General features: G+C 44.4%; 7 protein-coding genes and 1 non-coding gene across 9 annotated transcripts in view; 1 reads left to right on the top strand and 7 right to left on the bottom strand.

Moving 5' to 3' along the window:
- LOC121587353 (neuroblast differentiation-associated protein AHNAK-like) overlaps positions 1-2899 on the bottom strand; it is a 43305-nt gene extending 40406 nt beyond the window's left edge. The window contains exon 1 of the mRNA XM_041904257.2: positions 2587-2899. The gene's annotated coding sequence lies outside the window, so the exon portion shown is untranslated. The remainder of the gene's footprint in view (positions 1-2586) is intronic.
- Positions 2900-25062: 22163 nt separating this feature from the next.
- On the bottom strand, positions 25063-27254 carry LOC121585716 (proline-rich protein 36-like). Its single transcript, XM_045208977.1, has 3 exons — positions 26025-27254; positions 25316-25912; positions 25063-25203 (listed from the first exon to the last, which is right to left on the bottom strand). The coding sequence occupies exons 1-3, from the start codon at positions 27252-27254 to the stop codon at positions 25063-25065; spliced, it is 1968 nt and encodes a 655-aa protein (XP_045064912.1).
- Positions 27255-39585: 12331 nt separating this feature from the next.
- LOC121587364 (elongation factor 1-gamma) lies at positions 39586-61873 on the bottom strand. Its single transcript, XM_041904264.2, has 11 exons — positions 61847-61873; positions 60528-60605; positions 60158-60238; positions 58813-58876; positions 54964-55106; positions 51212-51355; positions 49624-49753; positions 48600-48816; positions 41185-41357; positions 40406-40530; positions 39586-39946 (listed from the first exon to the last, which is right to left on the bottom strand). Exons 1-11 carry the CDS (start codon positions 61856-61858, stop codon positions 39788-39790), a joined length of 1326 nt encoding a protein of 441 aa, XP_041760198.1. The 5' UTR covers positions 61859-61873; the 3' UTR covers positions 39586-39787.
- Positions 59521-59591, bottom strand: LOC121537432. Its single transcript, XR_005995069.1, has one exon. It is a non-coding gene; the product is annotated as a small nucleolar RNA SNORD36 (small nucleolar RNA).
- Positions 61874-62209: 336 nt separating the features above from the next.
- On the bottom strand, positions 62210-67086 carry LOC121587375 (DNA-directed RNA polymerase II subunit RPB7). The gene is made up of 8 exons (XM_041904269.2): positions 66929-67086; positions 66466-66575; positions 66079-66238; positions 63453-63503; positions 63297-63362; positions 63100-63171; positions 62667-62700; positions 62210-62561 (listed from the first exon to the last, which is right to left on the bottom strand). The coding sequence occupies exons 1-8, from the start codon at positions 66938-66940 to the stop codon at positions 62548-62550; spliced, it is 519 nt and encodes a 172-aa protein (XP_041760203.1). The 5' UTR covers positions 66941-67086; the 3' UTR covers positions 62210-62547.
- A 203-nt stretch (positions 67087-67289) lies between these two features.
- LOC121587401 (5'-3' exonuclease PLD3-like) lies at positions 67290-81839 on the bottom strand. Its single transcript, XM_041904290.2, has 8 exons — positions 81765-81839; positions 80123-80218; positions 78693-79624; positions 76787-76974; positions 69546-69729; positions 68793-68907; positions 68388-68515; positions 67290-68152 (listed from the first exon to the last, which is right to left on the bottom strand). Exons 3-8 carry the CDS (start codon positions 78957-78959, stop codon positions 67931-67933), a joined length of 1104 nt encoding a protein of 367 aa, XP_041760224.1. The 5' UTR covers positions 78960-79624; positions 80123-80218; positions 81765-81839; the 3' UTR covers positions 67290-67930.
- Positions 81840-83492: 1653 nt separating this feature from the next.
- LOC121587385 (dynactin subunit 4) lies at positions 83493-110577 on the top strand. 2 transcript variants are annotated; one of them, XM_041904277.1, is made up of 14 exons: positions 83493-83663; positions 84584-84654; positions 85130-85308; positions 85760-85803; positions 86195-86302; positions 86907-86927; positions 87557-87630; positions 89756-89868; positions 95394-95503; positions 95632-95705; positions 95821-95875; positions 107302-107409; positions 108143-108240; positions 110330-110577. In XM_041904277.1, exons 1-14 carry the CDS (start codon positions 83529-83531, stop codon positions 110544-110546), a joined length of 1407 nt encoding a protein of 468 aa, XP_041760211.1. In that variant the 5' UTR covers positions 83493-83528; the 3' UTR covers positions 110547-110577. The 2 variants fall into 2 exon arrangements, with proteins under 2 accessions (XP_041760211.1, XP_041760216.1); XM_041904282.1 differs by lacking the exon at positions 86907-86927.
- Positions 91604-93685, bottom strand: LOC123482229 (E3 SUMO-protein ligase ZBED1-like). The gene is made up of 3 exons (XM_045209221.1): positions 93359-93685; positions 92219-92847; positions 91604-92134 (listed from the first exon to the last, which is right to left on the bottom strand). Exons 1-3 carry the CDS (start codon positions 93642-93644, stop codon positions 92003-92005), a joined length of 1047 nt encoding a protein of 348 aa, XP_045065156.1. The 5' UTR covers positions 93645-93685; the 3' UTR covers positions 91604-92002.
- Positions 110578-144179: the final 33602 nt, after the last annotated feature.

Raw genomic sequence — 144179 nt, 5'->3', positions numbered from 1 at the left:
TGCTATCAACAATTGGCAGGGAAAGCTGTGGTGGTCCAATGATGAATGTTCTATGAATTCCATGTCCACTGGATTGATAGATCACGTGAGTAAATAACGATGTCAAGGGGTTGTCAAGAAAGGCTCTGTTCTGAATCTGAAGTTTTCTGAAGTTATTGCTTACTTTGTTCCAGTCAATATTTGACACTTACTATATTCTCTGTTTTGAACAAGTACTACCCAGTCAAATGAACTGTTCAAAACACTGAACACAGACATAGGCTATACTTTTACATACCATCACAATAAATAAATAAAGTAAACATTTAAAAGGTCCAATGCAGTCAAAAACGTGATTTTCCTGTGTTTTATGTCTTTCCAAACTATGAGGTTGGAATTATACTGTGAAATTGTGAAAATTGTGATAATGCCCTTTTAGTGTAAGAGCTGTTTGAAAAGACCGCCTGAAATTACAGCCCATTTCAGTGGGATAGCGTTTTGGCCTGCCAAGTGACATCACCAGGCGGGAAATTAGTTAAGAGAGTTCCAAATGTCTCTGCCAATAACAGCTCATTTTCAGTTTTCCCTTCCCCACTCAGACCACTCCCAGACAGTTCTAGCAAAAGTATTGCTTGAGAAATTGCTTGTACCATCTAAAGGGCTGTGAAATATATATTTCCATAACACATTTTTTTGGGTTGTTTCAGCTGTTTGAAGCTGCTGTACAAAACCGAAAGTAAAAGACACAAAAACAAAACTTAAAGAACTGGAAGCATAGAAATAGCACACATAGAACAACAGATCTATGGTTCTTAGACTTGCTTTCAAGTTGAACGATAGATCTATAGCCCACATTTCTATATGAATTTGGTCGGGTTGCCCAACAAGTTACATATTGCCACTTTAAGCATGACTTGACCGACCATACAGCCCTTTGCTAATAGCCGCTCTCACTATCCATCACTTCGACCGGAACAATTGGAGAATGCTAGACGTTTACAGCTTTAAGGCATTTCCGTGAGCTCGTTGGCTCTGGTGGCAGCCTGTGGCTAGTGTTCTCTGGGAGAGCCGCTTTCTTTTCCTTGCTGTTCCACAGAACAACGTCGGCCAGGGTGTGGCAGAAGGAGGAAGGGAGAACTTTACAAATGTGAATTTCCACCGAACTTTACAAAGCATAATGTCTGGGGGATCTAAGTCGCTACAGCTATATCTCTATCTGTGTCTATTGCGATGAAGAAACACACACACACACAAGGTGGCTATTTCGTTTTATTTGTAACTCTTCATGGTTAATACACGCCTGAAGCTACAACAGCGTAGCTGTTCTGTTATTCAAACACATTCTGTATCTTTGTTTCTTAGCTCGATAAAACACATCTTTCTCTCTGCGCTGCAGAAGTCTTGATTATTTTCCCCCTCTTTTCCTCAAACCTGGTTTCAATTAGTACGTCTTGCCAAACCACTACATTCCATTACCATACCCCGCCCCCACTAACCCCCCTCTCCCCCCTCTCTCTCCCTCTCTCCCCCTCTCTCCACCCTGGCTTGAATCCCAGGATAAAACGAATCGAGGTAAAACTGCGAGCGAGGAGAAAGTCCCTAGAACTCCACACATGTCAACACGTTAAAACAGATTTAAAAAGTTGTAGCAAAATTGGAAAAGTACATTTTGATTCGTCACACACACTATACTTTTATACTATATTAAAACCGTTAATATATTATACTCTGAAAACCGTTGGTTTCGTGAAGATGTTCTAAGACTGCTGTCCATGATTGCAGAATGCGTGCAGTTATTTTTTCTCTCTCCCCTGGGTGAGCCTCCCTGAACCAGGGAGGGAGGGAGGGAGTGAAGGAGTTGTAGGAAAGTAGAATCTACACCCAAATCTGTAGGCTAACTGCCTTTACTGATAGCCATTTCTTAAACAATTACTCATACTCACACAAATACTCGATTTGGTAGATTAGAGGCAAATCGAACAAATATAATTTAGCTTGACAGGTTTTTCATCAATGATGATGTTTGGGCGTTTTCTTTGTACAACTTTTTCTTTCTTTTTTTTTTTACTGCGTGCAGGGCAGGGTTAGAATAGGAGAGGATCAGTATCCACGTTGCTAAGATGAAGTCACAACCGGACTAGGCTATACATCTGCATGTTTTTATTTATTTATTTAAAAACGTTATAAACGGGAAATGTAGTTAGTCTGTCATGTAGTCCTTTATATGAGTGGCGTCACTCCATACACCCCAGGCAGCTTTATTTTGTGCGCAGTAAGAGAGAATTAAAGAAGGGCGACCCAAGTCCCCGTTCATGTGGGTGGGGACACACACCCACTTCATCTCGTGTTGTAAATTATAGAACTTTGAACGAGAAAACAAAGTAACACCATGGACCACCACCCTTCCTCTCAGTTAGTGCGGTGAAAAGACTACAATTCTTATTTTCAAAAATGTTATGTAAACGACCTTAAAACAGCACGATTGTCGCGTCATTTAACATGCGTTACAACTTTGGGAGGTTACCAGATATGATACCATCACCATTACAAACTGTTAAAAATAATCTAAATCAGAATTGTGATGACAGAAGTAAATGGTTGTTTTACCTATGAGCAGTCTGAGCTGCAACAACTTCAACACAGCAGCTTGAGCATCTTTGGCAGTGTTCTCTTCTCCTCCTCCGTCCCAGCAGTCGATAAAAGCACTTCTTCTTCTTCTTCTTCTTCCCAATCAAAAGTTATTTCTCTCTTCTAAAATACTTTTCTTTCTCTATCAACCCGAGTCTCCCTCGGTGTCCAGGGCGTTTTTCCTCTATCCCCTCCCTTCTCACTCTCTCCCTTTCTGAAAGTGCGTTTTACCTTTTTTCTAGTGTGCGTGGCTGTTACTCCGGACGACGCAGAATGGTTGGACATGCGAAAGGGTAGCGCTACTGGTCTTGGATAAAATGAGGGAGGTGTAGAAGGGAGTGGCCGTAGTCTCCCTTTCTGTCTCTGCCCATCCAATGCAACCTGGACTCAGGGGTAGACATAACATAGTATACAAAACCCTGGACAATCTAATTATACTGAACAAAAATTTAAACACAATATGCAACAATTTCACGATTTTACTGAGTTACAGTTCATATAAGGAAATCAGTCAATTGAAATTAATTAATTAACTAATCTATGGATTTCACATAACTGGGCAGGGGCGCAGCCATGGGTGGGCCTGGGAGGGCATAGGCCCACCCACTTGTGAGCCAGGTCCAGCCAATCAAAATGAGATTTTCCCCACAAAAGGGCTTTATTAAAGATTTCATCAGCTGTCCGGGTGGCTGGTCTCAGACGATCCCGCAGGTGAAGAAGCCGGATGTGGAGGTCCTGGGCTGGCGTAGTTACACGTGGTCTGTGGTTGTGAGGACGGTTGGACATACTGCCAAATTCTCTAAAACGACGTTGAAGGCGGCTTATGGTAGAGAAATGATCATTCAATTCTCTGGCAACAGCTCTGGTGGACATTCCTACAGTCAGCATGCCAATTGCACATCTGTGGCATTGTGTTGTGTGACGAAACTGCACATTTTAGAGTGGCCTTTTATTGTCCCCAGAAATTTGTGCACAACATTTTAGAGAAATAAGCTGCCTATGGAAAATTTCTGGGATCTTTTATTTCAGCTCATGAAACATGGGACCAACATTTTACATGTTGCATTACATTTTTGTTCAGTATAGTATGATATGTTACTTTGGTATGGAATGTATTAATTTGTGGATGTCCATAATCCATTTAGTATGATATTTTACGAATTATAATTTGTATGATATGTTACGAATTAGAATTTGTACAATATGTTACGATTGCAATTCATACAATATGTTACAAATTTGCAATTCCTATGATATGTTACAAATTCACATTTGTAATTGCTAACGTTAGCTAGGTGACTAGATGGTTAACGCTAACTTTAGCTAGGTGGCTAACATTAGTTAGGCTAGGGGTTAGGGGTGAAGGTTAAGGTTAGGGTTAAGGTTAATGTTAAGGATAAGGTTGGAGTTAGGTTAAAGGGTTAAGGTAAGGGGAAGGGTTAGCTAATATGCTAAGTAGTTGCAAAGTAGCTAAAAAGTTGTAAGTTGTTGCTGAAGTTGTCCGTGATGAGATTCGAACACGCAACCTTTGGGTTACTAGACATTCACGTTATACGTCCACCCGTCCACCATGACCAAAAGTATCCTTCTGTCTTATGTAACCATACAAAACGTAACATATACTAATTTGAGGTCCCGGATTTTCGTTTAATATGTTACGTCTAGTGTATGAGACCAGCCTTCCAAACGCAACAGTCATACACTGCTTCAATGAGTTGTAACACAAAACTTTTCTACAACCAAAAAATTTGGTTAAAGGGGCAGTCCTTCATAGTCCAGTTATCCAACATAATACATTTGTAATAGAGTTTTAGAGAGCAGAGAAACTCAAATACATGTTTCAAATATAACTTTTTATCTTTCAATTATAACTTCTGTCCCTTTTTCTTTGAAGAAATGCTCTCTCTTGTTTCTCTATAAACTTTTGCAATAGTTTTTGTTTGAAGTGATAGGAATTAAACAATATAGTATTTTGTGAAGGAGCTTTGGTTGAAACTCAGCAGGTACAATTTACATCTACATTTACGTCATTTAGCAGACGCTCTTATCCAGAGCGACTTACAAATTGGTGCATTCACCTTATGATAGCCAGTGGGACAACCACTTTACAATTTATATTTTTATATATTTTTTACTTGTTTAACTTTTTTATTTTTATTTTTAAATTTATTTATTTATATTTGTATTTTATTTATTTTTTGTGGAAGTGGGGTAGAGGGGGGGGTAGAATGATTACTTTTATACTATCCCAGGTATTCCTTAAAGAGGTAGGGTTTCAAGTGTCTCTGGAAGGTGGTCAGTAACTCCGCTGTCCTGGCATCGTGAGGGAGCTTGTTCCACCATTGGGGTGCCAGAGCAGCGAACAGTTTTGACTGGGCTGAGCGGGAACTGTGCTTCCACAGAGGTAGGGGGACCAGCAGGCCAGAGGTGGAAGAACGCAATGCCCTCGTTTGGGTGTAGGGACTGATCAGAGCCTGAAGGTAAGGAGGTGCCGTTCCCCTCACAGCGCTGTAGGCAAGCACCATGGTCTTGTAGCAGATGCGAGCTTCAACTGGAAGCCAGTGGAGTGTGCGGAGGAGCGGGGTGACGTGAGAGAACTTGGGAAGGTTGAACACCGGACAGGCTGCAGCGTTCTGGATGAGTTGTAGGGGTTTAATGGCACAGGCAGGGAGCCCAGCCAACAGCGAGTTGCAGTAATCCAGACAGGAGATGACAAGTGCCTGGATTAGGACCTGTGCCGCTTCCTGTGTAAGGTAGGGTCGTACTCTGCGAATGTTGTAGAGCATGAACCTACAGGATCGGGTCACCACTTTGATGTTAGCGGAGAATGACAGGGTGTTGTCCAGGGTCACGCCAAGGTTCTTTGCACTCTGGGAGGAGGACACAACGGAGTTGTCAACCGTGATGGTGAGATCATGGAGCGGGAAGTCCTTCCCCAGGAGGAAGAGCAGCTCCGTCTTGCCGAGGTTCAGCTTGAGGTGGTGATCCGACATCCACACTGATATGTCTGCCAGACATGCAGAGATGCGATTCGCCACCTGGTTATCAGAAGGGGGAAAGGAGAAGATGAATTGTGTGTCGTCTGCGTAGCAATGATAGGAGAGACCATGTGAGGATATGACAGAGCCAAGTGACTTGGTGTATAGAGAGAATAGGAGAGGGCCTAGAACTGAGCCCTGAGGGACACCAGTGGTGAGAGCACGTGGTGCAGAGACAGATTCTCGCCATGCCACCTGGTAGGAGCGACCTGTCAGGTAGGACGCAATCCAAGAGTGAGCAGCACCGGAGATGCCCAACTCGGAGAGGGTGGAGAGGAGGATCTGATGGTTCACAGTATCAAAGGCAGCAGATAGGTCTAGAAGGATGAGAGCAGAGGAGAGAGAGTTAGCTTTAGCAGTGCGGAGAGCCTCCGTGACACAGAGAAGAGCAGTCTCAGTTGAATGACCAGTCTTGAAACCTGACTGGTTTGGATCAAGCAGGTCATTCTGAGAGAGATAGCAGGAGAGTTGGCTATAGATGGCACGCTCTAGAGTTTTGGAGAGAAAAGAAAGAAGGGATACTGGTCTGTAGTTGTTGACATCGGAGGGATCAAGTGTAGGTTTTTTGAGGAGGGGTGCAACTCTCGCTTTCTTGAAGATGGAAGGGACATAGCCAGCGGACAAGGATGAGTTGATGAGCGAGGTGAGGTAAGGGAGAAGGTCTCCGGAAATGGTCTGGAGAAGAGAGGAGGGGATAGGGTCAAACGGGCAGGTTGTTGGGCGGCTGGCCATCACAAGTCGCAAGATTTCATCTGGAGAGAGAGGGGAGAAAGAAGTCAAAGCATAGGGTAGGGCAGTGTGAGCAGGACCAGCGGTGTCATTTGACTTAATAAATGAGGATTGGATGTCGTCAACCTTCTTTTCAAAATGGTTGACTAAGTCATCCACAGAGAGGGAGGAGGGAGGGGGAGGAAGAGGAGGATTCAGCAGGGAGGAGAAGGTGGCAAAGAGCTTCCTAGGGTTAGAGGCAGAGGCTTGACATTTAGAGTGGTAGAAAGTGGCTTTAGCAGCAGAAACGGAGAAAGAGAATGTAGAGAGGAGGGAGTGGAAAGATGACAGGTCCGCAGGGAGTCTAGTTTTCCTCCATTTCCGCTCGGCTGCCCGGAGCCCTGTTCTGTGAGCTCGCAATGAATCGTCAAGCCACGGAGCAGGAGGGGAGGACCGAGCCGGCCGGGAGGATAGGGGACATAGAGAGTCAAAAGATTCAGAGAGGGAGGAGAGGAGGGTTGAGGAGGCAGAATCAGGAGATTGGAGGGAGAAGGATTTAGCAGAGGGAAGAGATGATAGGATGGAAGAGGAGAGAGTAGCGAGAGAGAGAGAGCGAAGGTTGCGACAGCACATTACCATCTGAGTAGGGGCAGAGTGAGTAGTGTTGGAGGAGAGCGAGAGAGAAAAGGATATGAAGTAGTGGTCGGAGACTTGGAGGGGAGTTGCAGTGAGATTAGTAGAAGAACAGCATCTAGTAAAGATGAGGTCAAGCGTATTGCCTGCCTTGTGAGTAGGGGGGGACGGTGTGAGGGTGAGGTCAAAAGAGGAAAGGAGTGGAAAGGAGTGGAAAGAAGGAGGCAGAGAGAAATTAGTCAAAGGCAGACGTAGGGAGGTTAAAGTCACCCAGAACTGTGAGGGGTGAGTCATCCTCAGGAAAGGAACTTATCAAGGCGTCAAGCTCATTGATGAACTCTCCAAGGGAACCTGGAGGGCGATAAATGACAAGGATGTTAAGCTTGAATGGGCTCGTGACTGTGACAGCATGGAATTCAAATGAGGAGATAGACAGATGGGTCAGGGGGAAAAGAGAGAATGTCCACTTGGGAGAGATGAGAATTCCTGTGCCACCGCTGCGCTGACCAGATGCTCTCGGGGTATGCGAGAACACATGATCAGACGAGGAAAGAGCAGTAGGAGTAGCAGTGTTTTCTGTGGTAATCCATGTTTCCGTCAGCGCCAAGAAGTCGAGGGACTGGAGGGTGGCATAGGCTGTGATGAACTCTGCCTTGTTGGCCGCAGAATGGCAGTTCCAGAGGCTACCGGAGACCTGGAACTCCACGTGGGTCGTGCACGCAGGGACCACCAGATTAGAGTGGCAGCAGCCACGCCGTATAAAGTGTTTGTATGGCCTGTGCGGAGAGGAGAGAACAGGGATAGGCAGACACATAGTTGACAGGCTACAGATATATATTGCTGTTTATATTCAGAACCACATTCCTGTGAAGATTAGAGAGGATCTCATGTTAAATACTGTTGAAGTAATATGGCTACAGGTTCATCTGCCTCACCTAAAGCCCATTCTGGTGGGAAGTTGCTATAGACCACCAAGTGCTAACAGTCAGTATCTGGATAACGTGTGAAATGCTTGATAATGTATGTGATATCAATAGAGAGGTATACTTTCTGGGTGATTTAAATATTGACTGGCTTTCATCAGGCTGCCCACTCAAAAGAAAGCTTCAAACTGTAACCAGTGCCTGCAACCTGGTTCAGGTTATCAGTCAACCTACCAGGGTAGTTACAAACAGTACAGGAATTAAATCATCAATATGTATTGATCATATCTTTACTAATGCTGCAGAGATTTGTTTGAAAGCAGTATCCAAATCCATCGGATGTAGTGATCACAATATAGTAGCCATATCTAGTGTGACGTCACAAGAGGCTACACAGCTTTCAGCGGGATTGCTCAAGTAGTGCAAGGAGACCAGATTCAATCAAAACAAGGATTTTATTAAAGGTCTTGGGAAACTAACGAAAGTATAACACAATTCTGTTCTCTTGTGGCTCTTTAAGGGTTAACAGTTCAGGGATGTCTCTTCCACATCCAAAATCATAACTCTCACTCGCTCAAATAACTTTTCCCCAGTCTTACTGTATTCCACGTTGCAGCTAGTGGCCAACCCAGCAAAACGTCCTTCCAAATGTCCCACACGTATTTCCACCGGTGCATATATCCAAAGGTGAGTATTTCCCCAAAGGTAAGTATCTCCAAATCCTTATATTCCTCATGGAAGTGGACGTGCAGCACTCTTGTCCTCCAGAGAGCCCAGCTTGGAGACTGTGTCTCTTCACTTCCCCAAACCTTCAGCTCATCAGCTCCTCATTTGTTTCAGCTGCGTGGGAAGATTGGCCATAGAGGGGTGGAGTTCCCGACCATACCAGCAGATGGAGCCATAGCTGTCTGGGTTTGCAGCCATCTCAGGGGGATGTAACGTCCCTCCAGGACACAGCCTCTCGTGACATCACACATCCCCCCTCCTCGGGACCGACGTCCTCGTCGGGGTAAAGGCAGCGAAGAAGGCATCACGCCGGGAGAGGGCGTCCGCATTGCCGTGGTGCTTGCCAGCCTGCTCTCTCTTCAACTCCTCCACCTCTAGGACCAGGGACTCAGCCTCCTGTTGTCTCTCCTTGAGTTTCTTACTGAACGCATCAGCCTTGGTTTTAGCAGAGTTTAGCTTCTGTTGAGCAGCTTTCAGTTCCTTCTCTCTCTCTGCCTCCGCATTCTTCATCTTGTTCTCCAACACCTTGTACTTCTCCTCTGCCTTCTTCTGGACCTCCTTACTACTGCGCAGGGTCTCCTCACACTCCTCGATGGTCCTGCGCAGCCTCTCCAGCTCCTCCTGTTGCTTATGGAAGGAGCTCTGTTGGAGTTTAGCCTGGAGGATATCTAACTCTTCTGTCTTCATGTCTAACTGTTGCTTTAACAAACGATACCTCTCAGCGGTCCCCTTCAGACCAGACAGTTCTTTGTCCAGATTCTGTAGCTCCGTCTCTGTGTCGGTCTGGGCACCTGCCATCCCTATCAGAGCCCGGGGCGGGAGTGAGTAACTCGGAGGATTGCACCGGAGCCTTCCCAGGATGAGTCTTGCCTCTCCGTTTCCGAGGTACTCGGGTTATCCTCTCCTGAGACTCTCTCCAGAGTGGGTAAAAGGCTGGGCAGTCTCGTCCAATTAGGACAGGGACGGGGAGGGAGTCAACCACCCCCGCCGTCGTGTGTATGGTTCCCCGTGTGCTGGTCATTGTAAGTTCAGTAATGGGGTATTCTCTGGTGTCCCCATGGACACAGGGAAACTGGGAGGACTTTCCCGGGGTCAGACACGTTGGGCCCACCAAATCCTTACGCACCAGGGTGGCCCGGCTACCAGAATCCAGTAAGGCCTCCACATCATGGTGATTCACAGTTACCGGGCAGGTGGGGGGGTCGATCTGGGCCGCCATCTACGACTCCCAAGAGCGAGGCAAAACGGTGTGTGGGTGCTGAGCTGGAGGACTCCGCAGTGGGCATAGGTTCATCGGCTGGTTTCCCACACTGCCAGGAGATATGTCCCATCTCCCCACACCGGTAACACTGTCGAGTTTCCCCCTCCTGGTGTACTCTTCTTGGACCCGCCTGGTGTCTGGCTCCCCCTGGAGCCGGGATAAGTCCTGACGTGGCTGGGTTCGAGACCTTGGGGTCCTTTGGACGGGTTCTTCCCATTTGTGGTGGGGCCGCACTCCTGGGGTCTTTTCGGGAAGCATTCAGCATCTCCGCTGTGGCCTGGTACTTTTCCACAGCTTCCACGGTCAGATCAGCCGTGGTCAAGGCCTGTTGACTGATGAACCGTTTTGCCTCATAAGGCAGGGCGCGTAGGTAACGATCCACCACAACGGCCTCCACCACCGCCGCTGCTGTATTCCTCTGCGGATCCAGCCATTTCCTTGCGATTCGGACAAGTTCATGCATCTGCGCCCGAGAAGGTTGGTCTGGTTGGAAGGTCCAGCTGTGAAAGCGCTGGGCCATACCAAACTTTGTGAGTCCATCTCTGCTGAGGATCTCAGACTTCAGGGCATCATAGTCAGTAACCTGGTCAGGGCCCAGGTCCCGGACAGCATTCAGCGATTCCCGGTTAGAAAGGGGGCTAACAGACCAACCCACTGTTGCTTGGGCCAGGCTTCCCTAGTGGCCGTGGCCTCAAATGCATGCAGGTATGCCTCAATGTCATCGGTAGCTCCCATCTTAGATATAAAGTCACTTGCCTTTATTGGGCGGGTATTTTGGACCACCCTCTGTCTCTGCAACTGCAATTCCTCTGCCTTCAGAAGGTTGGCTTTCTTTGCTCCTCCAAGAGAGCCACGTTTGCTTGCATCTGGGCTTGCTGGCCAGCAACAAGGGCTTTCAATATGTCCTCCATTTCAGTCGGCGGGGAGCCTACGGCCAACTTGGAAAACTGGGTGATCAAACCTTCGGTATCCTCCTCTGACATGCACTATTAACGCTTGAGCGTGCCCGTATTCTCCACCATCTGTGACGTCACAAGAGGCTACACAGCTTTCAGCGGGATTGCTCAAGTAGTGCAAGGAGACCAGGTTCAATCAAAACAAGGATTTTATTAAAGGTCTTGGGAAACTAACGAAAGTATAACACAATTCTGTTCTCTTGTGGCTCTTTAAGGGTTAACAGTTCAGGGATGTCTCTTCCACATCCAAAATCATAACTCTCACTCGCTCAAATAACTTTTCCCCAGTCTTACTGTATTCCACGTTGCAGCTAGTGGCCAACCCAGCAAAACGTCCTTCCAAATGTCCCACACGTATTTCCACCGGTGCATATATCCAAAGGTGAGTATTTCCCCAAAGGTAAGTATCTCCAAATCCTTATATTCCTCATGGAAGTGGACGTGCAGCACTCTTGTCCTCCAGAGAGCCCAGCTTGGAGACTGTGTCTCTTCACTTCCCCAAACCTTCAGCTCATCAGCTCCTCATTTGTTTCAGCTGCGTGGGAAGATTGGCCATAGAGGGGTGGAGTTCCCGACCATACCAGCAGATGGAGCCATAGCTGTCTGGGTTTGCAGCCATCTCAGGGGGATGTAACGTCCCTCCAGGACACAGCCTCTCGTGACATCACACTAGGAAAACCAAAGTTCCAAAGGCTGAGCCTAATATTGTGTTTAAGAGGTCATACAATACGTTTTGTAGTGATTCCTATGTTGTTGATGTAAAGAATATATGTTGGTCCGTGGTGTGTAATGATGAGCAAACAGACACTGCACTTGAAACATTTATGAAATTGCTTATTCCAGTTACTAATAAGCATGCACCCATTCAGAAAATGACTGTACAAACTGTTAAATCCCCGTGGATTGATGAGGAATTGAAAAATTGTATGGTTAAGAGGGATGAGGCAAAAGGAATGGCAAATAAGTCTGGCTGCACAACCGATTGGCAAACGTACGTATTGAATAAAAAGAAGATGAAACTACACTATGAAACAAAGACAAATGACATAAAGAATGATAGTAAAAAGCTTTGGAGCACCTTAAATGACATTTTGGGAAAAAAAGGCAAACTCAGCTCCATCATTCATTGAATCAGATGGCTCATTCATCACAAAACCAGCTGATATTGCCAACTACTTTAATTATTTTTTATTGGCAAGTTTAGCAAACTTAGGCATGACATGCCAGCAACAATTGCTGACACTACACATCCAAGTATATCTGACCAAATTATGAAAGACAAGCATTGTTATTTTAAATTCCGTAAAGTGAGTGTGGAAGAGGTGAACAAATGATTGTTGTCTATCAACAATGACAAGCCACTGGGGTCTGACAACTTGGATGGAAAATTACTGAGGATAATAGCGGACGATATTGCCACTCCTATTTGCCATATTTTCAATTTATTTTAAGCCTGCTAGAATGTGTGTGCCCCGAGTCTTGGAGGGAAGCAAAAGTAATTCCGCTACCTAAGAATAGTAAAGCCCCCTTTACTGGCTCAAATAGCCAACCAATTAGCCTGTTACCAGCCCAAAAATTGTGTTTGACCAGATACGATGTTATTTTACAGTAAACAAATTGACAACAATCTTTCAGCATGCTTATAGAGAAGGACATTCAACAAGCACAGCACTTATGCAAATGACTGATGATTGGCTGAGAGAAACTGATAAAAAGATTGTGTGGGCTGTCATGTTAGACTTCAGTGCGGCTTTTGACATTATCGTCTGCTGCTGGAAAAACTTATGTGTTATGGCTTTACTCCACCTGCTATATTGTGGATAAAGAGTTACCTGTCTAACAGAACACAGAGGGTGTTCTTAAATGGAAGCCTCTGCAACATAATCCAGGTAGAATCAGGAATTCCCCAGGGCAGCTGTCTAGGCCCCTTACTTTTTTCAATCTTTACTATTGACATGCCACTGGCTTTGAGTAATGTATGCGGATGACTCAACACTATACATGTCAGCTACTACAGCAACTGAAATGACTGCAACACTTAATAAAGAGTTGCAGTTAGTTTCAGAGTGGGTGGCAAGGAATAAGTTAGTCCTAAATATTTCTAGAACATTGTATTTGGAACAAATCAGTCTCTAAACGCCAATCCGCAGCTAAATCTTGTAATAAATAATGTGGAGATTGAGCAAGTTGAGGTGACTAAACTGCTTGGAGTAACCCTGGATTGTAAACTGTCATGGTCAAAACATATTGATACAACAGTAGCTAAGATGGGGAGAAGTCTGTCCATAATAAAGCGCTGCTCTGCTCTAGTTTTGTCGCACCTGGACTACTGTTCAGTCGTGTGGTCAGGTGCCACAAAGAGGGACTTAGGGAAATTACAATTGGCTCAAAACAGGGCAGCACGGCTGGCCCTTGGATGTACACAGAGAGCAAACATTAATAGTATGCATGTCAATCTCTCCTGGCTCAAAGTGGAGGAGAGATTGACTTCATCACTGCTTGTGTTTGTGAGAGGTGTTGACATCAAATCAAATCAAATCAAATTTTATTTGTCACATACACGTGTTTAGCAGATGTTATAGCGCGTGTAGCGAACTGCTTGTGCTTCTATCTCCGACAGTGCAGTAATATCTAACAAGTAATATCTAACAAATTCACAACCTATACCCAAAACTAGTAAGGAATGGGATTTAAGAATATATACATATATGGACAAGCAATGACAGAGCGGCATGGACTAAGATACAGTAGAATATTATAGAATAGAATGCAGTATATACATATGAGATGAGTAGTCCAAGATATGTAAACATTATTAAAGTGACTAGTGTTCCATTTCTTAAAGTGGCCAGTGATTTCAATAGGCAGCAGCAGCCTCTAATGTGCTAGTGATGGCTATTTAACAGTCTGATGGCCTTGAGATAGAAGCTGTTTTTCATTCTCTCAGTCCCAGCTTTGATGCACCTTTACTGACCTCGCCTTTTGGATGATAGCGGGGTGAACAGGCAGTGGCTCGGGTGGTTGATGCTTTATTCGCTTTTCCAATTAATATCGGAGGTTTATCCGGGGCTTTGGCAAGGTCGCAGCTACCATCACCTCCCTGTTGAAGGGTGGGCTGTCCCGGCTCCGCTGGTCTGCTGAGGCTGACAGGGCCTTCAGTAACCTGAGGGTTCTGTTCACCTCAGCCCCGGTACTGGCCCATCCCGATCCATCATTGCCGTTCGTAGTGGAGGTGGATGCGTCCGAGGTAGGGGTAGGATCTTCCCCTCTCTCAGGTTAACACCACCATCCTGGTGGTTGTGGACTGCTTTTCTAAAAACCTGCCGCCTCCTTCCTCTGCATGGTCTCCCCACGGCCCTGCAAACTGCAGAAGCGCTGTTTACTCACGTCTTCCGGCACTACGGGGTGCCAGAGGACATAATGTCTGACCGAGGTCCCCAGTTTACGTCTAGGGTCTGGAAGGCGTTCATGGAATGTCTGGGGGCCTCTGGGTTTCACCCCGAATCTAATGGACAGGTGGAACAGGTGAATCAGGATGTGGGTAGGTTCCTGCGGTCCTACTGCCAGGACCGGCCGGGGGAGTGGTCGGTGTTCTTGCCATGGGCCGAATATGCCCAGAACTCTCTCCGCCACTCCTCCACTAACCTATCTCCATTTCAATGTGTATTAGGGTATCAGCCGGTCCTGGCACCGTGGCATCAGAGCCAGACCGAAGCTCCTGCGGTGGACGACTGGTTTCGGCTGGCATAGAAGATGTGGAACGCTGCCCCGTCCACCTCCAGCGTGCTGTGCGTCGCCAGAAGGCCAACGCTGACCATCACCGCAGTGAGGCCCCGGTCTTTGTACCGGGTGATCGGGTCTGGTTCTCGACCCGGAACCTGCCCCTCCGCCTGCCCTGCCGGAAGCTGAGCCCGCGGTTTGTGGGGCCTTTCAAAGTCCTGAGGATAGTAAACGAGGTTACGTATAGGTTACTCCTCCCTCCTGATTACCCTCGTTGTTACGCGTCTCTCCTCAGGCTGGTGGTGTCTGGTCCGCTCCAGGAGTCTGGTCCGCTCCAGGAGTCTGGTCCGCTCCAGGAGTCTGGTCCGCTCCAGGAGTCTGAGGTGCGGGAGGTCCCTCCGCCCCTTCTGGACATCGAGGGGGCCCCGGCATACACGTCCGTTCCATCCTGGATTCGAGGCATCGGGTGCGGGCCTTCAGTACCTTGTGGTAGTGGAGTAGGGGCCTGAGGGCAAACAATTAGTGTGCTGGGAAATCTGTTATGAATGTATTGTAATGTTTTTTAAAAATGTATAACTGCCTTAATCTTGCTGGACCCCCCTGCCTTGGCATCAGCTAATGGGGATCCATAACAAATACAAATACAAATAGATCACTGATAAATGAGCCAATTGATCAATTGATTGATGAACTGCTCCCAGAAATGTTCTGCTATAATCCATAGATTCTTCAAAAAATGTGTGTCTCTGTGTGTGTGTGTCTCTGTGTGTGTGTGTGTGTGTCTCTGTGTGTGTGTGTGTGTGTGTGTGTGTCTCTGTGTGTGTGTGTGTGTGTGTGTCTCTCTCTGTGTGTGTGTGTGTGTGTCTCTCTCTGTGTGTGTGTGTGTGTGTGTGTGTGTGTGTGTGTGTGTGTGTGTGTGTGTGTGTGTGTGTGGACGTGTTGAACTATTCTTGTGAGGACCAGAAATCCCCACAAGAATAGTAAACAAACAATAATTTGACCAATTGGGAACATTTTGTTGGTCCCCACGAGGTCAAATGCTATTTCTAGGTGGTTAAGGTTAGAATTAGTATCAGGGCTAGAATTAGGGTTAGAAGATAGGGTTAGGTTTAGGGTTAGGGTTAGAAGATAGGGTTAGGTTTAGGGTTAGGGTTAAGGTTAGGTTGTTGGGTTAAGGCTAGGGTTAGGGTTAGGGTAAGAGTACGGGTTAGGGGTTAGGGGTTAGGGAAAATCGGATTTTGAATGGGACTGTGTGTGTGCAGAGCATGGATACTTGTAGGTGCGTGTGCTTGCCAATCCTCTCATATCCCAGGCCATGTCACAACCATATTGACTTAGGTGAAACAGCAAACAGTCAGCTGAAGCGAGAGAGAGAGAGAATGATTCCCAAATGGCATCCTATTCCCTATATAGTTCACTACTATTGACCAGGGCCCATAGGGCTAAGTTTAAAAGTAGTGAACTATGTAGGGAATAGGGTGCCATTTGGGAAGCAGTCAGAGAGCAAACAAAGAGGAAGTGGAGACTGCTCCTGTGTGTCTGTTTAAGGAAGAACAGGAAGTGGAGACTGGTCCTGTGTGTCTGTTTAAGGAAGAACAGGAAGTGAAGACTGGTCCTGTGTGTCTGTTTAAGGAAGAACAGGAAGTGGAGACTGGTCCTGTGTGTCTGTTTAAGGAAGAACAGGAAGTGAAGACTGGTCCTGTGTGTCTGTTTAAGGAAGAACAGGAAGTGGAGACTGGTCCTGTGTGTCTGTTTAAGGAAGAACAGGAAGTGGCAGCACACTACTATGATTTGGGTCTGCGTCCCAAATGGCAACCTATTCCCTATATATAGGGCACTACATTTGACCAGAGCCCTATGGACCCTATGGATCCTGGTCAAAAGTAGTGCACTATATAAAGAGTAGAGCACCACTTGGAACGCAGGTGTAGTCTCAGGTTAGGGAACACACAGGGAAGTGAAGTGCAGCTGTACCAAAGACGCTGGCTGTTTTCTTTAGACGTAGGCTGTCTATTCATGTGGAGATGATAGTGGAGGGAACAGATCATCAGAAACTTCTGCACAGGTTAAGAAGGTCCTAAAGTTCTCAGAAGGAATGTCTGTTCCTCTCTAGGAACAGAGGAATCCCCCAAAAATGCATATATTTTATCCTTTCTGTATGGGTTGTGAATGTCACACAGTTTGTTTAGCAAATTTAGAAACATGTTTTGTATGAAATTTCTATAAACTTTCTCCTTTCAACTTTTTTTGAACATTTTGTTTAATCACACACAATCATATAATCATGATCAAGTCAGAAAACTCCAGCAGCAGATACAGTATATAGTTGTACTTCAGAAACGGTCACCTGTCGAGTTATGCTGCACCTGTTTGACTCTTGGGCGTGGTCCACTTTGAAGACCATGTGTTGTTATTCTCACGGTCTGCTGAGTCTGATTTACACTACGTCATGCTCACTGACTCTGAATGCCACAAATTCATTAAATAATTGAGTAATGAAATGCAGCTAAACTCTGTACATTTCTAAATGCCTTCCCATCTGCGTCTACTCTTCAGTTTCTCAACCGCTCTTTGTCATTTTTTGCGAAACATAAGGAATGTGTCAGTGGTTGAATGGTAGGATGTGTAGGAAGCATGGGTGTGTTTCCTGGTGAGTGTGCTGTAGTGTAGGTGTGTCTGCCTGGGCGACCTGCCTGTGTGAACCAGCGCAAATAGCTGGGGCTGCAGTCACCGTGAGTCAGAGGGTGCATCCCAAATAGCACCCTATTCTCTATGGGCTCTGATCAAAAGTAGTGCACTATATAGGGGATAGGGAGTAATTTGGGATACTACCAGAGCCACGCATCACTTCACTAGAATACACACACAGCCACTGGTGCATAGAAGCAGAAAGAAGGAGGGAAGGTCTTTTAGGATTAGAAGAGAGGGATGAATGTGTTGTGTGTGTGTCTGTGTGTGTGTCTGTGTGTGTGTGTGTGTGTGTGTGTGTGTGTGTGTGTGTGTGTGTGTCTGTGTGTGTGTGTGTGTGTGTGTGTGTGTGTGTGTCTGTGTGTGTGTGTGTGTGTGTGTGTGTGTGTGTGTGTGTGTGTGTGTGTGTGTGTGTGTGTGTGTGTGTGTGTGTCCGTGTGCGTGTGTCTGTGTGTTTGTGTGTGTCTGTGTGTCTGTGTGTCTGTGTGTGTTCGTGTGGGTGTGTGTGTGTTTGTGTGTGTGTGTCTGTCTGTGTGTTTGTGTGTGTGTTCGTGTGGGTGTGTGTGTGGGTGTGTGTGTGTTTGTGTGTGTGTGTGTGTGTCTGTGTGTGTGTGTGTGTGTGTGTGTGTGTGTGTGTGTGTGTGTCTGTGTGTGTTCGTGTGTGTTCGTGTGGGTGTGTGTGTGTCTGTGTGTGTGTGTGTGTGTGTCCATTTGGTGTGTGAGTAGGTGTGTGTTTGTGGACAGATCTACAAACACATTTATAATCTGGAGCAGCCAAATACGATAAGACAGATAAACATCTTGAACATCTTCATCCAGATGCTTCCCAAAGGACGATAATCAACTGGAATTCCAATCCTACGATTGGACAATACAAGCAGTGTGTTTAGTAGAGAACAACCAGCCTCTTGTCTGTTTCATATTTTATGACATCAGTTGATAGATCATGGGGTAGTATTTGTGATACGCCAGGCATCTCAGTGTAACCTTAGGATGTTGTGTTGTTGTCTTCAGTGTAACCTTAGGATGTTGTGTTGTTGTTGTCTTCAGTGTAACCTTAGGATGTTGTGTTGTTGTCTTCAGTGTAACCTTAGGATGTTGTGTGGTTGTCTTCAGTGTAACCTTAGGATGTTGTGTTGTTGTCTTCAGTGTAACCTTAGGATGTTGTGTGGTTGTCTTCAGTGTAACCTTAGGATGTTGTGTTGTTGTCTTCAGTGTAACCTTAGGATGTTGTGTTGTTGTCTTCAGTGTAACCTTAGGATGTTGTGTTGTTGTTGTCTTCAGTGTAACCTTAGGATGTTGTGTTGTTGTCTTCAGTGTAACCTTAGGATGTTGTGTTGTTGTTGTCTTCAGTGTAACCTTAGGATGTTGTGTGGTTGTCTTCAGTGTAACCTTAGGATGTTGTGTTGTTGTCTTCAGTGTAACCTTAGGATGTTGTGTTGTTGTTGTCTTCAGTGTAACCTTAGGATGTTGTGTGGTTGTCTTCAGTGTAACCTTAGGATGTTGTGTTGTTGTTGTCTTCAGTGTAACCTTAGGATGTTGTGTTGTCTTCAGTGTAACCTTAGGATGTTGTGTGGTTGTCTTCAGTGTAACCTTAGGATGTTGTGTTGTTGTCTTCAGTGTAACCTTAGGATGTTGTGTTGTTGTCTTCAGTGTAACCTTAGGATGTTGTGTTGTTGTTGTCTTCAGTGTAACCTTAGGATGTTGTGTGGTTGTTGTGTGGGTGGCAGGTAGCTTAGTGGGTAAGAGCGTTGTGCTAGTAACCGAAAGGTCGCTGGTTCTAATCCCCGAGCCGACTAGGTGAAAAATCTGTCGATGTGCCCTTGAGCAAGGCACTTAACCCTAATTGCTCCTGTAAGTCGCTCTGGATAAGAGCGTCTGCTAAATGACTAAAATGTAAATGTTGTTATCTCCAGTGTAACCTTAGGATGTTGTGTGGTTGTTGTCTTCAGTGTAACCTTAGTATGTTGTGTTGTTATCTTCAGTGTAACCTTAGGATGGAGCAAAAACCTAGCTCTCCAGGAACAGGGTTGGGCAGTCCTGTGTAAGGATGTGGATATTTGTGGTTGTAAGGTATTTTAGATGTATCTCTGGATTGAATGGGATCCTATGGGCAAACAGCATAACACAATATGCCTATAAAGTATCTAAATATGTGAGATAGGGACTAAAAACTGTCTTGGGATATTAAACAACAGTTTAGGTAAGTGTGAAAACAGGTACACATGTCAAAATTGGGGATATCCTCCTTTAAGCGGTGGGGTTTCTCTTTGCTGAAACACAAACTGCTGATTGTGGCTTAAAGTCAATTGGTTTTACACCCCATATTTCTTGACAAACCCTACTTAATCAAACAACCGTTGTTTTACCAAGAATCTTTACAATGGGTTTAAAGGATGGTCGAAGTAAATAAATAAAGTCACTATACTTTAGAATTAGCTTATTATCATTACTGAAATTAAGGTTATCATGATCGAAAACAGACCTAAAAATGACGTGGTAATGAGAAATGTGTGTTTCAGTAATGAGAGGCCCTTAGCTCAATCTGCAAATAATAGGAGTCAGCAATTAAAGATTCAGCCCCATTCATGCCTCCATGTTGATAAGGTAATGGTTCTCTGACTTTTACCTGATTTGAGCTTTTTTGCCATTTCAGTAATGAGACCAAGTGGGGTAAAGGGGGTGTTGGAGAATAAGAACCTCATTCTGAAGGCGTATAAGCAAATACATGAACTTAACTTGTGCTCATCTAAGGACTACTCGTCTAGATGATGCATCATGGGTAAATACAACTTTATTCACAACCTGATTGGAGTTTCTACAGGAACTTGAAAAACGGTTACGGTAATGAGACACATCTCCACAAACACTCCGTTTTTTCGTAATAAATATTATAGTTGAATGTAAACTTCAACTAGTTTACAATTTTTATGATTTATGGACAAACTACAACAACATATTTTGTGTTTTATTCAAATAAGTTAGGTTTTTCTAAAGTAACATTTTATAAAATGACCTGAGAATTTGATCCGGACGCATTTCTGTAATGAGAATTTGGGGTGAAAATGTGAAATCTATTTAAAATAAGACACTTTGCCAAAAAAACTAAATATCTTAGTCTTCAGAAAGATAGTTTATTTTTGCAGATGCATCATGGTTTTGTAACTCAATTTGCTACAGACTAGTTTCATGAGAATCACCCAGGTGCTTCCACACAGGTGTGATTCCTGAGTTAATTAAGCAATTAACATCCCATCATGCATAGGGTCATGTATGAAAATGCTGGGCAGGACATTATTTTGGCGACCATGGCTACGCCCCCATAGGATGACAATGCCCCATCCACAGGGCACGAGTGGTCACTGAATGGTTTGATGAGCATGAAAACGATGTAAACCATATGCCATGGCCGTCTCAGTCACCAGATCTCAACCCAACTCAACACTTATGGGAGGTTCTGGAGCGGCGCCTGAGACAGCGTTTTCCACCACCATCAACAAAACACCAAATGATGGAATTTCTCGTGGAAGAATGATGTCGCATCCCTCCAATAGAGTTCAAGACACTTGTAGAATCTATGCCAAGGTGCATTGAAGCTGTTCTGGCTCGTGGTGGCCCAGCACTCTAACACACTTTATGTTGGTGTTTCCTTTATTTTGGCAGTCACCTGTACATTACATTTACGTCATTTAGCAGACGCTCTTATCCAGAGCGACTTACAGTTAGTGAGTGCATACATTATTTTTTTAAATGTTTCATACTGGCCCCCCGTGGAGAATCGAACCCACAACCCTGGCGTTGCAAACGCCATGCTCTACCAACTGAGCTACATCCCTGTACGTATGTCATTGCACTCGTTGTATTGAGTCTTGTGTGGATTTCAGAAAAACTGTTTACCGGTACTCTTTGTCGTACCCATTCAATCAGTTATTTGTATTGATTATTTTATTTTATTTATTTTTAGGGGTTTGTGATATTGTTTCGTCAAAAAGAAAAAGCAAGATCCACGTGTCATTGCCACAGGAATGTCACTGACCTATCAGGTCAACAAGTAAGTTTTTTTTGGAGGATTACAAGATCAATCTTTTGCGTTCACTCTCAACAAGTACCCTAACCACTATACCCTAACCACTAAACCCTAACCACTATACCCTAACCACTAACCACTACACCCTAACCACTAAACCCTAACCACTACACCCTAACCACTAAACCCTAACCACTAAACCCTAACCACTACACCCTAACCACTACACCCTAACCACTACACCCTAACCACTATACCCTAACCACTAAACCCTAACCACTAAACCCTAACCACTATACCCTAACCACTAACCACTACACCCTAACCACTAAACCCTAACCACTACACCCTAACCACTAAACCCTAACCACTAAACCCTAACCACTACACCCTAACCACTACACCCTAACCACTATACCCTAACCACTAAACCCTAACCACTACACCCTAACCACTAAACCCTAACCACTACACCCTAACCACTACACCCTAACCACTAAACCCTAACCACTACACCCTAACCACTACACCATAACCACTAAACCCTAACCACTAAACCCTAACCACTACACCCTAACCCCGAAACACTACACCCTAACCCCTAAACACTAAACCCTAACCACTACACCCTAACCCCTAACCACTAAACCCTAACCACTACACCCTAACCACTAAACCCTAACCACTACACCCTAACCACTACACCCTAACCACTAACCACTAAACCCTAACCACTACACCCTAACCACTAAACCCTAACCCCTAACCACTAACCACTAAACCCTAACCACTAAACCCTAACCACTACACACTAAACCCTAACCACTACACCCTAACCACTAACCACTAAACCCTAACCACTACACCCTAACCACTACACCCTAACCCCTAACCACTACACCCTAACCCCTAACCACTAAACCCTAACCCCTACACCCTAACCACTACACCCTAACCACTACACCCTAAACCCTAACCACTACACCCTAAACCCTAACCACTAAACCCTAACCACTAAACCCTAACCACTAACCACTAAACCCTAACCACTACACCCTAACCACTACACCCTAACCACTAAACCCTAACCACTACACCCTAACCACTACACCCTAACCACTACACCCCTAACCACTAAACCCTAACCCCTAACCACTACACCCTAACCACTACACCCTAACCCCTAAACACTACACCCTAAACCCTAAACCCTAACCACTACACCCTAACCCCTAACCACTACACCCTAACCACTACACCCTAACCACTAATACACTGCTTTCTGTTTGATTTAAGTTCCAGTCATTGTCAAACAAAAAATGTTGTCAGTTTAATCTGATGTCCTGCATCCCAAATGGCACCCTATTCCCTATATAGTACACTCATTTTTTTTTTTTTATAATAATGATAATGATAATCAGAATGGTAATCATGATAATCATGATATGGGACAAGCAACAGTTACTGTAGGTCAGTAGGGCAGAGTTATCAGACACCAAAATCCCTCCATGGTTACCACCGAACAAGTAGTGTAAACAACTAAAACAGACAAAAACCAGCGATGACAGCGAGAAATATCTAACCATCTTGCAACACGCATATCATAGGTAACATAACAGCCTGATTTCCATGGTTACCGTAGTCGGGATATCCCCACCACACTGACATGATTCAGACAGTCAGGGCAAGCCTTCCCCGGAGCCTCCCCGCCCTCCCTTTCTTCTTCTACAGAGAAGAGAAGGAAGCAACAAAAAAAAAAACAGGGAATGAGAGACAGATTGAATTGTGGGTTTCCACTGCGAGTTGTGAGTCACGAACACGAGGGAGGGACAGAGAGGAGGCTAAAAAAAAAAAAAAAAAGACTATTCTGGGATGGTTGGCTGCTATAGCAACATAATAAGCAAGGGGGCAGGTTATTGCAGGGATGTTTCCATAGCAATGTCCTGTGTGTGTATATAAATATCGGATGCCAAAAAGCAGTTATAAGTGCTCTAACAAACAATGCAGAAATGAATAGCTAAGCGCAGTCCAAAAAAAAAAAGTTGATTTATACTATTATTGCGTGGTGAATAGATAGTTTGTCTATAGGACTGAGAATATGTCCCGGTACTTTGAACTTTTCTGGGATTACCCTCTCATGACTAACAGCTTTGGCGTGTTACGTCTTGTCATAGCCGACCACAGCACTGAACAATAAACGACCCTCCACTTAGGGAATAGCGTTACCTCAGAGTTACCTCAGCGTTACCTCAGCGTTACCTCAGCGTTACCTCAGCGTTACCTCAGCGTTACCTCAGAGTTACCTCAGAGTTACCTCAGAGTTACCTCAGAGTTACCTCAGCGTTACCTCAGAGTTACCTCAGAGTTACCTCAGCACAGCTCAAGGTGCGTAACACTCCACCTAGAATTTCAACAACCAGCGCGGAAAATTGATCAACCTTTTAAGGATAAAAGACAAATGATAGTTTGAGCTTTATCGGAGGTGTCACAATCAGTAGCACACTACCTTCTATTCACCGATTTAAAACAATCTCTCAATGAGTATGCCCGAGTCATTGTTCTTCGAGTCAGAGAATTTTACCATTGACCCAGCGTGTGATAAAAAACACTTTGCGACAGTTTGCGTAGCCCTCGTCAATCCTCCGTTAGGTTTTTACTCAGACAGATACCTTCCCGTGAGCTCCACATTCCTCTAATAGTTGGAAATGTTCCAGAAGTCCAACACTGCAGTGTGGCAATGAATGGCAATGAATGCTGTGTTGCAATAATATCTGTTGAGAGAGTGTGCTGAACCAGACTAAAAGCCGCCTTTATCTAATTGACTCAAACGTATGCCGAAGGAGTTATTTGGACTAGACTCACCTTAAACAAACAAGTCCCAAATACACCAAGAAGGTACCCTGGTTTTATCTGTGTCTGTCTTGAGTGTATTTGGGTCAAATGGTGTGCTCACTACCACTCCCCTGTGCCCTCCTTCAGACCTCGCCAGAGAAACCTGTATTGAGAAGTATTTAAATGATTCTATACCTCTGCAGAATGTAAGCTATGGCATTTATCTATTTCAAAACAGACACTGAGACACACATGATATTTACACACGTCATGTTAACTGTTGCTCTTTGTTTGATCAATATGAAATCAGAGATACTGTATCTTGTAGATTTTGACAAAACAATGGTCAATAGTTATCTGCTGAGCCTGTGACTTTAGTGAGCATTGTAGTTGTGCTTTTGAAGACGACATGAATTGCAATGCCCCACCTCCCAACTTTGGAAATATGAGCCTCAGGAACTATGGGGTCTCATAGCCTAAAATGCAGGGTCTCTCTCTCTCTCTCTCTCTCTCTCTCTCTCTCGCTCTCCTCGTACACAGTCATACAGAGCAGCTAAAATGATCTGTGTAGGCTTCCAAGAAATTAAATTAGACATTGTTTACGTACTAACTATGTTGCCGTGGCTCCCTGCCTGGTGAGTGTTGCGTGTTCATGTCAGACAGTGTGCTTCCCAAATGGCACCCTATTCCCTATATAGTGCACTACTTTAGACCAGAGCCCTGTGGACATACTCTATCACCCTGGTCAAAAGTAGTGCACTATATAGGGAATAGGGTGTCATTGGGGACACAGTACACGGTCTTCTTCCCCAGCCCCGTTCAGCTATTTCACCCTTGCCACAGTCATAACCCATGACCTCTGACCCTCACCATTCCATTCTGATGCAAAATGACTCTGCTGCTGCGTTTTAGTGCCACAGCAAAACACATCCGTACGCCTGCCTTAAGTGTACCAACTGACGGGAGTCTGCATGGAGGGGGACAGTAGGAAGGGACTGACTGGAGGCTGCATGGAGGGGGACAGTAGGAAGGGACTGACTGGAGGCTGCATGGAGGGGGACAGTAGGAAGGGACTGACTGGAGGCTGCATGGAGGGGGACAGTAGGAAGGGACTGACTGGAGGCTGCATGGAGGGGGGACAGTAGGAAGGGACTGACTGGAGGCTGCATGGAGGGGGACAGTAGGAAGGGACTGACTGGAGGCTGCATGGAGGGGGACAGTAGGAAGGGACTGACTGGAGGCTGCATGGAGGGGGACAGTAGGAAGGGACTGACTGGAGGCTGCATGGAGGGGGACAGTAGGAAGGGACTGACTGGAGGCTGCATGGAGGGGGACAGTAGGAAGGGACTGACTGGAGGCTGCATGGAGGGGGACAGTAGGAAGGGACTGACTGGAGGCTGCATGGAGGGGGGACAGTAGGAAGGGACTGACTGGAGGCTGCATGGAGGGGGGACAGTAGGAAGGGACTGACTGGAGGCTGCATGGAGGGGGGACAGTAGGAAGGGACTGACTGGAGGCTGCATGGAGGGGGACAGTAGGAAGGGACTGACTGGAGGCTGCATGGAGGGGGGACAGTAGGAAGGGACTGACTGGAGGCTGCATGGAGGGGGGACAGTAGGAAGGGACTGACTGGAGGCTGCATGGAGGGGGGACAGTAGGAAGGGACTGACTGGAGGCTGCATGGAGGGGGACAGTAGGAAGGGACTGACTGGAGGCTGCATGGAGGGGGACAGTAGGAAGGGACTGACTGGAGGCTGCATGGAGGGGGACAGTAGGAAGGGACTGACTGGAGGCTGCATGGAGGGGGGACAGTAGGAAGGGACTGACTGGAGGCTGCATGGAGGGGGACAGTAGGAAGGGACTGACTGGAGGCTGCATGGAGGGGGACAGTAGGAAGGGACTGACTGGAGGCTGCATGGAGGGGGACAGTAGGAAGGGACTGACTGGAGGCTGCATGGAGGGGGACAGTAGGAAGGGACTGACTGGAGGCTGCATGGAGGGGGACAGTAGGAAGGGACTGACTGGAGGCTGCATGGAGGGGGACAGTAGGAAGGGACTGACTGGAGGCTGCATGGAGGGGGACAGTAGGAAGGGACTGACTGGAGGCTGCATGGAGGGGGACAGTAGGAAGGGACTGACTGGAGGCTGCATGGAGGGGGGACAGTAGGAAGGGACTGACTGGAGGCTGCATGGAGGGGGGACAGTAGGAAGGGACTGACTGGAGGCTGCATGGAGGGGGACAGTAGGAAGGGACTGACTGGAGGCTGCATGGAGGGGGACAGTAGGAAGGGACTGACTGGAGGCTGCATGGAGGGGACAGTAGGAAGGGACTGACTGGAGGCTGCATGGAGGGGGGACAGTAGGAAGGGACTGACTGGAGGCTGCATGGAGGGGGGACAGTAGGAAGGGACTGACTGGAGGCTGCATGGAGGGGGACAGTAGGAAGGGACTGACTGGAGGCTTCATGGAGGGGGACAGTAGGAAGGGACTGACTGGAGGCTGCATGGAGGGGGGACAGTAGGAAGGGACTGACTGGAGGCTGCATGGAGGGGGACAGTAGGAAGGGACTGACTGGAGGCTGCATGGAGGGGGACAGTAGGAAGGGACTGACTGGAGGCTGCATGGAGGGGGGACAGTAGGAAGGGACTGACTGGAGGCTGCATGGAGGGGGACAGTAGGAAGGGACTGACTGGAGGCTGCATGGAGGGGGGACAGTAGGAAGGGACTGACTGGAGGCTGCATGGAGGGGGACAGTAGGAAGGGACTGACTGGAGGCTGCATGGAGGGGGACAGTAGGAAGGGACTGACTGGAGGCTGCATGGAGGGGGGACAGTAGGAAGGGACTGACTGGAGGCTGCATGGAGGGGGGACAGTAGGAAGGGACTGACTGGAGGCTGCATGGAGGGGGACAGTAGGAAGGGACTGACTGGAGGCTGCATGGAGGGGGGACAGTAGGAAGGGACTGACTGGAGGCTGCATGGAGGGGGACAGTAGGAAGGGACTGACTGGAGTCTGCATGGAGGGGGACAGTAGGAAGGGACTGACTGGAGGCTGCATGGAGGGGGACAGTAGGAAGGGACTGACTGGAGGCTGCATGGAGGGGGACAGTAGGAAGGGACTGACTGGAGGCTGCATGGAGGGAGACAGTAGGAAGGGAGACACCCACCCAGGAATGTTTCATAAAAAAAAAGGAATTTGAAAGGTTAAATTCATGTCCCACGGTGGGCCGGGTTGGAAACTTAAAATAATAGTTTGTTAATTTTGCTATTTTTTGTTGAGGATTAATGTTGATCAATATAGTCTTACATTATTTAGAAAATATAAAACAATTATAGAAGAACGCCAATATGTTAGTATATCCCTTACCACTGCCTACCATGTGACATAGTATCTACTGCCTACCATGTGACATAGTATCTACTGCCTACCATGTGACATAGTATCTACTGCCTACCATGTGACATAGTATCTACTGCCTACCATGTGACATAGTATCTACTGCCTACCATGTGACATAGTATCTACTGCCTACCATGTGACATAGTATCTACTGTCTACCATGTGACATAGTATCTACTGCCTACCATGTGACATAGTATCTACTGTCTACCATGTGACATAGTATCTACTGCCTACCATGTGACATAGTATCTACTGCCTACCATGTGACATAGTATCTACTGTCTACCATGTGACATAGTATCTACTGCCTACCATGTGACATAGTATCTACTGCCTACCATGTGACATAGTATCTACTGTCTACCATGTGACATAGTATCTACTGCCTACCATGTGACATAGTATCTACTGTCTACCATGTGACATAGTATCTACTGTCTACCATGTGACATAGTATCTACTGTCTACCATGTGACATAGTATCTACTGTCTACCATATGACATAGTATCTACTGTCTACCATGTGACATAGTATCTACTGCCTACCATGTGACATAGTATCTACTGTCTACCATGTGACATAGTATCTACTGTCTACCATGTGACATAGTATCTACTGTCTACCATGTGACATAGTATCTACTGTTTACCATGTGACATAGTATCTACTGTCTACCATATGACATAGTATCTACTGTCTACCATGTGACATAGTATCTACTGTCTACCATGTGACATAGTATCTACTGTCTACCATGTGACATAGTATCTACTGTCTACCATGTGACATAGTATCTACTGTCTACCATGTGACATAGTATCTACTGTTTACCATATGACATAGTATCTACTGTCTACCATATGACATAGTATATTCTGTCTACCATGTGACATAGTATATTCTGTCTACCATACTAAATAGCATCTTCTGTCTCCCAAACTAAACAGTACAGTGGCTTGCGAAAGTATTCACCCTATTTTGTTGCCTTACAACCTGGAATAAAAATAGATTTTTGGGGGGTTTGTATTATTTGATTTTCACAACATGCCTACCACTTTGAAGATGCAAAATGTTTTTTATTGTGATAGTATCTACTGTCTACCATGTGACAGAGTATCTACTGTCTACCATGTGACATAGTATCTACTGTCTACCATGTGACATAGTATCTACTGTCTACCATGTGACATAGTATCTACTGTCTACCATGTGACATAGTATCTACTGTCTACCATGTGACATAGTATCTACTGTCTACCATGTGACATAGTATATACTGTCTACCATGTGACATAGTATATACTGTCTACCATGTGACATAGTATCTACTGTCTACCATGTGACATAGTATCTACTGTCTACCATGTGACATAGTATCTACTGTCTACCATGTGACATAGTATCTACTGTCTACCATATGACATAGTATCTACTGTCTACCATATGACATAGTATCTACTGCCTACCATGTGACATAGTATCTACTGTCTACCATGTGACATATTATCTACTGCCTACCATGTGACATAGTATCTACTGTCTACCATGTGACATAGTATTACATTTTACATTTTACATTTTAGTCATTTAGCAGACGCTCTTATCCAGAGCGACTTACATGAGCAATTAGGGTTAAGTGCCTTGCTTAAGGGCACATCGACAGATTTTTCACCTAGTCGGCTCGGGGATTAGAACCAGCGACCTTTCGGTTACTGGCACAACGCTCTTACCCACTAAGCTACCTGCCGCCCCGAAAGGTCGAAAGGTCGCTGGTTCTAATCCCCGAGCAGACTAGGTGAAAAATCTGTCGATGTGCCCTTGAGCAAGGCACTTAACCCTAATTGCTCCTGTAAGTCGCTCTGGATAAGAGCGTCTGCTAAATAATGTAAATGTAAATGTAAATGTCTTGGGGTATGTCTCTATAAGCTTGGCACATCTAGCCACTGGGATTTTTGCCCATTCTTCAAGGCAAAACTGCTCCAGCTCCTTCAAGTTGGATGGGTCCCGCTGGTGTACAGCAATCTTTAAGTCATACCACAGATTCTCAATTGGATTGAGGTCTGGGCTTTGACTAGGCCATTCCAAGACATTTAAATGTTTCCCCTTAAACAACTCGAGTGTTGCTTTAGCAGTATGCTTATGGTCATTGTCCTGCTGGAAGGTGAACCTCCGGCCCAGTCTCAAATCTCTGGAAGACTGAAACAGGTTTCCCTCAATAATTTCCCTGTATTTAGCGCCATCCATCATTCCTTCAATTCTGACCAGTTTCCCAGTCCCAGCCAATGAAAAACATGGTGTTCTCGGGGTGATGAGAGGTGTTGGGTTTGCGCCAGACATAGCGTTTTCCTTGATGGCCAAAAAGCTCAATTTTAGTCTCATCTGACCAGAGTACCTTCTTCCATATGTTTGGGGAGTCTCCCACATGCCTTTTGGCGAACACCAAACATGTTTGCTTATTTTTTTCTTTAAGCAATGGCTTTTCTTCTGGCCACTCTCCCGTAAAGCCCAGCTCTGTGGAGTGTACGGCTTAAAGTGGTCCTACGGACAGATACCCCAATCTCCGCTGTGGAGCTTTGCAGCTCCTTCAGGGTTATCTTTGGTCTCTTTGTTGCCTCTCTGATTAATGCCCTCCATGCCTGGTCCGTGAGTTTTGGTGTGCGGCCCTCTCTTGGCAGGTTTGTTGTGGTGCCATATTCTTTCAATTTTTTTTATAATGGATTTAATGGTGCTCCATGGGATGTTCAAAGTTTCAGATATTTTTTTATAACCCAACCCTGATCTGTACTTCTCCACAACTTTGTCCCTGACCTGTTTGGAGAGCTCCTTGTTCTTCATGGTGCCGCTTGCTTGATGGTGCCCCTTGCTTAGTGGAATTGCAGACTCTGGGGCCTTTCAGAACAGGTGTATATATACTGAGATCATGTGGCACTTAGATTGCACACAGGTGGACTTTATTTAACTAATTATGTGACTTCTGAAGGTAATTGGTTGCACCAGATCTTATTTAAGGGCTTCATAGCAAAGGGGCTGAATACATATGCACGCACCACTGTTCCGTTATTAATTTTTTAGAATTTTTTTCATTTCACTTTACCAATTTGGACTATTTTGTGTATGTCCATTACATGAAATCCAAATAAAAATCCATTTAAATTACAGGTTGTAATGCAACAAAATAAGAAAAACGCCAAAGGGGGATGAATACTTTTGCAAGGCACTATCTTCTGTCTCCCATACTAAATAGTATCTTCTGTCTCCCATACTAAATAATAACATTTGTACTTTTGCAAGATGTTACCAAAGACACATATGCAATATATTAGTGGGTTGTTGTTCGCTGTCAGCATAGACGCCGCGCTGTCTAATTGTGTCTAATACTGGTATTGACAATTAAACCAGTATTTCTGGCACGAATATGTCAAGACGGAGAAAATCCCAATTTAGACACAATGTGTCTAAACCCACTTCCTCTAAAGATTCGGATACATCGGTTGGTCATTCAACCAATGACACACAACGTTGTGGAGATCCACTAAACTAGAGTAACGGAACTGTCACTCTACCATGGTAACGACACAAACCATAGGACAAGTATGACAGTGAAATAAGGTGCGTGAGTTAAAAGGCGACAGATTTAGAGAACAGGGAAGTAGGGACTGGGGTGAGGTTGGTTTCCACACTTCCACTGTGTTTGTTCTCTCCAGCCCAAACCAAACCCTGCCTACAACCATCCCACTCTCTCCAGATGTGTGGACAGAAACAGATGCCGAGCACATGCATAACATGACTGAGCTTTCACATGGGATTGACAGAGAGAAATAAATAAGTAAATGAACAATACAGAATAAGTTATAAATGAGGGGGTATTGTCTTGTGGCTGCTTGGGTTTCACTTTTTAACTCCAAAGTTACTGTCCAAACTCTAGAGACTGTACAGCCTGGGGAGACTAGGATTGTATTGACTGTACAGCCTGGGGAGACTAGGATTGTATTGACTGTACAGCCTGGGGAGACTAGGATTGACTGTACAGCCTGGGGAGACTAGGATTATATTGACTGTACAGCCTGGGGAGACTTGTATTGACTGTACAGCCTGGGGAGACTAGGATTGTATTGACTGTACAGCCTGGGGAGACTAGGATTGTATTGACTGTTCAGCCTGGGGAGACTAGGATTGACTGTACAGCCTGGGGAGACTAGGATTATATTGACTATACAGCCTGGGGAGACTAGGATTGTATTGACTGTACAGCCCGGGGAGACTAGGATTGACTATACAGCCTGGGGAGACTAGGATTATATTGACTGTACAGCCTGGGGAGACAAGGATTATATTGACTATACAGCCTGGGGAGACTAGGATTATATTGACTATACAGCCTGGGGAGACTAGGATTATATTGACTATACAGCCTGGGGAGACTAGGATTATATTGACTATACAGCCTGGGGAGACTAGGATTGACTGTATAGCCTGGGGAGACTAGGATTATATTGACTATACAGCCTGGGAAGACTAGGATTATATTGACTATACAGCCTGGGGAGACTAGGATTGTATTGACTATACAGCCTGGGGAGACTAGGATTATATTGACTATACAGCCTGGGGAGACTAGGAATGACTGTATAGCCTGGGGAGACTAGGATTATATTGACTATACAGCCTGGGAAGACTAGGATTATATTGACTATACAGCCTGGGGAGACTAGGATTGTATTGACTATACAGCCTGGGGAGACTAGGATTATATTGACTATACAGCCTGGGGAGACTAGGATTATATTGACTATACAGCCTGGGGAGACTAGGATTGTATTGACTATACAGCCTGGGGAGACTACGATTATATTGACTATACAGCCTGGGGAGACTAGGATGTTCTGGCCACTGTGTGGTGTATATTGTGGTGTAGCTTGTTGTGTGGCCCAAATAACACCCTATTCCCTATATAGTGCACTACTATGGGTCCTGGTCAAAAGTAGTGCACTATATAGGGAATAGGGCGCCGTTTGGGATGCGTCCAGTGTTGGATACTTTGCCATGTCTCAAACCTTAATAGGAATACTGTCTGTTTATACTCTACAGTAAACCGTTTGAAACGTCTTCTTGCACTTGTTCAGTCCAAAGTTCCCTGTAGGTGAGCAGTGTATAGAGACGTTGTTCTCACTCACCAATGTGTCTCATAAATTGAGCAAGGGAGCGGTTCAAACAACGCCAGTCCTTAGTCAAGGAATTGAAGCGGGTAGGATACTGTCTGCTTGGGCTCTTCTGTTCATAGGTCTATGCTCTAAATACATATATGCTTCATGCACAGATAGAGCAAGGGAGGAGTTCAGTTCAACAATGCCAGTCCTTATCGTAGGAATAAGGGAACCATAGATAATTGTCTGTTGTCTGTGTTGGGAACACTAAAAAGTATTGTTGCTATGGCGACTATCATGACGAATTTGGTGTGCGTAAAACGGCTTCTTGCCGTTACTGTAGGCTTTAGCCGTGATCCACAGGACGAGTGAGTCATCCATCCGCTCTGGGACTCAGGTCTGGCACCACAGTTCTGTGTTGTGAGAACATTTCCATACGGTGTGTGTCAGCAGCCAACAAGACAAGATGAAAAGGCTCTAGCAAGTTAGACTTACCTTTGGGATATTTTACTTTTGGGATATTTTCCTTGAGTGTGTATTTCTACACTCCCCCCTACGTATTTATTTGGACAGTGAAGCTAAAACTATTAATATGGCTCTATACTCCAACATTTTGGATTTTAGATCAAACGTTTCATATGAGGCGACAGTACAGAATGTCATCTTTTTATTTGAGGATATTTTCATACATATCTGTTTCACCGTTTAGAAATGAAAGCACTTTATGTATCTAGTCCCCCCATTTGAAGGTGTCGAAGTATTTGGACAAATTTCACTCATGTGAAAGAAATACCTTTTAATGTTCCATGAACACAACCAGTCATGATGTTTTCATCTGGTTGTCAAACAAATCACTTCAGACAGTAGGCTACCTGCTGCTGGGTGTGTTTGTCCACTCCAAAATAATCCCAGCATCCAAACAGGTCACTGTGCATCCGCCAATTGATGATGGGAAAGAGACATCCGTTAGAAAACGCCAAACAGCGTGGACTCTAGTATCCTGAATTCATTGATGCGTCTTACTGACAAATTGAACTTTTTTGTCAAAATAAAAGTCATGAATTCTGAAATAAAGGTTGCACAACCAGCTTTGTCTGTCCCGAGCTCATCAGCACGGGAAACTGTGAGGGCCCAGTTGAAACAATGTTGCAAATTTGCTAGCGAAACCTCAAGACAGACAGAAAGAGAGAGAGAGGCAGACAGAAAGAGAGAGAGGCAGACACAGAGAGAGAGAGAGGCAGACAGAGAGAGAGAGGCAGACAGAGAGAGAGAGAGGCAGACAGAGAGAGAGAGGCAGACAGAGAGAGAGAGGCAGACAGAGAGAGAGAGAGAGAGAGAGAGGCTGACAGAGAGGCAGACAGAGAGAGAGAGGCAGACAGAGAGAGAGAGAGACAGACACAGACAGACAGAGAGAGAGAGAGGCAGACAGAGAGAGAGGCAGACAGAGAGAGAGAGGCAGACAGAGAGAGAGAGGCAGACAGAGAGAGAGAGGGGCAGACAGAGAGAGAGAGGGGGAGACAGAGAGAGAGAGGGGCAGACAGAGAGAGAGGGGCAGACAGAGAGAGAGAGAGGCAGACAGAGAGAGAGGCAGACAGAGAGAGACAGAGAGAGAGGCAGAGAGAGAGGCAGAGAGAGAGAGCAGAGAGAGAGAGAGAGAGAGAGAGAGAGAGAGAGAGAGAGAGAGAGAGAGAGAGAGAGCGAGGCAGACACAGAGAGAGAGGCAGACAGAGAGAGAGGGGCAGACAGAGAGCGAGAGAGAGGCTGACAGAGAGAGAGAGAGAGGCAGACAGAGAGAGAGAGGCTGACAGGCGAAGTAGAGATGAATGCGATTGAAAGAACCTGAACCAACTGTGACCGGTTTAAAGCACGACAGAGGCGGGGGTGTTCGTTTAATTTGGAACAAGCTTTTATTTTCATATTTACCAGTGCAGCAGTACAAAATAAAATGTTAAACAAATAGGAGAATGGTTAAATTAGAGACCCACCCAAAGTTGGACTTTCGTTGCATTTAGGGGGAGCTCATGTCTCATTCAGGGGACTGAAAGTTACAGAGGGTCAAAGATCATACCCCCAAGGGTAGGGATTTCTGCTCCCCTGTAACTTTCTAACTCATCATTATTCAGGATTCATTCATGATTATCCATAATCATGGTAGCATCTAAATTAATGTAGACGTGTTCAGCATGTTCAAATAAACCTACCATTAAAATTATAGACTGATCATATCTTTGTCAGTGGGCAAATGTACAAAATCAGCAGGGGATCAAATACATATTTCCCCTCACTGTATTTCCACTTCTATGATGGCTGTTCCCTCTTAATACCAAATAGGGGAAGATAAATATGCTATAGTTGCTTTAATATGCATGTAATTCCCTTTATCCAGGCAATGAACTGACAGCCTACAGTACAGGCCTATCTTATTGACATTCATTTGTATGATTATTAATCCTCTTCAGGGAATGAAGACATTCAATCAATTTAAATCCAAATCTATTTGTATAGCACTCTTTGCACAACATTCAAGCAATTGCCAAAGGAATCATGCATAACCCACTGCACTACCAAAAGGAACCAGGCATAACCCACGGCACTACCAAAAGGAACCAGGCATAACCCACGGCACTGCCAAAAGGAACCAGGCATAACCCACTGCTCTACCAAAAGGAACCAGGCATAACCCACTGCTCTACCAAAAGGAACCAGGCATAACCCACTGCTCTACCAAAAGGAACCAGGCATAACCCACTGCTCTACCAAAAGGAACCAGGCATAACCCACTGCTCTACCAAAAGGAACCAGGCATAACCCACTGCTCTACCAAAAGGAACCAGGCATAACCCACTGCTCTACCAAAAGGAACCAGGCATAACCCACGGCACTGCCAAAAGGAACCAGACATAACCCACGGCACTGCCAAAAGGAACCAGACATAACCCACGGCACTGCCAAAAGGAACCAGACATAACCCACGGCACTGCCAAAAGGAACCAGACATAACCCACGGCACTGCCAAAAGGAACCAGACATAACCCACGGCACTGCCAAAAGGAACCAGACATAACCCACGGCACTGCCAAAAGGAACCAGACATAACCCACGGCACTGCCAAAAGGAACCAGACATAACCCACGGCACTTCATAAAGCGTCAGTCAGTTGTCCGCTGCCAAGACAGATTACTATCCTCAATGTAAAGTCAGTTCATTCTTCACGGTCCATTGGGAATTCATTACAGTCAACAATACAAGTTCGTGGAAAAAAATAGGTTTTAACTCGGCTCCAAGTCACCAGCCTATTGCAATGAAATTATTAAAATAACTACAGTGGGTCCATGGACTCTGGTCAAAAGTAGCGCACTATAAAGGGTGTAGGGTACCATTTGAGACTCATTATACTTATTGGAAGGGGACTTCATGTGGCTGAGGTTGGCACACAGGACAGAGGTTGTATCAAAGCAAAGGCAGGTTAGGGCGCGTTGGGGCTCAGAGCCTGCAGCGGCAAGTATAGGGGGCCAGGTTAGGGCGCGTTGGGGCTCAGAGCCTGCAGCGGCAAGTATAGGGGGCCAGGGTTAGGGGCGCGGTTGGGGCGCTCAGAGCCTGCAGCGGCAAGTATAGGGGGCCAGGTTAGGGGCCCGTTGGGGCTCAGAGCCTGCAGTGGCAAGTATAGGGGGGCCAGGTTAGGGCCCGTTGGGGCTCAGAGCCTGCAGCGGCAAGTATAGGGGGCCAGGTTAGGGCGCGTTGGGGCTCAGAGCCTGCAGCGGCAAGTATAGGGGGCCAGGTTAGGGCGCGTTGGGGCTCAGAGCCTGCAGCGGCAAGTATAGGGGGCCAGGTTAGGGCGCGTTGGGGCTCAGAGCCTGCAGCGGCAAGTATAGGGGGCCAGGTTAGGGCAGAAGTTCATGTAGTCAACCTGTGAGTGCGCGTGTGTGTTCTTCGTAATAGTAAACACGCAATATAATGTACATTCAAATGTGAGTGACATGATAGGTCTAGAATACATATTGAACTACCAAGAGGGGAAAAAGGACAATAATCGTTAACCAAAAGGAATGGGCCACACCTCAGTCTGATTCCTCTTGGTTCCTGTCTTCAAGGAAGTGTTTCCTGGCCACAAGGATTTTATTTCTGCTTTGCTCGCTCTTTGGAGTTTTGACTACTGCCGATATAAATACGGCTTTGTAAAATAAAACGTGAGCATTGTTTCCTGCCTTAGTTTGAGAATGTAAACCATAACCCCATCTGTTGCATTTCTTTAATTTGAGAGCTGGTTTCCTCAGACACAGATTAAGACAAGTCTTGGATGAAGAAACACTTCCCACGGAGAATCTTCATTGAACATTATTTTTAGTATAGGACTAGGATTAAAAACAGGCCCTGGGTGAAAAACATATCCCATTTGTGGCACGTCTGTTTTCTGGAGAGCCAAAGTCGCTTTCCATTCCACCCCATTCAGAAACACTGTATCTATTCCAAGGGTTTGTACGCCCCCTGCAGGACAAAGAAAATACTGCACCATCACCATTTTGACCCACCCATCTTACCCCCAAAAAAGTATCGGCTCATTTAAATACCAAAAGCTGCCATTTTGTAGGCTTTGTGTAGAAACTAGCTCCAGACATGACTTGTTCTTATGTTACTAAGAACATTCTAAATCCTTTTAACAATTTACAATGTATCCAGATGAAATAAAATTAATTTTCAAATAGCTTGATTTCATGTAGCACATAAAATGTATGCAAATGAAATCATAGGCAATAATTCTCATTAATTAGGAAAAAGGCTGGTATAGATCCCTCACAGTGGAGGTGTCATAATACCCATAAAACCTAGCAGACAAACAGGGAAATGGTTCCAAATCAGTTTTTCCACCATTTGTTTTTCCCCCATAGGAAAGGCTTAGCCTGACGTGACGTTTTGATAAATCATGTAAATCTCTCTCAGACAAGGTGACTTATCAATATTTTGGGCTCTATTTACTGATTCGAAAATGCTAATTAGCATCAAAGTAGTCATGTAAAACTACAAATCCCTGCAAGCTCATCTCTAGATGACACGTTTGCTAACAGGTATTGTGTCAATTTAAAACATGAACAAGACAGTCCACAGAATTCTCCGTTTAAATAAATGTAGTCAATTTATTCATTACCACATTTAGCTAACAGATAGTTAATCCAGAGATTCTTAGCTTTGCCTCGATTCGGCAGTCTCGTCCAGATCATCATGGCATTTCTAGTTCATAATAGCCACATTAGAGTTTCATTTTTTTAGGGGGGTGGGGTAAATACAGGCGAATATATTGGTAAGAGTCACCTTGTTCTAGTGAGATTTACACGGTTATCAAAATGTTACACCAAGGTAAAAGCCTGCAAGAAAAAACAGCCCATTATTTGAAGTGTTTCTAAAATCCCCTCTGGGAATAACTAATAGTGGAAAAACTATTGGAAGCATTTCCGTTTCACCGCTAGGTTTTATGGGTATTATGTCTCATACTGTGGTCCTCTATTTACTAAGATTATATATAGGACACAGCCCAATTTAAGCCCTGTTCAAAAGTAACACCCTGTATAAGGAACAGGGTGCCATTTGGGACAGAGCCACTGCATGCCAAGAATCACGAGGCTGAGGGACAGGAGAATCACGAGGTTGAGGGACAGGAGAATCACGAGGTTGAGGGACAGGAGAATCACGAGGTTGAGGGACAGGAGAATCACGAGGCTGAGGGACAGGAGAATCACGAGGTTGAGGGACAGGAGAATCACGAGGTTGAGGGACAGGAGAATCACGAGGTTGAGGGACAGGAGAATCACGAGGTTGAGGGACAGGAGAATCACGAGGTTGAGGGACAGGAGAATCACGAGGTTGAGGGACAGGAGAATCACGAGGTTGAGGGACAGGAGAATCACGAGGTTGAGGGACAGGAGAATCACGAGGTTGAGGGACAGGAGAATCACGAGGTTGAGGGACAGGAGAATCACGAGGTTGAGGGACAGGAGAATCACGAGGTTGAGGGACAGGAGAATCACGAGGTTGAGGGACAGGAGAATCACGAGGTTGAGGGACAGGAGAATCACGAGGTTGAGGGACAGGAGAATCACGAGGTTGAGGGACAGGAGAATCACGAGGTTGAGGGACAGGAGAATCACGAGGTTGAGGGACAGGAGAATCACGAGGCTGAGGGACAGGAGAATCACGAGGTTGAGGGACAGGAGAATCACGAGGTTGAGGGACAGGAGAATCACGAGGTTGAGGGACAGGAGAATCACGAGGCTGATGGACAGGAGAATCACGAGGTTGAGGGACAGGAGAATCACGAGGTTGAGGGACAGGAGAATCACGAGGTTGAGGGACAGGAGAATCACGAGGTTGAGGGACAGGAGAATCACGAGGTTGAGGGACAGGAGAATCACGAGGTTGAGGGACAGGAGAATCATCAGGTTGAGGGACAGGAGAATCATGAGGTTGAGGGACAGGAGAATCACGAGGTTGAGGGACAGGAGAATCACGAGGTTGAGGGACAGGAGAATCACGAGGTTGAGGGACAGGAGAATCATGAGGTTGAGGGACAGGAGAATCACGAGGTTGAGGGACAGGAGAATCACGAGGTTGAGGGACAGGAGAATCATGAGGTTGAGGGACAGGAGACTGTAGATTTTACATGTATTTATTTTTCACCACATTAAGGCTATAATGTACGCAACCAATTATTTCATGGGTAGCAATTAAACCCTTTTTTACCCCATGTCCAGATTTCAGCTCCATGATGGCACTAACAGACTGGCACTTTGGCTAGAACGAGATTCAGGCTAAAACGGGGTAGCGAGGTGAGGGGATACAACTGAAGGCAACAAAACAACAAAAACAGTAAAGTAATCTACCATTCCCTTTTGGGGGAATTCTATCACCAAAAACAAAATCGCAAAAATGGCATTATGGAAAACATGTTTATTTGTCAACTCAAAAACAACCACTTCTGTTGGACCATTGAGACACAATCCACACCAACTGAAGATCCGTTTGAGAAGGTCCAAGTGCAGTTTTAAGGTGTTGAATGTCCTCAGGTTAAAGGTGTTGACGTACAGCGGAGGACGTATCCCGGCCATGGTGCCTTCATCCTCCACCGCTGCTCACTTGAAGCACTTGCCCTGGTTAAAGGGTTTACCCACGTGTTTAAACTCTCCCTCCCAAGCAAAGTACTCCTTGACCATGGTCTTGGTTTCGGCGCTGTCGGGGTCCAGTTTGCGCCAGGCGTAAGACTCGTAATCAATCTGCCAGTCATCAGACAGCTACACAGAGGGAGAGATTATAGGTGGTCAACTAAACGCAAGCATATAAATCACTGAATTAATATCACCAACATTGGGACAGAAGAATGAACCTGTAGGGTTTATAAATGCTTGGTGAGACTATGACAAGATCAACCAATTCACTCAAATGTATATGGTTGTAGAACAGGGTTCTCCAAGAGCACATTCTCAATTCAGAACTGCAGTAGCCCTCCCACCTCTCTCTGATACCCCTAGGGTCAGTTTCCCAGACACAGATTAAATTGTCGAGGACTAAAAAGCTTAAGTCATTTTTAGTCCTGGTCTACTCTTAATCTATGTCTGGGAAACCGGTCCCCAGTGTCTCTCCGAGACTGTTCAGTTCAGTCAACTTTATTATCCCACAGGGGAATAACAGACAAGAGTGGCCTACTAAATGACCTTCCACCCCAAACAGCCCAAGGGGAAACAGAAACTCACAGTGAAAGCCAAGTCCTGTCCTCTGAAGATCCAGATTCCAGAAATGCTACTGTCGTTGTTCCCGCCGAACAGGATCACGCTGGCAAAGCCGTTCTTGCGGAGTTTGTCAAGTCGCTGGAACATTCCTGAAAGATTAAACAGCTTAGAACACCCTCAGACTACGACGTTCCGTTTTTCGCTACGTGTGGAATCCCTGACTCTATAAACGCATTGGCCGCAATGCTGCGTGAAAAGTGAAAGTTAGACCTTTCCTGACGAGTCTACATAACTAACTTATGACATCCACATTTCACTACTTTCTACATGATTGGCTGGAGTCGGATGCGTATGGAGGTATGGCTCTGTGTATTCTAGATATCACCCGTGATGAGGTTACAGCTCATGAAGGTCACGGGGTCAGTGGGAGATGTGGATGTGTGTGTGTGTACAGCATATGGTTGGCTGTGTAGATCTGTGTGTGTGTACAGCCTATGGTTGGCTGTGTAGATCTGTGTGTGTGTACAGCCTATGGTTGGCTGTGTAGATCTGTGTGTGTACAGCCTATGGTTGGCTGTGTAGATCTGTGTGTGTACAGCCTATGGTTGGCTGTGTAGATCTGTGTGTGTACAGCCTATGGTTGGCTGTGTAGATCTGTGTGTGTACAGCCTATGGTTGGCTGTGTAGATCTGTGTGTGTACAGCCTATGGTTGGCTGTGGTAGATCTGTGTGTGTACAGCCTATGGTTGGCTGTGTAGATCTGTGTGTGTACAGCCTATGGTTGGCTGTGGTAGCCATCTCACCCATGATGAGGTTGCAGCTCATGAAGGTCATGGTGAGCTCCTCGGGGTATTTGTACTCTCCGTACCAGATGGAGTAGCCCTCCTTGTCAAAGTGTTCCCAGAAGTGGGGCACGGCTACGGTCAGGGTGTCCTCGTTAGAGTACTTCCTCTTGAACTCGTCCATGACAAACGCACTGCAGGAAGAGGAGAGAGAGAGAGAGGAAGCAGGAGAGATTGAGTCACTAAGCAGTGCACAGAGGTCATTAGGTGACTAGGTAGTGTACAGAGGTCATTAGGTAGTGTACAGAGGTCATTAGGTAGTGTACAGAGGTCATTAGGTAGTGTAGAGGTCATTAGGTAGTGTACAGAGGTCATTAGGTGACTAGGTAGTGTACAGAGGTCATTAGGTAGTGTACAGAGGTCATTAGTGGATCAGAAAACCAGTCCGTATCTGGTGTGACCACCATTTGCCTCATGCAGCGCGACATCTCCTTAGCATAGAGTTGATCAGGCGGTTTGATTGTGGCCTGTGGAATGTTGTCCCACTCCTCTTCAATGGCTGTGCGAAGTTGCTGGATATCAGAGGGGAACTGGAACACACTGTCGTACACGCCGATCCAGAACATCCCAAACACGTGCAATGGGTGACATGTCTGGTGAGTATGCAGGCCATGGAAGAACAGACATTTTCAACTTCCAGGAATTGTGTACAGATCCTTGCGACATGGGGCTGTGCATTATCATGTTGAAACATGAGGTGACGGCGGCGGATGAATGGCCTCAGGATCTCGTCACAGTATCTCTGCGCATTCAAATAGATGTCGATAAAATGCAATTGTATTACTTTTCCGTAGCTTATGCCTGCCCATCCCATAACCCCACTCTGTTCACAACGTTGACATCAGCAAACTGCACGTGGTCTGTGGCTGTGAGGCCGGTTGGACGTACAGCTCTGGTGAACGTTCCTGCAGTCAGCATACAAATTGCACTGCACACTCCCTCAACTTGAGACATCTGTGGCGTTGTTAACTCAATCACTACCTTTTGGGACGGATCCTAAATAGTACTGGGTTCCGACGTTAGCGCACTACTTCGAACCAGAGCCCTATGGGAATAGGGAAACCTGTTTTTCAGCGGCAGGGACTGGGAGACTAGTCAGGATCAAGGGAAAGATGAACAAAGCAAAGTACAGAGAGATCCTTGATGGAAACCTGCTCCAGAGCGCTCAGGACCTCACACTGGGGCGAAGGTTCACCTTCCAACAGGACAACGACCCTAAGCACACAGCCAAGACAACGCAGGAGTGCCTAAGGGACAAGTCTCAATGTCCTTGAGTGGCCCAGCCAGAGCCCAGACTTGAACCCGATCAAACATCTCTGGAGAGACCTGAAAATAGCTATGCAGCAACGCTCCCCATCCAACCTGACAGAGCTTGAAAGGATCTGCAGAGAAGAATGGGAGAAACTCCCCCAAATACAGGTGTGCCAAGCTTGTAGCGTCATACCCAAGAAGACTCAAAGTTGTAATCACTGCCAAAGGTAAAGGGTCTGAATACTTACGTAAATGTGCTATTTTAATTATACATTTGCAAAGAATTTCTAAAAACCTGTTTTCACTTTTCATTATGGGGTATTTTGTGTAGATTGAGTTATTTAAAAAAAATCACACATGAAGAGATCATTCAGTCACCTACTCTGCGTCTCACAAAAGACACTGCGGTTGGAACCAAAAATCTCAATTTTGGAATCCAGACAAAAGGACAGATTTCCACCGGTCTAATGTCCATGGCTCGTGTTTCTTGGCCCAAGCAAGTATCTTCTTATTGGTGTCCTTTAGTATTGGTTTCTTTGTAGCAATTCGACCAGGAATGCCTGATTCACGCAGTCTACTCAACAGTTGATGTTGAGATGTGTCTGTTACTTGAACTCTGTGAAGCATTTATTTGGCCTGCAATTTCTGAGGCTGGTAACTAATAAACTTAATCTCTGCAGCAGAGGTAACTCTGGGTCTTCCTTTCCTGTGGCGGTCCTCATGAGAGCCAGTTTCATCATAGTGCTTGATGGTTTTTGCGACTGCACTTTAAGAAACTTTCAAAGTTCTTAAAATGTTCCGTATTGACTGACCTTCATGTCTTAAAGTAATGGACTGTTGTTTCTCTTTGCTTATTTGAGCGGTTCTTGACTTAACATGGACTTGGTCTTTTACCAAATAGGGCTATCTTCTGTATACCACCCCTACCTTGTCACAACACAACTGATTGGCTTAAATGCATGAAGGAAAGAAATTCCACAAATTAACTTTTAACAAGGCACACCTGTTAATTGAAATGCATTCCAAGTGACTACCTCATGAAGCTGGTTGAGAGAATGCCAAGAGTGTGCAAAGCTGTCATCAAGGCAAAGGGTGGGTATTTTGAAGAATCTCAAATATATTTTGATTTAACACTTTTTATGTTAGTACATGACTCCATATGTGTTATTTCATAGTTGATGTCTTCAATACAATGTAGAAAATAGTAAAAATTTAAAATAAAAATGGAATGAGTAGGTGTCCAAACTTTTGACTGGTACGGTATATGTACATGTATATTTAGCAGGAGTCCCATTGAGATTTAGATATCTTTCACGTATATACTTTATTTTATTATTTTATTTATTTCACCTTTATTTAACCAGGTAAGCCAGTTGAGAACAAGTTCTCATTTACAACTTGCGACCTGGCCAAGATAAAGCAAAGCAGTGCGATAAAATTCAACAGTGTTACATATGGGGTAAACAAAACAAAGTAAAAAAAACAACAGAAAATATATATACAGTGTGTGCGAATGTAGTAAGTTATGGAGGTAAGGCAATAAATAGGCCATAGTGCAAAATAGTTACAATTTCGTATTAACACTGGAATGATAGATGTGCAAAAGATGATACTGGGGTGCAAATTAGCAAAATATAAATAACAATATGGGGATGAGGTAGTTGGGTGGGCTAATTTCAGATGGGCTGTGTACAGGTGCAGTGATCGGTAAGCTGCTCTGACAACTGACGCTTAAAGTTAGTGAGGGAGATAAGAGTCTCCAGCTTCAGAGATTTTTGCAGTTCATTCCAGTCATTGGCAGCAGAGAACTGGAAGGAATGGCAGCCAAAGGAGGTGTTGGCTTTGGGGATGACCAGTGAGATATACCTGCTGGAGCGCAGACTACGGGTGGGTGTTGCTATGGTGACCAGTGAGCTAAGGTAAGACGGGGATTTGCCTAGCAGGGATTTATAGATGACCTGGAGCCAGTGGGTTTGGCGACGAATATGTAGTGAGGGCCAGCCAACAAGAGCGTACAGGTCACAATGGTGGGTAGTATATGGGGCTTTGGTGATAATAAATGGATGGCACTGTGACAGACTACATCCAATTTGCTGAGTAGAGTGTTGGAGGCTATTTTGTAAATGACATCGCCGAAGTCAAGGATCGGTAGGATAGTCCGTTTTACGAGGGCATGATTAGCAGCATGAGTGAAGGAGGCTTTGTTGCGAAATAGGAAGCCGATTCTAGATTTAACTTTGGATAGGAGATGCTTAATGTGAGTCTGGAAGGAGAGTTTACAGTCTAACCAGACACCTAGGTATTTGTAGTTGTCCACATACTCTAGGTCAGACCCGCCGAGAGTAGTGATTCTATTCGGGCAGGCGGGAGCAAGCAGCGTTCGGTTGAAGAGCATGCATTTAGTTTTACTAGCGTTTAAGAGCAGTTGGAGGCTACGGAAGGAGTGTTGTATGGCGTTGAAGCTCGTTTGGAGGTTTGTTAACACAGTGTCCAATGAAGGGCCAGATGTATACAAAATGGTGTCGTCTGCGTAGAGGTGGATCCGAGCGTCACCAGCAGCAAGAGCGACATCATTGATATACACAGAGAATAGAGTCGGCCCGAGAATTGAACCCTGTGGCACCCCCCATAGAGATGGCCAGAGGTCCAGACAACAGGCCCTCCGATTTGACACATTGAACTCTATCTGAGAAGTAGTTGGTGAACCAGGCGAGGCAACTCATTAGAGAAACCAAGGCTATTTAGTCTGCCAATAAGAATGCGGTGGTTGACAGAGTCGAAAGCCTTGGCCAGGTCGATGAAGACGGCTGCGCAGTACTGTCTTTTATCGATCGCGGTTATAATATCGTTTAGGACCTTGAGCGTGGCTGAGGTGCACCCATGACCAGCTCGGAAACCGGATTGCATAGCGGAGAAGGTACGGTGGGATTCGAAATGGTCGGTGATCTGTTTGTTAACTTGGCTTTCAAAAACGTTCGAAAGGCAGGGCAGGATGGATATAGGTCTGTAACAGTTTGGATCTAGAGTGTCACCCCCTTTGAAGAGGAGGATGACCGCGGCAGCTTTCCAATCTCTGGGGATCTCAGACGTTACGAAAGAGAGGTTGAACAGGCTAGTAATAGAGGTTGAAACAATTTTGGCGGCTAATTTTAGAAAGGGTCCAGATTGTCTAGCCCAGCTGATTTCTAGGGGTCCAGATTTTTCAGCTCTCTCAGAACATCAGCTGTCTGAATTTGTGTGAAGGAGAAGCGGGGGGGCATGGGCAAGTTGCAGCGGAGGGTGCAGAGCTGGTGGCCGGGGTAGTGGTAGCCAGGTGGAAAGCATGGCCAGCCGTAGCAAAATGCTTGTTGAAATTCTCGATTATTGTAGATTTATCGGTGGTGACAGTGTTTCCTAGCCTCAGTGCAGTGGGCAGTTGGGAGGAGGTGCTCTTATTTTCCATGGACTTTACAGTGTCCCAAAACTTTTTGGAGTTAGTGCTACAGGATGCAATTTTTTTGAAAAAGCTAGCCTTTGCTTTCCTAACTGATTGTGTATATTGGTTCCTGACTTCCCTGAAAAGTTGCATATCGCAGGGGCTGTTCGATGCTAATGCAGTACGCCACATGATGTTTTTGTGCTGGTCAAGGGCAGTCAAGTCTGAGGAGAACCAGGGGCTATATCGGTTCTTAGTTCTGAATTTTTAGAATGGGGCATGCTTATTTAAGATGGAGAGGAAAGCACTTTTAAAGAACAACCAGGCATCCTCTACTGACGGAATGAGGTCAATATCCATCCAGGATACCCGGGCCAGGTCAATTAGAAAGGCTTGCTCGCTATAGTGTTTTAGGGAGCGTTTGACAGTGATGAGGGGTGGTCGTTTGACTGCGGACCCATTACTGACACAGGCAATTAAGGCAGTGATCGCTGAGATCCTGGTTGAAGACAGCGGAGGTGTATTTAGAGGGTAAATTTGTCCGGATGATATCTATGAGGGTGCACATGTTAACAGATTTAGGGTTGTACATGGTAGGTTCGTTGATAATTTGTGTGAGATTGAGGGAATCTTGTTTAGATTGTAGGTTGGCCGGGGTGTTAAGCATATCCCAGTTTATGTCACCAAGCAGTACGAACTCTGAGGATAGATGGGGGCAATCAGTTCACATATGGTGTCTAGGGCACATCTCGGGGCTGAGGTGGGTCTGTAGCAAGCGGCAACAGTGAGAGACTTATTTCTGGAAAGGTGGATTTTTAGAAGTAGAAGCTCAAACTGTTTGGGCACAGACCTGGATAGTATGATAGAGCTCTGCAGGCTCTCTCTACAGTAGATTGCAACTCCACCCCCTTTGGCAGTTCTATCTAGACGGAAAATGTTATAGTTGGGGATGGAAATGTCAGAATTTTTGGTGGCCTTCCTAAGCCAGGATTCAGACACTGCTAGATCAGGGTTGGCGGAGTGTGCTAACGCAGTGAATAACTCAAACTTAGGGAGGAGGCTTCGGATTTTAACGTGCAAGAAACCAAGGCTTTTACGGTTACAGAAGTCAACAAATGATAGCGCCTGGGGAGTAGGAGTGATACTGGGGGCTACAGGGCCTGGGTTAACCTCTACATCACCAGAGGAACAGAGGAGGAGTAGAATAATGATACGGCTAAAGGCTTTAAGTACTGGTCTTCTAGTGCATTGGGTACAGAGGAAAAAAGGGGGAGATTTCCGGGTGTTGTAGAATAGATTCAGGGCATTATGTACAGACAAGGATATGGAAGGATATGAGTACAGTGGAGGTAAACCTAAGCGTTGGATAACGATGAAAGACATAGCATCACTTGAGGCACCGATTGAGTCGGTCTCCGCGTGTATGGGGGGCGGGACAAAGGAGCTGTCTAAGGCAGGTTGAGCTGGGCTGGGGGATCTACAGTGAAATAGTACAATAAGAAATAACCGAAACAGCAATAAGCAAGGCATATTGACATGGGAGAGAGGCATAAAGCAATCACAGGTGTTATTCGAGAGAGCTAAGACAACAGCTGGTAATGTCGACACAGTTTGGGCTGAGGCTAAACATAAACAGGATAGGGTACCGTATAAAGGAACAGTACAGCAGGCATCAGCTGTGTAGCTGAGTTATCATAAGGTCCGGTGAACAGCAATAGGAGAGTTCAGAGGTAGTTCGGGGGCTGCTACAGCACTGGTGAGCAAGAGGCCACGGCTTGCGTGTGCTAGTGGGCCGGGGCTAGCAGATGGATCTCCGTGGTCGACGTCATAACGGGAAGCCTGTTGTAACCACATCAGACGATTTCGTCGGCAGACCAGTCGTGTTGGATCGGCGGGGCTCCGTGTCAACACTAGGAGGTCCCGTCCGGTTGACAGAGAGGTAGATAGCCGGGAGATGGGGCTGGCTCGAGGCTAGCTCAAGGCTAACTGATGCTTGCTTCGGGGGCAGTGGTGATTAGCCAACAGCAACATCCATTCGGTTACGGCTAGCTAGTTGCGATCCGGTGTTAATGTCCAGTGATTCAGTTATTCCGGCAGAAAAGCAGATGTTCTGGGTGAAAACCGCTAACGGTGGCTAATAGCAAGTAGCTAGTTAGCTGGCTGGCTAGTTTCAACTGGAGACTCTAGATAAAAGGTAAGTCAATAATATAATCCGTTCCACATTGAGTGAGGCGGGTTGCAGGAAAGTCTATTTAGTAGAAGGATGAAAATTGTGATAGGGAAATATGTACGAAAAATACAAAAAACAGGCTATTTACACGGACACACAACAAAGAACACGACCGCACCGCTACGCCATCTCGGACACCAACGACACAATTGATAAATACAACATAATACAAATATACAAAATTACAAAAACACACTCAAGAGTGTTTTTGGTTGTTGAGTCAATTACACCCTGACCATTCAAACTCATCTTTCAAAATATCAAAAGGTGATATCACAATATTTAGGTAAGTTAGCTGGCTAACTCATTGATCCAGCTTTGTAGTATAGCCGTCAGGTCTGATGTACATTTACGTCATTTAGCAGACGCTCTTATCCAGAGCGACTTACAAATTGGTGCAAATTGGTGCATTCACCTTATGATAGCCAGTGGGATAACCACTGTATGGTACATACTGATGTATGTGGACATATGACGTACCTCTTTGGCAGGTGAGCGAAGGGGTCCTTTGTTTTGGGTTCTGAAGCCAGAGCTGCTTCACACTCGTCCATCTCCTCCACAGCAGGGGCAGCTTCCTTCTTCTCCTTCTTCTTCTCCTGAGGTTTGCCTGCCTCCTTTCCAGCTTTCTCTTTCTTGGGCTGGGTGTCTTTCTTGGGCTGGGCGTCTTTCTTGGGCTGCATGTCAGAGAACTTCTTAGCTGGAGAATAAAGACAGCCATAATAAATCCAGTGTAGTGTCCTAGACTAGACCCAGTGTAGTGTAGTGTACTAGACTAGACCCAGTGTAGTGTACTAGACTAGACCCAGTGTAGTGTCCTAGACCCAGTGTAGTGTCCTAGACTAGACCCAGTGTAGTGTCCTAGACTAGACCCAGTGTAGTGTACTAGACTAGACCCAGTGTAGTGTACTAGACTAGACCCAGTGTAGTGTCCTAGACTAGACCCAGTGTAGTGTCCTAGACTAGACCCAGTGTAGTGTCCTAGACTAGACCCAGTGTAGTGTCCTAGACTAGACCCAGTGTAGTGTACTAGACTAGACCCAGTGTAGTGTCCTAGACCCAGTGTATCCTTGTGTTCATATCCTTTTACATCAAAACAAATGTTATTACCATTTGACCACAACATTAGCATCCATCAGTGCTTGAAGAGGGGCGTACCGCCACCGCTCATAATATAGCAGCTATTGTCCCAGGTCTTCTAGTCAGATTATTGTAGATTGGGTCTACTTTAACCTGTGCCAAAGTCCTGTGTTATTCTCCCAAGGATTAGATTTCACAACGAGGGGGCTGCCTCTGTCATGATAGTACGGTCTTGGGTGGGTGACAATTACTTCATATAAACCTTTCAATCATCACAAACTCCAAATATTTCTCATTTATAAATATATCAAAATGTGCAGAAAATAAAATACATAAAATACAACACTATGCTTCATAGAAAACATCATTTTTAGATAATGGAACTAGAACAATATGTGGAACAATCCTTTCTAAAGTTGGTCCTTACGATCAAACTGAGCCATCTTGTCGCAGAGCTTGACCTCTCCGAGCACAGTCTTGAACTGGGGCTGGTTGACGCAGGTCTGGAACCAGCGGGTCACGTTGGGGTAAGGTTGGCGGAAGGAAGGCTCAAGGACCTACAGGAGGAGAGGGTCATTTAAAACCACGTGGATAGTTCTACTACTGTAAACCAACCATGTGGATAGTTCTACTACTGTAAACCAACCATGTAGATAGCTCTACTACTCTAAACCAACCATGTGGATAGCTCTACTACTCTAAACCAACCATGTGGATAGTTCTACTACTCTAAACCAACCATGTGGATAGTTCTACTACTCTAAACCAACCATGTGGATAGCTCTACTACTCTAAACCAACCATGTAGATAGCTCTACTACCGTAAACCAACCATGTGGATAGTTCTACTACTCTAAACCAACCATGTAGATATCTCTACTACTGTAAACCAACCATGTAGATAGCTCTACTACTGTAAACCAACCATGTGGATAGTTCTACTACTGTAAACCAACCATGTAGATAGCTCTACTACTCTAAACCAACCATGTGGATAGTTCTACTACTCTAAACCAACCATGTAGATATCTCTACTACTGTAAACCAACCATGTGGATAGCTCTACTACTGTAAACCAACCATGTAGATATCTCTACTACTGTAAACCAACCATGTAGATAGCTCTACTACTGTAAACCAACCATGTAGATAGCTCTACTACTGTAAACAGAAACGGTGCAGCACCTAGGCCAGTGTTTCCCAATCCACTGGTCAAGTTTGTAGCTAGAGCTGATATGTGCAGTCCCAGGGGTGCTCCCTCGAGGAACGGATAGCAGTCCCAGGGGTACTCCCTCGAGGAACGGATAGCAGTCCCAGGGGTACTCCCTCGAGGAACGGATAGCAGTCCCAGGGGTGCTCCCTCGAGGAACGGATAGCAGTCCCAGGGGTACTCCCTCGAGGAACGGATAGCAGTCCCAGGGGTACTCCCTCGAGGCACGGATAGCAGTCCCAGGGGTACTCCCTCGAGGCACGGATAGCAGTCCCAGGGGTACTCCCTCGAGGAACGGATAGCAGTCCCAGGGGTACTCCCTCGAGGAACGGATAGCAGTCCCAGGGGTACTCCCTCGAGGCACGGATAGAGAAATACTAACCTAGGCTAAGTCATAGGACATCGAAGCCATATCGGACGGTTTCCTGGACCCAGATGAAGCCCAGTCCTGGATTCAAAAATCATTCGATGGTCTTTTAGATCTTAATTGAATGTGTTTTAGTCCAGCGCTAGGCTTACTCTAGTCTCTGGTAAATCGTCCCGATGTACGAGTCCCAAATGCCACACTATTCCCTATATAAAGTGCACTTAATAGGGAGCCAATTTGCGAGACAGCCTATGTTCGTTAATAAATACAAGGGGTTCCCTGATTCAACAAGCCATTGATTAGTTAGCTGAAGCAAAATGTGTGCAGTCCAAGAGGTACTTTCGAGGAACGGATAGGGAAACACCCACCTAGACTAAGTCAGAGAGACATGAAGCCCTGTGTATTTGTGGTCATAACAGTAAAAACAGAACATCAAACCTGTTTATAGAGCCAGATCATGCTGCAGGCCACGCTGATATCAGCCAGGCTGACTCTCTCTCCAACCAGGAAGGTCCTGGTGTTCAGGTGATTGTTCAGGACAGACAGAACCCTCTTCACCTCCTCCTTGGCCTGCTCTGTTGCCTGGAGGGAGAGGAGGGGGGGTGATGCAATGCATTACAATTACAACGGATACATTACATTGTGCAAGACTAGAGGCTGCAGGGCGAGAGACATTGAGCAGAGGAACCTTTACCTAGGACTGATAAGTTGGCTCCTAAGACACTTCATTTAGCACTAGTCACCTATAACTGCCTTTCAATTAGTTGTTTTACTACAGTGTGAAATGACGTTGCCCATCGCCTCCACCTGCTGAATATTTTATAGTCATGCTGCACATCTCAGATGATTCCTATAGCGTGTGACATTCTCTAGGTGTTGTGAGAGAATCAACAGCAATACAGACGAAATTGGATGGTACCGTTAAGCAGAAATCCCTAACAGAACGTTTTTTTTTTTTTACCTCCCCACTGTGAACGTAAGATCACAGGGAAGTTATAACAAAACACTTTCCATGTTATAGCCCAAACTAGACGATGGGTTATAAACGCCTGGGGGAAATTTAAATTAATTTAAATAAAACCAGAAAAGGAAGAGGCTAACTTTGGGCTACTTTGATGAATTTTTGGAGGTATGCAAGACGAGACATGTGCGCAGAGTTCTTCCTGCCTGCCCCCCTTCCTGTCTTGCACTGGCACTCCTGCCATCTCTTCGCTAATGACGAATGTGTTCAGTCTTTAGTCTGTTGCGTGTAGAACATCCTAGCTTATTCGTTGATGATAGGCACTGCTTTACTGAAGTTGCTAGATATTTCAAGCCCACAAAATTATAAAAAAAGACACAGCTTTTGATTAACACTGATAGATCGGCCTAGTGCACAGTTCTTTGTGGCCGACCTGTCTAATACTGTGTACCTGCCCTCTCTCCATCCCTCGCTAGCTCACTATGAAAGATGCAAGTGTTTGTGTGTTCTCAGAAGTACGGCAACTAAAATCAGTCTCCTCGGTTCCAAAACAATAATGAATATTAGAGGAGTCGAGGTGTGGATTTCTAGAGGAATCTAATCTTGACACTCAGAAATGAGAGTTGAGACCGGCTCTGAGGTACAGTGATTATTTTTTATTTATTTTATTTTGGCAGTACCGGTGTCATGCTTATCCATCTGAAAAGGGACGATACCATGAGACCCAAACAGTTGCTGGCAGCAGCTCAGCTGAATTGTTTAATTCCCGTGGAATTTTAACAGAAAAACCGATGGCTGTTAAAACGTTACGAAATATTGTCAATTTGTCACATCGCTAATACAGACGACCTGGAACGCGCCCAGGGCATCAGCAGGTGTGCTAAGGTATTCTTGGGCGGTGTCCAGATCGTCATACCGACCTTGTGCCATCCCGGGATATTTCGGTAGTACCGGCACTGAACACAAGGGGAGCTATTTTCAAACCCCACTGTGCCCCTGTAATCTGAAGGTTAGCAAGCACATGTAAAATCCCATAGAAAATCCCTAACTAAATGCTAATAAGCGCATTTAACATTTTATAGGAGTCCTAAACTATTTGGAGGACAGACATCCCAGCTCATAAAGTTATACAACTATAAAATGCCACTCACAGTTTGCTGCGCACACAAAACAAATATTCAGACAGCAAGTTTCTTGATCCAGGAGGGGATTCTCTGCTGTTTCCAAGCAAAGCATGATTTTGGAAGAATCGTTTAGCTAGACAGCTAACTAACTATTAAATTAGTAAACCAAACGCACAGCTGCAGAGCATTTAGCACATTTTAGACAGTTAACTTAGTTATAAGACATCTAGCTGGCAAACATTTAGTTGTGATTAGTACATGTTCTGCGGTAAAATACCACAGGGTTAACGGCAGTAGATATATATTATTAGTAATGTTCTGCAGTAATATCCCAACGGGTTAACGGCAGTAGATATATATTATTAGTAATGTTCTGCAGTAATATCCCAACGGGTTAACGGCAGTAGATATATATTATTAGTAATGTTCTGCGGTAAAATACCACAGGGTTAACGGCAGTAGATATATATTATTAGTAATGTTCTGCAGTAATATCCCAACGGGTTAACGGCAGTAGATATATATTATTAGTAATGTTCTGCAGTAATATCCCAACGGGTTAACGGCAGTAGATATATATTATTAGTAATGTTCTGCGGTAAAATACCACAGGGTTAACGGCAGTAGATATATATTATTAGTAATGTTCTGCGGTAAAATACCACAGGGTTAACGGCAGTAGATATATATTATTAGTAATGTTCTGCAGTAAAATACCACAGGGTTAACGGCAGTAGATATATATTATTAGTAATGTTCTGCGGTAAAATACCACAGGGTTAACGGCAGTAGATATATATTATTAGTAATGTTCTGCGGTAAAATACCACAGGGTTAACGGCAGTAGATATATTATTAGTAATGTTCTGCGGTAAAATACCACAGGATTAACGGCAGTAGATATATATTATTAGTAATGTTCTGCGGTAAAATACCACAGGATTAACGGCAGTAGATATATATTATTAGTAATGTTCTGCAGTAATATCCCAACGGGTTAACGGCAGTAGATATATATTATTAGTAATGTTCTGCGGTAAAATACCACAGGGTTAACGGCAGTAGATATATATTATTAGTAATGTTCTGCAGTAATATCCCAACGGGTTAACGGCAGTAGATATATATTATTAGTAATGTTCTGCGGTAAAATCCCAACGGGTTAACGGCAGTAGATATATATTATTAGTAATGTTCTGCGGTAAAATCCCAACGGGTTAACGGCAGTAGATATATATTATTAGTAATGTTCTGCGGTAAAATACCACAGGGTTAACGGCAGTAGATATATATTATTAGTAATGTTCTGCGGTAATATCCCAACGGGTTAACGGCAGTAGATATATATTATTAGTAATGTTCTGCGGTAAAATACCACAGGGTTAACGGCAGTAGATATATATTATTAGTAATGTTCTGCAGTAATATCCCAACGGGTTAACGGCAGTAGATATATATTATTAGTAATGTTCTGCGGTAAAATACCACAGGGTTAACGGCAGTAGATATATATTATTAGTAATGTTCTGCGGTAAAATACCACAGGGTTAACGGCAGTAGATATATATTATTAGTAATGTTCTGCAGTAATATCCCAACGGGTTAACGGCAGTAGATATATATTATTAGTAATGTTCTGCAGTAATATCCCAACGGATTAACGGCAGTAGATATATATTATTAGTAATGTTCTGCAGTAATATCCCAACGGGTTAACGGCAGTAGATATGTATTATTAGTAATGTTCTGCAGTAATATCCCAACGGGTTAACGGCAGTAGATATGTATTATTAGTAATGTTCTGCAGTAATATCCCAACGGGTTAACGGCAGTAGCTATGTATACTGAACAAAAATATAAAAACACAACATGCAACAATTTCAAAGATTTTACTGAGGTACAGTTTATATAAGGAAATAATATATGTTTGGCTGTTATAATGGCGAAAATAATAATTTGGCTGGTATTTTTATTTTTTTATGTGGCTGGTGGAGCAACAAGTACATGTCCCACCCTGGTTGTGAGATCTGATCATCTACAGTGTAACTCCAACACAGAGTACCTGGAACAAACCCAGAAAGAGCGTCAGTGATAACAGTACATACCTGTTTGTTGAACTGCATGATTCCCAAGGTGGGGAAGACCCACGCAGAGGCTGGAGGGATGATCTCAGCGTCAGCAAAGCTCATCCACTGAAGCACCTGTGACTGGGCCTGGGGACTGCTGCCACGCAGTGCCTCATTGCTCACTGGAGGAGAAGACAGTCCCATTAGATGAGGAATGTGGGCACAGAGCTTAACAGGTAACGCCGTCCCAAAGGGCAGTGACACCAAGCAAAAAGTATTTGATCCCCTGCTGATTTTGTACGTTTGCCCACTGACAAAGAAATGATCAGTCTATAATTTTAATGGTAGGTTTATTTGAACAGTGAGAGACAGAATAACAACAACAAAATCCAGAAAAACACATGTCAAAAATGTTATAAATTGATTTGCATTTTAATGAGGGAAATAAGTATTTGACCCCCTCTCAATCAGAAAGATTTCTGGCTCCCAGGTGTCTTTTATACAGGTAACGAGCTGAGATTAGGAGCACACTCTTAAAGGGAGTGCTCCTAATCTCAGCTTGTTACCTGTATAAAAGACACCTGTCCACAGAAGCAATCAATCAATCAGATTCCAAACTCTCCACCATGGCCAAGACCAAAGAGCTCTCCAAGGATGTCAGGGTCAAGATTGTAGACCTACACAAGGCTGGAATGGGCTACAAGACCATCGCCAAGCAGCTTGGTGAGAAGGTGACAACAGTTGGTGTGATTATTCTCAAATGGAAGAAACACAAAATAACTGTCAATCTCCCTCGGCCTGGGGCTCCATGCAAGATCTCACCTCGTGGAGTTGCAATGATCATGAGAACGGTGAGGAATCAGCCCAGAACTACACGGGAGGATCTTGTCAATGATCTCAAGGCAGCTGGGACCATAGTCACCAAGAAAACAATTGGTAACACACTACGCCGTGAAGGACTGAAATCCTGCAGCGCCCGCAAGGTCCCCCTGCTCCAGAAAGCACATATACAGGCCCGTCTGAAGTTTGCCAATGAACATCTGAATGATTCAGAAGAGAACTGGGTGAAAGTGTTGTGGTCAGATGAGACTGAAATCGAGCTCTTTGGCATCAACTCAACTCGCAGTGTTTGGAGGAGGAGGAATGATGCCTATGACCCCAAGAACACCATCCCCACCGTCAAACATGGAGGTGGAAACATTATGCTTTGGGGTTGTTTTTCTGCTAAGGGGACAGGACAACTTTACCGCATCAAAGGGACGATGGACAGGGCCATGTACCGTCAAATCTTGGGTGAGAACATCCTTCCCTCAGCCAGGGCATTGAAAATGGGTCGTGGATGGGTATTCCAGCATGACAATGACCCAAAACACACAGCCAAGGCAACAAAGGAGTGGCTCAAGAAGAAGCACATTAAGGTCCTGGAGTGGCCTAGCCAGTCTCCAGACCTTTAATCCCATAGAAAATCTGTGGAGGGAGCTGAAGGTTCGAGTTGCCAAACGTCAGCCTCGAAACCTTAATGACTTGGAGAAGATCTGCAATGAGGAGTGGGACAAAATCCCTCCTGAGATGTGTGCAAACCTGGTGGCCAACTACAAGAAACGTCTTTGACCTCTGATTGCCAACAAGGGTTTTGCCACCAAGTACTAAGTCATGTTTTGCAGAGGGGTCAAATACTTATTTCCCTCATTAAAATGCAAATCAAAATAACATTTTTGACATGCGTTTTTCTGGATTTTTTTTGTTGTTATTCTGTTTCTTACTGTTCAAATAAACCTACCATCAAAATTATAGACTGATCATGTCTTTGTCAGTGGGCAAACGTACAAAACCAGCAGGGGATCAAATACTATTTCCCCCTCACTGTATAACCTTATTGTGGAGGAAACGCACTAGGGCCTCAAACCACCTCAGTTCTCTATTAGACACTACAGGAGAAGACAGGGCCTCAAACCACCTCTGTTCTCTATTAGACACTACAGGAGAAGACAGGGCCTCAAACCAGTTCAGTTCTCTAGTAGACACTACAGGAGAAGACAGGGCCTCAAACCACCTCAGTTCTCTATTAGACACTACAGGAGAAGACAGGGCCTCAAACCACCTCAGTTCTCTATTAGACACTACAGGAGAAGACAGGGCCTCAAACCAGTTCAGTTCTCTAGTAGACACTACAGGAGAAGACAGGGCCTCAAACCACCTCAGTTCTCTATTAGACACTACAGGAGAGGACAGGGCCTCAAACCAGCTCAGTTCTCTATTAGACACTACAGGAGAAGACAGGGCCTCAAACCACCTCAGTTCTCTATTAGACACTACAGGAGAAGACAGGGCCTCAAACCACCTCAGTTCTCTATTAGACACTACAGGAGAAGACAGGGCCTCAAACCACCTCTGTTCTCTATTAGACACTACAGGAGAAGACAGGGCCTCAAATCACCTCAGTTCTCTATTAGACACTACAGGAGAAGACAGGGCCTCAAACCACCTCAGTTCTCTAGTAGACATTACAGGAGAAGACAGGGCCTCAAACCAGTTCTCTCGTAGGCTTGGGAGGTATCCAGATTTTCATACCGTTCTTCCGCCATCCCAGGATTCACGGTATTACCGGCGTAGCACACAAGAGCGCTAAAAATGACCAAAAAAAAGCCCATGCGTCTCTTACTAGAATGCTAACAACGTTAGCACAAGTAATAGCACATTCTCATGGACGCTTTCAGCTAAGTAATAGCAAAAACAGGCAAATCCAGCTCATAAAGAAACACAGGGGGAAAAACTAGTGAGAAACAGGGTACAAAACACTAGTGAGAAACAGGGTACAAAACACTAGTGAGAAACAGGGTACAAAACACTAGTGAGAAACAGGGTACAAAACACTAGTGAGAAACAGGGTACAAAACACTAGTGAGAAACACATGGGGGAAAAATGGCAGCTGTACACATCCAGAGACCTTTTGACTTCTAAAACAAAGCACACCGTGTCTCCTTAGTTATCCGAGTGGCTGAATTAATAACAAGAAAGCAACCAAATCCACGCAGCTGGAGAGTATAGCACATCTTAAGACAGTCAGAAGATATCTGATGAGAAACATTCAGTAGTGAATTACTTCACCTCATGTGCGCCACACAACAGAGAGACTCACTGACAGATATAGAACACTAAAATGGACTCACCAGCTCCCGCTTTCTCCCATCTTTACAACAAAACATGGTGACTACGCTGCTGTTCTGGGGAACTACGGTAACCTTCATAATGAATAATGATGTGACAGGCCAAATGAATAACCCGATCTGTTTTATCCCCTAACGTATTTTGCACAAGTTGACAGCAGGTATTTACTTAAAAAGTACCTACAAATATTGGAATCTATTCAAAAACTCCCAAAGACATAGTTTCAATGATATCGACGGCGTGTATGAAAACCATCCTGTATTCAGCCCAACCCTACTCTCTCGGCGAAACTACAGGAGAGGACAGTCACTAAAGGCTCAGCCTCGCTGACAAATGTCTGCATAACAACTACAGAGTTAAAAGATTCGTAATAAATCTTACATGGATTTTGTGTATGCATTTTTCATCATAGCAGATCTAGCTATGTATATTAGATATTGATAAATGAGGCCTCTGGGAGAGATACTAGCTAAACAGGCCCGATTCTCCAACCTTGTTAAATCCATGTGAGAAAAGTGTGCTAGTGTACACTGGAAGAAATGGGGATGCAACACCCGATACAACCAACCAAGTTCATGATTGGCAGCCGATTAGTAGAATCAGGCGTTCAATTAGGGCAGTTGGAAACCAAACCCTCCATGAGGGTAGCTGGCCCTAGAGAATAGGGCGCCATTTGGGACGCACGCCAGAAAAACACGGGATGTGAAAAGCAGACTTACGGTAGTGAGCAATGGCATTACTCTCGAAAAGACAGAAGCCGTCGTCGCCCTGAAAGGCTGGAACCTGATGAGGGAGGCGGTTTAAAAAGGAAAACAGATTCAGTCATTTGTAGTCCGATTTTTGTTGTAGTCATTTAGCAGACGCTCTTATCCAGAGCCACTTACAGGAGCAATTAGGGTTAAGTGCCTTGCTCAAGGGCACGTCGACAGATTTTTTCACCTAGTCGGCTCGGGGATTAGAACCAGCGACCTTTCGGTTACTGGCACAACGCTCTTACCCACTAAGCTACCTGCCGCCCAGATGTAGTCCCTTGTAGCTCAGTTGGTAGAGCATGGCGCTTGCATGCCAGGGTTGTGGGTTCGTTTCCCACGGTGGGCCAGCATGAAAAATGTATGCACTCACTAACTGTAAGTCGCTCTGGATAAGAGCGTCTGCTAAACGACTAAAATGTAAATGTATTTGATTAGCTCGAGTCTGTTTTCAACATGTGTTTCCCTAGATGTGCGGAAACAAAAACTAAATGTATTTATGGGAAAATACAGCATTGATATGAAACCCACGTTCAATCTAGCTTGGGCACTAGTCTATGCCATCCTGCCACTCATTCACATGTTTTGCATGACAAGGAGTTGATATGACAGCACAGACAGGTCTGGGATTAGGCTACGTTCAACACAGAAGTCTTAAAATACTCAATGTTCACATCTGATGCTCAGGGTTAAAAAAGCTCAATAAAACTTCATGAATATTTCAAGTGAAGAAATTAAAAACATTGCATCATACAAACTATTTTGGGAATATAGACATACTACCACAATACAAAATATTATCATCAAAGTTTAAGGATGTGTGCACGGTAAACAGGTAGCCTTGCGGTGGGCCGGTACCCCCTGCATATAGCCTCGTTATTCTGATTTTATTGTGTTAATTTTTATTTAATTTTGTTACTTGAGTTCATTTGGTATATTTTTTCTCAAATCTTTCTTGAACTGCATTGTTGGTTAAGGGCTTCTAAGTAAGCATTTCACTGTAAGGTCTACACCTGTTGTATTCGGCACACGTGACAAATAAAGTTTGATTTGATAGAAAGGTCGCTGGTTCAAATACCTGAGCAGACTAGGTGAAAAATCTGTTGACGTTCCCTTGAGCAAGGCACTTATCCAGAGAAACTTACAGGAGCAATAATTGCTAAGAGCGTCTGCTAAATGACTTAAATGTTAATGTAAACCATGGCTGTATCCCAAGTTGCACCCTATTCCCAATATAGGGTCCTGGTAAAGAGCAGTGCACTGTGTAGGGAATGGGTGCCATTTAAGACGCTACAAAACGGACGCAGAAACTGACCTTGCCCAAGGGGAAGTTGCTGAGGAAGGCGGGGGTACGGTTCGTCTGCCCAAAGGTGAAGGCAGGGGCGCTGCTGGCCACCTTAGAGAGATGAGATGATACTTTATTAAATCCCAAGAGGAAATTAAGCTGTATTTACTCAGGCAGCCCAATTCTGATATTTTTATTTTATGGACAAAAGAGCTGATTGGTCAAATTACGAATTAGTGGCAAAAGATCAGAATTGGGCTGCCTGTGTAAACGCAGACTTAGTTTATCAACCTTACAGCCATAGTAAAAAAAAAAAAAAAAACATAAATAAACATTTAAAAACAATCACAAGACAATAAGAATAAATACATATGATAAGGCAGGTCAAAACGTGCAGCACCTTGAGGCGTGCGCCACTGTACTGGGCTGCAATCTGAGCCTTGAAGGCTCTCCAGTTCTCTGGATACGTGTACAGTGTCTGTGGAAGGGAGGAGCGAGAACCATCACAACGACATTAAAATGGGGGAGAAAACCCCGGTACACAGCAGTCCATCTAGATCCAGGTGGTGGTTTAGGCAGGAACAATTATTAGTATCACTAGTAGCTATGGGTTTCTAACAGTAGGCTATGTAGAGTGTTCAATCAAAAACACCTTTTAACCAATAGGTCAAATAATATAACAAAAGTTATTGGGAGTTTTTACCCTTGTAGGATAATCAAAATTAGTATGACTATTTCTTTCCCTGGCCTCCATTGATTAAGTGGTCAAAAATCAGGAAAACAGTATTACGTCAGCGAGGCTGGATGCTGTGCGCGAGTTACGGTTAACTGACAGGCTCACCGCTGAACTAGTCATCTTTCTTCTCGAATCCCACAGACATAAAATCTGTTCATAAGATATAATGAACAAAAATATAAACGCAACATGTCAACAAAAAAAAAAAACTGGCAACAGCTCTGGTGGATTCCTGTAGTCAGCATGCCAATTGCAAGATCTCTCAACTTGAGACATCTGTGGCATTGTTGTGTGACAAAACTGCACATTTTAGTGGCCTTTTGTCCCCAGCATAAGGTGCACCTGTGTAATGATCATGCTGTTTAATCAGCTTCTTGATATGCCACACCTGTCAGGTGGATAGATTATCTTGGCAAAGGAGAAACGCTCACTAACATGAATGAAAACAAATCTGTGCACAACATTTAAGTGAAATACACTTTCTGTGCGTATGGAAAATTTCGGGGTTACTTTTATTTCAGCTCATGAAACATGGGACCAACACTTTACATGTTGCGTTTATATTTTTGTTCAGTGTAGTTAGCCAGCTAGCCACAAGTAAACTACCCATAGACTCCAGATGGCAATATTTGGATGCTTTGATTAGCAAATAAAAGCTCTAAATATGCCATGACACGCAGGAGGTATACAATTAACTACAAATAATTATCATTCATTACTCGTCACGAATTCTGAAGAACCCAACGTGGCACAAGGCACGGAAAGAGGCGTCATTTTACCACCACCAAAGCTATTATGCTGCATCGTCAAGAGAGACTATGAAAGGGGTGCAAATAAACATGGCAATGAAGTTTAAAGGGGCTAAATATTTCAGATGCACTAAAGGGTAGTGGATAAGTGGACGGATGGGGCAGATTTTGTACAGATGGTTGCTGAAACGCAAGTAAAGATTCTGTGACAAAGCATCTCTCCAGTTTACTCACCCCTGCCGCCATCTTTAGGACGAGAGAAAGGAAGAAGGAGGGCGCACACCAGTGACGTATTTACTGCCTGTTTGGGCGCGTCGCTGAAATCAAACGTTGACTGAAAATAAATGGTATTTTGTCCAAATAACAAAATATGGACTCTGTGTGCCGACAATTTATAATAAGTGTGCACGATTTTGCATTTCAACAATAAAATGTATTACATTTCTCTCAATAGGTTTCAATGAATTTCCATTGATTCGATGTGATGGATAACTCTGTATCCCATTTGTTATGTGTATTATAATTTAAAAAAGCACAACATGCAAACCTCGAGGCAAAATATATTCTACAATGACAGAACATTCAATGGAGACAAGGTCAACATCATCAAAAAAACAACAACAACATTTATTTATGTTCTCAAGTTGTAGAAGTACAATATACAACAGCATCTGAAGGGTAACTCAAGACGATACAGTAGCGTTTAATACGGCAACATAACCACCTGCTTATCAACAGGCTCTGTGTGGTTTCAATAGTATGTATTCATACTGTGTCAAAGGATCATTGATCCTTCCCCATTAAGTACAGGACTTGACGATGTGCAGCAATACCACATTATCAACCTATAAAAAAATATTTGTACTGAATTGTAGGGGCATTTACATGAAATATGAGATTAGTATGTTGATACACAGCATAGCACTGCAGGGAAATCAGCTGACAAGACCTGAGAAACAGAGAAAAAAAAACAAATTACATATCAATTCAATCTTTCAAAAATGTATTTGACAACTATGAAAGAAGACTAATAAAAGCAACAACTCCAACGTACCCAGGTAATCGTCCATGAGGGATCCAATGGCAAACTGAAAAAGAAGAAAGCAAATATTCAACATTACAACTTGCAGGCTCTTTATAGAGATGAGACCATATGGAAACATCTCCGACTTCAGATAGCTAGCGGTGGCCTGCAATCTGTGAGGATATACAGTGTCATTGGACAGTGTACTGTCAGGTGGCATTCTTAGTTGATGGTGATTGGACAGTGTACTGTCAGGTGGCATTCTTAGTTGATGGTGATTGGACAGTGTACTGTCAGGTGGCATTCTTAGTTGATGGTGATTGGACAGTGTACTGTCAGGTAGCATTCTTAGTTGATGGTGATTGGACAGTGTACTGTCAGGTAGCATTCTTAGTTGATGGTGATTGGACAGTGTACTGTCAGGTAGCATTCTTAGTTGATGGTGATTGGACAGTATACTCACAATGTCGTTTTTATCTACTCTTGTTCCCACGATCTTCAACCGAATCTCATCATCCTGTTGGATTACAATGTCCTAATGGGGAGAGGACAGAATCCTTAATAAGAGGAACTGTATCCAAGAGTTGTGTTCACTAAATATTCATTTTCAAAAACGACAACAACTATTTAGTGAAGAGCAGCGCAAGTTTTAAGTCTTACCTCATCGGTTGTCTTATAACAAGGAGGATTTGAGTTGGGGTCAAACTCCATCTCTGAGGGAATGGACTGCAGAAACAGAATGTGACCAAGTTGACGTTTAAGAGTTTATCAATAAAACCGTTCAACAACAAGAGAGACATTTCCATGTGTACCTACATGACGAGAGATGAAACAAGACATGGGGCCGATCTCTGTGAACAGACCAACCTGAAAAGAACAGAACATCTTGTTTTAATTTCACCACACCATGAAAACAATATGATCTATTCTTGTCAAGCCTTATTCAGATTGCAATGAGATCAAAGAAGATCTGTGTCCCAAATCGCACCCTATGGGCTTTGGTCAAAAGTAGTGCACTATAAAAGGTAACAGGGGTGTTATCTTTCGACAGTCTTTGAATAACTAACCCCTTCCCCTAATATTTTGCATAAAGCTTCTGATAGTTAAATAAACTGTCCCATTCTTTCAGAGTGCTCCACACCAGATACAGGTATCAGCTTATGGACGCTCAGACTATCTATCCACCCCGCCGAGAAATATGTCTACATCTCAGTCATGGACTATCTTCCACTGTCCCAGTTCATTGAACCACTCAGGTGACTGTCAGCACTCCATGTTTTCATGCAACCTCTCAGATAGTTCTCATTAAGACATCCTGTAGGTCTTGGTACAGTAAATGTTGTGTATTTTTTTTTTTTTTTTTTTTTACTTTGTACCTATTCTTTTGTACCTAGAACATTGAATTTGACCCACGGGTGATTTTATTTATCCCGCCCCCAAGTGTTATATTTTATTTTTAATTGTTGGACATAAGAATGTAAAAAAACACAAGCAAATCAAGTGATTCTAATTTTGGAAATCTGTTCCAAAATATTCCCATGCATAATAAAGAGATATGGGATCGTATACAAATGTAAGCAAGGTTTGAAATTCTTGTGTTTTAGTCAAATATACAGTGGCTTGCGAAAGTATTCACCCCCCTTGGGGGCCTTACAACCTGGAATTAAAGTGGATTTTTGGGGGGTTTGTATCATTTGATTTACACAACATGCACTTTGAAGATGCAAAATATTTTTGGGGGTGAAACAAACAAGAAATAAGACAAAACACAGAAAACTTGAGCGTGCATAACTATTCACCCCCCCAAAGTCAATACTTTGTAGAGCCACCTTTTGCAGCAATTACATTTTAGTCATTTAGCAGACGCTCTTATCCAGAGCGACTTACAGTTAAGTGAGTGCATATATTTTCATACTGGCCCCCCGTGGGAATCGAACCCACAACACTGGCGTTGCAAGCGCCATGCTCTACCAACTGAGCTACAAGTCTTATTCAGCTGCAAGTCTCTTGGGGTATGTCTCTATAACCTTGGCACATCTAGCCACTGGGATTTTTGCCCATTCTTCAAGGCAAAACTGCTCCAGCTCCTTCAAGTTGGATGGGTTCCACTGGTGTACAGCAATCTTTAAGTCATACCACAGATTCTCAATTGGATTGAGGTCTGGGCTTTGACTAGGCCATTCCAAGACATTTAAATGTTTCCCCTTAAACCACTCGAGTGTTGCTTTAGCAGTATGCTTAGGGTCATTGTCCTGCTGGAAGGTGAACCTCCGGAAATCTCTGGAAGACTGAAACAGGTTTCCCTCAAGAATTTCCCTGTATTTAGCGCCATCCATCATTCCTTCAATTCTGACCAGTTTCCCAGTCCCTGCCAATGTAAAACATGGATGGTGTTCTCGGGGTGATGAGAGGTGTTGGGTTTGCGCCAGACATAGCGTTTTCCTTGATGGCCAAAAAGCTCAATTTTAGTCTCATCTGACCATCTTCCATATGTTTGGGGAGTCTCCCACATGCCTTTTGGCAAACACCAAACGTGTTTGCATATTTTTTTTCTTTAAGCAATGGCTTTTTTTCTGGCCACTCTTCCGTAAAGCCCAGCTCTGTGGAGTGTACGGCTTAAAGTGGTCTTATGGACAGATACTCTAATCTCCGCTGTGGAGCTTTGCAGCCCCTTCAGGGTTATCTTTGGTCTCTTTGTTGCCTCTCTGATTAATGCCCTCTGGGCGGCCCTCTCGGCAGGTTTGTTGTGGTGCCATATTCTTTCCATTTTTAATAATGGATTTAATAGTGCTCCGTGGGATGTTCAAAGTTCCTGATCTTTTTTTTATAACCCAACCCTGATCTGTACTTCTCCACAACTTTTTCCCTGACCTGTTTGGAGAGCTCCTTGGTCTTCATGGTGCCCCTTGCTTAGTGGTGTTGCAGACTCTGGGAGCTTTCAGAACAGGTATATACTGAGATCATGCGACAGATCATGTGACACTTAGATTGCACACAGGTGGACTTTTTAAAACTAATTATGTGACTTCTGAAGGTAATTGGTTGCACCAGATGTTATTTAGGGGCTTCATAGCAAAGGGGGAGAATACATATGCACGCACCACTTTTCCGTAATTTATTTTTTAGAATTTGATGAAACGTTATTTTTTTTATTTCACTTCACCAATTTGGACTATTTTGTTAATGTCCATTACATGAAATCCCCCCAAAATCCATTTAAATAACAGGTTGTAATGCAACAAAATAGGAAAAACGCCAAGGGGGATGAATACTTTTGCAATCTGTTTGGGTTTCTTGAAGTCAATTTGCAGTCTACAAACTAATTTTGTTTGTTTTTTCAACAACAACAAAAATAAATCGGCCCGCGGCTGAATCTAGCGATGATCCCTGATATAGGGAATAGGTTTCCATTTGGGACGTAGCCTTTGTTTTGTTTCCTTACTTTGTTGACCTGGGTAACCACGGCATCTACCACCTCGCCTTTGAATGGACGGAAGACAATAGCCTTGTACTTGACAGGGTAAAGCACGAATCCCCTGCCTGGTTGGATGACACCTGCACCAATGTTGTCAATGGTGGTCACCGCAATGACGAATCCATATCTGAAACAGAGTTAGCGTCATTAACTGAGCAAAGCAAATCAACTTGTTCCATGTCAAAACAACCAACCCAGTGTTGTGAAAGGGTGCAAACTGTAAAGACAATATGTGGTCTCTATTCTACATTGAAATGTAGCACTGAATATCCCTTAGTTTCACTACACTTAACAATACTGAGTGTGGGTTCCAGGATCATGAAAGGGAAGCTGCCCTGGCTCAATACCACTCACTTTCCTGTGCATGTTCCCTCCACTTCTGTGAAGAGCTTCTGTTTCACAGTGTTCAGGAGGTTGGGACCAAAGTACCGAGGGTGGAGCAGGATCTCATGCTCCAGGGAAATCTGTGAATGATAAAAATATATATATATAGTTAGTTTTTACAATAGGTAATTTAGTACTGAACAACAGTCGTACGGTTTATCATTGAGAATGCCAGCACTTACTCTTAAGTAACATTTAGTTATCTGATTCATAGCTGTTTTTAACAAACTATCATCACCAGACAGGTATCAACCCGTTAAATACGCAGAACTATTATGGACGTTGATTTGTTTATTTGTTTTCATTTTGGCAAGTCAGTTAAGAGAGCAGTTAGCTAGATAGCTAGCCAACCGGCTAACAAAGCTAGCACTAGCATAGTTAGACATGGTGATATTTGTTATCGTCACAATATCATACAAATCGAACATCTTACATGATAAAACATGATTTCCCGCTCACTCTTCCTTGATTGTAGTCTTCTGTTTAATTTATCAGAAGGGAATGAATCTTTTTCTAAATTATTAAGTCCAGCGGCAAATCACAGGAAGATTGTAATGTTTGACTTCTGGAAAAAGTTTTACTTCCGGAGCAGAAGATTCCCGTGACGTCGGATTTCAAAATAAAAGCCCTGTGTATCTTTCATCAGTTTAAAACAGACTGGATCATAAACACTACAGCTTTTTTGATCCAATAATGTGATCACTGATTATGATAAAAGACAAAGATTCGTGGGCTTAAAAAGAATAACAAATATTTAATTTAATGTACAAGAATGAATTTGAAACATCTTTGGTTGTAAACAGTATCAACAAATGACATAACACAAAATGCACCAGGCATGACACTAACAGGTCAACAGTCTTTTCCCATATAGACAACACATGCCTCGAGTCACTGACAGTGTCAGTCAGTCAAAGCAAAGGAAATTGATAAAAAAAACAGAGCTTCAAGATTCATTCAATATTGACACTTCCATTCAGAAGAAAAAAAAGCTACAGCAAATATCTCAAGTAGAAAATATGTATACACCAAAAATTGTAAATATATACAGTCAAATGCTGTCATGTAACAGAGTGCATGCTCTTGTGATAGGCAGCATACTGAGCGCCAGTGAAAGTATATGCCAAAACAATTATCTAAAAACTAATATGGGCATGCGTCCCAAATGGCACACACCCTATTCCCTACGTAGTGCACTATTTTCTCTGGTCAAAAGTAGTGCCCTATATATAGGGATGTAACCATGGTTAATCACCGTTAGCGTAATCTATTAGTAAAAAAAAAAAAAAACTATCAGTAGCATTATGCAAAATATGAGTGGAAGGGGTTAGGTAGTCAAAGATTGTGTCCCAAATGACACCACTTCCTCCCATAGGGCTCTGGTCAAAAGTAGTGCACTATGTAGGGAATATGGTACCATTTGGGATGCATTAAGCTAGAAGATCCAACTCACAGAGAGATATACTCGTGCAGGGACTCCATTGAGTTTGAGATTCAAGGGGTGCTCGGAGCTGGAGAGGGCAGAGTATCGGGCAGGCCAGAAGGGGGGAAGGGAACCATTTTTCTGAGCACCAATGTTCCAATACACCCCGAAAATCCTTGACGCATCCTGTGCCAGGCAGCTGCAGTCCTCCATGGAAACTCCTACCTCCTTCACCTGAGATGCTCAGAGATTATCAATCAATCGTGAATCAATCATACAATCAATCAAATCGATCAATGCCCTGGAAGATATACGATAAGGAGATGCATCAATTCTTAAAATGGCTCATATTTTACATAGCCTGGAGTACAAACTGACATGCTGTTTCACCAGTTTCCCTGCTCATCAGTTCAGATTTCAGGCTGTTGACCCAGAGAGGACGGTATTCTATCAGTACTTTGGGATATACCTGTGTGAGGGACCGCCAGTCCACGTTGGCACTGCCCAGGTAGAGGTGTTTCTGATCCACGACCCACAGCTTGGTGTGGATGATACCTCCTGTCACGGACTGGAGATCCACCTCCCGTACCTCTGCACCTGAACACAGAAAGGGAAGCAGAGGTTAGACACATAACAAGCAACCTTAAAAATATATTGTTTGAAAGATATTCTAACATTGGCGTTTACATTTAGGTCATTAAGCAGACGCTCTTATCCAGAGCGAATACAGTCATTACATTCAACTAAGGTAGGATAGACAACCACATACAGTCCATTTGCAAGTCATTTCCAGAACACATGCATAACCTGAAAAACAAATCCCATGAGACAACGCCAGAGGGACCCGCCGTGGCAACAGAGCTGCTTCATGTACCTGTTCTAGATAAATCCGCCGTGTCTCGAGTATCAGTCTGAGGACCATTAACAGCAATCTGAAGTTTCACTCCTTTTGCTTCAAGTTCCATCAGCTGCTTGAAGACCTGTTTTCCCTGTACAAACACATGCATGTCACAGTGAGGACAAAAAAAATGCATCAAAATATAAACTGATCAGTGAGAAAACAATGTACAAAGAGCGCAACGGCACAACTATCCTAAACATCCACTGGTTCTCTTGGAATGGGGAAGCCATTTGAGATTTTGATAATGATTATGTGATTCATTTGTATATCATCATCAAAATGCAAATTAGTAGAGGAAAAGGTTATTTCCTTTTCAAACAAATGGTAAACCCAAAAATCTATCCTTTTCTCCTCCTGCCTGTACAGCACTAGGCTCTGTGAGTCCCAGGTCAGTGTCCTCCTGCCTGTACAGCACTAGGCTCTGTGAGCCCCAGGTCAGTGTCCTCCTACCTGTACAGCACTAGGCTCTGTGAGCCCCAGGTCAGTGTCCTCCTACCTGTACAGCACTAGGCTCTGTGAGTCCCAGGTCAGTGTCCTCCTACCTGTACAGCACTAGGCTCTGTGAGTCCCAGGTCAGTGTCCTCCTACCTGTACAGCACTAGGCTCTGTGAGCCCCAGGTCAGTGTCCTCCTACCTGTACAGCACTAGGCTCTGTGAGTCCCAGGTCAGTGTCCTCCTGCCTGTACAGCACTAGGCTCTGTGAGTCCCAGGTCAGTGTCCTCCTACCTGTACAGCACTAGGCTCTGTGAGTCCCAGGTCAGTGTCTCGGAGGGTGAAGTAGAAAGCAGCTATGTCCACAGAGCGGTTGGCCCTGGTCAGTAGGTTAGTCCATGTCTCAGAGATGCTCGGCAGGGATGAGGAATCCGGTGGGTAGAATAGGCCTTCAGGGACGCTCTCCACCAGGCTCACACTGATTAGAGAAGAGAAAAACATTTAGCTATTCAATTCAAACAATTGTATTGGTCCTCTTAGAGCAATTCTATTAGGACTACAGCAGTGAGCTAGTCACATGCCAATTCTATTAGGACTACAGCAGTGCTCCAGTCACATGCCAATTATATTAGGACTACAGCAGTGCTCCAGTCACATGCCAATTCTATTAGGACTACAGCAGTGCTCCAGTCACATGCCCTTTTTTGCACTAACTCTCTATGACTATGCACACACACTGGACTCTATACCCACACACACACACAAACCTTCACCACATACGCTGCTGCTAGTCACTCTACCCCTCCTACAGTGCATTTGGAAAGTATTCAGACCCCTTGACTTTTTCCACATTTTGTTACGGTACAGCCTTATTCTAAAATTGATTAAATAGTTTTTTCCCCCTCAATCTACACACAACACCCCATAACGGCAAAGCAAAAACAGTTTTTTATTTAAACATAATTTTTTACAAAAATAGAAATAAAAAAAATTACTGAAATATAACATTTACATAAGTATTCAGACCCTTTACTCAGTACTTTGTTGAAGCACCTTTAGCAGCGATTACAGCCTTGAGTCTTCTTGGGTATGACGCTACAAGCTTGGCACATCTGTATTTGGGGAGTTTCTCCCATTCTTCTCTGCAGATCCTCTCAAGCTCTGTCAAGTTGGATGGGGAGCGTCACTGCACAGCTATTTTCAGGTATCTCCAGAGATGTTCGATCAGGTTCATGTCCGGGCTCTGGCTGGGCCACTCAAGGACATTCAGAGACTTGTCCCGAAGCCACTCCTGCATTGTCTTGGCTGTGTGCTTAGGGTCGTTGTCCTGTTGGAAGGTGAACCTTCGCCCCAGTGTGAGGTCCTGAGCGCTCTGGAGCAGGTTTTCATCAAGGAACTCTCTGTACTTTGCTCTGTTAATCTTTCCCTCGATCCTGACTAGTCTCCCAGTCCCTGCCGCTGAAAAACAGCCTCACAGCATTATCCTGCCACCACCATGCTTCACCGTAGGGATGGTGCCAGGTTTCCTCCAGATGTGATGCTTGGCATTGAGGCCAAAGAGTTCAATCTTGGTTTCATCAGACCAGAGAATCTTGTTTCTAATGGTCTGAGAGTCATTTTAGGTACCTTTTGGCAAACTCCAAGCGGGCTGTCATGTGCCTTTTACTGAGGAGTGGCTTCCGTCTGGCCACTCTACCATAAGGCCTGATTGGTGGAGTGCTGCAGAGATGGTTGTCCTTCTGGAAGGTTCTCCCATCTCCACAGAGGAACTCTGCAGCTCTGTCAGCGTGACCATCTGGTTCTTGGTCACCTCTCTGACCAAGTCCCTTCTCCCCCGATTGCTCAGTTTGGCCGGGCGGCCAGCTCTAGGAAGAGTCTTGGTGGTTCCAAACTTCTTCCAGTTAAGAATGATGGAGTCCACTATGTTCTTGGGGATCTTCAATGCTGCAGAATTTTTTTGGTACCATTCCCCAGATCTGCGCCTCGACACAATCCTGTCTCGGAGCTCTACGGACAATTCCTTCGACCTCATGGCATGGTTTTTGCTCTGACATCCACTGTCAACTGTGGTACCTTATATAGACAGGTGTGTACCTTTCCAAATCATGTCCAATCAATTTCATTTATCACAGGTGGACTCCAATCAAGTTGTAGAAACATCTCAAGGATGATCAAAGGAAACAGGATGCACCTGAGCTCAATTTCGAGTATCATAGCAAAAGGTCTGAATACTTATGTAAATAAGTAATACGTTTTTTTATTTGTAATAAATGTAAAAAGTTGTTATCGCTTTGTCATTATGGGGTATTGTGTGTAGATTGTTGAGGGGATTTTTTTTATTTAATCAATTTTAGAATAAGGCTGTAACGTAAAGAAATGTGGAACAAGTCAAGGGGTCTGAATACTTTTCAAATGTATTTCTTTAAAATCTTATCTTTAACTCTGCATTATTGGAAACGGACCTGTAAGTAAGCATTTCATGTAACAAATAAAATGTGATTGATTGATTGGTTGATAGAACAAACAGGCAACAACAGAGTGGGTCACTGTGGACTGGAGACATTTCCATGATTCTTCCTACAGAAAGTGTTTGAGATACCATCAAATCAAATTTTGTTTTGTGTCGAATATAGTCACCTTAAAGTGAAATGCTTAATTACAAGCCCTTAAACAACAATTAAGTTAAATGCAGTTAAGTACAAAATAGATAAGTAAAAAATAAAAAAAGCAAATAATTAAAGAGCAGCAGTAAAATAAAATAACAGTAGGGAGGCTATATACAGGGGGGTACCGGTGCAGAGTCAATGTGCGGCGGGGGCACCGGTTAATCGAGGTAATATGTCCATGTGGGCAGAGTTCAAGTGACTATGCATAGATAATAAACAGAGTAGCAGCAGCGTAAAAGCGCGGGTGGGGTGGGGGGACATTGCAAATAGTCTGGGTAGCCATGATCAGCTGTTCAGGAGTCTTATGGCTTGTGGGTAGAAGCTGTTAAGAAGCCTTTTGGACCTAGACTTGGTGCTCCGGTACCGCTTGCCGTGTGGTAGCAGAGAGAACAGTCTATGACTAGGCTGGCTGGAGTCTTTGACAATTTTTAGGGCCTTCCTCTGACACCGCCTGGTATAGAGGTCCTGGATGGCAGGAAGCTTGGCCCCAGTGATGTACTGTGCCGTACGCACTACCCTCTGTAGTGCCTTGCGGTCTGAGGCCGAGCAGCTGCCATACCAGGCGGTGATGCAACCAGTCAGGATGCTCTCGATGGTGCAGCTGTAGAACTTTTTGAGGATCTGTGGACCCATGCCAAATCTTTTCAGTCTCCTGAGGGGGACTAGGCTTTGTCGTGCCCTCTTCACGACTGTCTTGGTGTGTTTGGACCATGATAGTTCGTTGGTGATGTGGACACCAAGGAACTTGAAGCACTCAACCTGTTCCACTACAGCCCCGTCGATGAGAATGGGGGCGTGCTCAGTCCTTTTTTCCCCCTGTAGTCCACAATCATCTCCTTTGTCTTGATCACGTTGAGGGAGAGGTTGTTGCCCTGGCACCACACGGCCAGGTCTCTTACCTCCTCCTTATAGGCTGTCTCGTCGTTGTCGGTGATCAGGCCTACCACTGTTGTGTCGTCGGCAAACTTAATGAGGGTGTTGGAGTCGTGCCTGGCCATACAGTCATGGGTGAACAGGGAGTACAGGAGGGGACTGAGCACCCACCCCTGAGGGGCCCCCGTGTTGAGGATCAGCGTGGCAGATGTGTTGTTACATTTTTACATTTTAGTCATTTAGCAGACACTCTTATCCAGAGCGACTTACAGTTAGTGAGTGCATACATTTTCATACTGGCCCCCCGTGGGAAATGAACCCACAACCCTGGCGTTGCAAGCGCCATGCTCTACCAACTGAGCTACAGGGGACTACCTACCATTACCACCTGGGGGCGGCCCTTCAGGAAGTCCAGGATCCAGTTGCAGAGAGAGGTGTTTAGTCCCAGCTTAGTGATGAGCTTTGAGGGCACTATGGTGTTGAACGCTGAGCCGTAGTCAATGAATAGCATTCTCACGTAGGTGTTCCTCTTGTCCAGGTGGGAAAGGGCAGTGTGGAGTGCAATAGATATTGCATCATCTGTGGATCTGTTGGGGCAGTACGCAAATTGAGTGGGTCTAGGGTTTCTGGGATAATGGTGTTGATGTGAGCCATGACCAGCGTTTCAAAGCACTTCATGGCTACAGACGTGAGTGCTACGGGTCAGTAGTCATTTAGGCAGGTTATCTTAGTGTTCTTGGGCACAGGGACTATGGTGGTCTGCTTGAAGCATGTTGGTATTACAGACTCAGTCAGGGACATGTTGAAAATGTCAGTGAAGACACTTGCCAGTTGGTCAGCGCAAGCTCTGAGTACACGTCCGGGTAATCCGTCTGGCCCTGCGGCCTTGTGAATGTTGATCTGCTTAAAAGTCTTACATCGGCTACGAAGAGTGTGATCACATAGTCATCCGGAACAGCTGATGCTCTCATGCATGCTTCAGGTGTTGCTTGCCTCGAAGCGACCATAGAAGTGATTTGGCTCGTCTGGTAGGCTTGTGTCACTGGGCAGCTCACGTCTGTGCTTTCCTTTGTAGTCTGTAATAGCTTTCAAGCCCTGCCACATCCGACGAGCGTCGGAGCCGGTGTAGTACGATTCAATCTTAGTCCTGTATTGACTCTTTGCCTGTTTGATGGTTTGTCGGAGGGCATAGCGGGATTTCTTATAAGCGTCCGGGTTAGAGTCCCGCTCCTTGAAAGCGGCAGCTCTACCCTTTAGCTCAGTGCAGATGTTGCCTGTAAACCATGGCTTCTGGTTGGGGTATGTACGTACGGTCACTGTGGGGACGACGTCATCGATGCACTTATTGATGAAGCCAGTCACTGATGTGGTGTACTCCTCAATGCTATCGGAAGAATCCCGGAACATATTCCAGTTTGTGCTAGCAAAACAGTCCTGTAGCTTAGCATCTGCGTCATCTGACCACTTCCTTATTAAATGAGTCACTGGTCCTTCCTGCTTTAATTTTTGCTTATAAGCAGGAATCAGGAGGATAGAGTTATGGTCAGATTTGCCAAATGGAGGGTGAGGGAGAGCTTTGTATGTGTCTCTGTGTGTGGAGTAAAGGTGGTCTAGAGTTTTTTCTTCCTCTGGCTGCACATTTAACATGCTGGTAGAAATTAGGTAGAACGGATTCAAGTTTCCCTGCATTAAAGTCCCCGGCCACTAGGGGCGCTGCCTCTGGATGAGCGTGTTCCTGTTTGCTTATGGCCTTATACAGCTCATTGAGTGCGGTCTTAGTGCCAGCATTGGTTTGTGGTGGTAAATAGACAGCTACAAAAAATATAGATGAAAACTCTCTTGGTAAATAGTGTGGTCTACAGCTTATCATAAGATACTCTACCTCAGGCGAGCAAAACCTCGAGACTTCCTTAGTATTAGATTTTATGCACCAGCTGTTGTTTACAAATATACACAGACCGCCACCCCTTGTCTTACCGGAGTCAGCTGTTCTATCCTGCCGATGTAGCGTATAGCCCGCTAGCTGTATGTTATCCATGTCGTCGTTCAGCCACGACTCGGTGAAACATAAGATATTACAGTTTTTAATGTCCCGTTGGTAGGATAACCGTAATCTTAGGTCATTCAATTTGTTCTCAAATGATTGAACATTGGCTAATAGGATTGATGGAAGAGGCAGTTTACTCGCTCGCCGTCGGATCCTTACAAGGCACCCCGACCTACGTCCACGATATCTCTGTCTCTTTCTCATGCGAATGACGGGGATTTGGACCATGTCGGGCGTCTGTAGGATATCCTTCCCCTCCGACTCGTTGAAGAAAAAAAATCTTTGTCCAATACGAGGAGAGTAATCGCTGTCCTGATATCCAGAAGCTCTGTTTGGTCATAATAGACAGTGGCAGAAACATTATGTACAGAACAAATTACAAATAACGTGAAAAAACACACATAATAGTATAATATGGTTAGAGGGCCGTAAAAACGGCAGCCATCTTCTCCGGCGCCATGTTGAGCAGAGCAGAAGAAGATGCCTTTCTCAAGAGTGAACCATGCCAAGTACATGGTGACAGACATAGTCGTCTATATAGGTACTGCACATCACGACTCACTGGACCTGGTTCACACAAGACTCATTGACACCTTCAACTTCATTGTCCAGACTTAAGACATTATGACACGAGGATGCTGTGACCGGCTAGCCTGGTCCCAGATCAGTTTGTGCTGTACAGGAGTTAGCTGTACAGCACAAAGAGAAGTGGAAGCAGGCTAGTGACCTGCAATTGACTATTCTTGTCCTGGGTGAACACAGTAACCTTCAACTGGTCAGAGAACTATTTCACCCACACTGCAGGTGTTGGGCTGGTGGTGAACCAGACAGGTTCTGTGGTGGGAGGAGTTTACAGACCCAGCTACGATTGGCTCATGTGTTTTGCTGTTGCTCTTTAGAAAAACGAGATTTCAGTCGTGGAGGAGGTGCTTTTCCTGACCGATTCCGCGTTTGGTTAAAGATGTTTGTACCCCATGAGACACGGAAGCCTATTTCACAGTCCTCAAAATCCCCAGAATGAATCTAAGATATAATTGAGTTATAGATTTCTTGAGTTAACGTTTTGTTGAGGATGTTTAAGTTGCGTTAATTTTACATTCAACTGAGGTGTTCGGTGCATTATTGCGACGTGTTGTTTTATGTAAATATTCAGAGCTGCTATTGGATAGAGAGCAATCACTGCAGCTGTTCACCCCATGTTAGTGGGCAAATGGACATCGTCAAATCAAAACCCAACCTTAAATTTACCCGTTGTGACGCATAGATGTTCCAAGCTCCGTTTTAGACAAGACTGACTTTCTGACCAAAATGATCCTTTTACACTTTGTAGTCAATAACTGTTTCTGACTCATATCAATGCCGCATAGGCCGTTTTCAAAGGGATTTGTTGCTTGTTAAAGACAGTTTTCAAAGGGATTTGTTGCTTTTTAAAAATACAGTTTTCAAAGGGATTTGTTGCTTGTTAAAGACAGTTTTCAAAGGGATTTGTTGCTTTTTAAAAATACAGTTTTCAAAGGGATTTGTTGCTTTTTAAAAGACAGTCGCTCTTTGAGAGACTGGACATCTCAATATGCTCAAACCCTTCCTAATGACCACGTCAAACACTGTGGTAGATGATGCCAACGGTGACAAACCCTTGGCAGCGTCCCAAATGGCATCCTATTCCCTAGATGGCGCTCTGCTTTTGACCAGAGCCACTAGATGGCGCTCTGCTTTTGACCAGAGCCACCCATAGGGTTAAAGGTCAAAAGCACTGCACTATGTAGACAATAGGGTGCCATTTGGGACTAAAATATTTTCTAATGAATCTAGATCTGTCCTCCGTCCCACCATCCACCAAAAGCTGTGAAACAATGCATTACTTATAAAATTACATATAAACATGTGAATAGATTTGTGAAGGGGTCAAACAAAAAGGTTACAATTATGTTCTGTAACACTTTTCTCACCGACAATCTGAGTTACAAGGCTCGTGTTGCAACCACAGTCCCTCCAGCCAGTGCAGCTCCAACTGTCCCATCAACTGTGACAACGACAGAGGCATCCCATAATGCCAGACGTGTTGACCCAGTCCCCCAATCACAAGCAGAGTGGAGGGGAAAAGGCAGAATAGTGCAAAGCTCCAGCACCACGATGTCTACAAATTGAAGAGTGAGATTTAAACATGAGAAAGAGAACAGATCAAGATAACTATTACAAGAAGGAATATGGGATTGTTTGTACGTCATTAAGATTAGGATGCTAAGATGTTTGTACGTCATTAAGATTAGGACGCTAAGATGTTTGTACGTCATTAAGATTAGGACGCTAAGATGTTTGTATGTCATTAAGATTAGGACGCTAAGATGTTTGTATGTCATTAAGATTAGGACGCTAAGATGTTTGTATGTCATTAAGATTAGGACGCTAAGATGTTTGTATGTCATTAAGATTAGGACGCTAAGATGTTTGTATGTCATTAAGATTAGGACGCTAAGATGTTTGTATGTCATTAAGATTAGGACGCTAAGATGTTTGTATGTCATTAAGATTAGGACGCTAAGATGTTTGTAGAATTGTCATTAAGATTAGGACGCTAAGATGTTTGTATGTCATTAAGATTAGGACGCTAAGATGTTTGTATGTCATTAAGATTAGGATGCTAAGATGTTTGTATGTCATTAAGATTAGGACGCTAAGATGTTTGTGCGTCATTAAGATTAGGACGCTAAGATGTTTGTATGTCGTTAAGATTAGACGCTAAGATGTTTGTATGTCATTAAGATTAGGACGCTAAGATGTTTGTATGTCAGTAAGATTAGGACGCTAAGATGTTTGTATGTCATTAAGATTAGGACGCTAAGATGTTTGTACGTCATTAAGATTAGGACGCTAAGATGTTTGTATGTCATTAAGATTAGGACGCTAAGATGTTTGTATGTCATTAAGATTAGGACGCTAAGATGTTTGTATGTCATTAAGATTAGGACGCTAAGATGTTTGTACGTCATTAAGATTAGGACGCTAAGATGTTTGTACGTCATTAAGATTAGGACGCTAAGATGTTTGTACGTCATTAAGATTAGGACGCTAAGATGTTTGTACGTCATTAAGATTAGGACGCTTAAGATGTTTGTACGTCATTAAGATTAGGACGCTAAGATGTTTGTATGTCATTAAGATTAGGGACGCTAAGATGTTTGTACGTCATTAAGATTAGGACGCTAAGATGTTTGTACGTCATTAAGATTAGGACGCTAAGATGTTTGTACGTCATTAAGATTAGGACGCTAAGATGTTTGTATGTCATTAAGATTAGGACGCTAAGATGTTTGTATGTCATTAAGATTAGGACGCTAAGATGTTTGTATGTCATTAAGATTAGGACGCTAAGATGTTTGTATGTCATTAAGATTAGGACGCTAAGATGTTTGTATGTCATTAAGATTAGGACGCTAAGATGTTTGTATGTCATTAAGATTAGGACGCTAAGATGTTTGTATGTCATTAAGATTAGGACGCTAAGATGTTTGTACGTCATTAAGATTAGGACGCAAAGATGTTTGTATATCATTAAGATTAGGACGCTAAGATGTTTGTATGTCATTAAGATTAGGATGCTAAGATGTTTGTATGTCATTAAGATTAGGACGCTAAGATGTTTGTACGTCATTAAGATTAGCCTACTAAAATAAGACAATGACTATTATCCCCATGGGATCATTCTGTTTGTGGCTCTGTGCATAGCCTACATTCAAAACAAACAAGCACAGACGGAGGACATATACAATTGCAGACAATAAATACAATACAGATCATTGTGGCTTACCAAGATGGGTAATAGCAGGAGAAAAACCTGATATCTAGACGCCTCACCTTGTTCGACTGACTGGATCTAGTTGTTCTCTGAGGCACTGCTCTGGGCGAGGGGACTGAGGTATCAGCGTCGGTTGTATCCTCTGGGTTTTTGGAGCATTTTTCAGAAACCTTCTCCTCGTTGGCGGACTTGTCTCGATTCTCACTAACAACCTCAGATTCACTGAAGCTCTCAGTCTCAACACTGGGCTCCTCAAGCTCCTTCTCCTCCCGCAATGGGGAGTCCAACCCATATCCATCCTCTTCTAATAGAAACTCAATCTCCATGGCCTCAGCCTCACAGGGAGTTTCCTCATCATCATCATCACCATCATCATCAGGCTGATTCAGATCGGTCTCGTCCTCCTCACCTTCAACTATCTCTAGGGATTCCTTTTCAGCATGACCGGAGGAGATGTCGCCACTATCCCATTCTAACCTCAGCCTCAAACTCTTCCTCAAGTGTCCTCCTGTGCAGTTTCAGTGGTGGTGAGGGATGTCTCAATTGGGTCATCATAGTCCCCTGCTTCAGCCCTGAGGGCCGGTCTAGGGGTTGCCGTCATGGGATGGAGCTGCTCCTGATCATCCCCATCAGTTGGAGTAACATCCAGAGAGCTGGGGCTTTGCTCTGGGGAGCTAACAGCATGAGACAGGGTCTGAGGGTTGAGTTTATGTAGACGCACTGTAGGAAGAGGGAGACCTGTTTCTCTAATGCTGGGCAGTTTTTTGATCTTGACATCTCCCCACTGCTGCTTGTTGAAGATGCCTGGCTAGAAGACTATTTTCTGGTAATAGACGGGGCAGGTGGATCTGAGCTTTGACTGCTGCTGGTGGCGGTAGGGCGTTTTTTTGGCTAAGGTTTTGTGAAAAGCAGGAATTCGAGAGGCGTGTTGTTGTTTGTTTCTGCGTGCATCTTCTTTTTCTTCTCCCTCGTGGTTCAACCTCACAGTCTCCTGTTTCAAAATCATTTCCCCCCCGGGTCAGGAATGGAGAGAATGTCAGAAATTAACAGTTGTTTTAAAATAGGAAAAACACTCACTCATCTTAGGTTGCTTGTTGCAGGTGTGTGTGTGAATAATTTGAAGATATCATAGATAATAAAACGGTGACAGGGACAAGCGCAGTGTACAAGTATTTTCATTTAAAATGATGATTAATTTCACAGTGTCCTATCTAGAGTTTCATCATGCAAAGTAACAGAGAGCAAATGATCAACACATCCTAAAAGACATGTGTGATTTCATTTGACGTGAGGAGTAGATCATACAGGACAATGCCAACGTTTAAAAGTGTCTTCACTACCGTTTATTTCATGCAAACAGTAAGAAAATAACTTTAAATCAAGACACCGTCAAAGAGCTGTAAATGTTTTCATTTCCTGTGAGGAGTAGGCTAAATTATACAGAGCAAGAACAACAACAAAAACCTATAGGTCTATGGTTAAAACCCACCATCACTTCCAGGTGGGAGTCCCCAGAGCGCTTCGTGGTGGCGTCATCATCCATCATAACGTTGTTCTGAAACTCTTCTCTATCTTCCTCTGTATCCTAGGATGAGTCACACAATCAAGTCGGTGGTCATTTGCACATAACTTAACATCGCTGCAACTCCTAGTTCCAATGGATACAACCAACGTGGTCTCAGAGCATTTCGTATTATTCTGTATGTAAATCCGAGACACTCCATTTAGTATGACATGTTACGTTTCGTATGGAATGTGTTAATTTGTGGATGTCCTATGGCCCCATACTCAACTGGCTGACCACGGACCGGATCCGGACCCAGAACGGGGTCAATACGGACCCGCGGGGTCCCGGGAATAAAATAACATTTATTTTTTACTTCTTACTAAGTCGGGCTTTGACCCCTGGTATCATATAAACACATATAAGACATGGAAGAATGCGTAGAATTGCAGGAAATTTGCTTTAAAACTGCAACATTTTCTCTCCGCCAAGAAGAGGTGTGAACAGTTTGGGGTCGTGAGTTGGGGGTTTGTTACTACGGTGATAAACTACCACCTAGGACATTTGTGTGACCTGACCTTCTCAAACAGTACTTGAGTATGTGTTAATTTGTGGATGTCCATCATCCATTTTGTATGATATGTTATGTTACAAATTGCCAAAACATACAATATGTTACGAATTTGCATAACGTATCATATGTTACGAATTTGCTAAACGTATTAGTTGTGGTTAACGTCAGCTAAGGGGCTAACGCTAACTAGCTGGTTAACATTAGGTTTTAAGGTTAGGAGTTAGCGGGAAGGGTTAGCTAAAGGGGTTACGGTTAGCTAACATGCTAAGTAGTTACAAAGTAGTTAAAAGTAGTAGTAAAGTTAGTTGCTAATAAGCTACAGTTGTCTGTGATGGGATTCGAACAAGCAACCTTTGGATTGCTAGACGTTCGCGTTACACCCACCCACCTTCCTTTAGCTTTAACCTCAAGTAACATTCCATCTTGTAACCATACTAAACATAACATTTCATACTATTTTGAGTGTCCCGGCTTTAGTTTACTATGTTACGTCTAGGCTATGAGACCCAACAGAAACGAAGTTAGAAACTCGAAGGGAAACTATTGCCTAGCTTTCAAAGCAAGATGAGGATCAAACACAATGTCAGGAAGTCATTATTACTAATCTTGCAAACCTGGCGTCTAATATAGTGATTCAGCTAAGATTTCAATTTATATTCAAGGATTTTAGCTAGATAACGTTAGTTAGTTATCTAGCTAAACTTACATTTACATTACATTTTAGTAGACGCTCTTATCCAGAGCGACTTACAGTTAGTGAATACATTATTATTTTTTAAACTGGCCCCCCGTGGGAATCAAACCCACAACCCTGGCGTTGCAAACGCCATTCTCTATCAACTGAGCTACATCCCTGCCGGCCATTCCCTCCCCTACCCTGGGCGACGCTGGGCCAATTGTGCGCCGCCCATGAGTCTCCCGGTCGCGGCCGGCTGCGACAGAGCCTGGATTCGAACCAGGATCTCTAGTGGCACAGTTAGCACTGCGATGCAGTGCCTTAGACCACTGCGCCACTCAGGAGTCTTAGACCACTTAGACCACTGCGCCACTTACCAGGTGTTTATCGCAGCCAGGTACAATCAAATCCGCTGAACGTGCTGTACTCTCGCTCTGCGTACAGTGCAAAGCTAGTTAGCTACGTGGCTATGAAAAGTCGGATGAGGAAGAGAGAGGAAGGCGGAAAAGCTAACTCAATAAATTCAAAATCACCCACCTCTACAGACGTGCTCTTATTTTTTTTCTGAGAGGGGTCGACCTTCTCACTTCCATCTCCATTGGAGCAGATTTCCTTCGAAGCTCCATCTTCAAATAGCTGCAGCCTCACAAAAGTTAGCCTAGCTAGCTAATGTTTTCGCGCAAACATAAATAGTAGAACAAAGTCAACAGACTTAGTAAATTAGCAAGACAACTATTTATTTATTTATTTCACCTTTATTTAACCAGGTAAGCCAGTTGAGAACAGGTTCTCATTTACAACTGCGACCTGGCCAAGATAAAGCAAAGCAGTGCAATAAAAACAACACAGAGTTACATATGGGGTAAACAAACATAAAGTCAAAAATACAACAGAAAATATATATACAGTGTGTGCAAATGTAGCAAGTTATGGAGGTAAGGCAATAAATAGGCTATAGTGCAGAATAATTACAATAGTATTAACACTGGAATGCTAGATGTGCAAGAGATTATGTGCAAATAGAGATACTGGGGTGCAAAAGAGCAAAATAAATAACAATATAGGGATGAGGTAGTTGGGTGGGCTGATTTCAGATGGGCTGTGTACAGGTGCAGTGATCGGTAAGGTGCTCTGACAACTGATGCTTAAAGTTATTGAGGGAGATAAGAGTCTCCAGCTTCAGAGATTTTTGCAATTTGTTCCAGTCATTGGCAGCAGAGAACTGGAAGGAATGGCGGCCAAAGGAGGTGTTGGCTTTGGGAATGACCAGTGAGATATACCTGCTGGAGCGCAGACTAGGGTGGGTGTTGCTATGGTGACCAATGAGCTAAGATAAGGCGGGGATTTGCCTAGCAGTGATTTATAGATGGCCTGGAGCCAGTGGGTTTGACGACGAATATGTAGTGAGGACCAGCCAACAAGAGCGTACAGGTCACAGTGGTGGGTAGTGTATGGGGCTTTGGAGACAAAACGGATGGCACTGTGATAGACTACATCCAATTTGCTGAGTAGAGTGTTGGAGGCTATTTTGTAAATGACATCGCTCGAAGTCAAGGATCGGTAGGATAGTCAGTTTTACGAGGGCATGTTTGGCAGCATGAGTGAAGGAGGCTTTGTTGCGAAATAGGAAGCCGATTCTAGATTTAACTTTGGATTGGAGATTCTTTATGTGAGTCTGGAAGTTGAGTTTACAGTCTAACCAGACACCTAGGTATTTGTAGTTGTCCACATACTCTAGGTCAGACCCGTCGAGAGTGGTGATTCTAGTCGGGTGGGCGGGTGCCAGCAGCGTTCGATTGAAAAGCATGCATTTAAACTAGCATACTTGTGGCGGCTACGCATTGCACCCGGTAACTTGTTTTGTTCAACATTTAGGTTTGTTAGCAAGCTTAGACCGGTAAACCAAGACATCACACACAAAACAATTTATTGAAGTAACGGCGATGTCCTGTCATGGTTGGTGGTTGCCACAACAACAAAGCATGACATATGCATATGCATGGAACAAAGCTTGCCCCCTGTCGGTTTAAAATAAAACTGCACCTCTCCAAAATGTCCATATATCATATCCCACCACCTGGGGGCAGCGTCGAGCAAACGACAAACAGTAGGCGACGTCGACGTAAGAGGATCAGTCAGAGATGGCGTCTCTTCTGCAGCCTGACAGGGTCCTTTACCTAGTTCACGGAGAGAAAAAGATCCGATCTCCGTTGTCTACGCTTTATTTTTGCCGGTATTGCAGTGAATTACGTTCCTTAGAATGTGTGTCTCACGAGGTAAGTGACCCAAATGTCAACACTACTGTGGCTAGCTATTGCTATCGTAGAGATATCTAGCTAGCTCCGCAGCGTTAGCGGTTTGGGAGAGTTTGGTCAACCTAGTCCAGCCCCCCCGTACAATATTTTATTTATTTATTATTTGTCATACCGCACGCCAATCAATATTTATTCAACAACTCTGTCGTCTGATTGGCCGTAGCCGTCTTTACTTCCGTCCTACTTTCATAATTGTGTACGTTTTATCTAGCTACTTTCATAATTGTGTACGTTTTATCTAGCTACCTAAGTTAACTGTTAGCAATCAAGCGAGACAGCTTGCCAAACAACATATAATCATACAGTGTTTATTTGGTCGGTGTTCACTATGAGTTTCTTTTACTCCTATTAACAGTGACACAAATTCCCACTGGAAATACAACTAAAACCCAACAACCGTTTGAAAAACGTTTTTAATTGTTAGTTTCACAGCCTCCTAGTTAACTAGTCTGCTGTTAGCTGGCTAACGTACGCTATTCATCACCACACCCAGACAGAGCGACCACAGTGCGGTCTCAGATCTAGCAAACAGCTTTTTGAGTTTTTTATTTTATTCTTGTGAAACATCTTATTTAGGTATCTAGCTTTTTGTAGCTATTTAGTTATAATCTATTTTCATACGTGCCACGTCAGACAGCTTCGATTCTTAACTTACACAGCCACACAACGGACAGTGACCCTCGCCCACAGAAACTCACACTTTTATTACTGAAGCTGAACCGGTATCTGTGAGGTCTCTAACGCACAGATACCGGTTCATGCTGAATCATAATGACTATATGTGCAGTTATAACTACTAGCTAGCTACGAGGGATAGCTATGCACATGCATGTATTCCCACTAACATAGATTGTTGAATGCCGCCTCTGTTTGGTTTCCAGGTGGACTCGCATTACTGTCCAAGCTGCCTGGAGAATATGCCTTCAGCAGAGGCAAAGTTGAAGAAGAACAGGTGAGAAACATGTTCAACTGAGAATCAGCATAGACCTGTTATATACGGTCTATGGCATAGACCTATACCTTACTGTGTAGCCATTGACAATGTTCACTGCATGACTTCTCACTGCATCCAGCCTACATTTCCCAGCTATCTGTTGTGTTCTAGGAAGAGGATATTCAACCAGCTGAAAGAAAACTTCAGGTTAGGCATAGAGATTAAGTTTAGGGTTAAGGTTAGGTTTGAAGTTGCCAGGGATTAATATCCTGATATGTAACTATATATTTTTCCCCCATCACTATTCTATATGTAATTCTATGGGGTCGAAGGTTATATTAAGGTTAGGTGTAGCCTAGTTTACGTGAGGTCAGGGTTAAGGAAAGCCATAAAAGCTAGCATTGGGTCAGAGTACTGCGATTTATTTCTTCCGGTTGAATACAAAACTACCTTTGTTCAAACTAGCTATACCTCCTTCCTCTGCGTGCCCCAGGTGTGCCAACTGCTTCGACTGCCCATGCTGCATGCACACCCTGTCCACCCGGGCAACCAACATCCCAGCCCCTCTTCCTGACGACCCCAGCAAGACGACCATGAAGAAGGCCTACTACCTGGCCTGTGGCTTCTGTCGCTGGACATCCAGAGATGTGGGCATGGCCGACAAGTCTGTGGGTGAGTGACAAGGCCTACCTCACTGTTGATGATGAGGGGGGCCGATATTGGACTGTTGACTATTTACTTTTTATATTGGGCCAATGTTAGGCGGGGGGGCCAACTATTCCGTGGCTGAGTGTGAGAAGTGGCTTCAACCAAATCAAATAGCAAACCTTGCTAGTGATCATAGTTACTAAGCTACTGAAGGAAGTGCCCCCCTGCACGGGTGACGAGGGGGAGATATTGAACTGACTATTGATAATAGGCCATGTTAGAATGGTTCAAATGCAGAACGAATTCATATCTTGTATGTATGGAGCTTTGCTTGGAATTGTTACTCTGAATAGAGATCTGTCCCATATCATGTAGACGTGTGCACTAGTAGCCTACGTGTCTGTTGTGTGATTTGACTTGTTGGGTGTTTTCTGGACGACTGTTGAAGTTCTTTCTTTTTGGGTCTTCACTTCAGCCAGTGGAGGATGGCAGGAGCCTGAGAACCCTCATACTCAACGGGTAGGTTGCCTTCCTTTTGGTCTGATCTTCAATTCAGCTAGACAACCCCAGGCTGTAGAATGCTGTGACGCTGGAAGTTGCATAGAGTCTATTGTAATTGATGCTGTATCACAAAAAAAAAGCACAGCGTGATCAACCACAAACAGCACACTCCTGATACAGGCTCCAGGCCTACATGTTGGCTTTGACCTGGCTTTCTACTATTTGGGTTCCTGCTGTTAACTTACATGGTATGCTGATGATAAATCCTCTATACATGGTTCTCTGGCCTACAATTTCCCCTTTCTGTAAGAATAATAGCACTGCATGGGGCTATCCTATGACATTCAGACTCATGGTATGTGCATTCTTCCTCCAGATACTCATGGTATTGTTGGGTATTTTCTTCCAGATCAATAAACTGATAGAGTATTACCAGCAGCTGGCCCAGCGAGAGAAACTGGACAGGGACAGGAAGAAGCTGGCCAGGAGACGACCCTACATGCCGCTGGCCTTCTCGGTACACACACACACACACACACACACACACACACACACACACACACTCCGGCAGATAACATGCTAAGCCTTTGCACTTATCTCTGGAACACGTTAACCTGCCTCAATAACCACAGCCCAGCTCCCACCTTTTATAATGAGAAACATCATGCTTTTCATCTTTTCTTTGTTGTGATGTTTACTGCTGTGTTATTAACCTGCTGGTGGTGGGATCTGAAATTTTAACAAGGGAACTATTTCTGAATAGCGTACGTTTTGTACTGTAATGTGTTGTTCTAGTATGGTGACATTGATTTGAAATGCATGTGTAGTTCGTGTGTATGGACAGAAGCACTGGTTTAGATTAGAACCTGTGTCATACTGAAACATTGATTTCAGACCCTGTGATTGGTGAAGAGTCACTATTAGCTAGCTGCTAGCTGTGTGCTAGCTAGCTATATACTAGCCACTGCAACTGAAGAATCTTCATCTCTACCACTGATGCTTTTCTGTTGCATGTCACCAGTTACCTGCCACTAAATGTTTGCTTCACTGCTTTGGTTTCACTTGACACTGTTTTTGTCTTCTTTTCCTGAAATGTTGCTTTTTAACCCCTCCCTCCCCAGCAACACACTATTCATGTGGTGGTGAGTTGTACAACTTTGATAGTCAAACACTGTTTCTCTCTCTCTCTCTCTCTCTCTCTCTCTCTCTCTCTCTCTCTAGTTCTCCGTATCTCTCTCTCTCTAGTTCTCCGTATCTCTCTCTCTCTCTAGTTCTCCGTATCTAATCTGTAACTGAGTGACCTCCCTGATCACATGAATGTCTCCTCAGGCGAAAGATATTACCAACAGCACAATAGGATACTTTATGTTGACTGGGAGGAGAGAAGCAATCAGATGCATTCTATTGCAATGTACAGTTAATGCTGGTTTAGGCTGTAGTATAGTAGAGAGTAGCAACTCCCTTCTCCCACTACTAACATAAAGGTTTCTGTTTGTGTCGTTGTTCAAACCAAATTCTTTCTCTAGATTTGGTTTATGTCTTTTGGTTTCGATCACAATTTTGTTTTAGGCATTTATGCTAGTAACGTTTTCCTAATTGGATTTTTGAAAATGTGTTATTTGATAAATGCTTCCCCATCCCAGAGTACAGGGAAAAACATAAACATGTATCAGTCATCAATAGAAATGCCAGTGGTGTTCCTCTCCCATAAGTCTACCACGTGGTGTCTGCCTGTGAGTTAGCTGACGTTGTGTTGCTCTGCCGTATAAAGGAGAAGTATGGTCTGGGTACCAGACTACAGCGACAGAGGCCTGGAGCTCCTATCGCCAGTCTGGCCGGTCTTTCGTGAGTATTACATGACATTCCAAGAACGTTATTGTCCGTAAAGTACGAGTATCACATCCTCTCATGTAATACTATACTGTACCATTCCTTTATTGTACATTTACATAACAAATCATGTTGTTCATGTTAGCACATCACAAATAGCCTATACAAGGGCTGGGTGCCAAATGGCACCCAATTCCCTATGTAGTGCACTACTTTTGTATAGGCTATTTGGTCAAAAGTAGTGCACGTGCAGTTTGGGAATAAAGCCATGGAGATGTGTTAGAGTTAATAAATACAACTGTCCCTGTCTCCTATAATGACCTTCACTGTGTCTGTCCCTGTCTCCTATAATGACCTTCACTGTGTCTGTCCCTGTCTCCTATAATGACCTTCACTGTGTCTGTCCCTGTCTCCTATAATGACCTTCACTGTGTCTGTCCCTGTCTCCTATAATGACCTTCACTGTGTCTGTCCCTGTCTCCTATAATGACCTTCACTGTGTCTGTCCCTGTCTCCTATAATGACCTTCACCGTGTCTGTCCCTGTCTCCTATAATGACCTTCACTGTGTCTGTCCCTGTCTCCTATAATGACCTTCACTGTGTCTGTCCCTGTCTCCTATAATGACCTTCACTGTGTCTGTCCCTGTCTCCTATAATGACCTTCACTGTGTCTGTCCCTGTCTCCTATCATGGCATTCACTGTGTCTGTCCCTGTCTCCTATAATGACCTTCACTGTGTCTGTCCCTGTCTCCTATAATGACCTTCACAGTGTCTGTCCCTGTCTCCTATAATGACCTTCACTGTGTCTGTCCCTGTCTCCTATAATGACCTTCACCGTGTCTGTCCCTGTCTCCTATAATGACCTTCACTGTGTCTGTCCCTGTCTCCTATAATGACCTTCACTGTGTCTGTCCCTGTCTCCTATAATGACCTTCACTGTGTCTGTCCCTGTCTCCTATAATGACCTTCACCGTGTCTGTCCCTGTCTCCTATAATGACCTTCACTGTGTCTGTCCCTGTCTCCTATAATGACCTTCACCGTGTCTGTCCCTGTCTCCTATAATGACCTTCACTGTGTCTGTCCCTGTCTCCTATAATGACCTTCACCGTGTCTGTCCCTGTCTCCTATAATGACCTTCACTGTGTCTGTCCCTGTCTCCTATAATGACCTTCACTGTGTCTGTCCCTGTCTCCTATAATGACCTTCACTGTGTCTGTCCCTGTCTCCTATAATGACCTTCACCGTGTCTGTCCCTGTCTCCTATAATGACCTTCACTGTGTCTGTCCCTGTCTCGTATAATGACCTTCACTGTGTCTGTCCCTGTCTCCTATAATGACCTTCACTGTGTCTGTCCCTGTCTCCTATAATGACCTTCACTGTGTCTGTCCCTGTCTCCTATAATGACCTTCACTGTGTCTGTCCCTGTCTCCTATAATGACCTTCACCGTGTCTGTCCCTGTCTCCTATAATGACCTTCACTGTGTCTGTCCCTGTCTCCTATAATGACCTTCACCGTGTCTGTCCCTGTCTCCTATAATGACCTTCACTGTGTCTGTCCCTGTCTCCTATAATGACCTTCACCGTGTCTGTCCCTGTCTCCTATAATGACCTTCACTGTGTCTGTCCCTGTCTCCTATAATGACCTTCACCGTGTCTGTCCCTGTCTCCTATAATGACCTTCACTGTGTCTGTCCCTGTCTCCTATAATGACCTTCACTGTGTCTGTCCCTGTCTCCTATAATGGCCTTCACCGTGTCTGTCCCTGTCTCCTATAATGACCTTCACTGTGTCTGTCCCTGTCTCCTATAATGACCTTCACCGTGTCTGTCCCTGTCTCCTATAATGACCTTCACTGTGTCTGTCCCTGTCTCCTATAATGACCTTCACCGTGTCTGTCCCTGTCTCCTATAATGACCTTCACTGTGTCTGTCCCTGTCTCCTATAATGACCTTCACTGTGTCTGTCCCTGTCTCCTATAATGACCTTCACTGTGTCTGTCCCTGTCTCCTATAATGACCTTCACTGTGTCTGTCCCTGTCTCCTATAATGGCTTTAAATGTGTCTGTCCCTGTCTCCTATAATGGCTTTAAATGTGTCTGTCCCTTTCTGGGATTCTGTCCCTTTCTGCAATTCCAGTCTGAAGGAAGGTGAAGACCAGAAGGAGATGAAGATAGAGCCAGCCCAAGCCTTAGACGAGGTGGAGCCACTGCCTGAAGACTGCTACACCAGACCTGTCAACCTACCAGAGGGTAAGAGATAACCACCCCTAAGCCTAAGATTAAGCCTAAACCTAAACCCTGTCCTTGAACACTATAGAGGGTCACTACTTTTCAAACTAGAATCCTTAATTGAAACCATAAAAAAAGCGTTTTGGTAAAAAGCTGAGGGATGGGGCTGGAGAAATGCAACCACTCTCAAATTCATAGACAGAGCTATGGATGCCAGGACTGACCATCCATGATATCAACATTATAGTTTGAACCATGTTTTGAGGCTATACAGTGTCTGTTTACATTTTATATAGTTTACAAACATTGGAGTAAAACAAGTTTCTGATAGGGTTAACTCCCTGTGTTGCCTGGTTGACCATGTTGTGTTAACCTCCCTGTGTTGCCTGGTTGACCATGTTGTGTTAACCTCCCTGTGTTGCCTGGTTGGCCATGTTGTGTTAACCTCCCTGTGTTGTCTAGTTGGCCATGTTGTGTTAACCTCCCTGTGTTGTCTAGTTGACCATGTTGTGTTAACCTCCCTGTGTTGTCTAGTTGGCCATGTTGTGTTAACCTCCCTGTGTGGCCTGGTTGACCATGTTGTGTTAACCTCCCTGTGTTGCCTGGTTGACCATGTTGTGTTAACCTCCCTGTGTTGCCTGGTTGACCATGTTGTGTTAACCTCCCTGTGTTGCCTGGTTGACCATGTTGTGTTAACCTCCCTGTGTGGTCTAGTTGACCATGTTGTGTTAACCTCCCTGTGTTGTCTAGTTGACCATGTTGTGTTAACCTCCCTGTGTGGCCTGGTTGACCATGTTGTGTTAACCTCCCTGTGTGGCCTGGTTGACCATGTTGTGTTAACCTCCCTGTGTTGCCTGGTTGACCATGTTGTGTTAACCTCCCTGTGTTGCCTGGTTGACCATGTTGTGTTAACCTCCCTGTGTGGCCTGGTTGACCATGTTGTGTTAACCTCCCTGTGTTGCCTGGTTGACCATGTTGTGTTAACCTCCCTGTGTGGCCTGGTTGACCATGTTGTGTTAACCTCCCTGTGTTGTCTAGTTGACCATGTTGTGTTAACCTCCCTGTGTGGCCTGGTTGACCATGTTGTGTTAACCTCCCTGTGTTGCCTGGTTGACCATGTTGTGTTAACCTCATGGTCTGTGTTGTGTTAACCTCATGGTCTGTGTTGTGTTAACCTCAGGGTCTGTGTTGTGTTAACCTCATGGTCTGTGTTGTGTGTTAACCTCATGGTCTGTGTTGTGTTAACTAAGGCTGAACGATTTTGGAAAATAATCTAATTGCGATTTTTTGCCCCCAATATTGCGATTGCGATTTAATTTATTTATCCTTTTTCCCCTACAAAACATAATGAATGATTTAAATATGACCAACACAATAGTATATACATTTAGTGTGAAATGTTCTTTCCCATAGGCTGGGTCTATTTGTTAGAATTAAATTCAAACATGTATGACTTGAAATAAATGACATTTTTTATTGAACTGCTCATTACAGAAACATCTGTGGCTTTGCCACTGTGCATTTAAATAATTTAAACAAAGGCATGAACTTTGTAAACACTGTGTGCAAAAGGTACAGTCTTAAGAAAAAAATAATTTTAAATTGTATGTATCTTACTGCTCCCAAGTCAGTAACATTTCACACAACTGAAACAAGGAATTTGCTTTGAAAATATTTTGTAAAATCAAAGTAAATAAAGTTATAAATAAAAAATGAGAAATGCACTTTTAATTTAGACAAACTATTTTTTATAAACGATTTGAATATTATAATATAAAATAGATGAGCCTCACTTATCTCAAGTACACAACAATAACACACCACACAGACTAAAGTTCACTACGAGTATGGCACTGCCAGCCATACTTATCCAACAGTTCTGTTCTCAGTGGCTCACAGGTTTTTTGCTAAGAAAACCAGAATATTGACTTTTTCTGGCTTCAAGGATGAGCGAGTGCAAGTCACAATATTCCCTCCTGTGCTAAAAAGACGCTCTGAGGGAGCGCTTGTAGCAGGTACACAAAGATACTTGCGTGCCATGGTGCACAACTGTGGGTAGCTGATCTTGTGCACCCTCCACCAAGCCAATGGATCATCTTCTCCATCAATGGTAGGAGTCATCAGGTAATTGTTTATCTCTGCCTCTGCGACATCTTCAAGATTTACAGGCAAAGAAGGAGAGGCTGAACTGGTCTTGAAAAAAACTGCCAAGAGACCTCTTCGTCTTTTCCCCCAAGGACTGTGCACTTTGAGGCATCTGAACAGTTTCAGTACGAGACCTCTTCTCCTATTAGATGAAAACAACAGCCATTAGTTTTCCAGTTAGATTTTACAGAAAATTTTTGTTTTTGTGAAATACATAATTATTTACCCAATGATATGTACGTTGTGCCAAGTCTACTATCTCTGTCTTCAGACGAGTCTTGATAGCAGGGATGTTGTCTGTACTGATGTACTGTATTTTGAACCTAGGGTCCAGGAAACAGGCAACATCCAAAAGCTCCTGGATGTTTGGGTCTCCATATTTGTTATTGAGGTATGCTAGGACTTTGGTTTTTATTGATTTAGTCAGGTCAGTGTCCTCAGCATCTTCAGCCAGGACTGATGTGGCAAAAAGGTGGAGAACTGGCTTGAGGTAGGAGATGCTTACATACTCCTCTCCAGAAAGAGCATCAGTAAACTCCAGTAGAGGATGCAGTGCCTTGTGAATCGACTCCAACACGTCAATATCCTGCCAGGTTGGGATAAGGGAGCGTGCATATCGATCTCCAGACAATACCTGAGAAATGGCTTTGGCCTGTTCAAGCACTCTGGCAATCATCATTTCTTTAGAACCCCATCTTGTTGGGCACTCCGTTATGAGGTTGTGCTCAGGGAGTTTGAGCTCTCTCTGTGCCTCCGTCAGGGCTGCTTTCTTCTTCCAACTGTGGGAAAAGTGCCCCACCAGCTTCCTGCACAGTGCTGTTGCCCTTGACACTCTGTCATCTTTGAGTGCATTTTCTAAAAGAAATAAAAAGTAGTGTATTACACACAATTTGAGTTTTGATACAAGGCTCTCACTATTACACACTCAAATTAGCTGTAATTCTGAAATACACACATCCACAACACATCCTCTCTCTCTCTCTCAATTCAAAGGGTCTTTATTTGCATGTCAATTCTCTCTCTCTTTCTCTCTCTCTCTCTCTCATAAACACTAAAAAAACATGTAAAAAACAAAAACAAGAAAAGAAAAAAAATGCAGGTGGGCATTCCACCACAGACAGACATATGATATAAGCAAGTAAAATGAATTTACATATTAGAAAAGGAGTGGAAGTATGAATTTATTTAATCCCATCCGATTTATATAATATCATTTATATATATTTGTATATTCAGCTTTACTAATCGACGCATCTCTCTCTCTCACTCTCGACACACACACACACACACACACACACACACACACACACACACACACACACACACACACACACACACACACACACACACACACACGATAACTTACCAATGGCAAGATGTAATCTGTGGCCAAAACATTGGAGCCTCGTCCATTCATTAAGCCGCGCAGCAAGCACCATATTCGACGCGTTGTCCGTCGTGATGCAGACGTGATTCTCCTCGTGGAGATCCCAGCTGACAAGCCCTTCTCTCAGGCCGGCTGCAATATTTTCCCCTGTGTGATCGTCTGGGAAGTAGGTAGTTTGTAGGCAGCGAGCTCGGAGGTTGAAATCTTCATCAATAAAATGGACTGTAAGACTCTGGTACGGCTCAGCTGTGCGGCTTGACCACATATCAGTAGTGCTAGCAAAAAAACTCCACCGTTTTAAGTTCCGCGGCGACTTTCTCTTTGCACTTTTTGTACAGCTCCGGTATGGCAGTCTGACTGAAGTATGTGCGGGAGGGTATACTGTAACGTTTATCAAGCGTATGTATTAATGCCATGAACCCAGGCTTGGTCACCGTGCTGAGAGGCATCATATCTTTGGCTATGAACTCGGTTATTGTCCGAGTGATTTCTCCGTGCCGTTTTTGAATTACGTTCATACGGAGTGACACTTTCGAACATTTCTGTCAGTGATCCCTGTCTTGAGGTATTTGGCTTGTCTCGCGCACTGATGCTCGGCATTTTGGTCATACAACTGTCATGCATTGATTTGTGGTATTTTTTTAAGTGCTGAAACAGGTTTGTAGTGTTACCCCGTGAAGTAGCAATCGGAGCACGGCATGCTCTGCACAACACCTGATGCTGCTCAGCATCTTCTTTTTTAAAACCAAAATAGTTCCACACCACCGACGTGCTGTTCCTCTTCGATATTAAAGTATCAGCTATGTCAGTTTCTGACTGTTCCGTCGAGCAAGAGGCCATTGCGCTGGACAGCATGAAAAGTCGCGTCACGTGACCACCTCAAATCGCGCACGTTGCGATTAGAAAATCGCGTTCAGTCAAATCGCGATATTATCGCGAATGCAATTAATCGTTCAGCCCTAGTGTTAACCTCAGGGTCTGTGTTGTGTTAACCTCATGGTCTGTGCAGTGTGTTAACCTCATGGTCTGTGTTGTGTGTTAACCTCATGGTCTGTGTTGTGTTAACCTCATGGTCTGTGTTGTGTGTTAACCTCATGGTCTGTGTTGTGTGTTAACCTCATGGTCTGTGTTGTGTGTTAACCTCATGGTCTGTGTTGTGTGTTAACCTCATGGTCTGTGTTGTGTTAACCTCAGGGTCTGTGTTGTGTTAACCTCATGGTCTGTGTTGTGTTAACCTCATGGTCTGTGTTGTGTTAACCTCATGGTCTGTGTTGTGTTAACCTCAGGGTCTGTGTTGTGTGTTAACCTCATGGTCTGTGTTGTGTGTTAACCTCATGGTCTGTGTTGTGTTAACCTCATGGTCTGTGTTGTGTTAACCTCATGGTCTGTGTTGTGTTAACCTCATGGTCTGTGCTGTGTGTTAACCTCATGGTCTGTGTTGTGTTAACCTCATGGTCTGTGTTGTGTTAACCTCAGGGTCTGTGCTGTGTGTTAACCTCATGGTCTGTGTTGTGTTAACCTCAGGGTCTGTGCTGTGTGTTAACCTCATGGTCTGTGCTGTGTGTTAACCTCATGGTCTGTGTTGTGTTAACCTCAGGGTCTGTGTTGTGTGTTAACCTCATGGTCTGTGTTGTGTGTTAACCTCATGGTCTGTGTTGTGTTAACCTCATGGTCTGTGTTGTGTTAACCTCATGGTCTGTGTTGTGTTAACCTCATGGTCTGTGCTGTGTGTTAACCTCATGGTCTGTGTTGTGTTAACCTCATGGTCTGTGTTGTGTTAACCTCAGGGTCTGTGCTGTGTGTTAACCTCATGGTCTGTGTTGTGTTAACCTCAGGGTCTGTGCTGTGTGTTAACCTCATGGTCTGTGCTGTGTGTTAACCTCAGGGTCTGTGTTGTGTTAACCTCAGGGTCTGTGTTGTGTTAACCTCATGGTCTGTGTTGTGTTAACCTCATGGTCTGTGTTGTGTTAACCTCATGGTCTGTGTTGTGTTAACCTCATGGTCTGTGTTACAGTGACCACCTTGCGTCAGCGGCTGCTGCAGCCTGACAGCCAGCCTGCCGGAGCCTCTCAGCTCCACCCCAAACACAAACACCTGCTGATCAAGCGCTCTCTGCGATGCAGGGTCTGTACATGGCACAGTTCTTCACACTACCCTTCTCAGAAAGGGCATTTTACTACTATTTTATTGTTATCTTTTGCTGGCATTTTATCTTTGATTACTCATGGTAGAAATGTTGCTTTTCTTCTTAGAAATGTGAGCACAATCTGAGCAAGCCAGAATTTAACCCAACCTCAATAAAGTTCAAAATCCAGCTGGTGGCTGTGTAAGTATTGCTTAGAATCTCCTCTGTACCGGACAAATTCACCTTGTTTTCTACTCTGATTGTTGGTATTGTTGTATTGTTTCTCAGTAAAGTGATGTAATTTTCAATCCTAAAGGAGTTACATCCCAGAAGTCAGAATCATGTCCATTCCAAACCTGCGCCTCCAAAAGGCAAGTCAATTATTCAAGTATCGGAACAGGCCCCAAAACATGTTTGAAGACATCCTGTGTCACATGTTGTATGTAGGGGAACAGAATGACTTACAGTATGAGTGGTATCATGTTGTCTGTAGGGGAACAGAATGACTTACAGTATGAGTGGTATCATGTCTGTAGGGGAACAGAATGACTTACAGTATGAGTGGTATCATGTCTGTAGGGGAACAGAATGACTTACAGTATGAGTGGTATCATGTTGTCTGTAGGGGAACAGAATGACTTACAGTATGAGTGGTATCATGTTGTCTGTAGGGGAACAGAATGACTTACAGTATGAGTGGTATCATGTCTGTAGGGGAACAGAATGACTTACAGTATGAGTGGTATCATGTCTGTAGGGGAACAGAATGACTTACAGTATGAGTGGTATCATGTTGTCTGTAGGGGAACAGAATGACTTACAGTATGAGTGGTATCATGTTGTCTGTAGGGGAACAGAATGACTTACAGTATGAGTGGTATCATGTCTGTAGGGGAACAGAATGACTTACAGTATGAGTGGTATCATGTTGTCTGTAGGGGAACAGAATGACTTACAGTATGAGTGGTATCATGTTGTCTATAGGGGAACAGAATGACTTACAGTATGAGTGGTATCATGTTGTCTGTAGGGGAACAGAATGACTTACAGTATGAGTGGTATCATGTTGTCTGTAGGGGAACAGAATGACTTACAGTATGAGTGGTATCATGTTGTCTGTAGGGGAACAGAATGACTTACAGTATGAGTGGTATCATGTTGTCTGTAGGGGAACAGAATGACTTACAGTATGAGTGGTATCATGTTGTCTGTAGGGGAACAGAATGACTTACAGTATGAGTGGTATCATGTTGTCTGTAGGGGAACAGAATGACTTACAGTAGGAGTGGTATCATGTTGTCTGTAGGGGAACAGAATGACTTACAGTATGAGTGGTATCATGTTGTCTGTAGGGGAACAGAATGACTTACAGTATGAGTGGTATCATGTTGTCTGTAGGGGAACAGAATGACTTACAGTATGAGTGGTATCATGTTGTCTGTAGGGGAACAGAATGACTTACAGTATGAGTGGTATCATGTTGTCTGTAGGGGAACAGAATGACTTACAGTGTGAGTGGTATCATGTTGTCTGTAGGGGAACAGAATGACTTACAGTATGAGTGGTATCATGTTGTCTGTAGGGGAACAGAATGACTTACAGTATGAGTGGTATCATGTTGTCTATAGGGGAACAGAATGACTTACAGTATGAGTGGTATCATGTTGTCTGTAGGGGAACAGAATGACTTACAGTATGAGTGGTATCATGTTGTCTGTAGGGGAACAGAATGACTTACAGTATGAGTGGTATCATGTTGTCTGTAGGGGAACAGAATGACTTACAGTATGAGTGGTATCATGTTGTCTGTAGGGGACAGAATGACTTACAGTATGAGTGGTATCATGTTGTCTGTAGGGGAACAGAATGACTTACAGTATGAGTGGTATCATGTTGTCTGTAGGGGAACAGAATGACTTACAGTATGAGTGGTATCATGTTGTCTGTAGGGGAACAGAATGACTTACAGTATGAGTGGTATCATGTTGTCTGTAGGGGAACAGAATGACTTACAGTATGAGTGGTATCATGTTGTCTGTAGGGGAACAGAATGACTTACAGTATGAGTGGTATCATGTTGTCTGTAGGGGAACAGAATGACTTACAGTATGAGTGGTATCATGTTGTCTGTAGGGGAACAGAATGACTTACAGTATGAGTGGTATCATGTTGTCTGTAGGGGAACAGAATGACTTACAGTATGAGTGGTATCATGTTGTCTGTAGGGGAACAGAATGACTTACAGTATGAGTGGTATCATGTTGTCTGTAGGGGAACAGAATGACTTACAGTGTGAGTGGTATCATGTTGTCTGTAGGGGAACAGAATGACTTACAGTATGAGTGGTATCATGTTGTCTGTAGGGGAACAGAATGACTTACAGTGTGAGTGGTATCATGTTGTCTGTAGGGGAACAGAATGACTTACAGTATGAGTGGTATCATGTTGTCTGTAGGGGAACAGAATGACTTACAGTGTGAGTGGTATCATGTTGTCTGTAGGGGAACAGAATGACTTACAGTATGAGTGGTATCATGTTGTCTGTAGGGGAACAGAATGACTTACAGTATGAGTGGTATCATGTTGTCTGTAGGGGAACAGAATGACTTACAGTATGAGTGGTATCATGTTGTCTGTAGGGGAACAGAATGACTTACAGTATGAGTGGTATCATGTTGTCTGTAGGGGAACAGAATGACTTACAGTATGAGTGGTATCATGTTGTCTGTAGGGGAACAGAATGACTTACAGTATGAGTGGTATCATGTTGTCTGTAGGGGAACAGAATGACTTACAGTATGAGTGGTATCATGTTGTCTGTAGGGGAACAGAATGACTTACAGTGTGAGTGGTATCATGTTGTCTGTAGGGGAACAGAATGACTTACAGTATGAGTGGTATCATGTTGTCTGTAGGGGAACAGAATGACTTACAGTATGAGTGGTATCATGTTGTCTGTAGGGGAACAGAATGACTTACAGTATGAGTGGTATCATGTTGTCTATAGGGGAACAGAATGACTTACAGTATGAGTGGTATCATGTTGTCTGTAGGGGAACAGAATGACTTACAGTGTGAGTGGTATCATGTTGTCTGTAGGGGAACAGAATGACTTACAGTATGAGTGGTATCATGTTGTCTGTAGGGGAACAGAATGACTTACAGTGTGAGTGGTATCATGTTGTCTGTAGGGGAACAGAATGACTTACAGTATGAGTGGTATCATGTTGTCTGTAGGGGAACAGAATGACTTACAGTATGAGTGGTATCATGTTGTCTGTAGGGGAACAGAATGACTTACAGTATGAGTGGTATCATGTTGTCTGTAGGGGAACAGAATGACTTACAGTGTGAGTGGTATCATGTTGTCTGTAGGGGGAACAGAATGACTTACAGTGTGAGTGGTATCATGTGTCTGTAGGGGAACAGAATGACTTACAGTATGAGTGGTATCATGTTGTCTGTAGGGGAACAGAATGACTTACAGTATGAGTGGTATCATGTTGTCTGTAGGGGAACAGAATGACTTACAGTATGAGTGGTATCATGTTGTCTGTAGGGGAACAGAATGACTTACAGTATGAGTGGTATCATGTTGTCTGTAGGGGAACAGAATGACTTACAGTATGAGTGGTATCATGTTGTCTGTAGGGGAACAGAATGACTTACAGTATGAGTGGTATCATGTTGTCTGTAGGGGAACAGAATGACTTACAGTATGAGTGGTATCATGTTGTCTGTAGGGGAACAGAATGACTTACAGTATGAGTGGTATCATGTTGTCTGTAGGGGAACAGAATGACTTACAGTATGAGTGGTATCATGTTGTCTGTAGGGGAACAGAATGACTTACAGTGTGAGTGGTATCATGTTGTCTGTAGGGGAACAGAATGACTTACAGTATGAGTGGTATCATGTTGTCTGTAGGGGAACAGAATGACTTACAGTATGAGTGGTATCATGTTGTCTGTAGGGGAACAGAATGACTTACAGTATGAGTGGTATCATGTTGTCTGTAGGGGAACAGAATGACTTACAGTATGAGTGGTATCATGTTGTCTGTAGGGGAACAGAATGACTTACAGTATGAGTGGTATCATGTTGTCTGTAGGGGAACAGAATGACTTACAGTATGAGTGGTATCATGTTGTCTGTAGGGGAACAGAATGACTTACAGTATGAGTGGTATCATGTTGTCTGTAGGGGAACAGAATGACTTACAGTATGAGTGGTATCATGTTGTCTGTAGGGGAACAGAATGACTTACAGTGTGAGTGGTATCATGTTGTCTGTAGGGGAACAGAATGACTTACAGTATGAGTGGTATCATGTTGTCTGTAGGGGAACAGAATGACTTACAGTATGAGTGGTATCATGTTGTCTGTAGGGGAACAGAATGACTTACAGTGTGAGTGGTATCATGTTGTCTGTAGGGGAACAGAATGACTTACAGTATGAGTGGTATCATGTTGTCTGTAGGGGAACAGAATGACTTACAGTATGAGTGGTATCATGTTGTCTGTAGGGGAACAGAATGACTTACAGTATGAGTGGTATCATGTTGTCTGTAGGGGAACAGAATGACTTACAGTATGAGTGGTATCATGTTGTCTGTAGGGGAACAGAATGACTTACAGTATGAGTGGTATCATGTTGTCTGTAGGGGAACAGAATGACTTACAGTATGAGTGGTATCATGTTGTCTGTAGGGGAACAGAATGACTTACAGTATGAGTGGTATCATGTTGTCTGTAGGGGAACAGAATGACTTACAGTATGAGTGGTATCATGTTGTCTATAGGGGAACAGAATGACTTACAGTGTGAGTGGTATCATGTTGTCTGTAGGGGAACAGAATGACTTACAGTGTGAGTGGTATCATGTTGTCTGTAGGGGAACAGAATGACTTACAGTATGAGTGGTATCATGTTGTCTATAGGGGAACAGAATGACTTACAGTATGAGTGGTATCATGTCTGTAGGGGAACAGAATGACTTACAGTATGAGTGGTATCATGTTGTCTGTAGGGGAACAGAATGACTTACAGTGTGAGTGGTATCATGTTGTCTGTAGGGGAACAAAATGACTTACAGTGTGAGTGGTATCATGTCTGTAGGGGAACAGAATGACTTACAGTATGAGTGGTATCATGTTGTCTGTAGGGGAACAGAATGACTTACAGTATGAGTGGTATCATGTTGTCTATAGGGGAACAGAATGACTTACAGTATGAGTGGTATCATGTTGTCTGTAGGGGAACAGAATGACTTACAGTATGAGTGGTATCATGTTGTCTGTAGGGGAACAGAATGACTTACAGTATGAGTGGTATCATGTTGTCTATAGGGGAACAGAATGACTTACAGTATGAGTGGTATCATGTTGTCTGTAGGGGAACAGAATGACTTACAGTATGAGTGGTATCATGTTGTCTATAGGGGAACAGAATGACTTACAGTATGAGTGGTATCATGTTGTCTGTAGGGGAACAGAATGACTTACAGTATGAGTGGTATCATGTTGTCTGTAGGGGAACAGAATGACTTACAGTATGAGTGGTATCATGTTGTCTGTAGGGGAACAGAATGACTTACAGTATGAGTGGTATCATGTTGTCTGTAGGGGAACAGAATGACTTACAGTATGAGTGGTATCATGTTGTCTGTAGGGGAACAGAATGACTTACAGTATGAGTGGTATCATGTTGTCTGTAGGGGAACAGAATGACTTACAGTATGAGTGGTATCATGTTGTCTGTAGGGGAACAGAATGACTTACAGTATGAGTGGTATCATGTTGTCTGTAGGGGAACAGAATGACTTACAGTATGAGTGGTATCATGTTGTCTGTAGGGGAACAGAATGACTTACAGTATGAGTGGTATCATGTTGTCTGTAGGGGAACAGAATGACTTACAGTATGAGTGGTATCATGTTGTCTGTAGGGGAACAGAATGACTTACAGTATGAGTGGTATCATGTTGTCTGTAGGGGAACAGAATGACTTACAGTATGAGTGGTATCATGTTGTCTGTAGGGGAACAGAATGACTTACAGTATGAGTGGTATCATGTTGTCTGTAGGGGAACAGAATGACTTACAGTATGAGTGGTATCATGTTGTCTGTAGGGGAACAGAATGACTTACAGTATGAGTGGTATCATGTTGTCTGTAGGGGAACAGAATGACTTACAGTATGAGTGGTATCATGTTGTCTGTAGGGGAACAGAATGACTTACAGTATGAGTGGTATCATGTGTCTGTAGGGGAACAGAATGACTTACAGTATGAGTGGTATCATGTTGTCTGTAGGGGAACAGAATGACTTACAGTATGAGTGGTATCATGTTGTCTGTAGGGGAACAGAATGACTTACAGTATGAGTGGTATCATGTTGTCTGTAGGGGAACAGAATGACTTACAGTGTGAGTGGTATCATGTTGTCTGTAGGGGAACAGAATGACTTACAGTATGAGTGGTATCATGTGTCTGTAGGGGAACAGAATGACTTACAGTATGAGTGGTATCATGTTGTCTGTAGGGGAACAGAATGACTTACAGTATGAGTGGTATCATGTTGTCTGTAGGGGTAACAGAATGACTTACAGTATGAGTGGTATCATGTTGTCTATAGGGGAACAGAATGACTTACAGTGTGAGTGGTATCATGTTGTCTGTAGGGGAACAGAATGACTTACAGTATGAGTGGTATCATGTCTGTAGGGGAACAGAATGACTTACAGTATGAGTGGTATCATGTTGTCTATAGGGGAACAGAATGACTTACAGTGTGAGTGGTATCATGTTGTCTGTAGGGGAACAGAATGACTTACAGTATGAGTGGTATCATGTTGTCTGTAGGGGAACAGAATGACTTACAGTATGAGTGGTATCATGTTGTCTGTAGGGGAACAGAATGACTTACAGTATGAGTGGTATCATGTTGTCTGTAGGGGAACAGAATGACTTACAGTATGAGTGGTATCATGTTGTCTGTAGGGGAACAGAATGACTTACAGTATGAGTGGTATCATGTTGTCTGTAGGGGAACAGAATGACTTACAGTATGAGTGGTATCATGTTGTCTGTAGGGGAACAGAATGACTTACAGTATGAGTGGTATCATGTTGTCTGTAGGGGAACAGAATGACTTGCAGTATGAGTGGTATCATGTTGTCTATAGGGGAACAGAATGACTTACAGTATGAGTGGTATCATGTTGTCTATAGGGGAACAGAATGACTTACAGTGTGAGTGGTATCATGTTGTCTGTAGGGGAACAGAATGACTTACAGTATGAGTGGTATCATGTTGTCTATAGGGGAACAGAATGACTTACAGTATGAGTGGTATCATGTTGTCTGTAGGGGAACAGAATGACTTACAGTATGAGTGGTATCATGTTGTCTGTAGGGTAACAGAATGACTTACAGTGTGAGTGGTATCATGTTGTCTATAGGGGAACAGAATGACTTACAGTGTGAGTGGTATCATGTTGTCTGTAGGGGAACAGAATGACTTACAGTGTGAGTGGTATCATGTTGTCTGTAGGGGAACAGAATGACTTACAGTATGAGTGGTATCATGTTGTCTATATGGGAACAGAATGACTTACAGTATGAGTGGTATCATGTTGTCTATAGGGGAACAGAATGACTTACAGTATGAGTGGTATCATGTTGTCTGTAGGGGAACAGAATGACTTACAGTGTGAGTGGTATCATGTTGTCTGTAGGGGAACAGAATGACTTACAGTATGAGTGGTATCATGTTGTCTGTAGGGGAACAGAATGACTTACAGTATGAGTGGTATCATGTTGTCTATATGGGAACAGAATGACTTACAGTATGAGTGGTATCATGTTGTCTATAGGGGAACAGAATGACTTACAGTATGAGTGGTATCATGTCTATAGGGGAACAGAATGACTTACAGTATGAGTGGTATCATGTTGTCTGTAGGGGAACAGAATGACTTACAGTATGAGTGGTATCATGTTGTCTGTAGGGGGAACAGAATGACTTACAGTATGAGTGGTATCATGTTGTCTGTAGGGGAACAGAATGACTTACAGTATGAGTGGTATCATGTTGTCTGTAGGGGAACAGAATGACTTACAGTATGAGTGGTATCATGTTGTCTATAGGGGAACAGAATGACTTACAGTATGAGTGGTATCATGTTGTCTGTAGGGGAACAGAATGACTTACAGTATGAGTGGTATCATGTTGTCTGTAGGGGAACAGAATGACTTACAGTATGAGTGGTATCATGTTGTCTGTAGGGGAACAGAATGACTTACAGTATGAGTGGTATCATGTCTGTAGGGGAACAGAATGACTTACAGTATGAGTGGTATCATGTTGTCTATAGGGGAACAGAATGACTTACAGTATGAGTGGTATCATGTTGTCTGTAGGGGAACAGAATGACTTACAGTATGAGTGGTATCATGTTGTCTGTAGGGGAACAGAATGACTTACAGTATGAGTAGTATCATGTTGTCTGTAGGGTAACAGAATGACTTACAGTATGAGTGGTATCATGTTGTCTGTAGGGGAACAGAATGACTTACAGTATGAGTGGTATCATGTCTGTAGGGGAACAGAATGACTTACAGTATGAGTGGTATCATGTTGTCTGTAGGGGAACAGAATGACTTACAGTATGAGTGGTATCATGTCTGTAGGGGAACAGAATGACTTACAGTATGAGTGGTATCATGTTGTCTGTAGGGGAACAGAATGACTTACAGTATGAGTGGTATCATGTTGTCTGTAGGGTAACAGAATGACTTACAGTATGAGTGGTATCATGTTGTCTGTAGGGGAACAGAATGACTTACAGTGTGAGTGGTATCATGTTGTCTATAGGGGAACAGAATGACTTACAGTGTGAGTGGTATCATGTTGTCTGTAGGGGAACAGAATGACTTACAGTATGAGTGGTATCATGTTGTCTGTAGGGGAACAGAATGACTTACAGTATGAGTGGTATCATGTTGTCTATAGGGGAACAGAATGACTTACAGTATGAGTGGTATCATGTTGTCTGTAGGGGAACAGAATGACTTACAGTATGAGTGGTATCATGTTGTCTATAGGGGAACAGAATGACTTACAGTATGAGTGGTATCATGTCTGTAGGGGAACAGAATGACTTACAGTATGAGTGGTATCATGTTGTCTGTAGGGGAACAGAATGACTTACAGTATGAGTGGTATCATGTTGTCTGAAGGGGAACAGAATGACTTACAGTATGAGTGGTATCATGTTGTCTGTAGGGGAACAGAATGACTTACAGTATGAGTGGTATCATGTTGTCTGTAGGGGAACAGAATGACTTACAGTATGAGTGGTATCATGTTGTCTGTAGGGGAACAGAATGACTTGCAGTATGAGTGGTATCATGTTGTCTATAGGGGAACAGAATGACTTACAGTATGAGTGGTATCATGTTGTCTATAGGGGAACAGAATGACTTACAGTGTGAGTGGTATCATGTTGTCTGTAGGGGAACAGAATGACTTACAGTATGAGTGGTATCATGTTGTCTATAGGGGAACAGAATGACTTACAGTATGAGTGGTATCATGTTGTCTGTAGGGGAACAGAATGACTTACAGTATGAGTGGTATCATGTTGTCTGTAGGGTAACAGAATGACTTACAGTGTGAGTGGTATCATGTTGTCTATAGGGGAACAGAATGACTTACAGTGTGAGTGGTATCATGTTGTCTGTAGGGGAACAGAATGACTTACAGTGTGAGTGGTATCATGTTGTCTGTAGGGGAACAGAATGACTTACAGTATGAGTGGTATCATGTTGTCTATATGGGAACAGAATGACTTACAGTATGAGTGGTATCATGTTGTCTATAGGGGAACAGAATGACTTACAGTATGAGTGGTATCATGTTGTCTGTAGGGGAACAGAATGACTTACAGTGTGAGTGGTATCATGTTGTCTGTAGGGGAACAGAATGACTTACAGTATGAGTGGTATCATGTTGTCTATATGGGAACAGAATGACTTACAGTATGAGTGGTATCATGTTGTCTATAGGGGAACAGAATGACTTACAGTATGAGTGGTATCATGTCTATAGGGGAACAGAATGACTTACAGTATGAGTGGTATCATGTTGTCTGTAGGGGAACAGAATGACTTACAGTATGAGTGGTATCATGTTGTCTGTAGGGGAACAGAATGACTTACAGTATGAGTGGTATCATGTTGTCTGTAGGGGAACAGAATGACTTACAGTATGAGTGGTATCATGTTGTCTGTAGGGGAACAGAATGACTTACAGTATGAGTGGTATCATGTCTGTAGGGGAACAGAATGACTTACAGTATGAGTGGTATCATGTTGTCTATAGGGGAACAGAATGACTTACAGTATGAGTGGTATCATGTTGTCTGTAGGGGAACAGAATGACTTACAGTATGAGTGGTATCATGTTGTCTGTAGGGGAACAGAATGACTTACAGTATGAGTGGTATCATGTTGTCTGTAGGGGAACAGAATGACTTACAGTATGAGTGGTATCATGTCTGTAGGGGAACAGAATGACTTACAGTATGAGTGGTATCATGTTGTCTATAGGGGAACAGAATGACTTACAGTATGAGTGGTATCATGTTGTCTGTAGGGGAACAGAATGACTTACAGTATGAGTGGTATCATGTTGTCTGTAGGGGAACAGAATGACTTACAGTATGAGTGGTATCATGTTGTCTGTAGGGTAACAGAATGACTTACAGTATGAGTGGTATCATGTTGTCTGTAGGGGAACAGAATGACTTACAGTATGAGTGGTATCATGTCTGTAGGGGAACAGAATGACTTACAGTATGAGTGGTATCATGTTGTCTGTAGGGGAACAGAATGACTTACAGTATGAGTGGTATCATGTCTGTAGGGGAACAGAATGACTTACAGTATGAGTGGTATCATGTTGTCTGTAGGGGAACAGAATGACTTACAGTATGAGTGGTATCATGTTGTCTGTAGGGTAACAGAATGACTTACAGTATGAGTGGTATCATGTTGTCTGTAGGGGAACAGAATGACTTACAGTGTGAGTGGTATCATGTTGTCTATAGGGGAACAGAATGACTTACGGTGTGAGTGGTATCATGTTGTCTGTAGGGGAACAGAATGACTTACAGTATGAGTGGTATCATGTTGTCTGTAGGGGAACAGAATGACTTACAGTATGAGTGGTATCATGTTGTCTATAGGGGAACAGAATGACTTACAGTATGAGTGGTATCATGTTGTCTGTAGGGGAACAGAATGACTTACAGTATGAGTGGTATCATGTTGTCTATAGGGGAACAGAATGACTTACAGTATGAGTGGTATCATGTCTGTAGGGGAACAGAATGACTTACAGTATGAGTGGTATCATGTTGTCTGTAGGGGAACAGAATGACTTACAGTATGAGTGGTATCATGTTGTCTGAAGGGGAACAGAATGACTTACAGTATGAGTGGTATCATGTTGTCTGTAGGGGAACAGAATGACTTACAGTATGAGTGGTATCATGTTGTCTGTAGGGGAACAGAATGACTTACAGTATGAGTGGTATCATGTTGTCTATAGGGGAACAGAATGACTTACAGTATGAGTGGTATCATGTTGTCTATAGGGGAACAGAATGACTTACAGTATGAGTGGTATCATGTTGTCTGTAGGGGAACAGAATGACTTACAGTATGAGTGGTATCATGTTGTCTATAGGGGAACAGAATGACTTACAGTATGAGTGGTATCATGTTGTCTGTAGGAGTGCCAGGTGCTGCTGACCCTGACCAACCCAGTGGAGAATATTACCCACGTCACCCTGGTGGGCTGTGAGGAGGGAGACCCAGAGGACATCAACAGCACTGCTAAGGTACTGCAAAGCTACCTGTAATTTACCAAAGTTAACGGAATCATCATTCATTTTGGTAATCAACAGATTACCAAAGTTGCGATAGAAAATATATGGCAATTTATTTATACTTGAATATAAAATATATAAAATGTATTCATATATAGTGTTACTTTTTTAAATCTGTGTCCACAAAATGTCTAGTTGATAGACCATATGGTTCAAGAGAAAATAGTGTAATTCATGAAAAAGCATCTAATCAACAATGGCATTATTTTCACTCAGCAACTCTTCCAACTATTGACTTTTTGCGACCAATTTGACCACAAAACATTGACAGCAAATACCATATTGACATGGGAAATACATTTAAAGTGTGTAAAAAAAATCTAAAGGATATTTGATGCTGAAATCCTCATATTAAACACCAATGGTATTCATTAAGTAGAAGGTTTATATTATGTTTTACAGCTTTGTCATTCTGTTTTCTATTTTAAAATCATCTTATTTAATGATATTGTGATAAGGCCACCCAGAGGACCAGACATTATTACAGACACCTGGAGGATCCAAAAGGGCCACTAGATGTCTTGTTATAGATTACAGAAAATCCTTCAACGATACCAAAATTCTGGTAGTTTACTGGTAAATCTAAGAAGTTTATCAGTAATATACCCTCCCTTTGCAACCCTACTGCTGACCTTTCACCCCTGACCTCTGTTGTTATTGATGATGATGATGATCTTGTTTATAGGTGATGGTTCCTACCAAGAAGTTGGTCCTGGCAGGGAAGGATGCGGCAGCAGAATACGATGAGTTGGCTGAGCCTCATGACTTCCAGGACGACCCAGAGTAAGACACACATTGGTACACACACACACACACACAGGTACACACACAGGTACACACACAAGTACACACACACACACTGGTACACACACACACACACACACACACTGGTACACACACACACACTATGATATACACACACAGGTACACACACACACAGGTACACACACACACAGGTACACACACACACTGGTACACACACACACACACACACTGGTACACACACACACACACACTGGTACACACACACACTAGTACACACACACACACACACTGGTACACACACACACACACACTGGTACACACACACACACACACACACACTGGTACACACACACACACACACACACACACACACACACACACACACACACACACACACACACACACTGGTACACACACACACACACACACACACTGGTACAGACACTGGTACACACACACACACACTGGTACACACACACTGGTAACACACACACACACACACACACACACACACACACTGGTACACACACACACACACACTGGTACACACACACACACTGGTACACACACTGGTACACACACACACACACACACACACACTGGTACACACACACACACACACACTGGTACACACAGTCTTAAGTGGCAGAACTGAGGAGAAAGAATATTAGCTCTAGTTTAAACTAGTGGACTATATAGGGAACAGGGTGACATTTGAGCTCTACCCCTGGTCTCCTAACCTTCCCTCTCTGCCCCTGGTCTGCTAACCTTCCCTCTCTGCCCCTGGTCTCCTAACCTTCCCTCTCTGCCCCTGGTCTGCTAACCTTCCCTCTCTGCCCCTGGTCTGCTAACCTTCCCCTCTCTGCCCCTGGTCTCCTAACCTTCCCTCTCTGCCCCTGGTCTCCTAACCTTCCCTCTCTGCCCCTGGTCTGCTAACCTTCCCTCTCTGCCCCTGGTCTCCTAACCTTCCCTCTCTGCCCCTGGTCTGCTAACCTTCCCTCTCTGCCCCTGGTCTCCTAACCTTCCCTCTCTGCCCCTGGTCTCCTAACCTTCCCTCTCTGCCCCTGGTCTGCTAACCTTCCCTCTCTGCCCCTGGTCTGCTAACCTTCCCTCTCTGCCCCTGGTCTGCTAACCTTCCCTCTCTGCCCCTGGTCTCCTAACCTTCTCTCTCTAGTTTAAACTAGTGGACTATATAGGGAACAGGGTGACATTTGAGCTCTACCCCTGGTCTGCTAACCTTCCCTCTCTGCCCCTGGTCTCCTAACCTTCCCTCTCTGCCCCTGGTCTGCTAACCTTCCCTCTCTGCCCCTGGTCTGCTAACCTTCCCTCTCTGCCCCTGGTCTCCTAACCTTCCCTCTCTGCCCCTGGTCTCCTAACCTTCCCTCTCTGCCCCTGGTCTGCTAACCTTCCCTCTCTGCCCCTGGTCTCCTAACCTTCCCTCTCTGCCCCTGGTCTGCTAACCTTCCCTCTCTGCTCCTGGTCTGCTAACCTTCCCTCTCTGCCCCTGGTCTGCTAACCTTCCCTCTCTGCTCCTGGTCTGCTAACCTTCCCTCTCTGCTCCTGGTCTGCTAACCTTCCCTCTCTGCCCCTGGTCTCCTAACCTTCCCTCTCTACCCCTGGTCTCCTAACCTTCCCTCTCTGCCCCTGGTCTGCTAACCTTCCCTCTCTGCTCCTGGTCTGCTAACCTTCCCTCTCTGCCCCTGGTCTCCTAACCTTCCCTCTCTGCCCCTGGTCTGCTAACCTTCCCTCTCTGCTCCTGGTCTGCTAACCTTCCCTCTCTGCCCCTGGTCTGCTAACCTTCCCTCTCTGCCCCTGGTCTCCTAACCTTCCCTCTCTGCCCCTGGTCTGCTAACCTTCCCTCTCTGCCCCTGGTCTGCTAACCTTCCCTCTCTGCCCCTGGTCTGCTAACCTTCCCTCTCTGCCCCTGGTCTGCTAACCTTCCCTCTCTGCCCCTGGTCTGCTAACCTTCCCTCTCTGCCCCTGGTCTCCTAACCTTCCCTCTCTGCCCCTGGTCTGCTAACCTTCCCTCTCTGCCCCTGGTCTGCTAACCTTCCCTCTCTGCTCCTGGTCTCCTAACCTTCCCTCTCTGCTCCTGTCTCCTCTCCAGCGTGGTGGCCTTCAGGAAATCCAATAAGATCGGTTTCTTCATCAAGGTGGTCCCTCAGCGCGAGGAGGACGGTGACGTCACCGTGTCCTTTAAGATCCGTCACGACTTCCGCAACTTGGCGACTCCCATAAGGCCGAGCGAGGAGGGCGACGCCCCCACCGAGGCCGTCTGGCTCACACACCACGTAGAGCTCAGCCTGGGGCCGCTCGTAGCATGAGGAGGTTACACACACTGACACACACACAACGTAGAATACACACATGTAAACAGAAACACAAAATACACATATACACTGAGTGTACAAAACATTAAGAACACCTGCTCTTTCCATGACATAGACTGACCAGGTGAATCCAGGTGAAAGCTATGATCCCTTATTGATGTCACTTGTTAAATCCACTTCAATCAGTGTAGATGAAGGGGAGGAGACAAGTTAAAGAAGGATTTTTAAGCCTTGAGACAATTGAGACATGGATTGTGTATGTGTGTCATTCAGAGGGTGAACGGGCAAGACAAAAGATTTAAGTGCCTTTTAAACGGGGTATGGTAGTAATAGGTGCCAGGAGCACCGGTTTGTGTCAAGAACTGCAACGCTGCCGGGTTTTTCACGCTCAACAGTTTCCCGTGTGTTTCAAGAATGGTCCACCACCCAAAGGACATCCAGCCGACTTGACGCAACTGTGGGAAGCATTGGAGTCATGACACGACGAATTGAGGCTGTTCTGAGGGCAAAAGGTTCCTAATGTTTGGTATACTCAGAATATATAATAGAACAGTGGAGAGAGAGAGAGAACAACACACTAACCGATATACAACAGACAAACACACACACACACTGTACATTCATTGGATCACATATCTCTCACACACACACACACACACACACTGTACATGCATTGGATCACATATCTCACACACACACTCGACTTGCACACTTCTCTGTACCACCAAGCAGTTCCGGAGATCCTTTCCTGCTTCACGCTTCAACTTAGGCATTGTCTTCATCCTCCTCCTCCTCCTCCTGAGGATGAAGAGTATTTACCTGCATGCTATGCCAGGCTACATCTAATAATAAGCGTCTCTAAGGCGACGGCATCAGTGTCATTTACTGTACTCTGGGTTGAAGGTAGGGTGAGACTAAGAAGTGAGTAGTTATTTTTGCTGTTGTTTTCAGTGCTAAAGTCAGTCAGTTATTCTATTAGCAGTCTTAAGAGTAGTGAGACCTGTAAAGGAGCTCTGCAGCGGTAAGATATATATATTACTTAAAAACACTATCGATCAATCATACATTTTTAAAATTAAAATGTAAAGTATGTATTCATTGGATGGTTTCTACTGAAGATGCGACCAACGGTGGCTGGTAGCTGTGTATTGCCATTCACTGGCACCATTTTGATTTGTTGTCTCTGTGTGAAAGTCTGGAAGGAATTCCTCCTCGGTTAAACTGTACTGGCTAATAAAAGAATGTCCGAAAAACTCCTTGTGTTATTGTGTTAATGGAGAGGCGTAGAAGGCAAGGGGCTTAATCCCAACGAGAGACGAGGACCAACCAACCAAAAAATCACGAGCCCAACTCTCTCACAATTTAAAAACTTGATACTTTATTTCTCTAATTTGAGTTAAAATCATGACTTTTCAGCTGACAATGGCCTTTATCAGAATCATTGTATTGTTTTTTTTTACCTTTTGATTTGTATATTATTTATTTCTTGTATTTCTTTAAGAAACTAGTCAAATCAATTTGTCTGTGGTCCTCTGTAGCTCAGCTGGTAGAGCACGGCGCTTGTAACGCCATGGTAGTGGGTTCGATCCCCGGGACCACCCATACACAAAAAATGTATGCACGCACGACTGTAAGTCGCTTTGGATAAAAGCGTCTGCTAAATGGCATATTATTTATTATTATTATAATTTGCCTTCGTAATTTAGTGCATGTCGACTGTGCCACCACAAGGGGGAGCTGTGGGGCTTTTTTTGATATGGTTTAATGGCATGCTACATCCTGTAGATGGCAGCCTTGAGTCACTGTCAACAGTGTGACAGGTAGAAGATAGCCCTATTTGGTAAAAGACCAAGTCCATATTATGGCAAGAACAGCTCAAATAAGCAAAGAGAAATGACAGTCCATCATTACTTTAAGACATGAAGGTCAGTCAATACGAAAAATGTCAAGAACTTTGAAAGTTTATTCAAACGCAGTTGCAAAAAACATCAAGCACTGTGATGAAACTGGCTCTCATGAGGACCACCACAGGAATGGAAGACCCAGAGTTGCCTCTGCTGCAGAGGATAAGTTCATTAGAGTTACCAGCCTAAGAAATTGCAGCCCAAATAAATGCTTCACAGAGTTCAAGTCACAGACACATCTCAACCTCAACTGTTCAGAGGAGACTGTGTGAATTAGGCCTTCATGGTCGAATTGCTGCAAAGAAACCACTACTAAAGGACACCAACAAGAAGAAGAGACTTGCTTGGGCCAAGAAACACGAGCAATGGACATTAGACCGGTGGAAATCTGTCCTTTGGTCCAAATTTGAGGTTTTTGGTTCCAACCGCCGCGTCTTTGTGAGACGCAGAGTAGGTGAACAGATGATCTCCGCATGTGTGGTTCCCACCATGAAGCATGGACGAGGAGGTGCTTTGCTGGTGACACCGTATGTGATTTATGTCACTGTCCCTGGTCCTCTGTAGCTCAGCTGGTAGAGCACGGCGCTTGTAACGCCAAGGTAGTGGTTTCGATCCCCGGGACCACCCATACACAAAAATGTATGCACGCATGACTGTAAATTGCTTTCGGATAAAAGCGTCTGCTAAATGGCATATTATTATATTATTATTTATTTAGAATTCAAGGCGCACTTAACCAGCATGGCTACCACAGCATTCTGCAGTGGTACACCATCCCATCTGTTTTGTGCTTTGTGGGACTATCATTTGTTTTTCAACAGGACAATGACCCAACACACCTCCAGGCTGTTTAAGGGCTATTTGACCTGGAAGGAGAGTGATGGAGTGCTGCATCAGATGACCTGGCCTCCACAATCACCCGACCTCAACCCAATTGAGATGGTTTGGGATTAGTTGGACCACAGAGTGAAGGAAAAGTAGCCAACAAGTACTCAGCATATGTGGGAACTCCTTCAAGACTGGTTGAGAGAATGCCAAGAGTGTGCAAAGCTGTCATTAAGGCAAAGGGTGGCTATTTGAAAAATATAAAATATATATTTGATTTGTTTAACACTTGTTTGGTTACTACATGATTCCATATTTGTTATTTCATAGTTTTGATGTCTTCACTATTATTCTACAATGTAGAAAATAGTAAAAATAAAGAAAAACCCTTCAATGAGTAGGTGTGTCCAAACTTTTGACTGGTACTGTATACAGTGAGGGAAAAAAGTATTTGATCCCCTGCTGATTTTGTACGTTTGCCCACTGACAAAGAAATGATCAGTCTATAATTTTAATGGTAGGTTTATTTGAACAGTGAGAGACAGAATAACAACAAAACAATCCAGAAAAACGTATGTCAAAAATTTTATAAATTGATTTGCATTTTAATGAGGGAAATAAGTATTTGACCCCTCTGCAAAACATGACTTAATACTTGGTGGCAAAACCCTTGTTGGCAATCACAGAGGTCAGACGTTTCTTATAGTTGGCCACCAGGTTTGCACACATCTCAGGAGGGATTTTGTCCCACTCCTCTTTGCAGATCTTCTCCAAGTCATTACGGTTTCGAGCCTGACGTTTGGCAATTTGAACCTTCAGCTCCCTCCACAGATTTGGCTAGGCCACTCCAGGACCTTAATGTGCTTCTTCTTGAGTCACTCCTTTGTTGCCTTGGCCGTGTGTTTTGGGTCATTGTCATGCTGGAATACCCATCCACGACCCATTTTCAATGCCCTGGCTGAGGGAAGGAGGTTCTCACCCAAGATTTGACGGTACATGGCCCCGTCCATCGTCCCTTTGATGCGGTGAAGTTCCCGTAGCAGAAAAACACCCCCAAAGCATAATGTTTCCACCTCCATGTTTGACGGTGGGGATGGTGTTCTTGGGGTCATAGGCAGCATTCTTCCTCCTCCAAACACGGCGAGTTGAGTTGATGCCAAAGAGCTCGATTTTGGTCTCATCTGACCACAACACTTTCACCCAGTTCTCCTCTCAATCATTCAGATGTTAATAATAATATGCCATTTAGCAGACGCTTTTATCCAAAGCCACTTACAGTCATGCGTGCATACATTTTTGTGTATGGGTGGTCCCGGGGATCGAACCCACTACCTTGGCGTTACAAGCGCCGTGCTCTACCAGCTGAGCTACAGAGGACTCTTAAAGGGAGTGCTCCTAATCTCAGCTTGTTACCTGTATAAAAGACAACTGTCCACAGAAGCAATCAATCAATCAGATTCCAAACTCTCCACCATGGCCAAGACCAAAGAGCTCTCCAAGGATGTCAGGGACAAGATTGTAGACCTACACAAGGCTGTAATGGGCTACAAGACCATCGCCAAGCAGCTTGGTGAGAAGGTGACAACAGTTGGTGCGATTATTCGCAAATGGAAGAAACACAAAAGAACTGTCAATCTCCCTCTGCCTGGGGCTCCATGCAAGATCTCACCTCGTGGAGTTGCAATGATCATGAGAACGGTGAGGAATCAGCCCAGAACTACACGGGAGGATCTTGTCAATGATCTCAAGGCAGCTGGGACCATAGTCACCAAGAAAACAATTGGTAACACACTACGCCGTGAAGGACTGAAATCCTGCAGCGCCCGCAAGGTCCCCCTGCTCAAGAAAGCACATATACAGGCCCGTCTGAAGTTTGCCAATTAACAATTTACATTTAGCAGATGCTATTTTTCAGAGCAGCTAGGGTTAAGTGCCTTGGTCAAGGGCACATCGACAGATTTTTCACTTAGTCAGCTCTGGGATCCTAACCAGTAATAATTTGGTTACTGGCCAATGTTCTAAATGCTAGGTATCCTACATTATGTAAGTATCCATTTTCTCTTGCTTCTCTATAAAGACTGAAAATATTATGATAAAATAAGAAAATAGTCCTCATTGACAGATTAAATATGAACCATTACCAAAGAGGATTTTGAGGTCAGTGTTGTTTGCAAGAGGAGATGCTGATTCACTAGAAGAAGAAGAAAAACGTCCAGCTACACACACACTCACACACTGGTACACACACACACACACACTGGTACACACACTCACACACACTGGTACACACACACTCACACACTGGTACACACACTCACACACACTGCTACACACACACTCACACACTGGTACACACACACACACACACTGGTACACACACACACACACACACTGGTACACACACTCACACACACTGGTACACACACACTCACACACTGGTACACACACTCACACACACTGCTACACACACACTCACACACTGGTACACACACACTCACACACTGCTACACACACACTCACACACTGGTACAAGCACACACACACACTGCTACACACACACTCACACACTGGTACACACACACTCACACACTGGTACACACACACTCAAACACTGCTACACACACACTCACACACTGGTACACACACACTCACACACTGGTACACACACACACACACTGGTACACACACACACACACACACACACACTGCTACACACACACACACACACTGGTACACACACACACACACACTGCTACACACACACACACACACACTGGTACACACACACTCACACACTGCTACACACACACACTCACACACTGCTACACACACACACACTGGTACACTCACACACTGCTACACACACACACTCACACACTGGTACACACACACACACACACTGGTACACACACACTCACACACTGGTACACACACACACACACTGGTACACACACACACACACACACACACACTGGTACACACACACTCACACACTGCTACACACACACACACACACACTGGTACACACACACACACTGGTACACACACACACACACACACTGGTACACACACACACACACACACTGGTACACACACACACACACACTGGTACACACACACACACTCACACACTGGTACACACACACACACTCACACACTGGTACACACACACACACACACTGGTACACACACACACACTGGTACACACACTCACACACTGGTACTCACACATTGGTACACACACACACTCACACACTGGTACACACACACACACACTCACACACTGGTACACACACATACTCACACACTGGTACACACACACACACACACACACACTGGTACACACACACACACACACACACACTGGTACACACACACACACACACTGGTACACACACACACACACACACTGGTACTCACACACTGGTACACACACACACACCCTGGTACACACACACACTCACACACTGGTACACACACACACACACACACACACACTGGTCACACACACACACACACACACACACACACTGGTACACACACACACACACTGCTACACACACACACACACTGGTACACACACACACTGGTACACACTCACACACTGGTACACACACACACACACACACTGGTACACACACACACACACACTGGTACACACACACACTCACACACTGGTACACACACACTCACACACTGGTACACACACACTCACACACTGGTACACACACACACACACACTGGTACACACACACTCACACACTGGTACACACACACACACACACACACACTGGTACACACACACTCACACACTGGTACATACACACTCACACACTGGTACACACACACTCACACACTGGTACACACACACTCACACACTGGTACACACACACACACACACTGGTACACACACACTGGTACACACACACTCACACACTGGTACACACACACACACACACACACACACACACACACACACTGGTACACACACACACACACACACTGGTACACACACTCACACACTGGTACACACACACACTGGTACACACACACACACACACACTGGTACACACTCACACACTGGTACACACACACACACACACACTGGTACACACACTCACACACTGGTACACACACACTCACACACTGGTACACACACACACACACTGGTACACACACTCACACACTGGTACACACACACTCACACACTGGTACACACACACACTCACACACTGGTACACACACACACACTCACACACTGGTACACACACATACTCACACACTGGTACACACACACACACACACACACTGGTACACACACACACACACACACACACACTGGTACACACACACACACACACACACACACTGGTACACACACACGCACACACTGGTACACACACACTCACACACTGGTACACACACACTCACACCCTGGTACACACACACACTCACACACTGGTACACACACACACACACACACACACACTGGTACACACACACACACACACTGGTACACACACACACACACACTGCTACACACACACACACACTGGTACACACACACACTGGTACACACACTCACACACTGGTACACACACACACACACACTGGTACACACACACACACACACACACACTGGTACACACACACACTCACACACTGGTACACACACACACTCACACACTGGTACACACACACTCACACACTGGTACACACACACTCACACACTGGTACACACACACACACACACTGGTACACACACACTCACACACTGGTACACACACACACACTGGTACACACACACTCACACACTGGTACATACACACTCACACACTGGTACACACACACTCACACACTGGTACACACACACACACACTGGTACACACACACTCACACACTGGTACACACACACTCACACACTGGTACACACACACACACACTGGTACACACACACACACACACACTGGTACACACACTCACACACTGGTACACACTCACACACTGGTACACACACACACTCACACACTGGTACACACACACTCACACACTGGTACACACACACACACTCACACACTGGTACACACACACACACACACACTGGTACACACACTCACACACTGGTACACACACACACACACACACTGGTACACACACTCACACACTGGTACACACACACACACACACACACTGGTACACACACACTCACACACTGGTACACACACACACACACACACACACACTGGTACACACACACACTGGTACACACACACACTGGTACACACACACACACTGGTACACACACACACACACACACACACACACACACTCACACACTGGTACACACACACACTGGTACACACACACACACACACTGGTACACACACTCTCACCCAGCTGCTGATAGAGGCCGTCGTAGCCCTACTGTAAATAATGGTCTAACGATCTCACATCTGGTAGGGTAAATGTTCTGTAAACTAATTTAGGTAAACGCAGCCAGACCGAGCCAGGCAGGCAGGTTAACACGTGGGTGGCTGAGCTGTGTGGTAGTTGTGTTTTAAGACTCAGTAGTAATACTACTATATTATACCACCACTGTACTGTTTTATTACTAATACGATTGAACCACTTAAGGCAGTGTGGAATAGTGATCTGTCAACATCAGGCAAACGTCAGTCAACAACCTCACGTCAGGCAAACATCAGTCAACCTCACATCAGGCAAACATCAGTCAACAACCTCACATCGGTCAACAACCTCACATCAGGTTGAACATCAGTCAACAACCTCACATCAGGTTGAACATCAGTCAACAACCTCACACCAGGCAAACATCAGTCAACAACCTCACATCAGGTTGAACATCAGTCAACAACCTCACACCAGGCAAACATCAGTCAACAACCTCACATCAGGTTGAACATCAGTCAACAACCTCACACCAGGCAAACATCAGTCAACAACCTCACATCAGGTTGAACATCAGTCAACAACCTCACATCAGGTTGAACATCAGTCAACAACCTCACATCAGGTTGAACATCAGTCAACAACCTCACATCAGGCAGCGACTAGATTACAGAGAGACATGAGGAAAAACCCCAGAGGTGACTGTTAATCCAAACAGGACAGCTGAAAGTTGAGGCTGTATCCCAAATGGTACCCTATTCCCTTTATAGTGCACTAATGTTGACCAGGGCCCTGTGGCTGAGCCTGTGGCTGTCCTATCAACAGATCATCTTGACATGATGCTGCCGAAAACCATCCCTTATTAAGACATTCCATCTACATGTTTCCTCCACATCCTTCCTACCCTAACTCCCCTTTTTACTAAGTCGATCCCTGACACCTCTCTTCCTCTCCAGCTCTTCTCCTCTGTCCCTCTCTACGCCCCCCCCCCTCCCTCTCTCCTTCCTCCAATCTTTCCACTAAGGGGCATCTAGACTCCCGAGGGGGGGGGGGGTCAGCTGCTTTCTCAGTGTTTCTTTTCACTCCAAGGTCCAAAGTCAACATTGGAAAGAGAGGCAGAGAAAGGGAGGCGGGGGAAAGGGAGGCGGGGGAAAGGGAGGCGGGGGAAAGAGAGGCGGGGGAAAGAGAGGCGGGGGAAAGAGAGGCGGGGGAAAGAGAGGCGGGGGAAAGAGAGGCGGGGGAAAGAGAGGCGGGGGAAAGGGAGGCGGGGGAAAGAGAGGCGGGGGAAAGGGAGGCAGAGAAAGAGAGGCGGGGGAAAGGGAGGCGGGGGAAAGGGAGGCAGAGAAAGAGAGGCGGGGGAAAGGGAGGCAGAGAAAGAGAGGCGGGGGAAAGGGAGGCAGAGAAAGAGAGGCAGAGAAAGAGAGGCGGGGGAAAGAGAGGCGGGGGAAAGAGAGGCAGAGAAAGAGAGGCGGGGGAAAGAGGCGGGGGAAAGGGAGGCAGAGAAAGAGAGGCGGGGGAAAGGGAGGCGGGGGAAAGAGAGGCAGAGAAAGAGAGGCAGAGAAAGAGAGGCAGAGAAAGAGAGGCGGGGAAAGGGAGGCAGAGAAAGAGAGGCAGAGAAAGAGAGGCGGGGAAAGGGAGGCGGGGAAAGGGAGGCGGGGGAAAGAGAGGCAGAGAAAGAGAGGCGGGGGAAAGGGAGGCGGGGGAAAGAGAGGCAGAGAAAGAGAGGCGGGGAAAAGAGAGGCGGGGGAAAGGGAGGCAGAGAAAGAGAAAAAAAGCTTGATTTATTCCAGAGGTTGGGCCAGGTTACAGTCGGAACAGGAGATCCTGAGGACTGTCTGTACTCTGTATCCATCCATCTGAACCAGACATAATCTATTACCTGTAATTGGCCTGGTAATGGTCTGCTGAGAGAGAACGATGGGGGTGATTAATCAGACCCTCCACTCAACCTGAAGGGGTTGTGTATAAAAATGTACCCTGGTATTTTGTGTAACAACCCCCCCACACACACACACACACCCTCTCTGGTTGGTTGGCCCCAGAGGAAAGGTGTGTGATGTGTTGGACATCCAGGCCATCATGGAACACAAACAGCAGAGGGTATAGAACCCTCTAAGGGCTCGATGTGGGATGTCTACCGGCCCACCTGACAGCTAGGCTGCTACCCAAATGGCACACTATTCCTTCCGTAGTGGACTACTTGGGACGTGGTCAAAAAGTAGTGCACTAATTAGGTACCATTTGGGGCACTGCCATAGCTCTCTCTGATGATTTCTGTTGATGGAGAAAACATGCCCCTGTTTGGTGTGTTTGACAGTATATGCTTCTGTACATTTGATTTGTGAGGGGGATAGGACTGAACACAGCAGTCACCGTGATAGTTGTCATCTTCCCTGTGTATATCCAGGCTGTAACACAGATCCTATCTAGATTAGTTCTGTGTTCCCTGTGTATATCCAGGCTGTAACACAGATCCTATCTAGATCAGTTCTGTGTTCCCTGTGTATATCCAGGCTGTAACACAGATCCTATCTAGATCAGTTCTGTGTTCCCTGTGTATATCCAGGCTGTAACACAGATCCTATCTAGATCAGTTCTGTGTTCCCTGTGTATATCCAGGCTGTAACACAGATCCTATCTAGATCAGTTCTGTGTTCCCTGTGTATATCCAGGCTGTAACACAGATCCTATCTAGATCAGTTCTGTGTTCCCTGTGTATATCCAGGCTGTAACACAGATCCTATCTAGATCAGTTCTGTGTTCCCTGTGTATATCCAGGCTGTAACACAGATCCTATCTAGATCAGTTCTGTGTTCCCTGTGTATATCCAGGCTGTAACACAGATCCTATCTAGATTAGTTATGTGTGATTTACTGCATTCAGGTGTGTTATGTCTACCTTCTACTGTGTTGTGCAGCACAGTCTGGTGGTGAGGTATTGGAGTGGGGGTTAGGGTACGTACCAAATGGCACCCTATCCCCTGTGGGCCCTGGTTAAAAGTAGTGCACTATACAGGGAATAGGGTGTTTTTTGAGACACAGTCATTGTGAATGACGTAATGGTGGACAGGAGAGATCCTTTTTATTATATTTTTTTTTTCACCTTTATTTAACCAGGTATAGCCAGTTGAGAACAAGTTCTCATTTACAACTGCGACCTGGCCAAGATAAAGCAAAGCAGTGCGATAAAAACAACAACACAGAGTTACATATGGGGTAAAAAAACATCAAGTCAAAAAATACAACAGAAAATATATATACAGTGTGTGCAAATGTAGTAAGTTATGGAGGTAAGGCAATAAATAGGCTATAGTGCAAAATAATTACAATTAGTATTAACACTGGAATGCTAGATGTGCAAGAGATTATGTGCAAATAGAGATACTGGGGTGCAAAAAAACAAAATAAATAACAATATAGGGATGAGGTAGTTGGGTGGGCTAATTTCAGATGGGCTGTGTACAGGTGCAGTGATCGGTAAGGTGCTCTGACAACTGATGCTTAAAGTTAGTGAGGGAGATAAGAGTCTCCAGCTTCAGAGATTTTTGCAATTGCTCCAGTCATTGGCAGCAGAGAACTGGAAGGAATGGCGGCCAAAGGAGGTGTTGGCTTTGGGGAATGACCAGTGAGATATACCTGCTGGAGCGCAGACTACAGGTGGGTGCTGCTATGGTGACCAATGAGCTAAGATAAGGCGGATTTGCCTAGCAGTGATTTATAGATGGCCTGGAGCCAGTGGGTTTGACGACGAACATGTAGTGAGGACCAGCCAACAAGAGCGTACAGGTCACAGTGGTGGATAGTGTATGGGGCTTTGGAGACAAAATGGATGGCACTGTGATAGACTACATCCAATTTGCTGAGTAGAGTGTTGGAGGCTATTTTGTAAATGACATCGCCGAAGTCAAGGATCGGTAGGATAGTCAGTTTTACGAGGGCATGTTTGGCAGCATGAGTGAAGGAGGCTTTGTTGCGAAATTGGAAGCTGATTCTAGATTTAACTTTGGATTGGATATTCTTAATGTGAGTCTGGAAGGAGAGTTTACAGTCTAACCAGACACCTAGGTATTTGTAGTTGTCCACATATTCTAAGTCAGACCCGTCGAGAGTAGTGATTCTAGTCGGGTAGAGTTATCAGCCTCAGAAATTGCAGCCCAAATAAATGCTTCACAGAGTTCAAGAGTTCAAGTAACAGACATCAAGTCTCAACATCAGCTGTTCAGAGGAGACTGTGTGAATCAGACCTTCATGGTCGAATTGCTGCAAAGAAACCACTACTAAAGGACACCAATAAGAAGAGACCTGCTTGGGCCAAGAAACACAAGCAATGGACATTAGACCGGTGGAAATGTGTCCTTTGGTCTGGAGTCCAAATTGGAGATTTTTGGTTACAACCGCTGTGTCTTTGTGAGATATGGTGTGGGTGAACGGATGATCTCCGCATGTGTAGTTCCCACGTAAAGCATGGAAGAGGAGGTGTTATGTTGTGTGGGTACTTTGCTTTTGACACTGTCTGTTATTTATTTAGAATTCAAGGCACATTTAACCAACATGGCTGCCACAGCATTCTGCAGTGATACGCCATCCCATCTTGTTTGGGATTAGTGGGACTATCATTTGTTTATCAATAGGACAATGACCCAACACACCTCCAGGCTGTGTAAGGGCTATTTTACCAAGAAGCAGAGTGATGGAGTGCTGCATCAGATGACCTGGCCTCCACAATCCCCCGACCTCAACCCAATTGAGATGGTTTGGGATGAGTCGGACGGCAAGAGTGAAAGAAAAGCAGCCAACAAGTGCTCAGCATATGTGGGAACTCCTTAAAGACTGTTGGAAAAGCATTCCAGGTGAAGCTGGTTGTGAGAATGCCAAGAGTGTGCAAAGCTGTCATCAAGGCAAATGTTGGCTATTTGAAGAATCTCAAATATAAAATATATTTTTTTGGTTACTACTTGATTCCATATGTGTTATTTCATAGTTTTGATGTCTTCACTATTAATCTACAATGTAGAAAATAGTAAAAATATAGAAAAACCCTTGAATGAGTAGGTGTGTCCAAACTTTTGACTGGTGGTGTACATATAAACAGGTTAGAGCTCTCAGAAAGGAGAGAGGATGAATAAGAGGAGGATTAGAGCTCTCAGAAAGGAGAGAACAGGAAAAAGAGGAGGATTAGAGCTCTCAGAAAGGGGAGAACAGGAATAAGAGGAGGATTAGAGCTCTCAGAAAGGAGAGAACAGGAAAAAGAGGAGGATTAGAGCTCTCAGAAAGGAGAGAACAGGAATAAGAGGAGGATTAGAGCTCTCAGAAAGGAGAGAACAGGAATAAGAGGAGGATTAGAGCTCTCAGAAAGGAGAGAACAGGAATAAGAGGAGGATTAGAGCTCTCAGAAAGGAGAGAACAGGAATAAGAGGAGGATTAGAGCTCTCAGAATGGAGAGAACAGGAATAAGAGGAGGGTTAGAGCTCTCAGAAAGGAGAGAATAGGAATAAGAGGAGGATTAGAGCTCTCAGAATGGAGAGAACAGGAAAAAGAGGAGGATTAGAGCTCTCAGAAAGGAGAGAACAGGAATAAGAGGAGGATTAGAGCTCTCAGAAAGGGGAGAACAGGAATAAGAGGAGGGTTAGAGCTCTCAGAAAGGAGAGAACAGGAATAAGAGGAGGGTTAGAGCTCTCAGAATGGAGAGAACAGGAATAAGAGGAGGATTAGAGCTCTCGGAAAGGAGAGAACAGGAATAAGAGGAGGATTAGAGCTCTCAGAAAGGGGAGAACAGGAATAATAGGAGGATTAGAGATCTCAGAAAGGAGAGAACAGGAAAAAGAGGAGGATTAGAGCTCTCAGAAAGGAGAGAACAGGAATAAGAGGAGGATTAGAGCTCTCAGAAAGGAGAGAACAGGAATAAGAGGAGGATTAGAGCTCTCAGAAAGGAGAGAACAGGAATAAGAGGAGGATTAGAGCTCTCAGAAAGGGGAGAACAGGAATAAGAGGAGGATTAGAGCTCTCAGAAAGGAGAGAACAGGAAAAATAGGAGGATTAGAGTTCTCAGAAAGGAGAGAACAGGAATAAGAGGATGATTAGAGCTCTCAGAAAGGAGAGAACAGGAATAAGAGGAGGATTAGAGCTCTCAGAAAGGAGAGAACAGGAATAAGAGGAGGATTAGAGCTCTCAGAAAGGAGAGAACAGGAATAAAATGAGGAGGATTAGAGCTCTCAGAAAGGAGAGAACAGGAAAAAGAGGAGGATTAGAGCTCTCAAAAAGGAGAGAACAGGAATAAGAGGAGGATTAGAGCTCTCAGAAAGGAGAGAACAGGAATAAGAGGAGGATTAGAGCTCTCAGAAAGGGGAGAACAGGAATAAGAGGAGGATTAGAGCTCTCAGAAAGGAGAGAACATGAAAAAGAGGAGGATTAGAGCTCTCAGAAAGGAGAGAACAGGAATAAGAGGAGGATTAGAGCTCTCAGAAAGGAGAGAACAGGAATAAGAGGAGGATTAGAGCCCTCAGAAAGGGGAGAACAGGAATATGAGGAGGATTAGAGCTCTCAGAAAGGAGAGAACAGGAAAAGGAGGAGGATTAGAGCTCTCAGAAAGGAGAGAACAGGAATAAGAGGAGGATTAGAGCTCTCAGAAAGGAGAGAAAGGAATAAGAGGAGGGTTAGAGCTCTCAGAAAGGAGAGAACAGGAATAAGAGGAGGATTAGAGCTCTCAGAATGGAGAGAACAGGAAAAAGAGGAGGATTAGAGCTCCCAGAAAGGAGAGAACAGGAATAAGAGGAGGATTAGAGCTCTCAGAAAGGGGAGAACAGGAATAAGAGGAGGGTTAGAGCTCTCAGAAAGGAGAGAACAGGAATAAGAGGAGTGTTAGAGCTCTCAGAATGGAGAGAACAGGAATAAGAGGAGGATTAGAGCTCTCAGAAAGGAGAGAACAGGAATAAGAGGAGGATTAGAGCTCTCAGAAAGGGGAGAACAGGAATAAGAGGAGGATTAGAGCTCTCAGAAAGGAGAGAACAGGAAAAGAGGAGGATTAGAGCTCTCAGAAAGGAGAGAACAGGAATACGAGGAGGATTAGAGCTCTCAGAAAGGAGAGAACAGGAATAAGAGGAGGATTAGAGCTCTCAGAAAGGAGAGAACAGGAATAAGAGGAGGATTAGAGCTCTCAGAAAGGAGAGAACAGGAATAAGAGGAGGATTAGAGCTCTCAGAAAGGGGAGAACAGGAATAAGAGGAGGATTAGAGCTCTCAGAAAGGAGAGAACAGGAAAAAGAGGAGGATTAGAGCTCTCAGAAAGGAGAGAACAGGAATAAGAGGATGATTAGAGCTCTCAGAATGGATAGAACAGGAATAAGAGGAGGATTCGAGCTCTCAGAAAGGAGAGAACAGGAATAAGAGGAGGATTAGAGCTCTCAGAAAGGAGAGAACAGGAATAAAAGGAGGGTTAGAGCTCTCAGAAAGGAGAGAACAGGAATAAGAGGGTTAGAGCTCTCAGAATGGAGAGAACAGGAATAAGAGGAGGATTAGAGCTCTCAGAAAGGAGAGAACAGGAATAAGAGGAGGATTAGAGCTCTCAGAAAGGGGAGAACAGGAATAAGAGGAGGATTAGAGCTCTCAGAAAGGAGAGAACAGGAAAAAGAGGAGGATTAGAGCTCTCAGAAAGGAGAGAACAGGAATACGAGGAGGATTAGAGCTCTCAGAAAGGAGAGAACAGGAATAAGAGGAGGATTAGAGCTCTCAGAAAGGAGAGAACAGGAATAAGAGGAGGATTAGATCTCTCAGAAAAGGGAGAACAGGAATAAGAGGAGGATTAGAGCTCTCAGAAAGGAGAGAACAGGAAAAGAGGAGGATTAGAGCTCTCAGAAAGGAGAGAACAGGAATAAGAGGATGATTAGAGCTCTCAGAATGGATAGAACAGGAATAAGAGGAGGATTAGAGCTCTCAGAAAGGAGAGAACAGGAATAAGAGGAGGATTAGAGCTCTCAGAAAGGAGAGAACAGGAATAAAAGGAGGAGGATTAGAGCTCTCAGAAAGGAGAGAACAGGAAAAAGAGTAGGATTAGAGCTCTCAGAAAAGGGGAGAACAGGAATAAGAGGAGGATTAGAGCTCTCAGAAAGGAGAGAACAGGAAAAAGAGGAGGATTAGAGCTCTCAGAAAGGAGAGAACAGGAATAAGAGGAGGATTAGAGCTCTCAGAAAGGAGAGAACAGGAATAAGAGGAGGATTAGAGCTCTAAGAAAGGAGAGAACAGGAATAAGAGGAGGATTAGAGCTCTCAGAAAGGAGAGAACAGGAATAAGAGGAGGATTAGAGCTCTCAGAATGGAGAGAACAGGAATAAGAGGAGGGTTAGAGCTCTCAGAAAGGAGAGAATAGGAATAAGAGGAGGATTAGAGCTCTCAGAATGGAGAGAACAGGAAAAAGAGGAGGATTAGAGCTCTCAGAAAGGAGAGAACAGGAATAAGAGGAGGATTAGAGCTCTCAGAAAGGGGGAGAACAGGAATAAGAGGAGGGTTAGAGCTCTCAGAAAGGAGAGAACAGGAATAAGAGGAGGGTTAGAGCTCTCAGAATGGAGAGAACAGGAATAAGAGGAGGATTAGAGCTCTCAGAAAGGAGAGAACAGGAATAATAGGAGGATTAGAGCTCTCAGAAAGGGGAGAACAGGAATAATAGGAGGATTAGAGATCTCAGAAAGGAGAGAACAGGAAAAAGAGGAGGATTAGAGCTCTCAGAAAGGAGAGAACAGGAATAAGAGGAGGATTAGAGCTCTCAGAAAGGAGAGAACAGGAATAAGAGGAGGATTAGAGCTCTCAGAAAGGAGAGAACAGGAATAAGAGGAGGATTAGAGCTCTCAGAAAGGGGAGAACAGGAATAAGAGGAGGATTAGAGCTCTCAGAAAGGAGAGAACAGGAAAAATAGGAGGATTAGAGTTCTCAGAAAGGAGAGAACAGGAATAAGAGGATGATTAGAGCTCTCAGAAAGGAGAGAACAGGAATAAGAGGAGGATTAGAGCTCTCAGAAAGGAGAGAACAGGAATAAGAGGAGGATTAGAGCTCTCAGAAAGGAGAGAACAGGAATAAAATGAGGAGGATTAGAGCTCTCAGAAAGGAGAGAACAGGAAAAAGAGGAGGATTAGAGCTCTCAAAAAGGAGAGAACAGGAATAAGAGGAGGATTAGAGCTCTCAGAAAGGAGAGAACAGGAATAAGAGGAGGATTAGAGCTCTCAGAAAGGGGAGAACAGGAATAAGAGGAGGATTAGAGCTCTCAGAAAGGAGAGAACATGAAAAAGAGGAGGATTAGAGCTCTCAGAAAGGAGAGAACAGGAATAAGAGGAGGATTAGAGCTCTCAGAAAGGAGAGAACAGGAATAAGAGGAGGATTAGAGCCCTCAGAAAGGGGAGAACAGGAATATGAGGAGGATTAGAGCTCTCAGAAAGGAGAGAACAGGAAAAGGAGGAGGATTAGAGCTCTCAGAAAGGAGAGAACAGGAATAAGAGGAGGATTAGAGCTCTCAGAAAGGAGAGAAAGGAATAAGAGGAGGGTTAGAGCTCTCAGAAAGGAGAGAACAGGGATAAGAGGAGGATTAGAGCTCTCAGAATGGAGAGAACAGGAAAAAGAGGAGGATTAGAGCTCCCAGAAAGGAGAGAACAGGAATAAGAGGAGGATTAGAGCTCTCAGAAAGGGGAGAACAGGAATAAGAGGAGGGTTAGAGCTCTCAGAAAGGAGAGAACAGGAATAAGAGGAGTGTTAGAGCTCTCAGAATGGAGAGAACAGGAATAAGAGGAGGATTAGAGCTCTCAGAAAGGAGAGAACAGGAATAAGAGGAGGATTAGAGCTCTCAGAAAGGGGAGAACAGGAATAAGAGGAGGATTAGAGCTCTCAGAAAGGAGAGAACAGGAAAAAGAGGAGGATTAGAGCTCTCAGAAAGGAGAGAACAGGAATACGAGGAGGATTAGAGCTCTCAGAAAGGAGAGAACAGGAATAAGAGGAGGATTAGAGCTCTCAGAAAGGAGAGAACAGGAATAAGAGGAGGATTAGAGCTCTCAGAAAGGGGAGAACAGGAATAAGAGGAGGATTAGAGCTCTCAGAAAGGAGAGAACAGGAAAAAGAGGAGGATTAGAGCTCTCAGAAAGGAGAGAACAGGAATAAGAGGATGATTAGAGCTCTCAGAATGGATAGAACAGGAATAAGAGGAGGATTAGAGCTCTCAGAAAGGAGAGAACAGGAAAAAGAGGAGGATTAGAGCTCTCAGAAAGGAGAGAACAGGAATACGAGGAGGATTAGAGCTCTCAGAAAGGAGAGAACAGGAATAAGAGGAGGATTAGAGCTCTCAGAAAGGAGAGAACAGGAATAAGAGGAGGATTAGAGCTCTCAGAAAGGGGAGAACAGGAATAAGAGGAGGATTAGAGCTCTCAGAAAGGAGAGAACAGGAAAAAGAGGAGGATTAGAGCTCTCAGAAAGGAGAGAACAGGAATAAGAGGATGATTAGAGCTCTCAGAATGGATAGAACAGGAATAAGAGGAGGATTCGAGCTCTCAGAAAGGAGAGAACAGGAATAAGAGGAGGATTAGAGCTCTCAGAAAGGAGAGAACAGGAATAAAAGGAGGGTTAGAGCTCTCAGAAAGGAGAGAACAGGAATAAGAGGGTTAGAGCTCTCAGAATGGAGAGAACAGGAATAAGAGGAGGGATTAGAGCTCTCAGAAAGGAGAGAACAGGAATAAGAGGAGGATTAGAGCTCTCAGAAAGGGGAGAACAGGAATAAGAGGAGGATTAGAGCTCTCAGAAAGGAGAGAACAGGAAAAAGAGGAGGATTAGAGCTCTCAGAAAGGAGAGAACAGGAATACGAGGAGGATTAGAGCTCTCAGAAAGGAGAGAACAGGAATAAGAGGAGGATTAGAGCTCTCAGAAAGGAGAGAACAGGAATAAGAGGAGGATTAGATCTCTCAGAAAGGGGAGAACAGGAATAAGAGGAGGATTAGAGCTCTCAGAAAGGAGAGAACAGGAAAAAGAGGAGGATTAGAGCTCTCAGAAAGGAGAGAACAGGAATAAGAGGATGATTAGAGCTCTCAGAATGGATAGAACAGGAATAAGAGGAGGATTAGAGCTCTCAGAAAGGAGAGAACAGGAATAAGAGGAGGATTAGAGCTCTCAGAAAGGAGAGAACAGGAATAAAAGGAGGAGGATTAGAGCTCTCAGAAAGGAGAGAACAGGAAAAAGAGTAGGATTAGAGCTCTCAGAAAGGGGAGAACAGGAATAAGAGGAGGATTAGAGCTCTCAGAAAGGAGAGAACAGGAAAAAGAGGAGGATTAGAGCTCTCAGAAAGGAGAGAACAGGAATAAGAGGAGGATTAGAGCTCTCAGAAAGGAGAGAACAGGAATAAGAGGAGGATTAGAGCTCTAAGAAAGGAGAGAACAGGAATAAGAGGAGGATTAGAGCTCTCAGAAAGGAGAGAACAGGAATAAGAGGAGGATTAGAGCTCTCAGAATGGAGAGAACAGGAATATGAGGAGGGTTAGAGCTCTCAGAAAGGAGAGAATATGAATAAGAGGAGGATTAGAGCTCTCAGAATGGAGAGAACAGGAAAAAGAGGAGGATTAGAGCTCTCAGAAAGGAGAGAACAGGAATAAGAAGAGGATTAGAGCTCTCAGAAAGGGGAGAACAGGAATAAGAGGAGGGTTAGAGCTCTCAGAAAGGAGAGAACAGGAATAAGAGGAGGGTTAGAGCTCTCAGAATGGAGAGAACAGGAATAAGAGGAGGATTAGAGCTCTCAGAAAGGAGAGAACAGGAATAATAGGAGGATTAGAGCTCTCAGAAAGGGGAGAACAGGAATAATAGGAGGATTAGAGATCTCAGAAAGGAGAGAACAGGAAAAAGAGGAGGATTAGAGCTCTCAGAAAGGAGAGAACAGGAATAAGAGGAGGATTAGAGCTCTCAGAAAGGAGAGAACAGGAATAAGAGGAGGATTAGAGCTCTCAGAAAGGAGAGAACAGGAATAAGAGGAGGATTAGAGCTCTCAGAAAGGGGAGAACAGGAATAAGAGGAGGATTAGAGCTCTCAGAAAGGAGAGAACAGGAATACGAGGAGGATTAGAGCTCTCAGAAAGGAGAGAACAGGAATAAGAGGAGGATTAGAGCTCTCAGAAAGGAGAGAACAGGAATAAGAGGAGGATTAGAGCTCTCAGAAAGGGGAGAACAGGAATAAGAGGAGGATTAGAGCTCTCAGAAAGGAGAGAACAGGAAAAAGAGGAGGATTAGAGCTCTCAGAAAGGAGAGAACAGGAATAAGAGGATGATTAGAGCTCTCAGAATGGATAGAACAGGAATAAGAGGAGGATTCGAGCTCTCAGAAAGGAGAGAACAGGAATAAGAGGAGGATTAGAGCTCTCAGAAAGGAGAGAACAGGAATAAAAGGAGGGTTAGAGCTCTCAGAAAGGAGAGAACAGGAATAAGAGGGTTAGAGCTCTCAGAATGGAGAGAACAGGAATAAGAGGAGGATTAGAGCTCTCAGAAAGGAGAGAACAGGAATAAGAGGAGGATTAGAGCTCTCAGAAAGGGGAGAACAGGAATAAGAGGAGGATTAGAGCTCTCAGAAAGGAGAGAACAGGAAAAAGAGGAGGATTAGAGCTCTCAGAAAGGAGAGAACAGGAATACGAGGAGGATTAGAGCTCTCAGAAAGGAGAGAACAGGAATAAGAGGAGGATTAGAGCTCTCAGAAAGGAGAGAACAGGAATAAGAGGAGGATTAGATCTCTCAGAAAGGGGAGAACAGGAATAAGAGGAGGATTAGAGCTCTCAGAAAGGAGAGAACAGGAAAAAGAGGAGGATTAGAGCTCTCAGAAAGGAGAGAACAGGAATAAGAGGATGATTAGAGCTCTCAGAATGGATAGAACAGGAATAAGAGGAGGATTAGAGCTCTCAGAAAGGAGAGAACAGGAATAAGAGGAGGATTAGAGCTCTCAGAAAGGAGAGAACAGGAATAAAAGGAGGAGGATTAGAGCTCTCAGAAAGGAGAGAACAGGAAAAAGAGTAGGATTAGAGCTCTCAGAAAGGGGAGAACAGGAATAAGAGGAGGATTAGAGCTCTCAGAAAGGAGAGAACAGGAAAAAGAGGAGGATTAGAGCTCTCAGAAAGGAGAGAACAGGAATAAGAGGAGGATTAGAGCTCTCAGAAAGGAGAGAACAGGAATAAGAGGAGGATTAGAGCTCTAAGAAAGGAGAGAACAGGAATAAGAGGAGGATTAGAGCTCTCAGAAAGGAGAGAACAGGAATAAGAGGAGGATTAGAGCTCTCAGAATGGAGAGAACAGGAATAAGAGGAGGGTTAGAGCTCTCAGAAAGGAGAGAATAGGAATAAGAGGAGGATTAGAGCTCTCAGAATGGAGAGAACAGGAAAAAGAGGAGGATTAGAGCTCTCAGAAAGGAGAGAACAGGAATAAGAGGAGGATTAGAGCTCTCAGAAAGGGGAGAACAGGAATAAGAGGAGGGTTAGAGCTCTCAGAAAGGAGAGAACAGGAATAAGAGGAGGGTTAGAGCTCTCAGAATGGAGAGAACAGGAATAAGAGGAGGATTAGAGCTCTCAGAAAGGAGAGAACAGGAATAATAGGAGGATTAGAGCTCTCAGAAAGGGGAGAACAGGAATAATAGGAGGATTAGAGATCTCAGAAAGGAGAGAACAGGAAAAAGAGGAGGATTAGAGCTCTCAGAAAGGAGAGAACAGGAATAAGCGGAGGATTAGAGCTCTCAGAAAGGAGAGAACAGGAATAAGAGGAGGATTAGAGCTCTCAGAAAGGAGAGAACAGGAATAAGAGGAGGATTAGAGCTCTCAGAAAGGGGAGAACAGGAATAAGAGGAGGATTAGAGCTCTCAGAAAGGAGAGAACAGGAAAAATAGGAGGATTAGAGTTCTCAGAAAGGAGAGAACAGGAATAAGAGGATGATTAGAGCTCTCAGAAAGGAGAGAACAGGAATAAGAGGAGGATTAGAGCTCTCAGAAAGGAGAGAACAGGAATAAGAGGAGGATTAGAGCTCTCAGAAAGGAGAGAACAGGAATAAAATGAGGAGGATTAGAGCTCTCAGAAAGGAGAGAACAGGAAAAAGAGGAGGATTAGAGCTCTCAAAAAGGAGAGAACAGGAATAAGAGGAGGATTAGAGCTCTCAGAAAGGAGAGAACAGGAATAAGAGGAGGATTAGAGCTCTCAGAAAAGGGGAGAACAGGAATAAGAGGAGGATTAGAGCTCTCAGAAAGGAGAGAACATGAAAAAGAGGAGGATTAGAGCTCTCAGAAAGGAGAGAACAGGAATAAGAGGAGGATTAGAGCTCTCAGAAAGGAGAGAACAGGAATAAGAGGAGGATTAGAGCCCTCAGAAAGGGGAGAACAGGAATATGAGGAGGATTAGAGCTCTCAGAAAGGAGAGAACAGGAAAAGGAGGAGGATTAGAGCTCTCAGAAAGGAGAGAACAGGAATAAGAGGAGGATTAGAGCTCTCAGAAAGGAGAGAAAGGAATAAGAGGAGGGTTAGAGCTCTCAGAAAGGAGAGAACAGGAATAAGAGGAGGATTAGAGCTCTCAGAATGGAGAGAACAGGAAAAAGAGGAGGATTAGAGCTCCCAGAAAGGAGAGAACAGGAATAAGAGGAGGATTAGAGCTCTCAGAAAGGGGAGAACAGGAATAAGAGGAGGGTTAGAGCTCTCAGAAAGGAGAGAACAGGAATAAGAGGAGGGTTAGAGCTCTCAGAATGGAGAGAACAGGAATAAGAGGAGGATTAGAGCTCTCAGAAAGGAGAGAACAGGAATAAGAGGAGGATTAGAGCTCTCAGAAAGGGGAGAACAGGAATAAGAGGAGGATTAGAGCTCTCAGAAAGGAGAGAACAGGAAAAAGAGGAGGATTAGAGCTCTCAGAAAGGAGAGAACAGGAATACGAGGAGGATTAGAGCTCTCAGAAAGGAGAGAACAGGAATAAGAGGAGGATTAGAGCTCTCAGAAAGGAGAGAACAGGAATAAGAGGAGGATTAGAGCTCTCAGAAAGGGGAGAACAGGAATAAGAGGAGGATTAGAGCTCTCAGAAAGGAGAGAACAGGAAAAAGAGGAGGATTAGAGCTCTCAGAAAGGAGAGAACAGGAATAAGAGGATGATTAGAGCTCTCAGAATGGATAGAACAGGAATAAGAGGAGGATTAGAGCTCTCAGAAAGGAGAGAACAGGAAAAAGAGGAGGATTAGAGCTCTCAGAAAGGAGAGAACAGGAATACGAGGAGGATTAGAGCTCTCAGAAAGGAGAGAACAGGAATAAGAGGAGGATTAGAGCTCTCAGAAAGGAGAGAACAGGAATAAGAGGAGGATTAGAGCTCTCAGAAAGGGGAGAACAGGAATAAGAGGAGGATTAGAGCTCTCAGAAAGGAGAGAACAGGAAAAAGAGGAGGATTAGAGCTCTCAGAAAGGAGAGAACAGGAATAAGAGGATGATTAGAGCTCTCAGAATGGATAGAACAGGAATAAGAGGAGGATTAGAGCTCTCAGAAAGGAGAGAACAGGAATAAGAGGAGGATTAGAGCTCTCAGAAAGGAGAGAACAGGAATAAAAGGAGGGTTAGAGCTCTCAGAAAGGAGAGAACAGGAATAAGAGGGTTAGAGCTCTCAGAATGGAGAGAACAGGAATAAGAGGAGGATTAGAGCTCTCAGAAAGGAGAGAACAGGAATAAGAGGAGGATTAGAGCTCTCAGAAAGGGGAGAACAGGAATAAGAGGAGGATTAGAGCTCTCAGAAAGGAGAGAACAGGAAAAAGAGGAGGATTAGAGCTCTCAGAAAGGAGAGAACAGGAATAAGAGGAGGATTAGAGCTCTCAGAAAGGAGAGAAAGGAATAAGAGGAGGGTTAGAGCTCTCAGAAAGGAGAGAACAGGAATAAGAGGAGGATTAGAGCTCTCAGAATGGAGAGAACAGGAAAAAGAGGAGGATTAGAGCTCCCAGAAAGGAGAGAACAGGAATAAGAGGAGGATTAGAGCTCTCAGAAAGGGGAGAACAGGAATAAGAGGAGGGTTAGAGCTCTCAGAAAGGAGAGAACAGGAATAAGAGGAGGGTTAGAGCTCTCAGAATGGAGAGAACAGGAATAAGAGGAGGATTAGAGCTTTCAGAAAGGAGAGAACAGGAATAAGAGGAGGATTAGAGCTCTCAGAAAGGGGAGAACAGGAATAAGAGGAGGATTAGAGCTCTCAGAAAGGAGAGAACAGGAAAAAAGAGGAGGATTAGAGCTCTCAGAAAGGAGAGAACAGGAATACGAGGAGGATTAGAGCTCTCAGAAAGGAGAGAACAGGAATAAGAGGAGGATTAGAGCTCTCAGAAAGGAGAGAACAGGAATAAGAGGAGGATTAGAGCTCTCAGAAAGGGGAGAACAGGAATAAGAGGAGGATTAGAGCTCTCAGAAAGGAGAGAACAGGAAAAAGAGGAGGATTAGAGCTCTCAGAAAGGAGAGAACAGGAATAAGAGGATGATTAGAGCTCTCAGAATGGATAGAACAGGAATAAGAGGAGGATTAGAGCTCTCAGAAAGGAGAGAACAGGAAAAAGAGGAGGATTAGAGCTCTCAGAAAGGAGAGAACAGGAATACGAGGAGGATTAGAGCTCTCAGAAAGGAGAGAACAGGAATAAGAGGAGGATTAGAGCTCTCAGAAAGGAGAGAACAGGAATAAGAGGAGGATTAGAGCTCTCAGAAAAGGGGAGAACAGGAATAAGAGGAGGATTAGAGCTCTCAGAAAGGAGAGAACAGGAAAAAGAGGAGGATTAGAGCTCTCAGAAAGGAGAGAACAGGAATAAGAGGATGATTAGAGCTCTCAGAATGGATAGAACAGGAATAAGAGGAGGATTAGAGCTCTCAGAAAGGAGAGAACAGGAATAAGAGGAGGATTAGAGCTCTCAGAAAGGAGAGAACAGGAATAAAAGGAGGGTTAGAGCTCTCAGAAAGGAGAGAACAGGAATAAGAGGGTTAGAGCTCTCAGAATGGAGAGAACAGGAATAAGAGGAGGATTAGAGCTCTCAGAAAGGAGAGAACAGGAATAAGAGGAGGATTAGAGCTCTCAGAAAGGGGAGAACAGGAATAAGAGGAGGATTAGAGCTCTCAGAAAGGAGAGAACAGGAAAAAGAGGAGGATTAGAGCTCTCAGAAAGGAGAGAACAGGAATACGAGGAGGATTAGAGCTCTCAGAAAGGAGAGAACAGGAATAAGAGGAGGATTAGAGCTCTCAGAAAGGAGAGAACAGGAATAAGAGGAGGATTAGATCTCTCAGAAAGGGGAGAACAGGAATAAGAGGAGGATTAGAGCTCTCAGAAAGGAGAGAACAGGAAAAAGATGAGGATTAGAGCTCTCAGAAAGGAGAGAACAGGAATAAGAGGATGATTAGAGCTCTCAGAATGGATAGAACAGGAATAAGAGGAGGATTAGAGCTCTCAGAAAGGAGAGAACAGGAATAAGAGGAGGATTAGAGCTCTCAGAAAGGAGAGAACAGGAATAAAAGGAGGAGGATTAGAGCTCTCAGAAAGGAGAGAACAGGAAAAAGAGGAGGATTAGAGCTCTCAGAAAGGGGAGAACAGGAATAAGAGGAGGATTAGAGCTCTCAGAAAGGAGAGAACAGGAAAAAGAGGAGGATTAGAGCTCTCAAAAAGGAGAGAACAGGAATAAGAGGAGGATTAGAGCTCTCAGAAAGGAGAGAACAGGAATAAGAGGAGGATTAGAGCTCTAAGAAAGGAGAGAACAGGAATAAGAGGAGGATTAGAGCTCTCAGAAAGGAGAGAACAGGAATAAGAGGAGGATTAGAGCTCTCAGAATGGAGAGAACAGGAATAAGAGGAGGGTTAGAGCTCTCAGAAAGGAGAGAATAGGAATAAGAGGAGGATTAGAGCTCTCAGAATGGAGAGAACAGGAAAAAGAGGAGGATTAGAGCTCTCAGAAAGGAGAGAACAGGAATAAGAGGAGGATTAGAGCTCTCAGAATGGAGAGAACAGGAATAAGAGGAGGATTAGATTTCTCAGAAAGGAGAGAACAGGAATAAGAGGAGGATTAGAGCTCTCAGAAAGGGGAGAACAGGAATAATAGGAGGATTAGAGATCCCAGAAAGGAGAGAACAGGAAAAAGAGGAGGATTAGAGCTCTCAGAAAGGAGAGAACAGGAATAAGAGGAGGATTAGAGCTCTCAGAAAGGAGAGAACAGGAATAAGAGGAGGATTAGAGCTCTCAGAAAGGAGAGAACAGGAATAAGAGGAGGATTAGAGCTCTCAGAAAGGGGAGAACAGGAATAAGAGGAGGATTAGAGCTCTCAGAAAGGAGAGAACAGGAAAAATAGGAGGATTAGAGTTCTCAGAAAGGAGAGAACAGGAATAAGAGGATGATTAGAGCTCTCAGAAAGGAGAGAACAGGAATAAGAGGAGGATTAGAGCTCTCAGAAAGGAGAGAACAGGAATAAGAGGAGGATTAGAGCTCTCAGAAAGGAGAGAACAGGAATAAAATGAGGAGGATTAGAGCTCTCTGAAAGGAGAGAACAGGAAAAAGAGGAGGATTAGAGCTCTCAAAAAGGAGAGAACAGGAATAAGAGGAGGATTAGAGCTCTCAGAAAGGAGAGAACAGGAATAAGAGGAGGATTAGAGCTCTCAGAAAGGGGAGAACAGGAATAAGAGGAGGATTAGAGCTCTCAGAAAGGAGAGAACATGAAAAAGAGGAGGATTAGAGCTCTCAGAAAGGAGAGAACAGGAATAAGAGGAGGATTAGAGCTCTCAGAAAGGAGAGAACAGGAATAAGAGGAGGATTAGAGCCCTCAGAAAGGGGAGAACAGGAATATGAGGAGGATTAGAGCTCTCAGAAAGGAGAGAACAGGAAAAGGAGGAGGATTAGAGCTCTCAGAAAGGAGAGAACAGGAATAAGAGGAGGATTAGAGCTCTCAGAAAGGAGAGAAAGGAATAAGAGGAGGGTTAGAGCTCTCAGAAAGGAGAGAACAGGGATAAGAGGAGGATTAGAGCTCTCAGAATGGAGAGAACAGGAAAAAGAGGAGGATTAGAGCTCTCAGAAAGGAGAGAACAGGAATAAAAGGAGGAGGATTAGAGCTCTCAGAAAGGAGAGAACAGGAAAAAGAGGAGGATTAGAGCTCTCAGAAAGGAGAGAACAGGAATAAGAGGAGGATTAGAGCTCTCAGAAAGGAGAGAACAGGAATAAGAGGAGGATTAGAGCTCTCAGAAAGGAGAGAACAGGAATAAGAGGAGGATTAGAGCTCTCAGAAAGGGGAGAACAGGAATAAGAGGAGGATTAGAGCTCTCAGAAAGGAGAGAACAGGAAAAAGAGGAGGATTAGAGCTCTCAGAAAGGAGAGAACAGGAATAAGAGGATGATTAGAGCTCTCAGAATGGATAGAACAGGAATAAGAGGAGGATTAGAGCTCTCAGAAAGGAGAGAACAGGAATAAGAGGAGGATTAGAGCTCTCAGAAAGGAGAGAACAGGAATAAAAGGAGGAGGATTAGAGCTCTCAGAAAGGAGAGAACAGGAAAAAGAGGAGGATTAGAGCTCTCAGAAAGGAGAGAACAGGAATAAGAGGAGGATTAGAGCTCTCAGAAAGGAGAGAACAGGAATAAGAGGAGGATTAGTGCTCTCAGAAAGGGGAGAACAGGAATAAGAGGAGGATTAGAGCTCTCAGAAAGGAGAGAACAGGAAAAAGAGGAGGATTAGAGCTCTCAGAAAGGAGAGAACAGGAATAAGAGGAGGATTAGAGCTCTCAGAAAGGAGAGAACAGGAATAAGAGGAGGGTTAGAGCTCTCAGAAAGGAGAGAACAGGAAAAAGAGGAGGATTAGAGCTCTCAGAAAGGAGAGAACAGGAATAAGAGGAGGATTAGAGCTCTCAGAAAGGAGAGAACAGGAATAAGAGGAGGATTAGAGCTCTCAGAAAGGAGAGAACAGGAATAAGAGGAGGATTAGAGCTCTCAGAAAGGGGAGAACAGGAATAAAAGGAGGAGGATTAGAGCTCTCAGAAAGGAGAGAACCGGAAAAAGAGGAGGATTAGAGCTCTCAGAAAGGAGAGAACAGGAATAAGAGGAGGATTAGAGCTCTCAGAAAGGAGAGAACAGGAATAAGAGGAGGATTAGAGCTCTCAGAAAGGAGAGAACCGGAATAAGAGGAGGGTTAGAGCTTCCCCAGTTAGGGGAAGTGACGAGCTCTACAGCAGAGTCTCAGCACTTAATCGCTGGTTGAAAACTGTTTTCTGCCCCTCCCAAAAGATAACATTTGTGGATAATTGGCCCTCTTTCTGGGACTCACCAACAAACAGGACCAAGCCTGACCTGCTGAGGAGTGACGGACTCCATCCTAGCTGGAGGGGTGCTCTCCTCTTATCTACCAACATAGATAGGGCTCTAACTCCTCTAGCCCCACAGTGAAATAGGGTGCAGGCCAGGCAGCAGGCTGTTAGCCAACCTGCCAGCTTAGTGGAGTCTGCCAATAGCACAGTCAGTGTAGTCAGCTCAGCCATACCCATTGAGACTGTGTCTGTGCCTCGACCTAGGTTGGGCAAAACTAAACATGGCGGTGTTCACCCTAGCAATCTTATTAGGATAAAGACCTCCTCCATTCCTGCCATTATTGAAAGAGATCGTGATACCTCACATCTCAAAATAGGGTTACTTAATGTTAGATCCCTCACTTCAAAGGCAGTCATAGTCAATGAACTAATCACTGATCATAATCTTGATGTGATTGGCCTGACTGAAACATGGCTTAAGCCTGATGAATTTGCTGTGTTAAATGAGGCCTCACCTCCTGGTTACACTAGTGACCATATTCCCCGTGCATCCCGCAAAGGCGGAGGTGTTGCTAACATTTACGATAGCAAATTTCAATTTACAAAAAAAAATGGCGTTTTCATCTTTTGAGCTTCTAGTCATGAAATCTATACAGCCTACTCAATCACTTTTTATAGCTACTGTTTACAGGCCTCCTGGGCCATATACAGCGTTCCTCTCTGAGTTTCCTGAATTCCTATCAGACCTTGTAGTCATAGCAGATCATATTCTAATTTTTGGTGATTTTAATATTCACATGGAGAAGTCCACAGACCCACTCCAAAAGTCTTTCGGAGCCATTATCGACTCAGTGGGTTTTGTCCAACATGTCTCTGGACCTACTCACTGCCACAGTCATACTCTGGACCTAGTTTTGTCCCATGGAATAAATGTTGTAGATCTTAATGTTTTTCCACAAAATCCTGGACTATCGGACCACCATTTTATTACGTTTGCAATCGCAACAAATAATCTGCTCAGACCCCAACCAAGGAGCATCAAAAGTCGTGCTATAAATTCTCAGACAACACAAAAATTCATTGATGCCCTTCCAGACTCCTTCTGCCTACCCAAGGACGTCAGAGGACAAAAATCAGTTAACCACTTAACTGAGGAACTCAATTTAACCTTGCGCAATACCCTAGATGCAGTTGCACCCCTAAAAACGAAAAACATTTGTCATAAGAAACTAGCTCCCTGGTATACAGAAAATACCCGAGCTTTGAAGCAAGCTTCCAGGAAATTGGAACGGAAATGGCGCCACACCAAACTGGAAGTCTTCCGACTAGCTTGGAAAGACAGTACCGTGCAGTACCGAAGAGCCCTCACTGCTGCTCGATCATCCTACTTTTCCAACTTAATCGAGGAAAATAAGAACAATCCAAAATTTCTTTTTGATACTGTTGCAAAGCTAACTAAAAAGCAGCATTCCCCAAGAGAGGATGGCTTTCACTTCAGCAGTGATAAATTCATGAACTTCTTTGAGGAAAAGATCATGACCATTAGAAAGCAAATTACGGACTCCTCTTTGAATCTGCGTATTCCTCCAGGGCTTAGCTGTCATGGATCTGCACAGATCTGCGAGGGCCTGGGATCGGGAGAGACACTTAAGTGTTTTAGTACTATATCTCTTGACACAATGATGAAAATAATCATGGCCTCTAAACCTTCAAGCTGCATACTGGATCCTATTCCTACTAAACTGCTGAAGGAGCTGCTTCCTGTGCTTGGCCCTCCTATGTTGAACATAATAAACAGCTCTCTATCCACCGGATGTGTACCAAACTCACTAAAAGTGGCAGTGATAAAGCCTCTCTTGAAAAAGCCAAACCTTGACCCGGAAAATATAAAAAACTATCGGCCTATATCGAATCTTCCATTCCTCTCAAAAATTTTAGAAAAAGCTGTTGCGCAGCAACTCACTGCCTTTCTGAAGACAAACAATGTATACGAAATGCTTCAGTCTGGTTTTAGACCCCATCATAGCACTGAGACTGCACTTGTGAAGGTGGTAAATGACCTTTTAATGGCGTCAGACCGAGGCTCTGCATCTGTCCTCGTGCTACTAGACCTTAGTGCTGCCTTTGACACCATCGATCACCACATTCTTTTGGAGAGACTGGAAACCCAAATTGGTCTACACGGACAAGTTCTGGCCTGGTTTAGATCCTACCTGTCGGAAAGATATCAGTTTGTCTCTGTGAATGGTCTGTCCTCCGACAAATCAACTGTACATTTCGGTGTTCCTCAAGGTTCCGTTTTAGGACCACTATTGTTTTCACTATATATTTTACCTCTTGGGGATGTTATTCGAAAACATAATGTTAACTTTCACTGCTATGCGGATGACACACAGCTGTACATTTCAATGAAACATGGTGAAGCCCCAAAATTGCCCTCGCTAGAAGCCTGTGTTTCAGACATAAGGAAGTGGATGGCTGAAAACTTTTTACTTTTAAACTCGGACAAAACAGAGATGCTTGTTCTAGGTCCCAAGAAACAAAGAGATCTTCTGTTAAATCTGACAATTCATCTTGATGGTTGTAAAGTCGTCTCAAATAAAACTGTGAAGGACCTCGGCGTTACTCTTGACCCTGATCTCTCTTTTGACGAACATATCAAGACTGTTTCAAGGACAGCTTTTTTCCATCTACGTAACATTGCAAAAATCAGAAATTTTCTGTCCAAAAATGATGCAGAAAAATTAATCCATGCATTTGTTACTTCTAGGTTAGACTACTGCAATGCTCTATTTTCCGGCTACCCGGATAAAGCACTAAATAAACTTCAGTTAGTGCTAAATACGGCTGCTAGAATCCTGACTAGAACCAAGAAATTTGATCATATTACTCCAGTGCTAGCTTCCCTACACTGGCTTCCTGTTAAGGCAAGGGCTGATTTCAAGGTTTTACTGTTAACCTATAAAGCGTTACATGGGCTTGCTCCTACCTATCTTTCCGAGTTGGTCCTGCCGTACATACCAATACGTACGCTACGGTCACAAGACGCAGGCCTCCTAATTGTCCCTAGAATTTCTAAGCAAACAGCGGGAGGCAGGGCTTTCTCCTATAGATCTCCATTTTTATGGAACAGTCTGCCTACCCATGTGAGAGACGCAGACTCGGTCTCAACCTTTAAGTCTTTACTGAAGACTTATCTCTTCAGTAGGTCATATGATTGAGTGTAGTCTGGCCCAGGAGTGTGAAGGTGAACGGAAAGGCTGGAGCAACGAACAGCCCTTGCTGTCTCTGCCAGGCCGGTTCCCCTCTCCACTGGGGGTTCTCTGCCTCTAACCCTGTTGCAGGGGCTGAGTCACTGGCTTGCTGGTGCTCTTTCATGCCGTCCCTGGGAGGGGTGCGTCACTTGAGTGGGTTGAGTTACTGACGTGATCTTCCTGTCTGGGTTGGCGCCCCCTTGGTTTGTGCTGTGGTGGAGACCTCTGTGGGCTATACTCGGCCTTGTCTCAGGATTGTAAGTTGGTGGTTGGGGATATCCCTCTAGTGGTGCGGGGGCTGTGCTTTGGCGGAGTGGGTGGGGTTATATCCTTCCTGTTTGGCCCTGTCCGGGGGTTTCTTCGGATGGGGCCACAGTGTCTCCGGACCGCTCCTGTCTCAGCCTCCAGTATTTATGCTGCAGTAGTTTATGTGTCGGGGGGCTGGGGTTAGTTGGTTATACCTGGAGTACTTATCCTGTCTTATCCAGTGTCCTGTGTGAATTTAAGTATGCTCTCTCTAATTCTCTCGTTCTCTCTTTCTCTCTGAGAACCTGAGCCCTAGGACCATACGTCAGGACTACCGGGCATGATGACACCTTGCTGTCCCCAGTCCGCCTGGCCTTGCTGCTATTCCAGTTTCAACTGTTCTGCCTGCGGCTACGAAACCCCTACCTGTCCCAGACCTGCTGTTTTCAACTCTTAATGATCGGCTATGAAAAGCCAACTGAGATTTATTCCTGATTATTATTTGACCATGCTTGTCACTTAAGAACATTTTTGAACATCTTGGCATGGTTCTGTTATAATCTCCACCCGGCACAGCCAGAAGAGGACTGGCCACCCCTCATAGCCTGGTTCCTCTCTAGGTTTCTTCCTAGGTTTTCGCCTTTCTAGGGAGTTTTTCCTAGCCACCGTGCTTCTACACCTGCATTACTAGCTGTTTGGGGTTTTAGGCTGGGTTTCTGTACAGCACTTCGAGATATTAGCTGATGTAAGAAGGGCTATATAAAATAAAATTGATTGATTGATTGATTGGTTAGAGCTCTCAGAAATGAGAGAACAGGAATAAGAGGAGGATTAGAGCTCTCAGAATGGAGAGAACAGGAAAAAGAGGAGGATTAGAGCTCTCAGAAAGGAGAGAACAGGAATAAGAGGGTTAGAGCTCTCAGAATGGAGAGAACAGGAATAAGAGGAGGATTAGAGCTCTCAGAAAGGAGAGAAGAGGAATAAGAGGAGGATTAGAGCTCTCAGAAAGGGGAGAACAGGAATAAGAGGAGGATTAGAGCTCTCAGAAAGGAGAGAACAGGAAAAATAGGAGGATTAGAGCTCTCAGAAAGGAGAGAACAGGAATAAGAGGATTAGAGCTCTCAGAAAGGAGAGAACAGGAATAAGAGGAGGATTAGAGCTCTCAGAAAGGAGAGAACAGGAATAAGAGGAGGATTAGAGCTCTCAGAAAGGGGAGAACAGGAATAAGAGGAGGATTAGAGCTCTCAGAAAGGAGAGAACAGGAAAAAGAGGAGGATTAGCGCGCTCAGAAAGGAGAGAACAGGAATAAGAGGATGATTAGAGCTCTCAGAAAGGAGAGAACAGGAATAAGAGGAGGATTAGAGCTCTCAGAAAGGAGAGAACAGGAATAAGAGGAGGATTAGAGCTCTCAGAAAGGAGAGAACAGGAATAAGAGGAGGATTAGAGCTCTCAGAAAGGGGAGAACAGGAATAAGAGGAGGATTAGAGCTCTCAGAAAGGAGAGAACAGGAAAAAGAGGAGGATTAGAGCTCTCAGAAAGGAGAGAACAGGAATAAGAGGAGGATTAGAGCTCTCAGAAAGGAGAGAACAGGAATAAGAGGAGGATTAGAGCTCTCAGAAAGGAGAGAACAGGAATAAGAGGAGGGTTAGAGCTCTCAGAAAGGAGAGAACAGGAATAAGAGGAGGATTAGAGCTCTCAGAATGGAGAGAACAGGAAAAAGAGGAGGATTAGAGCTCTCAGAAAGGAGAGAACAGGAATA

This window comes from Coregonus clupeaformis, chromosome 29 (assembly GCF_020615455.1).
Source record: "Coregonus clupeaformis isolate EN_2021a chromosome 29, ASM2061545v1, whole genome shotgun sequence".
In the NCBI taxonomy this organism is placed as follows: Eukaryota; Metazoa; Chordata; class Actinopteri; order Salmoniformes; family Salmonidae; genus Coregonus; species Coregonus clupeaformis.
This window is presented reverse-complemented; position numbering and strand designations above follow the sequence as displayed.

Bases quoted from the DNA above. Each gene is read 5' to 3' on its own strand.
- LOC123482229 (XM_045209221.1), bottom strand. From the start codon at position 93,644: ATGTGGTCAAGCCGCACAGCTGAGCCGTACCAGAGTCTTACAGTCCAT. The intron at 92,848-93,358 runs GTAAGTTATCGT...TATTTCTTTTAG, and splicing joins CAGATTACATCTTGCCATTG to AAAATGCACTCAAAGATGAC. The intron at 92,135-92,218 runs GTAAATAATTAT...TTCATCTAATAG, and splicing joins CACAACGTACATATCATTGG to GAGAAGAGGTCTCGTACTGA.
- LOC121587375 (XM_041904269.2), bottom strand. The intron at 66,239-66,465 runs GTGAGTGGTATT...ACTCTGTTTCAG, and splicing joins GAGGGAACATGCACAGGAAA to ATATGGATTCGTCATTGCGG. The intron at 63,363-63,452 runs GTAGGTACACAT...CTGTTTCTGCAG, and splicing joins CTTGTTTCATCTCTCGTCAT to TCCATTCCCTCAGAGATGGA.
- LOC121587385 (XM_041904277.1), top strand. From the start codon at position 83,529: ATGGCGTCTCTTCTGCAGCCTGACAGGGTCCTTTACCTAGTTCACGGA. The intron at 85,804-86,194 runs GTAGGTTGCCTT...ATTTTCTTCCAG, and splicing joins AGAACCCTCATACTCAACGG to ATCAATAAACTGATAGAGTA. The intron at 95,504-95,631 runs GTCTGTACATGG...TTTTCTTCTTAG, and splicing joins AGCGCTCTCTGCGATGCAGG to AAATGTGAGCACAATCTGAG.
- LOC121587401 (XM_041904290.2), bottom strand. From the start codon at position 78,959: ATGGAGATTGAGTTTCTATTAGAAGAGGATGGATATGGGTTGGACTCC. The intron at 68,908-69,545 runs GTAGGAGGACAC...GTGTTTGTACAG, and splicing joins CAGAGCCTAGTGCTGTACAG to GGAAAACAGGTCTTCAAGCA. The intron at 68,153-68,387 runs GTATATCCCAAA...TGAGCATCTCAG, and splicing joins ACTGGCGGTCCCTCACACAG to GTGAAGGAGGTAGGAGTTTC.
- LOC121587364 (XM_041904264.2), bottom strand. The intron at 41,358-48,599 runs GTACGTCATATG...CTCTTCCTGCAG, and splicing joins TTCGCTCACCTGCCAAAGAG to TGCGTTTGTCATGGACGAGT. The intron at 39,947-40,405 runs GTGAGTTTCTGT...CCCTCTGTGTAG, and splicing joins GACAGGACTTGGCTTTCACT to CTGTCTGATGACTGGCAGAT.
- LOC121585716 (XM_045208977.1), bottom strand. From the start codon at position 27,254: ATGCAGCCTCCAGTCAGTCCCTTCCTACTGTCCCCCTCCATGCAGCCT. The intron at 25,913-26,024 runs GTCAGTCCCTTC...CCCTCCATGCAG, and splicing joins CCCCCTCCATGCAGCCTCCA to CCTCCAGTCAGTCCCTTCCT. The intron at 25,204-25,315 runs GTCAGTCCCTTC...CCCTCCATGCAG, and splicing joins CCCCCTCCATGCAGCCTCCA to CCTCCAGTCAGTCCCTTCCT.